The sequence below is a fragment of the Leucopleurus acutus genome, assembly GCF_964270905.1.
Source record: "Leucopleurus acutus genome assembly, chromosome: 11".
Lineage (NCBI taxonomy): Eukaryota > Metazoa > Chordata > Mammalia > Artiodactyla > Delphinidae > Leucopleurus > Leucopleurus acutus.
The window spans coordinates 83,916,894-84,035,791 of record NC_139152.1 but is presented as its reverse complement, the minus strand read 5'-3'; the positions used below and the strand labels follow the sequence as shown (position 1 = coordinate 84,035,791).

At 39.2% G+C, this 118,898-nt stretch overlaps 1 protein-coding gene and 1 long non-coding RNA gene across 5 annotated transcripts; one reads left to right on the top strand and one right to left on the bottom strand.

Moving 5' to 3' along the window:
• Positions 1-13,075: 13,075 nt before the first annotated feature.
• Positions 13,076-108,577, bottom strand: MYBPC1 (myosin binding protein C1; the record flags this gene model as incomplete). Of its 4 annotated transcripts, XM_082850050.1 has the most annotated exons (30): positions 13,076-13,328; positions 17,895-18,081; positions 19,706-19,842; positions 20,726-20,885; positions 24,582-24,721; positions 27,473-27,668; positions 30,870-30,958; positions 34,562-34,729; positions 40,036-40,170; positions 41,383-41,571; positions 42,334-42,438; positions 43,676-43,835; positions 49,769-49,902; positions 50,227-50,333; positions 51,430-51,592; positions 53,535-53,701; positions 54,927-55,032; positions 55,998-56,122; positions 57,868-58,000; positions 58,946-59,112; positions 64,352-64,408; positions 66,669-66,720; positions 68,217-68,334; positions 68,671-68,819; positions 77,938-78,048; positions 79,727-79,762; positions 80,315-80,353; positions 88,315-88,356; positions 91,207-91,248; positions 108,553-108,577. In XM_082850050.1, the coding sequence occupies 30 exons, from the start codon at positions 108,575-108,577 to the stop codon at positions 13,228-13,230; spliced, it is 3,540 nt and encodes a 1,179-aa protein (XP_082706176.1). In that variant the 3' UTR covers positions 13,076-13,227. The 4 variants fall into 4 exon arrangements, with proteins under 4 accessions (XP_082706176.1, XP_082706178.1, XP_082706177.1 ...); XM_082850052.1 differs by lacking the exons at positions 64,352-64,408; positions 79,727-79,762; positions 80,315-80,353; XM_082850051.1 differs by lacking the exons at positions 79,727-79,762; positions 88,315-88,356; positions 91,207-91,248.
• LOC309968713 lies at positions 76,125-80,901 on the top strand. The gene is made up of 3 exons (XR_014326591.1): positions 76,125-76,258; positions 78,420-78,505; positions 79,746-80,901. It is a non-coding gene; the product is annotated as an uncharacterized lncRNA (long non-coding RNA).
• Positions 108,578-118,898: the final 10,321 nt, after the last annotated feature.

The following is a 118,898-nucleotide window of genomic DNA, read 5'->3' as shown; positions in this document are numbered from 1 at the left end:
CAGGACTTAGAAACACCGTCTAACAAGGGGACTGAATGGTTGAAAGTCAAATAAATGCCTATTTCTCAGAGCATCTGATACCAATAATAATGGATATTTTTACACACACCCTTCCTCCCAAAGACAGGGATCCAGGTGGTACCTTCCACTGGCCTGGGAGCAAGTATGCTTGCCACACAATGGCAGTTCACTTACCTCACAGCTCCTTACCTCACAATGCGCCCATTTAGACAGGGGATAGCCTGTCATAAACATGTCATTTTGCACAACCTTTGCCACTTGCCTTTTTCTTCACCTCCTGGTTCTTATCATTATGCACTTCTCTAAGGCATAGAACAAGCTCAGAAACTGCTTTCGTGATAGTTCAGTAGGGCAGCGGCTATCGGCAGGTGCAGTTTGTCCCACAGATTCCACCACAACACATTGGAGACGGGCCAACAAACTACTACCCAGCCCACCACCTGCTTCCATACAGCCCATAAGCTAAGTACAGCTTTTTAGACTTTCTTTTTGGCTGCCATTGGGTCTTCTTTGCTGTGTGTGGGCTTTCCTCTAGTTGCAGCGAGCGGGGCCTACTCTTCGTTGCAGTGCGCGGGCTTCTCACTGCTGTGGCTTCTCTTGCTGCAGAGCATGGGCTCTAGGTGCATGGGCTTTGGTAGTTGTGGCACGTGGGCTCAGGAGTTGTGACACCTGTGCTCTACAGCGCAGGCTCGGTAGTTTTGGAGCCCAGGCTTAATTGCTAGCCGGTACGTAGGATCTTCCCTGACCAGGGATCAAACCTGTGTCCCCTGCATTGGCAGGCGGATTTTTAACCACTGTGCCACGAGGGAAGTCCCTAGACTTTTAAATGACTGAAAAAAAGATTTTTTTCTGTGATGCAAAATTACATGAAATTCATATTTCTGTGCCAAGAATAAAGCCATATCTATTCCTTACATATTGTTTATGACTGCTTTCGTGCTCCAAGGGCAAAGTTCAGCGGTGTGACGAGAGCATATGGCTCGCAAGTCCTACAATACTGACTGTCTGGCGTTTTACTGTAAAAAAGATTAGCAATCCCTTCCTTAGAGCAATATGAGGGTATCTGCAGACCAAACCATGCATTGAATATACATCTCCTAATCTTTAATGTGAAAAACGATGCTGACAAATGCAGGAAAGGAATCAGAACGACAGAGATCCACTTTTAACTATGTTGGTTTTTTGTACAGTAAACTTGGAAATACCTATCTTTTAACTTAGTGCCATGAGTAAGCCAAGGAAAAGTCCTTTTCCAGGTAAATAAATTTAACTATATTACAGATAATTTCTAATATACATGAAAAACATCAGAAAGAATTAAAGGGCAAAATACCTTTTTCCCATAAATGGGAAAAAGGTATTTCCCTCAAATAAAATCCATATTGAACAGTACCCAGATCATATAAAGAATTCCTAAAAATCCACAAGAAATAGAAAAACAATAAACTAGATTTATGTTCCGATATCTATAACAAAACCCCCCAAACGTGGTGACATAAGCAAATAGAAGTTTATATCTCTCACACGTAAATTTAGAATTGACAGCCCAGGACTGGGATGGTGGGTCCATGGTCATCAGGAACCCAAGCTCTTCTGTCTTTCTGCTCCAACACCCTCACTCTGACTTCCACCTACAAGGTCATCTCTTGATTCTGAACAGGCTGCTGTAGTGCCAGCCATCCTATTCGTATTACAAGCAGCAGGAAAGTGGAAGAGGGTAGGAAAAAAGCTGGATGCCACTCAACTCAGCCAGCAAAGTAGAATGCTTTTTCAGAAGTCCCAAACAACAGCTGTACATACCTCCCACTGGCCATAACTTAATCACCAGCCTACCTAAGTTCAAGTGTAATCAAGGGAGAATAGATGGGTACAATCATTTGGTCAAACAGTCTGGCATTATCTGGTAAAGTTAACGTGCACATACTCTGTAACATCACAATTCTGATCCAGGAGTGTATCCCAGAGAAATTCTTGCATGTGTCCTAGGAAACACATATAAGACCATTCATAGCATCTTTGTACAGTAACCAAAAGCTGTAAATAACCTAAATGTCTACCAATTCTGAATGGATAAAACTGTGGTATTTTCACATAATTTAATAGTATTTAGCAAGTTTAATAAGCTATGCTTATTAACATAGATAAATTGCACAAGCATAATACTGAGTGGCAAAAAAGCTTACAGAAAAAATGCACAGTATGATTTCATTCATATACAGTTCAAAGATAGGCAAGATTTTGTGTTTAGGAATACGTACATATGTGGCAAAGCTATGAAGAAAAGGAAAAAATGATGAATACAATTCCAGAGGGTCGTTACTCCTGGTAGAGAGGAAGTAAGATGGGATTGTGGAAGGGCACACAGATGGCTTCAAAAGTATTGGTAATTGTATGAGTTAGGATACAAAACTACAGAGGCTGAAACAGGATAGCTGTTAATTTTTTTCTCACCTAATTGGGTAGACAATCCAGGGCTGGTATGGCAGCTCCAAGGTGACAGGGACACAGATTTCTTCCATTTTATTAGTCTGACAACTTAGTGTGTTGCCCTTGTCCTTGTGGTCAGAAATGGCTGGCCACAACTTCTAATCAATTGGAAGGGGGAAAAGAGGGGAGACCCTGTGTTCCTTTCCTTTTAAGGGCATGGCCTAAAGATGCACACATCACCCTGCTCTCATCCCATTGGCCAGAACTTGGTCACATGGTTACATTTAGCTGCAAAAGAGGCTGGAAATGAAGTCTTTAGCAGGCCAACCGTTATTCCAGCTAAGACATTTCTATTGAAAAGTGGGGGAATGGATACTGGAGTGTCATCTAGCTGTCTCAACCAGTTTTTAAACGAGGTAATAGGAACATGGTATTCATTTTATTATTATTTATGCTATATGTATGTGCAATCCTTTTCTTTTGCAAATATGGAATAGTTAAAAAGTAGTAAAAATAATAAAAATTTAAAAAGCACATCTTCTTTAACACTCATGCTTCTAAGCTGCTTTTCACCTTTCCCATGGTTTTTGTTTTTTGGGGGGTGGGGGGAGCGGTTGGTGAATTTTTGGAAATTTCAAATTAATTCAAGGCGTATCTGTCTAATGTCAGAGAAAAGTAGATTAGAGATTTCCTATTATTTTGCCTCTTGCATCATGGCTTCCTTTGATTATCATGGTTTATTACATACTGATTGATATATATATAATTATCATGGTTTATTACATACTGATTGATATATATATAATTTTTCCTTTTCCTGAACAAACATGGCAGCTTACATTTAGGCGTTACTATCCTATGCCAGGAACTGTTCTGAGCATCAGGAGTTATTTCATTTAATCCTCACAAAAATCCTAGAAAGCTGGTACCATTATTAGTCCCCATTTTGCAGATGAGGAAATTGGAACACAGTGAGGTTCAATAACTTGCCCATGATTGCTAGAATAGAGATACAGCCAAGATTCCAGCCAATGTAGTCAGAGTCCAGAGCCTGCACTCCTACCTATGGCTAAATGTCACCTAATAAGTTACATATATTAAATAGCAGACTTAGATGAGTATTTTTGTCGATATTAAGCAGTCCTTTTTCTATATATCATCTTACTAAATTTATTAAAACTAATGATACATTCCCTTGTTCAGAGGACTTTGGTAAAGTCCAACCTCCCTAGCTTGGCATTCTAAGGTCCACTCTTCTTTTCCAGTCTTATCTCCCAAGTGTCTCTTCCCTCACTCCCCTCCCTAACTCTGATGCTCCAGCTTCATGGGTCCATTAGCTGTTCCTAAACATACCAAGTGCTTCCTCATGCCCCCCCCACCCGCAACTTTGCTCCCTGGGCTTGGGGAGTACCTTCCATCCTTCATCATCCCTAAAACACTGCTTATCAGTCAAGGCTCAGCTTAAATTCCTCCTTCTCTGAGATGGCCTCTCATATTCTTCCAGTTGACCTCTCCTGCTTCCACACAGAGTACTTTGTACCTTGTGATCCAGTCTGTCTTGGGGCACTTATTTATGTACTGATCTGCTTCTTGTCCAGCCTCAGAGTAGCAGGACCACATCCCTGCACTGAGTGTGTGTTCTTGAGTTCTTGGCACCCAGCAGACATCCCTACTTTTAAAAACTCTTTGTTTTGAAATAGTAGATTCACAGAAAGTTGCAAAAATGGTACAGAGAGATCCCGTGTACTCATCCCCCAGCCTTTCCCAATGTCTTACGTATCCACAGTACAAGAGGCATCCACAAGTTTTTAGTTGATGGCTTATCTTGGTTTTACTACTGGTTCTTTTTGTGTAACTTGCACTCACATTTCAAATCTTCTTCCTCAGCATCTTCAACATCTAGACCAACTTCCCACAAAATGTTATAGTCTCATATAGCCATATTAGTTTAGGTGTAAAATAACTGCTTCAAAAAGCCCCTGAATTTCATTGGTTTGGAAAAAGGCATGGATTGCCATCAAGAAATCACCTGGCCAGATCTGCAGTCTAGCAGAATTTTATCATTCAGGGAGTCAAGCTGTCTGTGTAAGGGTTTAGAGCTTTGGACCCACAGGCTGGAGTGTTTAGGGAGATTAGTATAGTTCTGTGGTATATACTTGCCTTTTCTCATTTACTTGCTTTGGTTTATTTTGTTTTTATAGTTTTGTACTTTGTGACTCTAAAGTCTAAATTTTATAGAACCATGGAACCTTACAAAATACACGAGCAGAATACAGTTTTCAATAACAGATTGACAAAAACCTTTGCTCTCTCCTCTAGAAATGCTTAATTTCTGGAACAAGGTCAGAAAAGCAAATTTCACAACAGAATCCCTCAGATGTTGTAACTGTGCTTTTTATCTGAAATTGCAAAAGTGATTTAGGGTTGGAAATTGATTTCCCTCAGAGACACGGTTCTTAGCATTCTGCCCTATTTATATCCTTTAACTGTCTTTTATTTATTATCCTTTTCTGAGTTCACATCCTACTGCTTTAAAATGTTTTCCATGGTATGATCTGAGGAGCACTAGAGGGAATCTCCTTCCTCAAAAATTCCTTCTTCAGCAATCTGAGGTGTGTAAAGCCCCACGATGAGTTATTCCTATTTTGGAGTTGGGGCTTTTAGGATAAGCAGAGTAGGTCAGACTTCCATGTTAGGTTAGGTCATTATCAAAAACACCTGCGCTCTACAGCCCGCGAGCCACAACTACTGAAGCCCGTGCGCCTAGAACCCGTGCTCCGCAACAAGAGACGCCACCGCAATGAGAAGCCCACGCACCACAACGAAGAGTAGCCCCGCTCACGGCAGCTAGAGAAAGCCCGCGTGCAGCAACGAAGACCCAACACAGCCAAAAATAAATAAATACATTTATATTAAAAAAAATAACACCACCTTAGGAGTGATGCTTTTATCAGAATGTCTTTCCTCTGAGACACCTGAGAGAGAATGGCTCCAAATAAATAGCCATGCAAGGAACTTGCGAGAAAGAGGGCTGAAGCTGCGCTCCCAACATGGTCGAGCACAGGAATCACCTGGAGATTCTGTGATAATTCAGGTTCTGAGTTAGCGGATCTGGAGAGAGAGCGGAGGGGAGCGTTTTCATTCCTAACAAGCTCCCAGGTGATGCTGATGCCGCTGGGAAGCGACCACCTTTTGACTGATGAGGGACTGAAGCATATTCAGTCTTAGGAGGCTTGGGTGGAGGCACAGCTCTGAGCAGGCCCCAGGCGGAAGGGGGATGGGGCAGAACGAGGAGCCACAGGGCTGAGGACAATTAAAGGATAAGAAAGACCAGGCTGGCTCACTTAATTTTGGTTCAACCTGTCCTTTCCAGGGCAAAGAAGGGATATATAGATAGATATTAAATTTTTCTATTTTATTTTCATATATTTTATATATATATATATATATATATATATATATATATATGTATATTGGAATTGAGATCTACTTGTTGGTCCTCGGTGAGGGTGTTTTTTGTTCATAGTTGATGAGTCTTTTCTAACATTCTGCTGTGCTTCCCAGACTGGGATACCTTTAGCTCCCTGACAATATGCTTGGAACAACATCCATTTGAAGATCTGGGAAGGAAAAAATTACTTTTCTATTAAATAAACTCATATGTCATGGAGAAGAAGGTAGCATGTGGATAAACTTTAATGAGTAGCATGTGAGGGGTGGTGGCAGTGACTTCACGCTGGGCTCTCACATCCTGTCCAAAGTTGTTCTTTCTTCTGCAGAGAGGAGGGCTGTCGAGGTAGACGGGGTGAAGACCTGTGACGGAGGTAATGCCCACGAAGCACAGAAGCAAGAGCTCTTTTCTTTCTAGTGTTGATTTTCTCATTGCCGTTTCCTTTCTTTAGTTCCTTGTCTGGTGAGGTTGTTTCTGGCTTCATTTCTGTCTCGCTGCTCTTGACTGCCCTTCCCTCTGTACAAATAATAAGGTGTTGGTCTGTCCTCCTTTCCTCCCTCCTACTTGATGTTGACCTTGGTCTTGGCCTTCACTGAGCCCTTTCTTGCCATGCCCTCCCTCTCTGTCCATCACTGTTGCTTAACTTCTTCAGGGAGTGGAGTTACTAAAGGCAGACTTTGGGTCAAAGTCCACGCTGGGCACTATGAAGACCTGACAGTCATGGAAAGACCCAGGAAACAACTTGTCTCACCGATGAACTCCCGCTTCTACTGCTAGATAATGTTTCTTGAGCCTTAGCTAGGAGCTATGAAGAAGCACATAAAAATAACCCCACATAGAGAGGCTCTGTCCCTTCTTGACAACCTCCACTATTACCCTACCTGCCTCTAGCTCAGTGGTACTGCCCAGGGCAGGAATGAGAACTGAGTTTACAGTGAGCCCCCTTGGACACTCAGGAATGAGGCTGGGGTGACCAGTCCAATGGCACTTTATCCCATAGCTTGCAGGGGATACATCATTTGGCTCTCTAGTGCTTGGAATCTTCCAAATGACCACATGACTTCAAATCAGCTTTGGTTTATTTTGAAACGTGGCTCCCTTCCAATTATTCCTCATCCCAATTGCCCAAGACGGATGCATTACAAAGTCTGAATAGTGGCTCCTTTCTTTGCCAGTGTTGCTGGTAACGCCTAGTTATTTTTTCTTTCTTTCTTCTTTTTTTTATTAACTTAAAAAAATTTTAAGCCAATGTTTTATTGGTTTTTTTTGTTTTTTTTTTTTTTTTTGCGGTACGCGGGGCCCTCCCGTTGCGGAGCACAGGCTCCGGACGCGCAGGCTCAGCGGCCATGGCTCACGGGCCCAGCCGCTCCGTGGCATGTGGGATCTTCCCAGACCAGGGCACGAACCCGCGTCCCCTGCATCGGCAGGAGGACTCTCAACCACTGCACCACCAGGGAAGCCCAAGCCAATGTTTTTAAATTAGTGTATAATATCTTTAATGTATTTTCTTGGTCTCCAAGACTAGGATGAAGGTGAGAGGAGAAGGCTGGAAGGATGAAATCTCTTGCCTGTGGATAGCTGTGTAAGTGCTTATCTATGAAAAAGAGAGACATTCTCTCTAAAGCTATCCCTTGGGAGAAGAAGAAGTTATGGTCAATTATGCACTCGAGTGCAAGGTTTTTGCCTTTAAAGATGTGAGTCTGCCAGTATCCCCAAGCCACACTCTGAGTGACCACCCCCCCCCCCCCCCCCCCCGCCGGGAGTGTTTAACTGCCCTGTCACCTCCCTGGTGTTTTGTCCCTAGTAATCGACTCCAGATAGAAGAAAAATATTTATCTAGGCCAGAGGCTACTCCAGCCAGTGCATCTGGGGACAGAGAGAGATCATCAGGTGAGTTTAAGAGGGTGATGACAGTCCTTAGAATCAGGAGAATTGGGCATTCCATTAGTGTGTTTGTTTCTCTCGTCCATTCTATCAAAATTTAATTACAAAGGATTACATAAATACCTACACGTAGCAATCAGCTAAATCTTTGGTACAAGGATGGTAATTAATGACCCAGCTAAAATAAGCAAATAAAGACAGAGTTCAATTTAGAATCAAGTAATATTACAGGGAGAGTTGGTGAGGAGACTGTCTGGTTTTCTTATTCCTTATGCTACTCCTACTCCTAGGAAAAGAAGGCCAAATTTGCATTTCTAGAATTCCATTCAAAGGAACTGAAATGAGGAAGGAGATGGAGGGTTAGGCCTGGAGTCAGGGGAGAAGTGGTGATAGTGGAGAGGTGAGAGAGATCTTGGTAAAGGGGAGTGAGGAGGGGACCAGGAAAGGGAACAGAGGTAGCTGGGGGCTGGCTGACCCCCTCATTTTTATAGCTCACGTACATAAATGTTTAGAAGTTATAAATCAAGCTAACCAATGGTTAATAAAATAGTTGTATCCTCCAGTTTTTTGGGGGGATACCCTCATAATGACCTGGAAGGCTAGATTTGAATGTAGAATTATCAAAGTCTTCAGAGATGCTTGCCAAAATATCGTGGCCCACCGAGGCTCAGGTCTCCCTGTGCTTTCCGCCCTGCTCCCTCCTGCACCATGAGGGGTCGCAGGTGCACACAGGCAGATGCCCGGCCTCATGCACAAGCTCAGTCACATCCTCCACACCCCAACTCCCTGACAAACAGGTGCCTCTAGGCTACCCATTGGGCCTCGGGGTATATATTCTGGCCACTTGGTTCTTCCTTGGGGGTTTGAACTCCAGGAAAAGGCCCACAAAGTCTTTACAAGTGGACTTGGGTGCAGTATGCAAGAACGGGGGGCGGTTCATAAGAGTGCTAAGTATGCACGTCCCCTTGGTTCCATGGCCTCCCTACTTTGTGGAGGGAGATATGGCTAGAGGAGGGCCAGAGTGAGGCTCTTGAAAATATAGAGGTCCCTCTTGCCCAGGTCCAAGGCTAATACTAAGTGGTAGAACCGTCCAGTCTCCCCACAAAGAACATGTTTAAATGTAGCAGATAAAGGGAATTCTCTGGTGGTCCAGTGGTTAGGACTTGGCGCTTTCACTCCATGGGGCCCAGGTTCTATCCCTGGTTGGGGAACTGAGGTCCCACAAGCTGTGTGGCGTGACCAAAAAAAAAAAAAAAAAAAAGGTAGTAGGTAAATAGCCAAGCTGTGGCCTTGGAGGTTGAAAGAGCGCAGGTCCACACTTGTCAAGGAAGTTTCAGAGTCACTTGTCTTTGGCTGGACTCTACTGGGTTGGACCATAGGCATCCTGCAGTCACCAGTATAGCCTGAAGACCAGAGGCCTTTCCTTCTCTCCATTTTCTAGGCACCAAGAAAGATTCCAGTTGGCCCAGGGCCTGAGATAGGACCCAGAAGGAGGGCGGAGAGAATTTCTCAATCTCTCTGGCTAGTGGGGAGCTCAGAGTCATAGTTAATTTGATTTAGAAAAATAAAATCATGTGGCATGTCCTGTACTCCAGCCTAGTGTGATACATGCATTGATAATAACAAATACATAAACCACATTAGCCGATTTCTGAGTCCTTACGGTGTTCTCTTACGCCTGCAGGCTGCTCTGTGTATGTGCTTCCCTGTGGGGAGTAGTGTGGTATGTTATCAATTTCTTGAAGGCAGGAAGTGGCTTATTTCTCACTGAGTTCCTAGCTGAATCCATCACAGTGCCATGCACACATCAGACATTCACGAACTCATTTGTTGAGATGAATAGAATGTTTCAGAAATCAAGTTAAAAATGAGTGGTTAAGCAGTATGGTATTGGCACAAAAACGGAAATATAGATCAATGGAACAGGATAGAAAGCCCAGAAATAAACCCATGCACCTATGGTCAACTAATCTATGACAAAGGAGGCAAGAATATACAATGGAGAAAAGACAGTCTCTTCAATAAGTGGTGCTGGGAAAACCGGACAGCTTCATGTACAAGAATGGAATTAGAACATTCTCTAACACCATACACAAAAATAAAACTCAAAATGGATCAAAGACCTAAATGTAAGGGCAGACACCATAAAATTCTTAGAGGAAAACATAGGCAGAATACTCTTTGACATACATGGCAGTAATATCATCTTTGACCCACCTCCTGGAGTAATAAAATTAAAAACAAAAATAAACAAATGGGACCTAATTAAACTTAAAAGCTTCTGCACAGTAAAGGAAACCATAAACAAAATGAAAGACAACACACAGAATGGGGGAAAATATTTGCAAATGAAGTGACAAACAAGGGATTAATCTCCAAAATATACAAACAGCTTATGCATCTCAATATCAACAAAAAAACAACCCAATAAAAAAATGGGCAGAAGATCTAAATAGACATTTCTCCAAAGAAGACAGATGTCCAAAAAGCACATGAAACGATGCTCAACATCGCTAATTATCAGAGAAATGCAAATCCAAACTACAAGGAGGTATCACCAGATACCTGAATGGCCATCATCAAAAAGTCTATAAACAATAAATGCTGGAGAAGGTGTGGAGAAAAGGGAACCCTGGGAACCCTCCTACACTGTTGGTAGGAATGTAAATTGGTCCAACCACTATGGAGAACAGTATGGAGGTTCCTTTAAAAACTAAAAATAGAACTACCGTACGATCCAGCAATCCCACTCCTGAGCGCATATCTGGAGAAAACCGTGGTTTGAAAGGATACGTGCACCCCAATGTTCATTGCAGCACTATCTGCAATAGCCAAGACATGGAAGCAACCTAAATGTCCATCAACAGAGGAATGGATACAGAAGATGTGGTACACGTATACAATGGAATATTACTCAGCCATAAAAAAGAATGAAATAATGCCATTTGCAGCAACACGGATGGACCTAGAGATGATCATACTAAGTGAAGTAAGTCAGACAGAGAAAGACAAGCAACATATGGTATCACTCACATGTGGAATCTAATTTTAAAAAAGTGATACAAATGAACTTATTTACAAAACAGAAACAGACTTAACAGATATCAAAACCAAACCTATGGTTACCAAAGGGGAAACATCAGGAGATCAGGATTAACATACACACGCTACTATATATAAGATAGATAACCAGCAAGGACCTACTGTATAGCACAGGGAATTCTATTCAATATTCTGTGATAACCTATATGAGAAAAGAATCTGAAAAAGAATGAATATATGTATATGTATAACTGAATCACTTTGCTGTACACCTGAAACTAACACAACATTGTAAATCAACTATACTCCAATAAAATTTTTAAAAAATAAAAATAAAAGTGAGTGGGTTAAGGATGTATTGCCTTATTCCAATGTTTCTTGGAACTAGTAGGGTTTTTTTCTATTTCTATATTAATCTAGATGAAAACATTCATTAAGCCTTCTTTTAAAGTGAGTAAATAGTGTAATGCTTAAAAAATTTTTAGTGTTGTATGTTTAGTTCCCCAAAAGAATTTTTGTGATATAATGTTTTTCTTTAATAGAATGAAATTTAAACAAAATTAGAACAAAATTATAGGAAAGCTAATAGCAATGACAGCTTCTGATATTTTTTGTTCTTTGCAGTTTCAAAATAGACTTTTTCTTCCTCATGGGAACTTTACAGTAAGTACCCTTAATATGAGGAGACATCATATGTAGAAAAATAACATTACCTAGCATACAATACAGTTAGAGAGGATAACTCATGACTGGGGAAACAATATTTTGTAAAAATGCTCTATAGTTGCATTTACGCAATGTTTATAAAAAGCATAACAAATTGCGCATGACTTGGCAAAACCGGTCAATGAGTATTTGAGTTAAGCAACCAGCCCACAGCTGCAATGAGGCCCTGACCCAGCAGCGAGCTGCAGAGACCACGCCGACAAGTTGGGCCACACTCTTGTTTGTTTGGTTTGCACATGGACATACGGTCTTCACGTCTTTATAGATTAGCCAGATTTCTCTTATGTAAAATATCTCAGCCAGTAATGTGTAAACAGGTTTCCTGATTAACATGGGTGTTACACAGGAATGGCACACATTATTATTTTGAAGGTAACTGAGAACATGGGGTGATAGCCAATATTCTTAACAGCCATAAGGCAAGATCACCAACCAAACAAAACAGAAAAAGAGGCAGCCACCAGAGTTTGGACGAGAACTCAAGTTTTCCCTTGCTTTTCTCCAAAGTACTGCAACTACCTGGATCATTCACTCCTTCCCTTTATGAGCCCCACAACTACTACCCAGGTTCCTGGCTATCATCACATCTTCCCAGCTCTGATCTGGAAAGAAAGCAGAGCAGAAACTTTAAGATGCTGTCCCAGGACGCTGTGGGTCTCCCTGTAGGTCAGGATGTATTTAGCTCCTAGAACAAAAGGCCAAAAGAACAAAAGGGAGGGAGGTGAGGGAGAAAACAATAATGGTACGGTACTTGACTCCCCCTTCTACTCCACTTCCCTAACGGAGACTTTCTCTGTAACATCAGGAAGAGTGAAGGATGTTGCTAAAAAGATGACAGGCTTGCACGAACGTTTCTCAGTTTCTAGATTTGGGGAAAGGTTTTCATCAGTTTGAATGGAGGCCATCAGCAAACTCTAAATCTGTAACTGCTCTGTAGTCTGCAACAGCTCTCCATCACTGTGACTAGCTGTCTTGGCAGGAACTCTGGTGGATTTGGCCAGGATGCTATGCCAGAGACGTGATTTGGGTCAGGCCTGAGTTTGGTAGCATCTTGGCTCCCAAGATCCTTTCTGGCTGATCATGCAAACCCGAAACACATAAACGAATACTGTGTCATTTCATCATAAACACTTCAGATTTATTGCACCATTTATTGAATACGTTTTCCCTTCTGTTGAGAAAACTTGTCTGAAAGGCTTTAAAAAGTCTTGTAATGACTTTAAGTGGGGAAAAGGGCACAGATCCCCTGGTGTTAAGTAGGGTTGTGTGAAATAAACAACTCTTCTTTGCTTAGAAAAATCTCTTAGATCAAAAGAAAGATGCGTTTTTAAGATTCTATTACGGTGTATTGTACCGTTTTTTTACTCTAGGGGAAAACAAAGTATTTAGAGCCTACTATTTTAAATTAAAATAAATGCTTTTGCTTATTCTATGGCTTGCTTTTTTTGGAAAGTACAGTGACCAAGCACAGACAACAATGACCAAAATGCTAACTTCAAATGAGATTTTGTCTGCAATTTTTAATTAAGCAATCTGTGCAAACATCTTTTTTCTTTTTCAACATCAGGAGGAAAGAAAACAACCACACTTGGGAGCCTGGGAGCAAAACAGAAAATGCTTTCTCATTGCAACCCGATTTCAAAGCAGTGGTGAGCAGAGCGGCAGTGCCCAGGCCCTTAGTATTCCTCAGGATTGCTTGAGTGCAATTCTCGCAAGTATGAATCAATTACGCTAGGAGGCACACCTTGCAAGAGGAGCCTGCAGAAGGAAAGACCACCTAGAAAGGACAAGAAGGAAAAGGCAAAGTCAAAACCGTCTACACGTGAAAAATCCCTGAAACAAGACTTCTTGACTAGCTGCCTGGAAACGTGACTAATTATGTTCCAGTTAGTTACAAAGATTCACTCAGTCCCTACTTGGAAAGCTTCTCCTGGGTTTGGCACCTTTAGAATCTAAAACATTCGGCATCTAGAAGGAAAAGCAAGTTCCCTGCAGACTCACAGCAGTTCTTTGTTCCCTGCTATTATTCGTTCTCAAATTCCTCACTAGTTGGAGAGTGGTTTTTGATTTGCTCTTTTCGAGGTTCCTCTATAGATGATTTAAGTGTTCTGAATGAATGGCAGAATAAATGCAAATCATGTTACAAATCAGTGGGAAGAACTGTTTCCAGTTTGTTAATGTTCCTTTCAATTAAGCACAAAGAGTTCCCATTCAAGCACATGGGAGAAGAAAAAAGGAGCTACTCCTTTAACTTTGGCTATTCATACACTGTCAAAAGTGCAAAAACTGGAAATATTTTGTTAAAAATAGTAAAACCTGTCCAATGCCTTCTGAAGGTAAGAGAAACACCTACTAATATTTCACACTTACCCTCCATGGTTCTGAATTATATTTAAAAAATAAAAGTACCCTTCACGAGAGAACCCACGAAACCATAAAAATGGTCCTTTAGAGAAGTGTTTTACTATTTGCTAATAAATTCACATCCAGACAAAAACAGCATGCCATTTGAACATTCTTAAAACTTCTTTAATGCAATTTGGGAAAGTCATTCTCCTTTTTTTTTTTTTAAAAAAGTCACATATTGGTAGAAATGATGCCACTTATGTACATGTCCATTCCTTGATGCAAAGAGCTCAGAATGCTTGGGTATCACTCATTTTCATCTACATTAAATGCTTTAATTCATGCTCTACTGCATTCAACAACTTGCTTCATGTCAACAGAAGATTGTTGTGATGAATAAGTACTAGCTGTTAATGGCAAGATACTGAAATACACATTAAAACTACAATGTTAGGGAGTTTAAATAGCCTATTTTCATTGGGTTGCATAATGAAAATCATGCCATACTCCACAGGCTTGGTATGGCTTATGACAGTCATAAGCTTCATATGCCAAAACCATATGAAAGCTTACCTTAGATGATAATATACATTCAAAAATCCTTACTGTGCTACAACTAAGGAAAAGAGAGAGAGAGAGAGAGAGAGAGAGAGAGAGAGAGAGAGAGACATGTTGTAAGCATTAATAAAATGCTAAAACCAAAGTTGAGTACTTGGATGAAATTATGGTCACGATTATGATGAGGTGATTTCATTAATCCTTAGTCAGGTGAAAAGTACAGGAAAATAGAAGCGCACGGAATGAAGGGCTGGGATCCAGTCACTTCAAAAGGATCATTAATAGGTAAAACATTTATTAATATGCACAACCACTTTGCCTGAACAGGTGGCAAAGCCAATTCGACTGTAAAGTGAATAATTATGGTAACAGTTTCCAAACCATTAGCTAAAGAAACCCCCCCTACAACATATATATATTGTGTTTTTCAACAACAGAAAAACATGGACAATCAACAAAGCATTAGTATACATATATATATGTTGAAATTCTAAAAGGCAAAATTATCAAGTGGATATAGAAATTAGACTATTCTAGAATATTGTATTCTGAACTGACTATATATGACTGATCTAACTAAATGCAAGGCTTAAAAAAACAGGCTAGAAAGTGACTATACGTGCAATCTACAAAACTTTTAAAGAAAGAGTCCTAATTCTTTCCTCTTTCGAAAGTTGATGTTATCTCTAGAAATTCAGAGAGCAAACATTGTAAACTCAGGCATGGGTCTATGTCATCAGAGTTTACATCAGGTTGTTCACCTAGCCCCAGAGAACCTCTTAATTTGCTCTTCCAAATAGGGGATCAATCATACATATACTGTAGGACTCATTTATCGCTTAATACATTTAGTAATGGAGCCTAGAATATTCTTTCCTTTTAAATTCATGAATATATGAAATAATCTTGGTCCCACGAAATTATCCAAAATGTTCAACGGATAGATGGGTTACAGACATTCTACTAGAGAATTTTTCATTGGAAAATCTTAAATATGAAAGTTTCCAGATATTGGATTCAACCAGTCCAAATAGTTTTTTATCTGTGTCCTCTCCCCATCAAAAATGCCCAGAACAATTTTTCTACAACTTAGCAATGGAAAAATGTTCAATTTTCCGAACTTCAACGTGAATCTAACGAACCCACACTGGAAGCTATCTTAAAGGAAGAACATCTCTCTCTACACTTGAAAATATTAAAGAAATGCCAAATGATTCCCAAATTTTGGTAACCTTATATCTAAAATGAGGTCATCTTCAAATGTGGCTTTCTGGCTTTATTTATGGGAACCTGTGGTATGGTCCTTAGTTTTCTGACAACACTTATTCCTATATTACCTAATATCCTTGAATAATTTTGCCTTCCTTGTTCATGGCATAACCACTGTATGCCATGAGCTGCTAAGAAATACATTTAAAAGCAAATGAGAAAGACAAGCTTTACATGCAAAGTGCGATTTCATGTAAGAGGAATGGAATGGAAAGAAGAAATATCCAGTGGGATATGAACTTATAAAACCTGTTGCTGCCCCGCCAGGAAGATTGGTTGTCCAGGGGAATTTACTCCTTGATATATCACTGCAGAATTAGAATATTTGCACCAGTATTTATTTATTCTCGGTTGACAGTCTTACTTTTTTTTTTTTTCACAGCTTAACTTGATTCAAGTCACCTATTATCAGATAACAATCTGATGATAAATAATGGTGGCTTTACTTTTTTAGGACCAAAAGCTTTTACTAATATATCACAGTTGATATCTTATTATGAATTTATATACTAGAATACATTATTTATGTTATTAAATTCAATTACTATACAATTACTAGAAAGAATATAGCATTTATATGCATAACATTATTCACTTATGGAGGACCCCAAATTTTGAACCATTTTGAAACCATCATTTTATATCATTAGCAACATTCAGGTATTTTCAAAGCATGCAGAAGTGGTATTGGGTTTTTGATTTTTGCGTTCTTGTTTTTTGGGTGTTGGAACGTAAGTACCAACAATACCGTGGAACTAATAAGGAGTTTAGAAACCAGATGTGTTTGCAACTATGACCTTAATCTGCCTTTAAAGCTAATAAATAGGACTTCCCTGGCAGTGCAATGGTTAAGCCTTGATGCTTCCAGTGCAGGGGGCCCGGGTTCGCTCCCTGGTCGGGGAACTAGGACCCCACGTGCCACGTGGCACAGCCGAAAAAAAAAAAAAAGCTAATAAATAGCTAAAAGAACAACATTTAAATTTGTATCCACTATCTCAATAGTAAAGTTTGAAATTTTCTAAGAATATTATATGCTTTACATTTAAGAGGGAAAAAACTTAAAAATTTTCTTTCTTTCAATTGTGAATCTACTATCCTGTATTATCTGAGGATGGACAAAAATCATAACAGAGAGAATACTGGTTTTTTAAAGTTACAGAAGGAAAAAATTTTTTCGAGAAGTTTCTCTACTATATTTACACTAGATTTAGGACTAAAAAACTCTTTTGTTGTTGTTGTTATTGTTTACATAAATACCCTAGGCATTTACTACGTTTTTTCTAAAATAGATATTTATAAAGTTATATCTGACTTTTAGATGATAATTTCTTCATTATAGAGAGGTAGGAAAAGTAAAGACTTTGGTTATCACAAAATGGCAAAATAATGCAATAAGAATGAGAGAAAAGACATTAGGATCATGTCACTCCTTATCTCCTAACGGTGACTCTGACAGCTGTAAGAGTTTTCATCGTATCCCAAAAGGTATTGATTGTCAAGAAAAAAACTTCAGGATACAAATTATACTCAATTAATATGAAAATTGATTAAGAGGACAATTACACTGAGACTTTTCTACCACATAAATCTTCATGTGTTTTCTTGGTTTACATTACCTGCAACACTTCTGAAAACTAGTATAAATGAAATGCATACCTACAAATGGAAATTCTCTAGTGAGATTTTTAAAGGAATGGGTTATAATATGTGTATGCTGAATTCTACATGTGTAATATTAAATACTAAATTAGTAAATTTACATATACATAGAAAGTTTCACAAAAATAGTTAAATTCCTCAACTGCAGTTTCATTAGATGCGTTTTTACATGAGGCTTCTATTTATCTAAGATGGACTACATCACCAAAGTAATACCCCTTTGACTTGATTCATTGTTACCATGCTGTGCACATACCACAATTCATTGAAATTAATAGTGCTTTAGTTAACAAGAATTGCAAGAGATGAAAGTAAGTCAACTTACAAAATCAAGTAGCCATCACAAATAAGAGTGAGTTCAGAATGTAAAAATGTCTTCTCTCCCCAAACCTTCTCCCTCCTTCCTCCCCTCCCCCAGAAAATGTTGGCAAGTAATTGGCATTTGGCAGTAAGCACAATAATTAAATGAGTTTCTTTCAGTTCAGTCTACACAAGATCTGGGATGTCATACCTTTCACCTCCAGTTTGCATTCGATCTCCATTGCCCCAAGGTCATTGACTGCTTTGCAGCTGTAGGTGCCTCCGTCATAGGGGCTGGGCTTTCGAATCTCCAGAGTACAGACCCCCTGGTTGCTGAACATCCTGTATCTTGGGTCATCCACGATAGCAACTTTGTTTTTCATCCAGGTAATTTTGGGCTGAAGATGGAAGCAAATTAGGGCAAAACATATCTGTACTTAGCCTGATAATAGACCATCAAAGCCAGTGACAGAATTTTAAAGCATGGCTTAGAAAGAAAATACTACATCTAAGAAGAATCCACGTCAACTTGAGAACCATTTCTCTCAGATTAAATTCTACTTAATGCTTGGCAAGAAAGCGAAGGGGCAGTTCTGAAGAAGCCAGCCAGATTTGTTCATAGGACAGCCCGGGGCAATCTTCCCCAAGATTCAGTTACATTTAAATTTGATCTACAGGTCCATGAGGTTAACTCATCCTGGAGAGTGTATATTGCTCAGTGTTTTTCAAAGAATCCCTGTAAGCCGTCATCGCCAGCCAGTTTTCTCTACTTCCTTTCCCTGATATGCTTTTCTAATTCTTTATGGGCTGCTTATGCCTCCTCACCATTTAATCTCTCTTCTGACATCTGTTTTCATCACCTGGTGGCAATGGATGGATCTACTCCAAACGGATAATCCCAGATCAATCGCCCAGGAAGGCTACTCCATTCTGCTTGACTTCTGAACTACACCATTTCTTTTTCATATTGTCTTCTTCTCCCTTCTGTTAATGCACACCCTCCACACTCTCCCTCTTATTGATTTTGTCTTGCTCAGACCCAAGAGACAGCACTTCTCAGTGTCCTTCACACCGTCCTCTTCCTCCTTCCGCCTTTCAAATGGGAGTACTTCCTGAGGCTCACATCTTGCTCCTTGACATTTTGCTTCACTACTCTCTTGCGTTTGATATTCCTTTCTAGAGCCTTGGCTCCAAGGGGTGGGATGCAGCGTCCCCATGCTTGGGTCACCCAAACCAAGAGTCACAGCCCTCGCCTTTCTCCCAAGCTCTGGCGATGCTCTCCTCGCCTCCTGGTCATTCCCGCTTGAATGTACCAACATCACCTCCAATTAAACATGAATTCAGCATCTTCCTCCCACCCTCAGGCTGTCTTCTCCCTTTGACTTCTCTATTTCTGCTCATGGTATATGCAGGAAAAATATCACTGTTTGCAATTTTTCCAAATTCTAGGGCACTTTCTCTCAGTGCCACCCAGGGATAGATAGCTCTATGGGCAACATTCATTCATTTGCTGTTCTTTTCAAATGCCAGCAACATGAAACCTGAAATCCTTTCTAAATCTCTTCAGTCAGATGCGATCTCTCCCTTCCTGGTACTCTGTACCCTTATCACTGTACATTCGAATTCTGCCTTGCACTAGAGTACAATTATTTGCTTTACACTATTATAGAAAGCTTGATAAATCAATATCACCATCTAATTTTTCAGGTGACACAATATTACTACCATCTCTTTATCTCTCCGTTCTTTTAAAAATAAGTGGTTTGGTTTTTCCTTAGAAAGTATCCCTTAGTTAGTAAAGAAATATAAATATTTTTTCTATATTTAAATAGTGTCCTTTATTATCCACCAATACCACCACCCTGTACCCCCCTCCGTATCCCAGAAAAAGACACAAATAGCAGTTGGAAGCTCAGTTTATATTACTACTTATAATTATGACATAGTGAATATAAAAGAGGGGGTTTGGGATTAATTTTTAAATTTAATTAATGTGATTAAAAAAACCCCAAAACATGGTACCTTAGGATTTCCTCTCACACTGCAGTTCAGGGTGGCATTGTAACCAGCTATGGCGTAGGTGTTGACCAATGGCTGAGTAAACATGGGTGCCTCTGTGAAATTGAAGTCTTCATACACTGGATTTTTGTAGATTTTACCTTAAAAACAAGCATTAGAGATATACAAATTGGCCTGAGAATATATTATTCTTAGCATACTTGAAAACTTCCCTGAGCTTAGAAAAACATGTGGGAAGGCCACAGGGCATTCATTCAGAAGGATACCAATGTACAGCCCATCACACACAGGAAAGAAACCCAGAGGGGTCATCTGGAACTGAAGTAAGTATTGGGAAGAATTCAGTGTCTGGGTGTTTTGGTCAACAATGTGCTTTAACGTGAAAGTAACGAGGAAGGGCAGGAAGGACACGGTTTATGAGGAAATGAAATGACAGGGGTGGAATCCAACTTCTCCTTTCATTGAAAAGTGGCTCTCATGTGTAGCATCCTTGAAGGTGTCCAAGAATAAAAGTAACCCAGGCTCTAAAAGTAGATGGTGACTTTTTCCTACCCGTGATCTTAGCCATTGAGAGACCCACTACCCAGATGTTGCCATGAATGAAAGCTTGTATGTTAAAAGATGCAATCATAATATAATTTTCCTTAAAATATTTTACTTGTAAGATTAACATTTTGGTTGGACGTTCTTACCATAATTTCATTTATTTATTTATTATTTTTTATTTCTTACGACAACAGAAATTTATTCTTTCACAGTTCTTGAGGCCAGAGATACAAAATCAAGGTGTTGGCAGGGCCACGCTGACCCTGGAGATTGGAGCAGGGAATCTGTTCCTTGCCTCTTCCAGCTTCTGGTGGCTGCCAGCATTCCCTGGCCTGTGGCTGCATCTCCTTACCATAATTTTAAATGTGTGTTTATGATATTCTTATCCCCTTTCACCACATCTCTCTTTCTTTCTGTCTTCTCTGTCTCATCACTGAAAATCAAGGTTCCCACATGTCCAGCCCGCTTCCAACTCACCATCCTTGGCAATCAGGGCGCTCTCTTTTGTCATTGTTGCATCCTCACTGAGGCCGCACATGTTTTCAGCAAACACCCGGAAGTAATACTCATTTCCGATAACCAGTTCAGTAATGGTGGCACTGGTTCGGTGATAATGCTCAATGACAGTGAACCACTCCTGAAAACAAAAGTAAGAATTTGAGGAAAATCACTTCAAAATGCACAGCTATTTCACCTGTTGATTCAAATAAATAACAGGGATGTTGCATTAACTAAGAGGAAAAAAGAGCACTAATTTTTTATACTGAGGGTAACAGAAATGTATATTTAATTTGTTTAACGCTTTACAATTGATTTACACTTGACTACGTCATTTAATCTTCATTTACACATTAGATTCATTTGCCCTAGATGTGGATGGAAGAAATTTTCATATATTGAGGTATGAAGAAGTCATTCTGGCTTCTATGTGGTTTAACTTAAACTTTATGCTAACTAGAACAGCCCGCTTTGGGGCCTAATAAATACACATTGTACATCTGCTTTAACCATTTAAAGAAAAGCATGCACTGTCCAGAAGTGAAGAAGGTCTCTTTTGAAGATCCAGATAAATGCCTCCTTTCCTGGGACATCAATGCTTGTACGCCTTCCGTGATAAAGCTCCCTTCCTCGGGCACCAAAGTCATAATGACTTGCTGTGTATGTGCTGAACTGTCTCTTTTGGAAATCTTGAAGGAATGTATCTCTGTCATATCTTAGGTTCTTTGTTCAAACAAGGTTAAAAACTGTGTTGAAAGCTATGCTTCTGTGGAGCAGTTCCTCAGAGCTGTCTGAGAGGCTGTCTGCCAGGCTATAGTCCTCTCCTCTATTCTTTTGTTTTTTTTTTTTTTTTGGTACGCGGGCCTCTAACTGTTGTGGCCTCTCCCGTTGCGGAGCACAGGCTCCGGACGCACAGGCTCAGCGGCCATGGCTCACGGGCCCAGCCGCTCCGCGGCATGTGGGATCTTCCCGGACCGGGGCACGAACCCGCGTCCCCTGCATCGGCAGGCGGACTCTCAACCACTGCGCCACCAGGGAAGCCCTCCTCTATTCTTATAGTAAATTGGTTATTGATTATTTCCATGGACAATGTCAACTACTATCTTTATATTTTCTACGTTACTGTGCAGTGTCTGTCATCTCTCTGTCTACCTACCTACCTGCCTGTTTATCTTTTGTATAACAAAGTATAATTATAGAATTTTCATGCCAACTTATCTATTCTGAGGGAGAGATGATGCTAAATCACAAAAATTAATATCACCTAATCAACTTGCCTAACATTATTACCATAGGTTCTTTCAATTCTTTGCTCAGATATTACTTCCTCTACTGTTTACCCTCTCACCACTCTACTTTGGTCATACTTTTTCACCTTAACCTGGCTACGTTTTCTTCACAGTACTTGTTACCTTAAATATATGACATACTTACTATTTTACTTATCTGCTACCTCCCCCACTGGAATGGATACACAGTGATGGTAAAAATGGACTTTTCTTCTCACCCCTGTATTTCCAGTGCCTTCTCACAGCACCTGGTATACAGTAGGTAGCATGCACAAAATAAATGTTCATTGAATACAGGAATGAATGGATGAGCTAAAGCTATATTATTCTTTTTTTTTTTTTGACTTTTTCCTCACCATGTCAAGAAATATAGTGGTTTCAAAGTTTATCTTGCCACCAGTAGAAAACCACATTGTACTACATATGTTTAGTACCACTAATTGAGAAAATACATTTGCTGACAAAAAATTTCAGAAAGGAAAACGATTTTCCTTGCAACTTTTAGGGGCCGTGATCATCTCTATATTTGGGATATTTTAAAGACACCAGACAACTGTAGTTATGCCCTCCTTTATTTCCAAAGTACTTTATGCAAACCTTTATTATACTGTTTTATCATTTGGTTTTATGTCTTTCTGCTTGCTTAAACTATGAGTGGTCCAAGAGCAGGAGCTGTCTTTTTTTTTTTTTTTTTTGCGGTACGCGGGCCTCTCACTGTTGTGGCCTCTCCCGTTGCGTAGCACAGGCTCCGGACGTGCAGGCTCAGCGGCCATGGCTCACGGGCCCAGCCGCTCCACAGCATGTGGGATCTTCCCGGACTGGGGCACGAACCCGTGTCCCCTGCATCGGCAGGCGGACTCTCAACCACTGCGCCACCAGGGAAGCCCGAGGAGCTGTCTTTTTGTTTTTGATCCACCAGCTAGAACACTGCTCAACAAATAGTTAATGAATGAATAAATGAATGTGTTGGCATACATCGTGAGAACAATGTTTATGGAAGGTATAAAGGACTATAGGAATTTAAGTGAAAAACAGCATCTGTAGCCACAGTGAGATAGTGGTGTGGTGACCTCCGGGGAAGTGCACTGGGCAGAGTGAGCATCTTCTGGTCCGTAGGCCTGCCCTTGCTGAAATGCACCAGAAACACAAGGGGATGGGATTGGGGTTCCTCTCCTGTCAGCAGGCAGACCTCAGACACACGAAGCAGCAGCAAAGTCCTGGCTCAGCTGGACTTGACTAGATATCTGAGAAGACAGCTGTTGGCAATGTGGTGGGGGTGGAAGAATGGGGGGCACCTGGAGGCAGTGTGGTACCCCTGGATTCACTGCCAGTATCTGGACCAAGGTCCAAAGAAGAGCCCTCATTGCTAAGGAAATCCAAGGTGGTCAATACTTCCCCTGCAAAGTCATCCATTGATCTAGCTCTCAAGCTGTCCAGGTTTGGCTGAAACATGTTTCTGTAAATACCAAGTCTTATTTTGTCATGTAACACCCACCCAGGGGTGGGGGGAAAGACATGCTAGAAATAGTTTATGGAAAGGCAAGGCTTGAAATCCATTCCAGTTACTTAGACCGCTCTTTCCAACCCTCTCCCCTTCTATTAACCCAATGTAGCTTTATACCCTAAGTTCTTACTGACATCTAGTAGTGTAAATGCCTGCAGACTTCCTATCAATATCATTTGGTACGATGTTTTACTCTTCCTATGAGAATGAATGGTGGCTCCAAGCCATCCTGTGTCCAAACATTCATTTATTCATTCATTGACTTACAGGTAGAGCAATGGTAGTTGTAGTGGATGGATTCTGATTCAGAAAGACCTAGACTTTAACATTTAAAATCTGGTGATCTAACATAGGTAATAATAATTCATACTCCAACTGAGTTGCTTCTTGAATACTCTAAATGCTTCTCCTCCTCAGGACCTTTGCATATGCTGTTACCTTTAGAATCTTTCTTTTCTAACTGGAATTTTTTTTTTTTTAAAGACATCAGTCCATGCTACCAACATTCATTTTACAAGGAGGAAGAAGTTGCATGGGTGCAGATCTGAGTCAGAATCCACAGTGAGTAAATATCTGTTGAACGAATAACTTTATTGAATTCTACTGAGCATTCTGCCAGTTGCTTTATATTGTTTCGGCCTCACTGCGCGACATGCAGGATCTTAGTTCCCTGCCCAGGGATCGAACCCACACCCCCCCCCCCCCCCCCCGGCAGTGGAAGCATGGAGTCTTAGCCAGTGGACCTCCAGGGCAGCCCCTGTTTTAGCCTCTTGATAAACAAGCGAGGTAAACATCAGTGTCCTTATTTTACAGATGAGGGAAATGGAGATCAAAGAGGTTAAGTGACCACATGTGTATGTGGTTTTAAGTGGAAATGCAAGTCCAACTCTTCGTGGCTCCCAAGGCTTTGCCCTTTCCACTGTGCCACATCACTTCTCCATGTCCCTCATGAGTTCCTCACCAGAGAGGACCCATGCTTCCCCCTTTACTTCTGATGAAATGTTATTTTGCTGCTGCGGAACCAGAGAAAGCCAGACCTTACCATGCTCTTCTTGTCGGCCTTCTGGATCGTGTACCCTGTAATGGCAGTATTCCCATCATCCTTTGGTGGTGTCCATGATAGAGCAACATTCTCTCCCCAGACATCGTCGATCTTCACAACTTGGGGTGGACCCGGACGGTCTGTAGGATGAATTCATGGCATCACTGTGAGGTCACTTTCCCCCCAACCTAGACCTCGTTACAGGAGGATATTTTAAAATGTCCTTTCCTTCCTGTATTTCTACCCACGTTTCTTTTGCATTCTTCTTCTCTGGAGAAGTACAACGCACTCCTACTAATCTTATCTGGAAACCCTTGACTTTCATCTTCTTGGAAAGAAAAGGATTTTGAAAGGAAAATGTAAATGAAACTTCAAACATCATTAACCATCCCTCCAGGGGCCGACTACTGGCAGTGAGTCACAGGCTACCCTGCCTAATGGGAAAGGTAAGCTGATGCTAGACTTGAAATCGTAGAGCCTACCTGGGCTGTGTAGCTCCAGCTTTCGGTGAGAGGCCCGAAGCCCACAGTCTGTGAGAGAGGTCCTCTGCTGCACTCAAAAGGCACCTTTAATGGGAGTGAGGAAAACTTATTTCCTCTGCCATGGCTCCCTCCAAGATTCATTTGTATTTATCAGTGTTTCCATGTTATGGAAGTAGAATGCATTCATGAAGAAATAAAGTCTTTCTTCACTTTATTTTCTGCACTATGGATTTCTGTGACCTCTGACCTTCCAGTAAATTGCAGTAACATTCAGAAAGGCCCAAAGTCAAGTAAACGAAAACTTGAGGGGAGGGATAAATTGGAAGGTTGGGACTGAAATATAACACTAGTATATATAAAATAGATAACTAGTAAGAACCTACTGGGTAGCACAGGGAACTCTACCCAATACTCTGTAATGACCTATATGGGAATAGAATCTAAACAGGAGTGGATATATGTATATGTATTCACTCTGCTGTACAGCAGAAACTAACACAACATTGTAAATCAACTATACTTCAAGAAAAATTAATTACTAAAAAAGAAAACTAAATCTTCATTGGGAGGCCCCCTCAAAAAAAAATCACGCATAGAGGTTCAAGGAAGGACAATAATATTACGTATCTACATAGTACTTGTTAATTTTTTCAGAGAAATTTCACATCTGTTATCCTTTGCAGTGCAAGCAGTACCCTTTCTGTCCTGAAATATTTTTCAGGTATTAAAATGCAACAATAATTATTTCTATTTGAAATGTCAGATTGAAAAGAATAAATATCAGAGCGCTTTCTCATGTTTTTCTCTCTTTTAAGCAACATTTAACATGCAGTCTTCATGGGCTCCGGGGGTGGAGGGAAACCACGTGATAACCCTCACTTCCTTTCTACAATTACCAACAATGAGTCTCTACAACCACAGTTTTCTATCTCCTGTTTTCACCAACTTGTCCTACAGACAGATGTCTTCTCCCAGTTCAACTTCCCGCCTGCACCCCAGGCAGGTCTGCTTGGCCTTCAAAGTCCACGTTGGCTTTTCAAACACTTGCTCCCCAACAGGAAACGGCTAGACTTTTACAGCCATGGCAGCAACATGAACTTGGGACTCATAACATAAGTAGGATACTAATTGTTACTATTTATTGAACACTTGGAGCGTGTGAGTGACGTGCCAGGCGCTCGTAACTACCTGGTAAAGTAACTACATGGCAAAGTAGGAAAAAGAAAAAAGTCCTTTGTCGTGTTTCAGAGGGCAAGGCTCTTCCAGACCCAACCACAAGGGCTTCCATTAAAATAGAGCCAGCGCATAGCGCAGGGAGATCAGCTCTGTGCTTTGTGTCCACCTAGAGGGGTGGGATAGGGAGGGTGGGAGGGAGACGCAAGACGGAGGGGATATGGGGACATATGTATATGTATAGCTGATTCACTTTGTTATACAGCAGAAACTAATACAGCGTTGTAAAGCAATTATACTCCAATAAAGATGTTTAAAATAAATTAATTAATTAAATAAAATAAAATGGAGCCAGGCCAGACCCAAGGGCACACAGAACACCCTCAACACTCCTTTCAACTTAACAAAAATCAAGACAGTTTAGTCAGCACGAAAAGATTGCTTAGTTTAAAGGACATGAACTTTCACCTAAGGGAAGGCTTGCCACAGGAAGCTGCTCCTTTGGTTAGAGAGCCTCTAGTTCTAGCACATGTGATAAACTGTAATCATAAAATTGACTGGAGACAAGGCTTCTCCTAACGCTGCTCTTAAATTTATTTCTTGACATTGCAAAAATTATAGAACAGTTCAAGCGAGAAGGGTCTACTGTAAGAGATCCTCCCTTTATTGCCCTAACTGTGCAAACAAGTAAGAACTAACCTTGTTTGGAGAGGTAAGTATCTAAGCCCTGCGCGACCAACCACAACTCAGTCTTTAACTGTTTAACTCTGTTTAGGTGTACCTTTCTTACATTTAATAAAAATTCGTCATTCTCCATTAACGTTACTATTAGCAAATTTTAAATGTAGTAAGAAACATGTTAAACTATATCTAGAATCTATAATGTTTTCTTAATGCAAGAATTCAACATGGGAAATAGTTTTATCATTGAAGAGTTGAGAAACAGAGTAAGAGAGAACTGGATTGTAAAACAGTACTGATAGTTTTCACTAGAAAGTAATATACATTAATTTTCCTTACTATATATGCCCGAAGTCTCCCATGGTGAGTCCTTTTAGTCAGTGAAAAATTATTCTTAAATGCTAACCAATCTTCCTAATTTATCTATGTTTTTAAATTCTAAAAAGAGGAATTTTCTGTAGAGCCAGCCTAACAGAAGAAATTCTGACTCTTGCCTTATTGACAAGGACAATCTGTCTCCATATAGAATGTTCTAGTTCCCTCCTCCAAACCTACCAACAACCTGGATATCAATGGATGCAGTTTCCACGTATTTTTCCACTTTGACCTGCAGATCATATTTCCCAGAATGGCTCCTCTCCGCTTTTCTGATAAATATGATTGTATCGGTCTCAGAGTTGCGAATGTTGATCTGATTCTTATCAATAGGTGCCCCATCTTTCTTCCAAGTTACTTCTGGTCTTGGTTTTCCCTTAAAAGAAAAAAAAAAAAGACAGAAAAAGTAGAGGCGGGAGGGGATCAGATTGTCTCATTCCTTTTCAGCATTAAATAAATGGGCAGTGGCTTACCCCATCCTAGGCAAGTTTGGAAAATGGCCTGGTGGTGGGCAGTTATAGCAGTAATGTAATATTCACTACTGCCCATTGACTGCATTCTGCATGCAAGGTACTATGTTATGTACGTGATATTTATAACTTCCCTTACTCTTCACATCAGGATAAGTATCATTATCCTCATTTTTTTTTTTTTTTTTTTTTTTTACTGGTACGCGGGCCTCTCACTGCTGTGGCCTCTCCCGCCGTGAAGCACAGCCTCCGGACGCACAGGCTCAGCAGCCATGGCTCACGGGCCCAGCCGCTCCGCGGCATGTGGGATCCTCCCAGACCGGGGCACGAACCCGTGTCCCCTGCATCGGCAGGCGGACTCTCAACCACTGTGCCACCAGGGAAGCCCCCCCCCCCCTTTTTTTGATAAAGGTGTTAAATGACTTGCACAAGGCCTTGCAGCTAAGTGCTGGAAGCTGGTCTTCTAGCCTGGTCTCTTCAGCTCCAAAGCCTGCACATCACAGCCTAATGGTTCAGAACATGGGCCCTGGGACCCTGGAATCTGTATTTGGATCCTGACTCCACTACTTAATAGCTGTGTGACTTCGGGCAAGTTACTTAAACTCTCTGCCTCAGTTTCCCAATCTGTAAAGTGGAATGAGAGTACCTTTCTTCAGGGTGGTTATCACAACTGAAGTTCTTAGAAAGCTTCTGTGCACTGCAGAGGTGTTTCATTAATATCATCTACATGCTAATGATTATTATTGTTCCACTGTACTGTGTCGCTCATTTCAGACTTGTCTGTAATTCTCTCTCTGTTCTCTCTAGCAGCTGAAACTATTCTTTAAGAGCAGACTTTGAGTAATTATAATCTCATTCAAGGACATGAGTTTTTTTTTGCGTTACGCGGGCCTCTCACTGTTGCGGCCCCTCCCGTTGCGGAGCACAGGCTCTGGACGCGCAGGCTCAGCGGCCATGGCTCACGGGCCCAGCCGCTCCGCGGCATGTGGGATCTTCCCGGACCGGGGCACGAACCCGTGTCCCCTGCATCGGCAGGCGGATTCTCAACCACTGCGCCACCAGGGAAGCCCAAGGACATGAGTTTTAGTTTACGTTACAAAGAAACTTCCTAGGATTCCTGAGCACCCAGGCTCACCTCACAGACAGGAACCAAGCATTAATTCCGTTGGGAAACGCACAGCCTTCCCATGGGTTCCTAATGTGACTTGTTGATAGGTTCTGCTAAGGAATGTGAGAGACACACATCAAACCCCTCCCCACAGGGCTTGAAGAATGGTTGCAGGTGCTCAGATGTGCATATGGGAAGTAGAGAACAATACTGTTAAAGGTGGGAAAAATAGTTCCAGGTCTCATTTCCTTAAGTGTACAATTTACTATTAACTGCTGGGGGAAAAAATTGAGTTCTCTGATAACGTTTGGAGTGAAAAAAGCACTGGATTCAGTGTCTGGAGATATAGACTCTGTTCACGGCACTACCATTTATTTGCTGTGTGACTTTGGGCAAGTCACTTAGCTTCTCTGAATGTCAGTTTCTTCCCTTCTCAAGGGGGGTAAGGAAATCTGCCATTCCTGCCTCACAAGGTGTATCTGGGGCTCAAATGAGAAAAGGTTCGAGAACTTTAGAGGTTACATAAATATACAAACATGACATGCTAGTCTCATCATCCCCTTCCTAGTAGCTGACCAGCCCCTGGGATGCCATACCTATGAGGTCCCTGTTCTCATGCTCTCTCCTCTCCCAGACCCAGGGACAGAGCTGAATACACTCTCCCATTCCCAACAAGATCTGGGAACTGGGATTAGCCCTAGCTGTTGCCATGATGTGGAAACTAGAGGGCTGATTCAGCCCCAATCCAGGGCTGGAGCTGGGTCCTGGGTGCCCGCCTTGTGCCAACTCCTGGTTTTTTTTAGGCTGTGGGAGGACAGAAGTGGGAGGAACCTTGCCAAGCCATCGTCTTCCTCCTCAGCTGTGTTCACACTCACGTCCTCCTTGACTTCCGTTCTGATTTCAGGTGCTGTGTATGTAGAAGCTAACTGCCTCTTCTAAGGCTGGGCCCCAGGTGCAATGAGAATGGCCTGAACTGGCTGTCCCTTTAGGTTAGTTTTCATGGGAGCCTGTGTTTGAACCAGCTCTACGTGTGTGTGTGTGTATCCAAATGTTTGCAGAGACCTAAATTCTAGTTCTAAGGCCATGCTGTCTGACGTAACAGCCGCAAGCTCAATGTGGCCATTTAAACTAAAACTAATTAAAATTAAGGAAAATTAAAAATTCATTTCCCCAGTTGCCCTAGTTCCTAGCTGCACCTTTCAAGTCCTCAATAGACACATTTGGCTGCTGGCTACCATACTGGACATTGCATACACAGAACATTCCTATCATCACAGAAAGTTCTACTGAACAGCACTGTTTAGAGGCATAAAAGGAATCAAATGAGTAAGGAGGGAATGATGCAGTGGGTGTTGTGTGTGTGTGTGTGTGTGTGTGGGAGAGAGAGAGAGAGAGAGAGAGAGAGAGAGAGAGAGAGAGACCAAAAGTGATTATCATATGCAAAGCCTGGTTAATCTTATAAACAACAGATTCTGTTGAAGGAGCGAAGATTTAACAATGCTCATTTATTTCAGTTAGGGGCATCAAAATTTCAAATTTCAGTTATCCCTCATTGGAATTTGGGTGATTTGAGTGTGGTTTGGGGAAATCATGGGAAGTAAGGACATGTTGTTTTCCTGAATGTTACACCAAGAACTTCACTTAAAAGGAAGATCAGTTTTACAGATGGATAGAACCAGAAAGATCTTTACGCATTTCTTGTTTCGGTGTCTCTTTGGTGTTTCCTCTCTGGCCCCCTATGGTCCCTGAGCCTCAGACAAGACTAGGCCTCATTTATCTCACGCAGAAGGAAAATCCAGGACACTTTTATAGATTTCCGTACTTGTAAAGCAGGAGGTTGTTTAATCACTCTCCAAATCTCCTCCATCCTTTCCCGCCTTTCCTCTGAGGTAATTCTGAATCACGAATAACTTAAATGCTGAAGTCCCTCCCTCTACTCCTTCAACCCCCCCCCCCCCCCCGCATGGGAAGGAGAAAATGAGCAACCCTGAATTATTACCTGGAAAGGTATAACCAGATTGATGGCTTCTCCAACTCTGCGGATATAGGTTTGCTTTAGGTGCCTTGGGATGCGAATCTTTGGAGCCTCTGAACGAGAGTAGAAGAGCATAATTTTGCAGTCAGTATCACACACAGGAAGCAGCATTACATAAGCATACTTGTCATGATACTCACCAGGACTTCCCTACGCTCATGTCTCTGAAGTGAAATCTTAGTTGGGCTACTAATAGGTTATATGTGGTAACTTTGGTTCCAAATGTTTCCTTCAGGGAGAGATGTTTTAACAGTTTGACTCAACAGAGATTACTCCCTGACCTCCTTAATTTTACTACAACTTCCTATTTTTATTATAAGCCTAAAGCAACTTTATAGAAAAGCACTAAATTTTCTCTTAGGACCTTATATATTGTTTTCTTAGTTTTCTAACAGTGAGTATATTCTCCAATGAACATTCCATAAAAGATCTACAGTCAACACATTAGCTGGTAGGGCTGCCTATTTTTTCTCACCAGAAAATAATAATAAAAAATGCTTTAGCACCTAGCACTTATTATTTATGTAATTATGTTAGAATTTGATGGTACCTTTCTCCCTTTATGACTAAGGTGAAGTATATAATAGGCAGCCCTAGCCCGCTGTATATTAATGTTCATTAACTAAACACCATGAAGATACTAGAACATGTGGTTGTAAACCCATCAGAAGCAGAGAATCAAGGCTCATGGCTCACAGGGATGAGGTGGGTCCTATCACTTGAGGGCTCTGTATGGAACAGATACTGGGATAAATGCTTTTCACGAAGCGACCAATTTAAACCTCACAGCCACCTTATGACACAGGTACTGTTTTTACTTTATGATAAAGAAGCTAAAGCGACAGGGGTTTAAGTCACTTGCCCCAAGGTGACATAGCCAGGATTAGACCTGGAATCAGCTTCCACGGCCTATGTTCTGCTTAGACACATGGACTGCGGGGTCAAGAGAGATCTGGTAAGCTGTGACAAAGCGAGAGAGTGGCATGGACATATATACACTACCAAACGTAAAATAGATAGCTAGTGGGAAGCAGCCGCATAGCACAGGGAGATCAGCTCGGTGCTTTGTGACCACCTAGGGGGGTGGGATAGGGAGGGCGGGAGGGAGGGAGACGCAAGAGGGAAGAGATATGGGAACATATGTATATGTATAACTGATTCACTTTGTTATAAAGCAGAAACTAACACACCATTGTAAAGCAATTATACTCCAATAAAGAGAGATCTGGGTTTGAGTTCCAGATCAGACAGTAGATCTGGTCTCAGCCTATTCCGTAAAACTGGGATGATAACAGCATCTAATTCACAGCATTGTAGTGAGGATTAAATAAGGTCATCCATATAAAGTGTTTAGCATAATGGCTGAGAATAGTAAATGCTCAATAAACTTTAGGGGAAGAAGATGAAGATGATGGTAGTGGTGGTGGTGGTGATTACTGAATGCTGGAGCTGGAAGAGAACTTGAGAGATCCTCTAACTCCCTAACTTTACATAGGAGGAAAAGGAGACTCAGCGAGGTTCTGTAGCACATTACACCATCATCAGAATAAAAGCTAACATATACCAAGGGCTTATTATGTGGCCAGCATTCTGTTAAGCAAATAACATGGATTAATTTATTCAACTCTCACAACCTCTTGATGTAAGTACTATTATTGTATACGTTTTGCAGATAAAGAAACTAAGGCTCAGGAATATCAAGTCCCTTGCCTGGGACCACATGGTTAATAAATGAAGGAAACAGGACTCAGCTTTCATAGTCTGTCTCTAGAATCTAATAAGAAAATGTGCATGCTTCATACTTTCTACCATCCACCCATCCATCCATCCATCCACCCATCATCCATCCATCCATCCATCCATCCCCTAACTTACTCCCAAAAGGTTTCAGGCAGTCACACCGTACGTAAGTCTGTGGCTCAACGCGGTCCAGACCCAGATGTTCAGACCCCTTCCCGGTATTCTTTGCCCTGGAGCACCGATTCTCAAATTGTTTGGTCTCAGAATCCCATTACACTCTTAAAAATCATCAAAGGCCCCGCAAAGCTTTTGTTTATGTGGACTGTATCTATCATATTTACCATATTAGAAGTTAAAACCAATAAATTTTGAAATACTTATATATTTATTGCTTGAAAAATAATAACATAAATATCATTTAAATGAAAACAACCATATTTACATTAACAAAAATTTGTGAGATGAGTGGCGTTATTTTATACTTTGGCAAATCTCTTTAATGTCTGACTTAAGAGAGGTTAGCTGGACTTTATTTGTTTCTGCCTCTAATCTGTTGCAATACGCTGTTTCGGTTGAAGTACATGAAGAAAATTTGTCTTCACACAGACAGGAAGAATACTTTAATAAACTTTTCAGACAATTGTGGGTATTCCTCTTTGATTCTACGCTAAAACACGAGCTGTAATTTCTTAAGGGTTAACTGCAGTATGGAATCTGGAAAATTCTATGAACTTTTCATTTCTGTTACATTAAACCCCATTGGTCTGCCTTCCATTTTGAATGTATCTTAGCCATGCATGATTTTTTTAACTTGCATTGGTCATTTGGAAAATATTGCTTTGATGAATCATGCAGACTGTTCAAAGGTTGAAATACTGCATTATTCAATGTCAAAAAATGACATTTGCTACTATCACCACCTACTTCATCAGAAAAGATTTTAAGTATTGGAGAGCTGCCAAGTCCATGATGGTGGACACCCGTTTTCCATAATTTTAATTTTTGCTTCAAAGATTAAAGCTTTTCATTGACAAGTTGACAATAAATACTATAAGTTGTTTTCCTTCAAGTAACAGGCTCACTCCATCCATTTTTCTAGAAAATGTGTGCCAAATACCCAAGTCTGACTAGCCAGAGTTTGTCACTCTGTCATTCTTTCGAGGAAGAATGGAGTTTCATGGAAAAGGTCGCGAGTTTAGGCTCTAATTCAGTTGCACAAATGCTTTACAAATGCTTTTCCTAGAGACAACTATCGTACTACCGTATTTAGCATAAGAGTTTCACATATACTTTGCATTTCATGGTCATACAGAGTATAGAAAAAAAGTGCACTCAAGAACCAAGGTTTAAGAACATTAATGATTCCTGTGTATCATCAAGAACACTCCAAGGCAAAGCTGGCCCTTTAATTTGAACTGCGAGTGCATGGTGGTGAGGAAGAAGAGACCAGCCAGGCAATCTGGTGGCGCAGATCGGATCTGTGCTAAGGCACCAGCAGTTTTACACACCATCACTTTTGTACCATCAGTGCAGAGGCCAAGCACTGAAAAGGGAAAACAATGTGTTCATATTATTATGAAGATGGTTTTGACCTCGCAGACTCCCTTGAGCCATTTTGCTGCTCTATGGTTTGTTTGAAATGCTTCCCCCACCCGCCGCTGACCCCCACCCCTTGTGACTAGGCAGCCCAGCTGCCTATTGGCTCATGGAACCTGGTGTAGTTATCTGGTCCTCATGCCAAGTTATAAACCGGGAGCTGACCTCCCATGCTGCCTATAAAGGGCAGTTTTGTTCATTTCTAACTCCCAGGAGATATTAATATCAAAGGAGTGACAACAAAATAGGAGGGTTTGAGAAAGAAAAAGGTTAAAAACAATGTGAAATGGAGACAAAATTTTGAAAGCCTTGCCACCTACCTACGATTTCTTTCACAAGGATGGGCTGAGAGTAGTACTTGGGCTCGCTAGCACCAGCGGCGTTCACGGCTTTCACGCGCACAAAGATCCTTGCACCCGTTGGCAGACCTGTGATGGTGAACTTGGTCTTCTCGATCAGCTCTGTGTTTGCAACTATCCAGTTGTCAGCTAAAATCCATTAAGAAAAAAAAAAGAAAGAAAGAAAAGACAAGAAGGAAGAATGGTGGTCAGTGAAAGAAATCATCCTGTTAAAACAGTCAACTCCAAATTAGTATTTTACTCAAAATTAAATCATTTGGAGAGAATGTGACTTTGGTCTGGACTCAGACCCTATGGCTGGGTGTTTTTCATATTTAAATGAAAAGTGGCCTAGAATGGCTAATGTAAATAGCAGAAGAATGATAATCAGATTCTGCCATCTTTGAAAAACCTCTTATTCGGGATACTAGGGTACCCTGAACAATGGTAACTGTCCCAGGAATTCTGTAGTAGTTTATCCCAATTTGGTTTTACAAGGTACATTTTTACAATTGATGTAACCATGATGTTTAATCATCTATATATATTAAAGTTCAGAAAAAGGGGAAAATGCTATTCTTATGAATGAGAGACACCAACCTTTACAGTCATATGATCTCTCCGTTTTATCCTGGCTGGTTTATTATTATAAGACATTAATATGGGCATGGGAAATCTGAACACACTCCCAGTGATGAAGAAAAGAAGCTTATATCCACGGCCAAAGGAACCACAACTCAGGAGCCAAGACCTCGTAAGGAATTGGCACGATCTTTCACCACAATCAGAAGTTCTGATTTTTTAAATGCTTTTGGTGGCTTTGTCTACAACAGCAAGAACATTTAAACCCAGAATCCAGGTTTTACAAATATTGCAGGTTCTAAAAGTTTGTATGCATTATTATGCCCACGGGGGGATAAAAAGAAGCTTGGATCCCACATTGTAAACTCACCGCCCGCCCTCCCCGCTCCATCTCTAAGGGCTTTTTTGTGTGTGGGTGTACTTCAGGCTGGGGCATGGAACATTCCCAGAAACTTTATCATACAGTAAGAAAGTTTGAGAGCTCTCAGAGAATACTTTACCTGGTAGATCAAATGCAGCCTCCCCATTTTCACCAGACTGTTTTGCTGATGTACCTTTGAGAATCCATCATTAAAGTTAATTAAAGACACCCACTTTCACAACAGAAGAATATTATATCAGTAGTCAGCATTCTCTGTTAGTAAAGTGTGAAAAGTATGCAAAGATATTTGTCTTCAGAACAGTGACGGAAGAGACCAAACACATTAGAGGAGGGGGTAATTCCTCAGGAGGGGCACAGCCTGCTCTATTCAGACTGTGGGGTTTTTTTTGTCCTGACGCACTTGCCACAGAGCAGAGGAGGAGAAAGGATGCTGGGGCACCTCCAACTGTGGGAGCAAGAGGTAGAGAACAACAAAGCAAGACCCTGGAGACAAAGGCGGAGCAGGTTCTGGACTCTACAGGGGAGCAGTGCACAGTGGAACAGTCTACCCTTGCTCCTGTCCCTGCTACTTCAGCCTGGGAGGGTCCTGTGGGGCCCCAGGGAACGCAGTTCTCCCACTATGGGGCTCACACATCAGAGTCTGGGAGTGAGGGCACTTGAGATACGGCCAGCCCCGTCTTACCAGGAAATGAAAAGGCCCTCCATGGAAGTGGAAACTGCCCCAGCAGCCCAGGAGGCAGCACCTGGTTGCCATGACAACAAGCTCTTCGTCTGGCAAACTGAGCTGTCCTGGTTCCCGCATTCCACACGGGTGGAGGGAATGCTTCTGACTCACAGAGTGCCTGTAGGTGCACCCCACTAGCTTGGGATGATGACCATCTAGGTTATCAGGAACAGAGCAGGGGGGTGGGGACTAGACTGGCCCCTCTTGGAACCTTCTCCTCTCTTATTTCAAGCCTTCTAAGAGCATCAGGGAGAAGGGGCAGCAAGCGAGAAGCATGTGGATGATACAGATTACTTAGGACTTTGAAAAAGAGATACATCTTGAAGCCAATGGTCTGTTTGGGAGCTACTGTGTTGATATTTTCACAATCAAGAGACGATGGATGAGAACGTGAAATAGGAGACTGAGAAAACATGCATGAAAGAGAGAAAAACTAGGGAAGAAGAAAATTTCAAGAGAAAACAGGACGAAACAAGATCAGAGGGATATGGTGTATCACGTTGGTTGATTTGCGTATATTGAAGAATCCTTGCATTCCTGGAATAAACCCCACTTGATCATGGTGTATGGTCCTTTTAATGTGCTGTTGGGACCTTATGAAACTTAAAAGCTTTTGCACAGCAAAGGAAACCATAAACAAGACCAAAAGACAACACTCAGAATGGGAGAAAATATTTGCAAACGAAGCAACTGACAAAAGATTAATCTCCAAAATTTACAAGCAGCTCCTGCAGCTCAATAACAAAAAAACAAACAACCCAATCCAAAAATGGGCAGAAGACCTAAATAGACATTTCTCCAAGGAAGATATACAGACTGTCAACAAATACATGAAAGGATGCTCAACATCACTAATCATTAGAGAAATGCAAATCAAAACTACAATGAGGTATCATCTCACACCAGTCAGAATGGCCATCATCAAAAAATCTAGAAACAATAAATGCTGGAGAGGGTGTGGAGAAAAGGGAACCCTCTTGCACTGTTGGTGGGGATGTAAATTGATACAGCTGCTATGGAGAACAGTATGGAGGTTCCTTAAAAAAGTAAAGATAGAGCTACCATATGACCCAGCAATCCCACTACTGGGCATATACCCTGAGAAAACCATAATTCAAAAAGAGTCATGTACCAAAATGTTCATTGCAGCTCTATTTACAATAGCCAGGAGATGGAAGCAACCTAAGTGTCCATCATCCGATGAATGGATAAAGAAGATGTGGCACATATATACAATGGAATATTACTCAGCCATAAAAAGAAATGAAATTGAGTTATTTGTAGTGAGGTGGATGGACGTAGAGTCTGTCATGCAGGGTGAAGTAAGTCAGAAAGAGAAAAACAAATACCGTATGCTAACACATATATATGGAATCTAAGGAAAAAAAAAAAAGGTCATGAAGAACCTAGGGGTAAGATGGGAATAAAGACACAGACCTACTAGAGAATGGACTTGAGGATATGGAGAGGGGGAAGGGTAAGCTGTGACAAAGTGAGAGAGTGGCATGGACATATATACACTACCAAATGTAAAATAGCTAGCTAGTGGGAAGCAGCCGCATAGCACAGGGAGATCAGCTCGGTGCTTTGTGACCACCTAGAGGGGTAGGGTAGGGAGGGTGGGAGGGAGGGAGACACAGAGGGAAGAGATATGGGAACATATGTATATGTATAACTGATTCACTTTGTTATAAAGCAGAAACTAACACACCATTGTAAAGCAATTATACTCCAATAAAGGTGTTAAAAAAAAAAAGATCAGAGGGAAACGAAAACATCTCTTCATATTTGAACTACTTGAGGGAAAGAGAAAGAAAACGGGAAGGGAATGTGAAAGTTATTTAATACATGAGGAGAATTTTTAAGGAAGAAGAGTAAAATGGTGCAGGCATTAAACAATAAAATAAACACCAAGAGAAAGACAGAGTCCAAACCAACACACGATCTTATGAAAGAAAGAATTATCTCACAGAGTAAAACCTGCCATATCTAAAAGCATTAAACACTTCAGAAAATTAGTCTGGAGGACAACAGCCATTAAAAGAGAATGAAGAATAGGGCAGCCACATAAAGGAAGTAAGAAAAGACTGCAAGAAGAAAGATATACACGTTATAAAAAAACTTCCATAGAAAGCTGATTCCAAAACGTTACGTGGCAAAATATATACATAATAATGACTGTGTACATATATATATGTATATGCGGGTATACATATATATCTACACAGACAACACACAGAATTATGTAAAATACACTTCATTGCATTTTATCTAAGGTGGGTAACATCAAAATGACAGCCATCTATCATTTTGCTGTATCTTCTTACTTTTTAAACCTATCAGAAAGAAAAGAGTAAACAATTTGCTCTGTTTCATACATACACAAAAGCTTTGTATTCATCACACAGAAGATTGGAAAGTTCTGTTAGCTGGGCGGTATAAATAACAGAGAGGAGGGCTTGGGAGTTTTTCAAATTGGGGGAGGGGAATGGAATGGGAATAAACCATACTCCAAAGCACTCAAGATTATAATGTCTCCACTGGTTTTGGTTAGTGGCTGTCTAAGCCCTGGAAAAATCAACAATAATGTTCTGTGAGTGAGTGCATGTGAACGGAACTGAGTGTTACCAAGATGCTTTATTCTCCCTTTCTCTCTCCTCTCCCGACCAACACTGGTTATTTCCACGTGTGCCCCCGTCCAGAAGCCTGGGGCTTCTCCTTCAGCAGTTTTCTCTTCAAAGTTAGAAATTTCTTCTCCATAGAGGTTTTCCTTCTGGGGAAGTGTTCACACTCCTGGTTTCCCAAATGCGCTCTGGAGTCTCTCTTTCCTTCACGTAAGATCCACGTTAAAGTTTGGGGTCCAAAGAGTTTTCTTAGAGTTAGAGACCAAGTCTGGGCCTCTCATTTGTGGAGAAGGAACAAACTTCCCTGGTGGATTGTTTCCCTACCATGACCTAGAATGCAGCCCGAGTCCAGAGCTGGGGCAATTTTATTCACCCATCTCCAAATCATGACAAGTATGAAATCAAAAACACAAGAAGCTTTTAGTGAATTTCACATCTTTTTTTGGTTTTAGGTACACTCTGGCCTATATTTTCTTGTGTCATTTTCTCTTTTTCTATTATTTCTATCAACAAGGGTTTTTTGCCTATTTCTCTTCCCCTCCTAAATTTAAGCCATTAAATTTTTATGCACCCGTATCCTGAGACAAGTTACTGCCATAATGTTGAATCTATTTCTTACACCCTCTGGGATTTAATGCTGATTCTTTTAAACACTGAAAGTTGTCCTTAATTATTCTTTTTTTTCCCTTTAAGTAGGCAGAATTGATCACCAGATGGTCAAGTATATAATCTCTCTTTATTACCCAGAAATAGGCAGCTCTGTTGATAGCTGACCTCTGCTCAGTATAGAGTTTAGAATTTCCAACTTGCTTTATCCTACCTAGAACTTTATTTTGCTTTGGTACATTTTAATTCCACCAATTCAAGAAGTGGGAATCCCTGACGTTTGATCAGAATCTCTCCTCCTATGTCCTAGATCACTCGTGTTGTCGGATCTGGGAGCCTACCTGGGATATTTTTGAGAGCTCAATTTGTTAGTCAAGTAACAAAGAAGGGCTAAATTCTCATCCATCATAGAAGGATGACCTTTGACTTGTTGTCATTTTCAGTAGGAAGGAGATGAGTTCCCAAGAAAGAGCAACAAAAGGGGGGCATATCTCACCTATTGATGACGGTATTCGTTTGAACTACTAGTTGTACTTACTTCCTTCAAAGCAATACTCTAGCACATAGCCATCTAAACCTGCTGCACCAATCTGGTCGGGGGGCCGCCACTTCATTGTGACAGTGGTGTCAGTTACAGAGTCAACAGTCAGAAGAGTAGGTGGGCTGGTTACAGCTTCAGAGATAAAAGAGACAGAAAAAGAAGAAATTATTAAGTACAGAATTATGGCACAGGAACTGTGATAAAATGAACTAGGATACAAATAAAAATATACACAGGGACTTCCCTGGTGGCACAGTGATTAAGAATACGCCTGCCAATGCAGGGGACATGGGTTCGAGCCCTGGTCCGGGAAGATCCCACATGCCGCTGAGCAACTAAGCCCGTGAGCCACAACTACTGAGCCTGCGCTCTAGAGCCCGCGAGCCACAACTACTGAAGCCCACATGCCTAGAGCCCGTGCTCTGCAACAAGAGAAGCCACCACAATGAGAAGCCCATGCACTGCAATGAAGAGTAGCCCCTGCTCGCCACAACTAGAGAAAGCCCACGCGTAGCGACGAAGACCCAACACAGCTAAAAATAAGTAAGTAAATAAATAAATAATAAAAAATATACACAGAAGCCCCCACGTGTTAATAAAATTCAACGAGACTCCTCGAGCATATGCTGTGTTTACGGCAAAGATCTGCCAGATGTGAAAATTTTTTTATCAACGCTGTCACACTTTCCCTCCATTTGGGAGGTTGACATGGGAGTCTGGGAGGCCCAGGAAGTTGAAATAGTCAAAGATTGAGATCTAATGATCTAGAGTAAATTTTCCATAACTTTCTAATTTTAAAGTGCAAACTCTTGTACTAAATATTTCTATTGAAAAATCTACTCACTACCAGAAAATAGTGGAGACGTCTTGTCTTCTCTTTCTTTGCCTTTACTGAACTGACGTTTTTGGTTCAATAGATAACATTTAAAGTGTGACTATAAAGCAAAGAGACTAGCTTTCAAGTGTGCTTGGTTGAATTGATGTCAATTTGTTTTAGTTATAGTGTTTACACCAGGGTGCTGGGTTATACTTTCAGAAGGACAAATGGGGGTAGTCTTGTGTCAATGGGCCCAGCTACATGTTTCCAGTGGGAAGGGGCAAACAGAGCCACCCACAGCTGTCCTTGGGATTCTGGTAATAAATTCCAGGGCCTACATTATGAAAGCATTCAACTCTATTGTGTTGCTTGTAATTTCTTAGAAAATTGCCCCTAACCACCTCTAGTCTCCTACTCCTGTATCACTCTAAGAAGCTTCCAGGTCTGCTCCAGTTAGAGGTCAGAAGGAAGCAGTCACAATCTGGGGCAACGATTTTCATGACAAAGACACACCTCTCTTGACTCACCCAATGGAACAAAAGGTTTGGAGGGCATACTGGGCTTGGAGAGGCCAACGGCATTGACGGCAAAGATGCGGACCTCGTAGGCCACACCTTCAATCATATTCTTGGGCTCAAAGGTTGTTTCTTTGCAGAGATCAAAATTCAGCCTCATCCACCTGGAGCTTTGCTTCTTTTTCCTCTCAATGAAGTAACCTGAAGGGGACGCAAAATGGAAACTGAAGTTTTTCCTTGGTCTCCAAGATTAAACTTTGTCAGATATTAGAATGTTCAAAAATTTCCCATATTCTCAGCACTCTAAGTGAAATAGTCATATATGTATTTTTAACCCATCTTATTCCATTGGTTTTTTTTGAGAGAGATTATAAATAATACAAATATTAACATCATGGGATATAGATAAAAATAAGAAGACTAGAAAAAATTAAAATTGTACTAGGAAGAGAAGAGAAAAAATAAACCACAGATATGTAGGCCATAGAAACTTACATAGTCACTCTATTTGAGCAACAGATGTGGCTTTGAGTCCCAGCAATGTAAGAAGGGGGAAATAACCAGTTTTGTGAGTTTCATTATTAGCAAGTAGAAGAAAGTTCCTGTTCCACAGGGGAAGCAAATTCTTCTAAGTATTTAACTCTAGAAGAAATTGCCTCATAGACATAATTCTATGGATCTAGGCATTTACTGACCAGAATAAAGTTAGACTTATAGTTGTTTCAAAATTATATATTGAACAGAAATGTCAAACAAAAAAAGAGGACAGGCAATCAGATGATATTCATCAGAGCTATTTAAATCTCAAGTACTTATAAAGCATCCCCCAATATATTTCAATGTGAATGGATACTTAAAAGTTTTCTTCTAAATGCAGTATTTTAAAATGTGCTTTGTACTAATGTGCATAAAGAGGACACCGACTCCACTGGCAGGTCCACAGATGGACCAACACGCAGTTACCTAAGATTGGGGACCCTCCATCATAGAGAGGAGGGTCCCAGTTCATGATGCACCACTCATCTCCCACGTGTGTCACATTCGGCGCCACTGGAGGATCAGGGACATCTGTAGCAAACAAAAAATGGAATAGAATAAAATAAACTAAAATTGAGGGAGTGAGAGCACAAAGAAGAATGTTCATTGGAAAATATGTTTTTGGATGATAATCATAGAAGCAAGGTTATTTCTTATTATTTTTCCATGTTTACTGAAGTGCACTGGGTAACTAATTTGGGTGCAACGTCACGCTCCATATGGAATCAGGGAAGGTGAGCCCGATACAAATAAAATAATGATGTCTCCAAATCCTTTAAACTAGTGTCACATTACAGAACCATATGAAACCCAAGACTTTTGTTATTTACCTTGAAAATGGCGACTAAGAAATTATTGCCTAAATGTTGGACGTGATTTTGTTTTTTTGGTTTTTAACCACAGAAGTGACCTTGCAGCAGAACCGAATCAAGGACTAATTACTGCACATTTTACATCAGTTGTTGTATAAGATGTTGACTGGTAGAAATCCAAGTCAAAAATGGCAAGTTACCATGTCTTATAAATATAGTTCAGTACATAACAAAGTGACCTTAGTTTTGGATCAATTTGAAATATGTTTCTTGGGAATTCCCTGGTGGTCCAGTGGTTAGGATGTTGCACTTCTGCTGCAGGTACGGGTTCGATCCCTGGTAGGGGAACTAAGATCCCGCATGCCCCATGGCATGGCCAAAAAAAAAGAGAGAGAGAAAAGAAAAAAAAGTAATATGTTTCTTAAGGGAAAGCTAAAGTGGGATGAAGAGATCATGAGACCTTGGACCACCAGTAATCTGCCATACTCATTCCACTTGATTTCAGGATCAGGAAAAATGGACTTAAATGGTCATCTAAGAACCAAGGCAGATCTTACTCCTCTACAGTGAGTGTGATGTTGCAAATTATTTAGCAATTGTGTGTCAGTGACTGTAGAGGGCACTGAAAGGGAGTGTGACTGTGGAGAGCTAATGACAGCAACCCCAAAAGGCTAACCTTAGCTACTCCTCACCGCAACTAGTCCTCTAGGCAAGTAAAGAGACAAGAGAGGAAAGGAAAGGAAAAGGAAGAAAAAGGAAAGAAAAGAGAAAGAAAGACATATAAAGAAGTGGCAAAGATAAAAAAAAGAAAGGCAATGATTTATAAAATACAGCTATACCGTGTACTTCTTTGTTGGCTACCCAGAAAAGCTGAGAGAACCAAGAACTTGCAAAGTCTACTTTGGATCTAGACATGTCAGCCTGATTCTAGAAGCCTGTTGACTCAGAGGCCTTACCCACAACTTTAATCGTGATGGCTGCATGGGCTTCCCCAGCTTCATTTTTCAGATTTATGTGGTAAAGACCAGAATCATCTTTTTCTGCTACATCAATAACCAGAGTGGTGCTGTCAGGGTAATTTTCAGTTCTTATTCGGCTACCGCCCTCCATAATAGCCTACAGAGGAAAGAAATACAATGTGGCATGACCTATGCAAACAACAAGGACACCTCCAGAGTGCCTGGGCACTTAAGCTGGACATGGTGCTAATGCCTGAAATATGTGTTCTGAGTTTAATCCTCCACCAGCTCTAAGGACAAAAGTATTGTCGTCCCATTTTACACATGGGAAGAACTGTGGCCCGAGGTTACACGGCTAAGAAGTGGTAGAACAGGGATTTGACTCCAAAGTTCACTACCCATTAACTCCTTAAAGAGAAAGTTGGAGGACCAAAAATACAAGCGCAGAAGTGTCATTCTAGGAGAAGAGTTTCTTTGTACGTGAAATTAGAAATACTTAAACTCATATCAGAAACTAAATAATGATTTGTTCATTTCTTTAGATGTCTCGGAAATTTAAAAATACTGAAAAGGGTTGAAGAAGGCCACAGTGCCAATTTCCCATACAAGTTGAGTACTGAGTTTTCCCTTCCAGTAGGACATGAAAGAATGAACATCTAATTCCCGAAGTAAAGACAGAGTGAGGTTGAGACTTCTATTATATTTTCTTTCTTTTCTCCTTCTTCTCCTTCTCCTTTTCCCCTTCTTATTTTCCTTCATTTCTCGCCTTCCTTCTTCCTTACACCAGAAGTTTAAAGCAGCATTATATTTTTCTGATTCCCAGGTCATATCTTCCATGCAATAATAGACAGCCAATATACAAAGAGGAAAAACAGAGAAAGGTCAAAGCAATTTAGAAAGAGGGTAATTTGCCACTATTGTCAACTCTACTCTTTTGTGTCTGGATTAGGATTTGTAAGTCTTCAATAACATAAGATTGTGGCAACGGTAAGAATACTTGAAATGGCTTTCATAATTCTCATTTTATAATAGAAAAAAATTTCCTCAGTTTAGCCAAATTCTAATCTTAAGATTGTAAAAGATGTTCTGCTTGAAAAGAAAAATAACTTACTTAGGGTGGTGTTATATTATCCTCTTCATATTTCTATGTTTTATTTTGTTTCTTATGCTATAATTTACATCAAGTAAAATTCATAGTTTTAGATATATAATCTATGAATTTTGACAAATTTATGTGAGTGTGTAACCACCCCCATAATCAAGCTACAGACTGTTTCCATCACATCTCACAGTGTCTCCATGCTCCTTGGCATGCAACCCACTAACCCCACATCCTGGTCCCTGGCACCCACTGGTCTGTTATTTGCCCCTTTGGTTTCCCCTTTTCCAGAATGCCATATAAATGGAATCAAACAGGATGTAGTCTTCCAAGTGCATATTTTTAGACTGATCCATGTTGCTGCTTGTATTACTAGTACGTTCCTTTTAATTGTTGAGTAGTTTTCCATTGCATATTCCACGTGCAGTTGGAATATGTTTGTACAATTGGACTTTTGAGTCATTTCCAGGTTTTGACAATTATAAATAAGTCTGCCATAAACATTCCTATACGAGTTTTTGTGTGGGCATGTGTTTCATTTCTTTTGGGTAAATACCTAGGAATAGCCTTGGGGAGTTTTATGGTAAGCTCATGCTTAGCTTTATAAAAAACTACCAAACTGTTTTCCAAAGTGGATGTACCATTTTGCATTCCCACCAGCAATGTATGAGAGTTTAATTGTTCCATATCCTTGCCAGCATTTGGTACTGTCAGGTTTTTTTTTAATGGCTTTTAAAAAATACTCTTTGTTTTTTGTCCCAGCTTCTTTCACACAGCATAATTATTTTGAGAGTCATCCAAATTATTGCAGTACTCCCTTGTATGAATTTCTTACAATTTGTTTATCCATTCACCCACTGATGGAATTTGCATTGTTTTCAGCTTTTGAATATTACAAATAAGGCTACTATGACCATTTGTTCTAGTAGATTTTTTTGCAGATTACATTGGATTTTCTACATCGATGATTATGTCATCTGCAAATAAAGACAGTTCTACTTCTTCCTTTCCAAAATGGATGTCTTTTACTTCTCTTTCTTGCTTGATCACCCTGGCTAGAACCTCCAGTACAATGTTGAACAGAAGTGGTGAGAGTGAACATCTTTTCTCTCTTCTTTCTGATCTTAAAGGGAAAGAATTCAACCTTTCACTATTAAGTAGGATTATAGTTGTAGCATTTTTATGGATGTCTTTTATTATGCTGAGGAAGTTCCATTCACTTCCAAGTTTGCTGAGAGATTTTTACTAGGAATGGATGTTGGATTCTGTCAAATGCTTTTCTGTGTCTATCGAGATGACCACATTTTTTCTCTGGTTTGTTAATATGGTGAATTATATTAACTTATTTGAAAATGTTAAACCTACCTTTGCATTCCTGGGATAAGTCCCACCTGGATATAATGTACTGTTCCTTTTATGTATTTTTAGATTTGATTTGCTAAATTCTGTTTAGAATTTTTTCATCTCTGTTCAGGAGTGATATTGATTTGTAGTTTTCTCTTCTTGTAATGTCTTTTTCTGGTTTTGCTATAAGGGTAATACTGGCCTTCAAGAATGTGTTGGGGGGGGCTTCCCTGGTGGCGCAGTGGAACATGCAGGGGACGTGGGTTCGTGCCCCGGTCCAGGAAGATCCCACATGCCGCAGAGCAGCTAGGCCTGTGAGCCATGGTCGCTGAGCCTGCGCGTCCGGAGCTTGTGCTCCGCAATGGGAGAGGCCACAGCAGTGAGAGGCCCACGTACCGCAAAAAAAAAAAAAAAAAAAAAAAAAAAAGAATGTGTTGGGAAGTATTCCTATCTTCTCTTCTTCAATTTTCTGGATGAGTTTGCATTGAATTTGTATTATTTCTTTCTTAAATGTTTGGTGGAACTAACCAATAAAGCCATCTAGATGTGGAATTTGTTTTGTGAAAAGATTTTAAACTACAAATTTCATTTCTTTCATAGGTATAGGGCTATTCAGTACTGATTTAGTGGTATTTTGCAAATTCTGATATGTGTTGTGTTCATAAATATTTTCTAATTTCCCTTGTAATTTCTTCTTTGATCCATGAGTTACTTTTTAAAAAAGCTACTTAGTTTCTAAATATTTGGAAATTTTCCAAATCTTTCTGTTATTGTTTTCTAATTAATTCCACTGTGGTCAGAGAATATATCTTGCATGACCTGAATCCTTTCACATTTACTGAGACTTATTTATGGTCTATTTTGGTAAATCTTCCATGTGCATCTTAAAATAATGCCCAGTCTACTTTGTTCAATGGAGTGTTCTATAAATGTCAACTACATCAAGATGGTTGATAGTATTTCTCAAAACTTGTACATTTTGTTCTATCAGCTATTGAGAAAAGTAGTAAAATCTCTAACTTACCTATTTTTCTTTGTAATTCTATCATCTTGCTGATTGTTTTCTATTTGTCCCATCTGTCCTTTGTGTCTCTTTCGCTGCCTCCTTTTGGATTCATTAGATATGTTTTTGTGGCTCCATTTTACATCCTTTGTTGGCCTATTAGCTATAACTCTTTGTTTTATTATTTTAGTGGTTCCTTTAGGGTTTATAGTATAGTCTACCTTCATGTGGTATTATGATACTTTACATTCAGCAAAAGAAACTTACAATAGCATACATCCATTTCACTCCTTTCAATCCTTACTTCCTTTCTCCCTTCTTGGCCTTATGTTTTCATTGTTACAAATTTTACTTACACTTATGTTTGAAGGCCATGGTGCATTGTTATTATTTTTGTTTAAACAACCAAGTATCTTTTGAAGGAGATTTAAATAATAAGAAAAAAATATTTTATACATTTATCCATGTAGTTATTATTTCTGACCCACTTATTGATAGCTCCTTTGTGAAAATGTTTTCATCTTAGTATCATTTCCTTTTGACTTTAGGACTTCTTTTAACATTTCTTGTAGTGCAAGTCTGCTGGAGATGACTTCTTTCAGCTTTTGTATATAAAAAATTTTATTTTGCCTTCATTTCTGATAATTATTTCTACTGAGTATAGAATTCTAGGTTGACAGTTTTTCCCCCTTTAAACGTTGCTCCACTGTCTTCTCACTTGCTTTGTTTCCAGAGAGATCAGCTGTCATCTTTGTCTTTGTTCCCACGGGTTTAATGTGACTTTTTCTCTGACTACTTTTTTTTTTTTTTTTTTTGCGGTACGCGGGCCTCGCACTGTTGTGGCCTCTCCCGTTGCAGAGCACAGGCTCCGGACGCACAGGCTCAGCGGCCATGGCTCACGGGCCCAGCCGCTCCGCGGCATGTGGGATCTTCCCGGACCGGGGCACGAACCGGCATCCTCTGCACCAGCAGGTGGACTCTCAACCACTGCACCACCAGGGAAGCCCTCTGACTACTTTTAAGATTTTTTCTTAACCACAGGTTTTGAGCAATTTGATTATGATGGGTCTTGGTGTAGATGTCTTTTTTTTTTGGTGTAGATGTCTTAATGCTCCTTGTGCTTGGATTTTATTGAGCTTCTTGTATCTGAGATTTTCTAGTTTTTATCAAATTTGGAAAATTTGGGGCCATTTTTTCTCTATATATTTTTATGTCCCCCTCTTTGGGGACTCCAATTACACATAGATTTGACTGCTTGAAGTTGTCCCATAGCTCAATAAAGCTTTTTTTTTCCTCCAGAAAATGGAAAAGGAGGAAACACTCTCCAACATTTAAAAAAAAAAACACAAATTATTTTTTAGAGCAGCTTTGAGTTCCCTGCAAAATTGAATGGAAAAAATACAAAGAGTTCTCATATAACCCCTGTCTCCACACACACATAACTTTCCCCACTACTGACATCCCCCACTAGAGTGGGTACACTTGTTATAATTAATGAACCTACATTGACACATTATCTTTGAAAGTCTATAGTTTACATCAGGGTTCACTCTTGGTGTTGTACATTTTATGGGTTTTGACAAACCTATGACACGTATCCATAATTTTAGTATCATATGGAACAGTTTTACTGCGCCTAAAACATTTTATATAGGAAGTTGCAGAGTCACACTTGAGCCGGCTCTACTCTACCACTCCAATCTTATTTATTATTCTCCTCCTCACTCACGCTGCCTTGGCCACACTGGCCTTCTTTGTATTCCTCCAACACATTAAGTGCATTCTCTCCTCTTGTTCTTTGCACTTGCATTGACATCAGCTGGAAATCTCTTTGCTTTGATCTTCTCAAAATGGTTTCTTGTTGTCATTCATAGAGGCTGTTCTCATGCCCCATGCAGTCACTTACTAATCATATTACCCTGTTTTGTTGTTGTTAAATAATTATTTTAATTATTTTATTTTTGGCTGCATTGGGTTTTCGTTGCTGTGCGCAGGCTTTCTCTAGTTGTGACGAGAGGGGGTTACTCTTCCTTGCGGTGCACGGGCTTCTCATTGTGGTGGCTTCTCTTGTTGAGCACAGGCTCTAGGCGCACAGGCTTCAGCAGCTGTGGCACGCAGGCTCAGTAGTTGTGGCACATGGGCTTAGTTGCTTTGTGGCATGTGGGATCTTCCTGGACCAGGGATCGAACCCATGTCCCCTGCATTGGTAGGCGGATTTTAAACCACTGCAGCACCAGAGAAGTCCCACCCTGTTTTGTTTTGTTTTTTTAAATTTTCGTAGCACTCATTACTATCCAAAGTGACTTTGTTTATTTAATAATTCATTGTCTATTTCTCTTCCACCCCATTCCCTGACACCCATTAGAAGGGAAGGTAGAACCTCATTCACTGCACATAATAACATTCATATGCACATGCACAGGGTCACATAGTAGGTAGTCAGAAATATGAAAAGCAAATGAATAGTTATTATATTTGCCTGAAAATCAGTAATCTTTCTTTATTAAAGGAGTTACATCTTTACTGTACATTTACTTGCTGCCTTCTTTCATGTGACTCACGGGAGACAGGGAGTAGGGTAGGCTGTGTGTGTGTTTGTGTGTATGTGTGTGTGTGTGTGTGTGTGTGTGTGTATAGAACAAACCTTATCTGCTCGGCTCCAAATGGCTTTAGGAGGTGGTTCTCCACTGATGGGAATCTCTAGACGAAGCTTGTTTCCTGCAATTACTGTCACTGTATTGTCAGCATCAAGACCATCCAGTATGATCTTCGGAGGATCTGGAATATTAACCGTGGCCTTTGTTATCAGATGGTTATTTCCATGTGATTATCTGGGTTAGTACTTGGCTAGTGTTAAACATTGGTAGTAACCAATATTTTATCCAGTCAAAAAGGATATAAGCGGAGTCAAAGTAGTTGGTGCCTGGTACCTTGCAAAACTACTTCATTGTTAAGACCTCTTAAGAATCAACTATTAAGATTAGTGATTACTACCAATTCATGTATTTTTCTTTAAATATCACATTTTGAATATAATTCCAAGGTAAGCAAAACCAGAAAAACAAGAACACAACTCTGCAATGATCTCTTTTATCTACTCACCAATTACATGAACTTTGGCAGGCAAAGTAACAGAGTAGGCATCTGGTGCAAATACATAATCACCTTCGTCCTCAACGAGAGCATTGGCTATCACTAATTTGTGGATTCTAAGGAAATGAAAAAACATATTTCTAAGACTTTGCAAAGATTTAGACTGTGTAGGACCCAAACTGAGGAGACACCTGGTTTTATCTTAACTTGTTTAGTGCAGCCTGGAGAGAGACTGAGAATAATGTGATACCTTAATTATCCTATTTATTGATCCACATTCAGTATTTATTTTGGGCTATATGAAACTATCTCTACAAATACAGCCTGCTTACTATGCAAGAATCTCTTGTTCCTTTTTAAAATCTCATAGCTTAAAAAAGGATAGACGATAACACCTCACTGATGCCATATTTTAAGATTCAAGAAATTACCAAGAATAACCTGACTTTGGCTTTTTACGCAAACCTAAGAGCAACAGTTGTTTTTTTAAAAAAAGTTGAGGTCTAGTTGACATACATTATTATATATTTCATGTATACAACATAGTGATTCACAATTTTTAAAGGTTATGCTCCATTTATAGTTATTATAAAGTATTGGCATAAGAGCAATAGTTCTTAACTTTATTGGCAGCATGAGCCAGTGAATATCTGATGGACACTACGGCTCCTCAATCTGGAGAAAAACAAGTATTTTTGTACACACAGAATTTGCTTACAATTTCAAAGGATTTATGGGGGCCACTGAAGTTCATTCACAGTCTCCTAAAAATCCATGGATCCTAGTTTAAGAACTCTTCTCCTACATCTTTGCTAGATTCTAGGATATTATGCAAACCGTCCCCCCGCCTCAGCAAAAAAAATTGTGGAAAGGTCATATGACACTTATTGGTTAGGGACAGTGAATCCAATTCAACCAGTTCCTGAACTAGAATTCAGTATCCTCTAAGCTCATGTTTATATGGAAAGACTCAGTCAATGGGTTTTGAAGTAACACAGCACCTCACTGTAAGGTACAGGTACAGGATCACAGGTAGGACATGATGTACAACAGAGGAATTACATGTTCTTGCTATTTGAAAGCAAAGAACCGGAAATAGAGCCTCTCCCTATGAGTACTCCTCAAACATCCTTACCAATCATGTAATTTAGGAAGCAGAAGAAGTGAAGATGGGGACCAGCCCTCACTTGGGGACCACCCTAGCTTACTTACCTTCCCCTGTGAACAATCTTTAGACGGTCAGTCTCCTGAATGGGGAGGCCATTTTTAGTCCATTTTCCTGATAAGTTTTCAGATATCTCACACTTCAAGCAGATTTCTTTTCCAAGATTTACAGTCTGATCAGTCAGAGGCGTCAATATCTTCAGAGGTTTTACTGCAGAAATAATAGATGGTTATTAAGTGCCAAATCTAAATTCCAGACAGGCCAAGATGGTGTCATTTCACAATGGTACAGTTTCACTATAATGCTTGTTTTGAAAATGAGAATTTGTTCAATGCAGTTGAAATATTCGGGGACAATTAGAGCATAACACACATTTCACATTCGATTAAGCATGATTTTATTCATGAGAAAGACTAGGTGGATCCAGAAAACGGCACCCAGCTGAACTGAGTCAGGTAGGACCACACAGAGCACACACGTACGCCTCAAACATCTACCAGCTGCTTTAGTTCACCCATGTTAAATGAGCCACATCCGTGCACATCTGAGATGACAGCTCTCCATCCAATTTCAAATAACCTCCTTCCACTACTTCACAATAGCTCACAAACTGCAACACTTCTGACACCACTTCCACAAGCAAATTTCAGGTCTTTTTCAAGGTAAAGTGCCGTATTTATTGTAGTATTTATTAACCATTTAACATCTGTAAAACTGTACTACTGTTTTTTTCTTATAACTTCTTATCATTTTATTTTTTAAAAAATGTGTCCCTGACAAAATTGTTGAGTGTTGTGTTCTTAACCCCACTTTCCCCATTAGCCCTATGATTTTTATTGCATGACTTTGTACAGCACAGTAATTTTTAGAAATGCATATGTTACATTACAGCAGGACTGACTGTAATTGCTTTAAACAGATAAGGATCTGCCTATGGTTGAAAAAACTTTTTGATATTACACTACAATGGCCATCACTCCACAAAACATAAGCAGTGTATTGCGATTACTTCCAAATAATTCAATAATCATATGAATTACACCTGGACTTAGAAAGAAATAAGGAAGCAGAGTTTCTGCTCTGCGTGTATTACCGATCTTCTTGTGAAGTTCGCTATTCTAATTTTCATGGCTAACTGGAAGGGACAGACTCTGCCATTAAGAGCTAACTACCATTAGGGGGCATTTGGAAAAGGACATGTATTCTTTCACGCCTCTAAAGCATATTGGGGGACTTCCCTGGTGGTCCAGTGGTTAAGACTTTGCCTTCCAATGCAAGGGGTGCAGGTTCGATCCCTGGTTGGGGAGCTAAGATCCTACATGTCTCACAGCCAAAAAACCAAAACATAAAAAACAGAAGCAATATTGTAACAAATTCAATAATGACTTAAAAAAAATGGTCCGCATCAAAAAAAATCTTTTAAAAAATTGTTTAAAAAAAATAAAGTGGGCTTCCCTGGTGGCGCAGTGGTTGGGAGTCCGCCTGCCGATGCACGGGACATGGGTTCGTGCCCCGGTCCGGGAAGATCCCACATGCCGTGGAGTGGCTGGGCCCATGAGCCATGGCCGCTGAGCCTGCGTGTCCGGAGCCTGTGCTCCGCAACGGGAGAGACCACAACAGTGAAAGGCCCGCGTACCCGCAAAAAAAAAAAAAAAAAAAAAAAAAAAAAGCATATCGGCAAATTAGCTTAGTCTTCTCAATTGAGACCCATTAGTTTGAGCAACTTCTCAGCCCAAATGTAATTGAAGACATGTTCAAATGTTTATTGAAGAGATAGCAAGTTCACCAAACCAAAGGTCACCAAAGGATTAAGCAAACAGGATATCAGGATTTGATATCATATCTAAGTATTTATCATGTATTTATATGGTTTGGGGACTGAAATATTTCTTAACCATTTGGGTAACTTCTCTGGCAGGTGATTTTTATACTTCCTTCCCAATATTGCTATTCTACTATTAAACTGAGTAGTAAGTTCTTAGAGTCCCTGACTGATATGACATAGACACTCAGCTGGAATGGAATCTAATTTTACATGTTTAAAATTGCCACAAGTACAAGCCAAATAGATTGAAACTCTCCTAAAACTGAATTAACAAACACAAGACACTAGTAAAACAGCTTGGAAGACATCCAAGGAAGTCTTACTTACAGTCAACGGTAAGTTTAGCGGATGACTGTCCTCCTGTTGTCATTACAGAATATTCTGCAGTATCAGCCTTTGTTGCTTCTTCTATGACCAAAATGTGTTTTTTGCCTTCAACTTTAATGTAGTGTCTTGATCTTGGACCAGGGATGATTTCCTCACCATTCTTAAACCTGAGTTAAAATAGATTATAAAAAAAAGTTTTATAAAAGACCCTTCAGGAGACAGATACCAGACACTCAAGAACTTTTTGTTGAATTAAAGAATGTATGGATCAATGTATCAATAGATTAATATTGTAACAAGTACTGTCTGAAAAATGACATTAAAAACATAAGCCCACTCTTTCCATTTAAGATCAATCAGATAAAGATGCTAACAATGGATATTACCTACGTTGGGCTCTTGACACACACTAGTAAGAATATCATTTTAATACACTTTAAAGACAGTTGTGATTCTAGATTAGAATGAACAATCTATCCTGTATCAATTACTAGAGATTCCTGCTGCATAATTTACTCTGTTTCTCAATTAACATTTTAAGACTCCGAATCGTCTAGTCTTTAATTTTGAGGTTACTCACAGAGAACTTGAGAAAACACTTCTCATCTGGCCCCAAAACTATGCTTTTTATTTTTAAGAACTGTTAAAGTAATTGGTAATTCTCAGTCTAAAGTATTTTTCTGAGATACTTAACAATAAAGTTACTAGGAATAACATGAAAAAAGTATTTTTTCTTTTTTTTTTTTGAAAAAAAGTATATTTTCCATGTAACTTGCCAGTATGGCATAGTGAGAGTAAGCATGGTATAGAGCACCCATGGGCTTTGGAGTCAAACAGACCTGGAGAACCTTGAGCCATCCATTTATTAGTAAGTGCCTATTTCCCTATATCCTTACCAATATAGATTTCTGGATCTTTTTTCAGTCTTCTGTTTCACAGGTGAAAAAAACGCCCAGTATCTTAGTATAGTTTTAGTTAAAACTTCTAACACGAATGAGGTTGAGATCCTTTTCATATCTGTAAATGCAATTTCCTGTTCTCCAAACTATGAAGGTACTTTTTTTGTCTATTAAAAATGGACAGGGACTTCCCTGGTGGCACAGTGGTTAAGAATCCGCCTGCCAGTGCGGGGGACATGGGTCCGAGCCCTGGTCCAGGAAGATCCCACATGCCGTGGAGCAACCAAGCCCGTGAGCCACAACTACTGAAGCCCGCGTGCCTAGAGCCCATGCTCCTCAGCAAGAGAAGCCACCACCATGAGAAGCCCGTGCACCGCAATGAAGAGTAGCCCCCGCTCGCCGCAACTAGAGAAAGACTATGTGCAGCAACGAAGACCCAACACAGCCAAAAAAAAAAAAAAAAAAAAGGATAGACCTCAGGAAAGCTATTTACCATTTTACATGGGCATCATCTTCAGACACCTCACATTCTAATTCCACTCTGTCCCCACAGTACGCTTTTGTATCTTCCAGCTGTTTGGTCACTATAACTGGAGGCTCTAGTGTGAAAAAAACGAAAATCAGAATCATTAAATGTCCAAAAACCTGCCTTGTGACCCTGGGTTTGTTCACAGATGAAAAACCAACAATAAGAAAGTATCATCCATCATAGAGCCATGGTTAGATGGTGGTAGGTAGTAGGTAGGTTTTTTATGATTTTTTCATGGCAAAATAAATAGCTGGCAACCCTGGGTAAGTTTTTCCAATTTTCTAAGAACTCTTCAAATCAAATAAATTATTGTTTTAGAGAGCAGACACATTGTATCAGATATCCTTCTTTTGGCAAATAAGATACCAGATGGTAGGCATTTCTGGGGAAGGAGAACCTATAACACTAAAATTCTCTACTTCTGGTTCTAGACGGATGATAGAGATTGCAGAATTGTCTTTTTAAAAAAATTTTTAACTGAAGTATAGTTGATGTTCAAGATTACAGAGCTGCCTTAATCATAGGTCCTCATAAAGAAAATAAGTGATTCATGGCTTCATCGACACCCTCCAGCTCTTTCACAATGTCTTAGTAAATGATGGTCTTCAGCGATCTCAGTGCCAACGAGCTTACTAATGAAGCTGTTTCAAGAGAAATCTATTTGTGAGCAGCTGAGTGTGTGAAATGGTTATCCAGTAGACTTTATTGGGTTTCAGAAGTTATCACGAGAACAATTATATGGCAAAGTACTGCTTGCTTGAGCCAAAACTACAAGGCATTTTTACTCAGTTTTTTTCTCCCTTTGGCTTTTCTAGTCTTCAACGAACCTGAAGATTAATTAGGATACACAATAACTGGCAGTACAGAGAGGCTTTAATCCAGAGCCAATCTAACACCCAAGATAAATCATCTCTAGAGGTACTGCCGTCTCTGCTCTGGAGCTCAAAAGCTCACTTCATCATTTCCATTTTGATTATCCCTGAGAGAAGGAGAGCTGTTGGCTCTTAATGGCTACAGTAAGAAATTTCACTTTACCTCTCACAAAGAGCTCAGTGGAGCATTTCTCATCACCAGCTGTCACATAATACTCTGAATCATCTGTTAGCACACAGTTATTGATAAACATGATTCTTTCACATCCTTTATGTTCAAAGATGTATCTGTTTTAAACAGAAGGAAGATAAACAGAGTCCGTGAACTTGATTTTACTCTTTTCTTTATTGCCAGCAAATTTGGCTTATAATTCAGTAATATTTGGAAGTCAGAAATAGTAATTTTGATCTGCAATTTATGTAGCCATGTCTTACATAGTTTAATAAACATCAAACATGAAACCAATGTCTATCTTTATAACATGTAATGTAACACATATGCATATTTACACATAATATTTAATTTGTCATTTTCTTTTATGTATGTTTTTCATTTCAAATATAAATCAGTACTCACATATTTGCCAATGAACCAATTGTTGGAAAATAGGGTTGGCTAAGATTTTTAACTCTGTACATTTTAAAAAATGAGCAATTCATCTACTTTATTGAGGGACAGAGACGATCTTTTTCATTGATTCATTGATTTCACTCCTTGCTAGCCCAGTGAGACAGATTTTATTGGGTGAATAAATGATTATACAATTTAAGCAATAATATGAACTTAATCATTAACATAGATGGTAAATTCTATAGAATGTGATTCTCTTAAATGAGCTTAAGAACTAGTGTTATCATATCATAGATATCATCTACTAAGAAAGAAGTTGAGTGTTTGGAAACAAAAACCTGAAATCTAAGGAGATTGCAAAATTTGATTATCTGTGACCTAGATTATGGATGGATATATCAGGGCATCATAACAGAACTAAAGAAAAGTTCTCATTTGGGAAATTCTCAACTTGAAGATTTCAAGAACAAAACACTAAGCAACATTTTTCTAGATAAAGATAACCAAGTAAAATTATGTTTTTGGGGTTTTCCTGGTGGCGCAGTGGTTGAGAGTCTGCCTGCCGATGCAGGGGACACAGGTTCGTGCCCTGGTCCGGGAAGATCCCACATGCCACGGAGCGGCTAGGCCCGTGAGCCATGGCCGCTGAGCCTGCGCGTCCGGAGCCTGTGCTCCGCAATGGGAGAGGCCATAGCGGGGAGAGGCCCGCGTACCACAAAAAAATAAAATTATGTTTTTGGTAAATTCAGGCTGCCTTCAAGAGATTTTTACCAGATTTAAACATTATTATCACAAAGTCACTCTGAGAGCATGACCACATTAAGAAATTGGAATCCACCTAATTGTACCACAGAAGCGACAGATATTTAGGATTAAAGTCTTTTATAAATATGCACGTGGCTCCTGTTAAGTGAAAAAATATATCTTGGAGTTGAAAATCTCTCAGACTGAGAAGGATCTCTGTAAAGTAGCTTCATAATAGTCTAGCGATACCATCAGGTATCAGGGATTAGTCTGTTTCCTTCATTTGGGAAAGGGCCATAAACCAATAAAACACAGGCTTTAGATGCTACTCTGGAAAAACAAGTTATCTAATTATAAGGTGTGATTCCCAGCTGGTATATCAAATATAGATTTCAATTTTTTTCAAAATTTGATTATAAAAAAACTGGGAGAGGTTTGGCAATGCTCTGAAGTAATCACATATAACCTACAGTGACACAAATCCATAGTTAGGAATCACTTGAAATAGTTTGTATAGAATTAAAACATAAAACAGGGTTTAATTTATATAGTACTATAATTTAGATGGTTCCAAAATACATGAAAAGTTTTTGCTGTCCCTCTATATGATTTTGTATCATACAGGTATAACTAAAAAGTGATTTTAGGCATAGAAAATTAAGTCAAATTACTCGTTGATTTGTATAGTTATCACTGATTATTCGCAAATTCCACTTACTTTGTACTGGGTCGAATTTCTTGACCATTTTTATACCATTTCACCTCCAACTTTGGATCTGCCAGTTCCACAGCAAATCTTACCCTGCCTCCTTTATCAACCTGATATGCAGGATCGAGAATTTTTGCAAAAGCTGTAAGAGAGAAGAAGCAAAACTATGTTCACATGCATATGCTATGAATTTGAATAGTCAATATATGTATGAGAACTAAAGCTAAATAAAAAATTGAGACTGAAGAAGAAAGAATTAGGAACCTTCCAAATTATCCCTTATATTTTAGGAGTCTGAATCAATTTATAAACCATAAGATGGTTTAAAAATGTAAAGAGAATCCACATGCTTTTGAAAGAAACATAAGAATTATTGGAGAGGCTTCAAAAATGATTATCTTCATTCTTCAGGGAATGTATGATACAAAGTATCCAAATGAATTTGGACTTGAAGAACAAGCTCATTCTCCTAATATGATTATTATCAGGATCATTGGCATTATCTGTGTACATCTATGTCACAGTTTTTTATCATATAATTTATGAGATACTTTCGATGACTCGTGAGCTTAAATGGAATGCCTTTGACTGACTGAAATAGTAGGCTTATCAAAGTTTTTGTACTGTGGAAACTTGCCCAAATATTGGCATGTTTAAACACTTGGGTAACCATATCGGGTGTGAGAAGTGAATTCCCCATGCCTCATCAAATGGGTGGAATAATGTAACAGTAAAACAAAGAAACATAGAATCTACTCTGCCTAAATAAGAATCAGGAATTTGAGAGTGAGGGAGAGATGCAGAGGCTGGAGAAAGGGGCCGCTGAGAAATTGCCAGTAACAGCGGGAATGTTTAATATTCCATTATATAATACATTGTATGTGTCACTGTAATGCACCTTCTGTTACCTTAAACCTTCAGCAGCTGTCTGCTACCCGCTTAGCCTATGATGTGCGGGGCAGTAAACTACTTCACCTGAAGTCAAGTTAACCAAGAGAAGAGTAACCCCTGCAAATTCCACCCCAACTAGTCCGTCCCCAAACCCAGCAGGAAATAGGAAGGATTAATCTCCCCCAGGGGTGCTCACCTGCGCTCTTCTTCTCCACTCTGCGCATGCGCTTGAGCCGCTTGAGCATCCCGCGCAGGTCAGTGATGCCGTACTGGAAGGCGATCTTCTCGTACTCGCTAGGTTTCGCATTCTTCAGCAGCTCCCACACGTCTATCTCAGGTTCTTCCTCCTGCTGTTTCACCTCCCTAACCGGGGAGAACCATTGCCTAGTTTAATAGCTGCCCACTGGCCCTTAAAGACAAGGAAGGTCGGAGTATGGTACCGATTTTTCGGGTCAGTGCTACAAGCTCTGTTTAAACCCTGAGTCCTTAAAGCCGAGGGGAAAGTGTACTTTGCCTGAAGTCTCAGGGAAACTTCCAGATAGTCAAATATCAGATACGTGCACTTATATTAACGCTCTCGTTTTCCTAGTTAAAAACACAATATTAGGGGGAGAGGAGGATACCAGGAAATATCCTTAAGATATTTTTACTTATTTTCAACTTGCAAGTCTAACTAGGAGGTGAGATTTTAAGGAACTTAAAAGAAATGTTTTCATCTAGGATATCGATATTGAAATAAGGATTAAGAACTAGAAGATTTTAGGTGTTGGTCTGTGAAAGAACAATGCTCTCTTTCTACCTTCATTGGCGTGCATACCCTAGCTCTATGTGGAGATGGTACAAACCCAGCATTTCAAATCTTCGGATTTTGCAAATAGCATTTTCCCTACCATGTTAGTAAATGTGTACATTAACCATTTTTGCTGTTTTTTAATACAAAAACCATTTGAAACTGTGACTAAGCGTTTGTTTTTTGTTTTGGTTTGGTTGTTTTTCATATGATTTTTGTGTATACATATTCTTTTTAAGAGAAAACTATTTTTTTCTAAATTGTCAGAGTAGAAAAAGAGAATGAGATCCAGAAATCTCTCGTATTTCATCTTAAAGTATTGTCTTGAACTTTTTTGGAAGCAGGTTGGGTATGAATCATGAAAATATAAATGTGAAACTGTAAAGCAAGTCATTAAGCGTTCCACGAACAAGGCGAAAGTACTTTCTTAGTGTAATTATCAAAATTATGACTCTAAATTTTGATCACTGTCAAAAGAACATATAAAGAACATATATAACTAATATATATACACACATGTATATGATTTAAAGTACATACACTTGTCTGTATTTTAAAACCAAAAAATGAAACAAAACTCAGGAATAAACACTTTTAGGGAAAGAGACTTAGTATAAATGCAAAATATAATTCAAATTGATTTCCTTCACTAGCAAAGTAGTCCTAATTTTGTTTAAGCTTAGTTGACTCTTTTTATCAACTAAGGTTAATTTGGAAATGTTATAGTGACTGCTTACTGTGAATAATGCTGGTTTGGATATGATTTTTCCAGGAAAACCGGTCAACACATCTTAAACATCAGTGTGAAAACAGATTCATGCTATCATGTTAGCAAATAATGAGTTGCATATGTTTGCATTGTCCAATTAATTACAACCTGCTTCAGAATTTCTTGAGGAAAGACTGGGTTGTAATCACAGGGAAGAGGAGGAGAATATAAATATGAACATAGAGTTTCGGGTGGCATTAGGCAAGGATGACTTCTGCATATCTAATTTCCATTGTTGTGTAAGTCTTTTGCCCAGTAGAGGATGCTGAGGCAAATCTGGGAAATGGAAGGAAGTGAGAGGTCATTGGTCCATCAGTAACCTTTGTGGGAAGGACTAGTAAGACCATTAGGAAAATGTGCTTCTTAAAGACTCAAGACACAACTATTATCTTCATTTCACTGAAATGGTAATTACACCCTCTATTAACATGGGGAAATTGAAAAGCTTAAGAAAATTGTCCTGAAGTTGAAATATTGGTAATAATTTGCCTGATCTACTATAACCACTGCCTGAAAGCAGTCTAAATTTCAAATATAACATTTAAATATTTTGTAGGAAGTCTTGGAGAATTGCAATTTAAATGTGTATGTGTGTACATATGTATATATTCTCTGTGGGTCTTTCCTTAATCCAGTTTATTATTGCTCTATTTTTGTCACACTAGCCTGAGTCCCCACATTGTTAAACTATGCCATACTACCTTGTGTTCAATTTGTATCTCAACCAAGAAGAATTACATACACATTTGAAGGGTCCTCCTGACATTGATGAAAAGATTTAAAGATATCAAACTAGATTAAAATAGATAACAAGAGGCACAAATAAAACACTGAGATGTACCTAGATGAATGAGGTGAATGTTTATATGAGGAAGCCAGTAATAAAGATCATCATTTTCAGTGTGTTTCTTGAGTCAGTTTTGTTGGTAGATTCATAAAACCAATCATCCTCATCATTTTTTTCTCATTAAAACACCAAAATACACCCCACTCTACTACGACCTTAATCCTAATACAAACACCAATGACCTCTTGCCTCTTCCTTCTTCCTTTCCTCTCCATCACTTCACTGAATCCCAAATTGCAAGGAGATGGATTCATTATTTTGTACTGGAACGTGAGGTCAAGGCTGCCATCTGTAGCGTCTCCTTTACTCATTCAGAACATATCTATACTTACTGTGGTGGCTGCACATGACCCTATCTGCATGGCTACATTAAGTTTCAGTAGGAAGAAAAAGCCAAATTTCTATAGGCACAACTGATTCCTTTCCAAGCATGGGGATAGACCTATATAACATTTACAGTACTTCCATCTACATCGAAATTTCTATAACTTGACACTCCTAGTGAAATATAGAGCAGTTATAGAAATTTTATGTAGAATAAACTTTTAAGTATTTATATAGGCCAAGTCCCATAACAAGATACTGCCCAAAAGACTGACTGTGATTTATCTAACGTCTATTTGAAATAGGCTGACTTTGTTCAGGGCAGGGAGATCTTTTGTTGTATGAAGATGTTGGTTGTAATGATATTTATACTCATAGGGATTTTGCCACAGACTCTCGGAGGAGTAGAAATGGTAACCACATGTCATTACCACAATGAAAACACATGCAATTCACAAATTAGTAGGAAAACACAATGATTTCTGAAGTTATACCAGTGGACTAGTATATAGTATATTAAATGAATATAGTCTTATGATAACAACACTCTAATTATGAGTCAAGATAATAATTAGGGGATGTAAAGAAAATGAGAACTGGAGACATGTTGACTGTCCATTTTTTCCTAGTAATTTTTTTTTCTTTAGTCATTTTGATCATTAATGAGATTTCTTTTACTCTGCAAACTACTGGTAGAACGAGCCTGTTCTTTTTTCTTTCTTTTTCCTTTTAATCAGACTTGGCACCTAATAATCTACTGTATTACATTTTTAATGATTGATTGTGTGTGTGTGTGTATGTGTATTTTGTCACTTTACGAATATAAATTCTTCAAGGGAAAATGTCACATTTTGGGGGGAAGTGGATATTTATTTGACACCTGTACGAGCCAGGCCTTTTACATTTGACTTAATTCTCACAATAATTCTCTTAAGTAGTTTTATTCTCCACATTTACAGATGTGGAAAACAAGTCTCAGGGAGGACATATAATTTGACCAAAGTCATGCACAGTAATTAGTAAATGGGAGAGTTGAGACTCAAATCCATGTTTTACCTTTTCCTTTCCACAAATATGTATCTATCTCTTTCTACGTGCCAAATGCTGGAAGGCACTGGATTTCTTTTCCACACATCACCTAGTATTATATTCTACACAAAGAGAGCATTTAGTATTTTCCTGGTTGAGTAAATGCAGGAAAAAAAACACCAAAAAACAAAAAACCTCTCTTGTCTTCCTAAAGTTTCAATTTGTGCTATAAATGTCCGAGGCGCCAACTTCTGAGGCAGATTCAGAGTGGCGTTTCTTATGTGGAGTCACAGGAAATGTGCTGACTCAGAAAAGGGAAACTTGGATTTAGGTCCCTGCCCTTCCTCTAACTAGCTGTGTGACTTGGGGTAAGTCACTCAACATCTCTGGTCTTTGGTTTCTCACCTGTAGAACAGGAAAAGTGAGGCTCACTTAAGGTCACTTCATATACTATTGCTTTAAATACATCTGGGGAATTAATAAATATTATTGAGACTAATGATTATTTGAAGTATCCAGAGAAGGAAAAATGTTTTTGATACTGCCAAAGTCTACTGATTGGCTAATATCCATTTGGTTATTAATAAATGACACCTGTTAATATTTCTGTTCTCAACCTAAATGTTTAGAGCTGGGGGTGAATTTTTCATTCACAGGGACTTGAATAAAGTCATCCAACTAAACTGAGAATGAACACAAGCCCATTTATTACTATTTGTAATTTGTTTTGAAGCATTTCTATCTATACTTACGATTTTTTAGTAACCATAGAAAGCAGTAAAAATAATAAAAAGTGAATCTAAAATGCTAAATGAAAACTGTTATCAATATTATATATCATTAATTTAGAATTATAGTTTTACTGTTTATTCACAAGTTTGGTAGATAAACACAATCCCAGCAAAACTCATTTTCTTTTTGTTGCTTCTGTGCTATAGTAAATATCTAGATATGTATATCTTTATATATAACACATATATAATATAGTATATTTATGATTATGTATATGCATATTTATGGGCAGAAATTCTATAAAATGGTTGTATACTAAATATCCATAATGAAAATCTATAAATTTTATTGCCAGAGAGTACAAAGTTAAGGGAGTGTGAGTGATAATACTAAACACATCTCCATTTTACTACTGTATTTTATCTCGTCTAGAAGTGCACATTTTTGGACATTTTAAACATCTCTGAAATAAGGATGTACCTTACAGTCAATAGTATGTCATAATAAACAATTTGGAGCAATTTTTTTCATTGCTTAGTGATTTATAAAATACAGGTATATATTAACATGAATGGTGTCTTAGATTTGATGAAATCTAGTAAATCACCAATACTATGTTAAAGTATATATACATATATATATATATATATATATACTTGCTGAGACTTCCACCAAAAGACTTCTACCAAAATTTTGAAATTGATTTTTCAGTCAAATATCAAAAGCAGAAGGATGGAGGCTTTATTTATTCAATCGTGACAAGGAATCATGATTGAAATAATAGAAATCATGAGAGAAATAAAAAGTATTCAGGTATTTAAGTCTCTGTCTCAGTTTTCAGATTTCCTCATCCCCTTCTTAGAAAGTATGTGAAGACTCATGAAACATTTAAAAAGAAAGTAAAAGCATCAGCTAAGATCTTTAACAGATTAGTATGCAGTTGTTTCTCTGTCTCTTTCTTAGTCAACGCTGTTATAGTATTCCATAAACAAAACACATTTTAAGAAATGAGAAATTCTTTGAAAAACATCTACTTTAAACTTGACTCCTCTGAGTGGGTATCTAAAAGATTTCCAGGCCAAAGCGCCTCACTCCATCACTGGATTCTCACCTACGTTTCAGGAGACCACTAAAGTCAAGTTCCCCTGCATCCTCTTGACCTTCTCCACTGTCATTAACAAAAGAAAAGCAAATCCGGGTTTAATGCTGAGACACATACACAAGTTTCCCCCAAACACTCTACATATAACGTATATGCAATTTTGTACTAGCACACAAGTCATAGGACTAAACCAACACAAACACTTTCTTTTCACACAAGTGACATTTTAAGTTTTGGAGAATGTACTTGTGGAAAAGTAATCATGAGGAGCTTGTGTTACTCTACGATTTCGGAAGGCACATTTTTGTAGATTGCATATATAAAAGTGCTTGGATTTGTGTTAAAATAGAGTAACACAAATGCACTTAAGCCAAGCAACACAAAGTGCTTTGTTTTTGCAAGTTGGGGGTGCTGGAAACATACCTGTGTAAAAAGCAAAGGACTTTTGCTGATCTCTGTTATTCATGTCAGACAGAGATTGGCTTGGAGGACGAAGTGTACCAATGTCAAACATATAAGTACAAAACTTATATTCAAAGGTAACCTCTTTGTGTCCATCAATAGATTAATCAGATAATGTGATACCAAAATAACAAAAATGGAGATAGTGCAGAGCTTTTTAAAAGATGCATTCCTTTCTCTTTTAAAGAGAAAGGATTATAAGCTTTTTATTTTCTTATTAATATTTATACCTTTTAAAACGTATTTTCCAAAAATTTGTCTTGGAATTGTTGAGCCCTTTACTAGGAGTTTTGAAAAGTGCTTTCCTATAGAGAAATGCATCTTAATTTAGGCATGCACCCACCTTCATGATTTCATATAAACTCTAAATATAATAGAAGCTACGGCGCTGACATTTAAACGGCACTACATATTTACTTACGTGTTTCATTTTTTAATGAAGATTTTGTTTCCTGCTCTTTACATATGTTAGTTATGGTTTCTAAGAAAAGAGTCTGTGGGTTTAAAAACAGTGTGTATAACATGTAAGTTATAAGAATTGAGCTCAAATAGTGTGTTTTCAAAATTTCTCTAATAGCACGTATTTGGAGAAGACCTTTTGACATAAACACAGTTCTATTCTCTCAAAGCCCCAAACTTAGTAGATTACGTCTTCCTCTCTTAAAATAGACTTATACATAGGATGAATGTAGTTTTAGATCTATGCATTTGCTGAACGTGGGGTGAAGGGAAGGTAAGAGATTTTGAAAGTTATGGCATAAAAAAATACAATTGGGGATTCCCTGGTGGAGCAGTGGTTGAGAGTCCACCTGCCGATGCAGGGGACACGGGTTCATGACCCGGTCGGGGAAGATCCCACATGCCGCGGAGCGGCTGGGCCCGTGAGCCATGGCCGCTGAGCCTGCGCGTCCGGAGCCTGTGCTCCGCAACAGGAGAGGCCACAACAGTGAGAGGCCCGCGTACCGCAAAAAAAAAAAAAAAAAAAAAAATACAATTGACTGATCAGGAAGTATTAAATATCTTTTAAAAGTAATTACAATTTTCATTTGTTCATAATTTAGGAGGGAACTATGACTTTTATTAACAAACTAGATCATTGTTTTATGCTAGTTTCAGATGACTTTCCTTATTCAACAACACTGTTACGTGGATTCAGTCTTAAGAACAAAACATTTGCTCTCGTGAATGAATTTGTATTTTGGAAGAATTAAGTACAGAGTGTAAAATAATGGCAGGAAAAGGCTAGTCACATTTCTCATAGGCTAGAAAATTCTTTTCATTTTTCTTCTTTGACCCCCTGATGTTTCAGCCTTGGCAGCTGCAAAATAAATCAAGTAAGTATCTGTATTTTGCCTTTCTACAATGTTCTTTATTCCAGCAGACTCAGTGGTCTTTCATTTAGGATAATTCCACATTTAAATAGTGCTAACTTCAGTAAGTAGCTACTTAATTGCAGTTTTCTGGGCACATGGTTTAACTGCTCCATACGTGATTTCTAGATAAAAGGCAATGTAAGTTTTCTGATATCACTTAACTGATGCTATATGAGATGTGTATTGTTATATATTTTTGTGGGCCATTTGGTAGAAAATAATGCAATTAAGGAAGAAGCCTTGTAGACCCGTAAAATGGGAGCTTCCTATAACAAGAATATTCTAAAAAATGATCAGCATATACACGAGTTGGCACATTAAACCCACAGCTTCTCTTGAACACTAACTTTTGAATATTTAGCATGTTTGACTTCAGTGAAAAGAGTTGATCTCACTTGGAATATTGAGTGTGGAGGAAGGGAAAGTGTGTTTTGAAAGTCTTCCACTTTCATGTTATACAAAAGCTACCTAGATTACCCTTTTGAAGTTACCTTCTCTTGAAAGCAGATCTGATGTCAATGTTTGGAGTAGTCCCAGTAGATTCTTTGAAAGGAAAGAAAACAATAAAATAAATACCCATTAAGAAGGCAGTTTTGTGTTCAGTTCCTTTCCAGGCTGTGGGGATTCTTCAGATGGAAGGAATGCCAGATGAAGGGGGGATGGTTCTCCTCCCAATGGCTGAGCTGCGGAGGCATCACACCTCATCCCCCCTCACACAGAATCAATGAAAGGACTTTAGGAGTTACCGTATCCAGTTGTCATTCCACCTGTATGCCCATTAGAGTCACCTAAGGAGCTTAAAAAATGTCAGCTTCTTGATCTCCCTGCTGGAGATCTTGATTCACCAGATCAGGGATGGGCTCCCAGAAATCAATATTCTGAAAACGCCCCTCAGGTGATTCTCAGAGATGCCTGGCCAGGTTGAAGAAGCAGTGGTCAGGACCAAATTCCCACTTACAGAAATCTCGACAGCACCACCACCCATGGTCACCCAGCCTCTGCTTGACAACTCTCAGACTGGGACCCTCACAACCTTCTGTTGTGCCTCTCTATAGCTTTAAGGAAAGAGCTTGTGCTAATGTGAAGACAAAATTCACCTTCTCTTAATTTCCACCTTTTGATTCTAATCTGCCTAAACACTTCTCAAGGACATGGATAATGGCCTTTTCCTTCTGTGTGACAGCCCTTCCCCTATTTACAATGGGTCATAAATGCCTGGCCTCCTTCATCTACACATTCAAGCTGAATGGGGGCATAGTTCCTGGATTCTTCAATCTCCCAGTTACCCTACTCCAGGAGGGATCCCAGTGGAGGTATGGTACCCATGGCCAGAGGCATTACTTCAAATGTGGAACAAGTAGCGTGTTACAGAGAGTGGTATCGCTTCCTAAACCTAGATCCTATAACACTTGTAACGCTCCGGTTTTAAATTACCTCAGCTTTGTCTTTTGTAGCTACATCACACTTTGGATTCATTTTAAGTTTATGATGTTTGCTGCCAAGTCAACTTTCCCTGTGTATACTTATCGAAGTATTGTCTTTTCCCCTATGTACATATATACCTTTAATTATTCCTATTAAATTCACTCTTGGCAGTACACAGAACATATAGATGAAGAACTTCCATATCTGACATCAGTCCTTATGAGAGGAATCCTCCCTTCTACCTGGGTACCCTGGCATCTTCATCCCATATTAACTTATCCCAAACCTGAGTGGGAATAAGAGGACCAAACGAAACAGGTACATTCAGTAGCAGCAAAAAAAGTCATTGGCCCTTATCTGAGAGATTAAATAGCATGGATAGCATGGATAAGGGACATTTACAATACATTCCTCCAAATTCTGTTTGTAAATTGTCTCATAACAATTTAATTCAGCAGGCTTGCTGAGACTACCACAATCAGAAACACACACAGTTTTAAAGGAAATTTTATTTCCAAAATCTCATACTAATAAATGGCCTTATTCTCCTCTATCCTCTCATACCTCATAAACATAAAAAAATTAAACTTATCCAGACTAGAAGTCTGTCTTACCATGTACTTCAAGATCGAAGGAACAGCTGTCAAACTTATCCTTATAGGTGACCTCGCATCTGTAGTTTCCGGCATAGTTCTCTTTAGCCTGGATGATCTGCATCTCAAATGTGTACACCTGCAATGAAATGTATCCGGACATATTTCAGCCCTACCTTGCCGACAGAAAGAGGCCATCACATTGCAGTGATTTTCCCAGTTCCTCAGCATTGGCTTAAAGACGTGTCTGTATCTGGGGATTCCGGTACAATGTTCTCAGTATGGGAGGGGTCAAGGCAATGCTCTGAAGCCCCTGGGGACAGCAGGGCAACGCATTAGAGTGTAAACACTAGGAATGGGAACTCCAGCAGACGTTCTGGGACTGAAGTCTCTCAAAGATGAACCGAAAATGACCTTTTACGCACACAGAGGAATAAGCTGGCTGAGCCCCTGCGGCAGGAGGTCAGGGTCATACCCGACTGTGCCTTTCGAAGGTTTCCTTCAGCTGGAGGTGCTTCCCAGCTTTGCTGGCCAGGTCCATCCATTTCCCTTTGAACCATTTGATAGTGGGCTTTCTAAGAAGATCTTCAGCCTTGACTTTGGCTATAAAGGTGATACTTCCACCTAAGAAAAAAGCACAAGTAATTCAGACTGTGGTTTTAAAATTGTCATTTGTTTTGCTCTTGGATGGAAGGAGTTAGACAGGAATACACTGCATAACCTATGATGTTAATGGCACTGCTGGAATTGAACAATTAAAGGGCCCTGATTTTTTTTTTTGAGTACCCTAGTTATTAGGATACTCTAACTGCTTCTGCTTTTGAGGTTTATGGAGCAGAAAAAGAGCAATGGGGAAATCAGTGGAAATAATTTTTGTTTGGAATTCAAGCAAAAGTAATATGTATAAAATAACATATACAGGCATACCTCATTGTATTGCACTTTGCTTTATTGTACTTCAAAGATAGTTTTTCTTTTTTATTTAATTTCTGAATTTTATTTTATTTTTTATACAGCAGATTCTTATTAGTTATCTATTTTATACATATTAGTGTATATATGTCAATCCCCATCTCCCAATTCATCTCACCACCACTCCTCCACTTTCCCTCCTTGGTGTCCATACGTTTGCTCTCTACATCTGTGTCTCTATTTCTGCCTTTCAAACCAGTTCTTCTGTACCATTTTTCTAGATTCCACATATATGCATTAATATACGATATTTGTTTTTCTCTTTCTGATTTACTTCACTCTGTATGAGTCTCTATGCCCATCCACGTCTCTAAAAATGACCCAATTTCATTCCTTTTTATGGCTGAGTAATATTCCATTGTATACATGTACCACATCTTCTTTATCCATTCGTCTCTCGATGGGCATTTAGGTTGCTTCCATGACCTGGCTATTGTAAATAGTGCTACAATGAACATTGGGGTGCAGGTGTCTTTTTGAATTATGGTTTTCTCTGGGTATATGCCCAGGAGTGGGATTGCTGGGTCATATGCTAATTCTATTTTTAGTTTTCTAAGGAACCTCCATACTGTTCTCCATAGTGGCTGTATCAATTTACATTCCCACCAACAGTGCAAGAGGGTTCCCTTTTCTCCACACCCTCTCCAGCATTTGTTGTTTGTAGGTTTTCTGATGATGCCCATTCTAACTGGTGTGAGGTGATACCTCATTGTAGTTTTGATTTGCATTTCTCTAATAATTAGTGATGTTGAGCAGCTTCTCATGTGCTTCTTGGCCATCTGTATGTCTTCTTTGGAGAAATGTCTATTTAGGTCTTCTGCCCATTTTTTTGATTGGGTTGTTTGTTTTTTAAATATTGAGCTGCATGAGCTCTTTATATATTTTGGAGATTAATCCCTTGTCGATCACTTCATTTGTCTACAAATTGAAGGTCTGTGGCAACCCTGCATCAGGCAAGTCTATTGGTGTCATTTTATCCAACAGTATTTGTTCACTTCAGGTTTCTGTGTCACATTCTGGTGATTATTGCAATATTTCAAACTTTATCATTATTATTGTATTTGTTATGGTGATCTGTGATCAGTGATCTTTGATGTTACTATTACAAAAAGATTACAACTCACTGAAGGTCTCAGATAACAGAATTTCTTACCAAGAAAGTATCTTTAATTAAGGTACGTACATTATTTTTTAGACACAACACTATTGCATACTTAATAGACTATAGTATAGTGTAAGCATAACTTTTGTATGCACTAGGAGACCAAAAAATTCTTGGGACTTGTTTTAGTATGATATTTGCTTTACTGTGGTAGTCTGGAACCAAATCCACAGTATGTTCAAGGTATGCATAAATATGAAAAATATGAAATAAAAAAATTGGAAAACACACATACAATACACATATATATGTATACATATATGTATATAATATATATATATACACACATAGATTTTTTCCATCCTTCTTATTAGGCAAGATAATGACAAGTCTGGAATCATAAGAATATGACTAAATGAAACTGATCTTTTTGATGTAAACACTCCTGTCTTTTTTTTTTTTTTTGGTTATTTCTCAGATATATATTTAAAAAAAATAACTATAATTATGACTTACAACATTATACCAGAACATATAAGATTTATAGAAATTTCATGTAATGTCTGAAACATTTATATTAACATATTTCAATACAAATAACCCAATGAGAGTTCAGTATTAGTTGTTTTTTGTTTGTTTGTTTATACTGCAGGTTCTAATTAGTCATCAGTTTTACACACATCAGTGTACACATGTCAATCCCAATCGCCTAATTCAGTACACCACCATCCCCACCCCACCACAGTTTTCCCCACTTGGTGTCCATACGTTTTTTCTCTACATTTGTGTCTCAAATTCTGCCCTGCAAACTGGTTCATCTGTACCATTTTTCTAGGTTCCACATACATGCGTTAATATATGATATTTGTTTTTCTCCTTCTGACTTATTTCACTCTGTATGACAGTCTCTAGATCCATCCATGTCTCAACAAATGACTCAATTTCGTTCCTTTTTATGGCTGAGTAATACTCCATTGTATATACGTACCATATCTTCTTCATCCATTCGTCCCTCGATGGACATTTAGGTTGTTTCCATGTCCTGGCTATTATAAATAGTTCTGCAATGAACACTGGGGTGCATGTGTCTTTTTGAATTATGATTTTCTCTGGGTATATGCCCAGGAGTGGGATTGCTGAGTCATATGGTAATTCTATTTTTAGGTTTTTAAGGAACCTCCATACTGTTCTCCATAGTGGCTGTATCAATTTACATTCCCACCAACAGTGCAAGAGGGTTCCCTTTTCTCCACACCCTCTCCAGCATTTGTTGTTTGTAGATTTTCTGATGATGCCCATTCTAACTGGTGTGAGGTGATACCTCATTGTAGTTTTGATTTGCATTTCTCTAATAATTAGTGATGTTGAGCAGCTTTTCATGTGCTTCTTTGCCATCTGTATGTCTTCTTTGGAGAAATATCTATTTAGGTCTTCTGCCCATTTTTGGATTGGGTTGTTTGCTTCTTTAATATTGAGCTGCATGAGCTGTTTATATATTTTGGAGATTAATCCTTTGTCTGTTGATTCATTTGCAAATATTTTCTCCCATTCTGAGGGTTGTATATTCGTCTTGTCTATGGTTTCCTTTGCTGTGCAAAAGCTTTGAAGGTTCATTAGGTCCCATTTGTTTATTTTTGCTTTTATTTCCATTACTCTAGGAGGTGGATCAAAAAAGATCTTGCTGTGATTTATGTCAAAGAGTGTTCTTCCTATGTTTTCCTCTAAGAGTTTTATAGTGTCCAGTCTTACATTTAGGTCATGAATCCATTTTGAATTTATTTTTGTGTATGGTGTTAGGGAGTGTTCTAATTTCATTCTTTTACATGTAGCTGTCCAGTTTTCCCAGCACCACTTACTGAAGAGACTCTCTTTTCTCCATTGTATATCTTTGCCTCCTTTGTCATAGATTAGTTGACCATAGGTGCGTGGGTTTATCTCTGGGCTTTCTATCTTGTTCCATTGATCTATGTTTCTGTTTCTGTGCCAGTACCATATTGTCTAGATTACTGTAGCTTTGTAGTATAGTCTGAAGTCAGGGAGTCTGATTTCTCCAGCTCTGTTTTTTTCCCTCAGACTGCTTTGGCTATTCGGGGTCTTTTGTGTCTCCATACAAATTTTCAGATGATTTGCTCTAGTTCCGTAAAAAATGTCATTGGTAATTGGATAGGGATTGCATTGAATCTGTAAATTGCTTTGGGTAGTATATTCATTTTCACAATATTGAATCTTCCAATACAAGAACATGGTATATCTCTCCATCTGTTGGTGTCATCTTTAATTTCTTTCAGCAGTGTCTTATAGTTTTCTGCATACAGATCTTTTGTTTCCCTAGGTAGGTTTATACCTAGGTATTTTATTATTTTTGTTGCAATGGTAAATGGGAGTGTTTCCATAATTTCTCTTTCAGATTTTTCATCATTAGTGTATAGGAATGCAAGAGATTTCTGTGCATTGATTTCGTATCCTGCAAATATACCAAATTCATTCTTTAGCTCTATTACTTTTCTGGTGGCATTTTTAGGATTCTCTATGTATAGTATCATGTCATCTGCAAGCAGTGACAGTTTTACTTCTTCTTATCCAATTTGTATTCCTTTTATTTGTTTTTCTTCTCTGATTGCCGTGGCTAGGACTTCCAAAACTATGTTGAATAATAGTGGTGACAGTGGACATCCTTGTTTCGTTCCTGCTCTTAGAGGAAATGCTTTCAGGTTTTCACCATTGAGAATGATGTTTGCTGTGGGTTTGTCGTATATGGCCTTTATTATGTTGAGGTAGGTTCCCTTTATGCCCACTTTCTGGAGAGTTTTTATCATAAATTGGTGTTGATTTCTGCATCTATTGAGATGATCATATAGTTTTTATTCTTCAATTTGTCAATATGGTTTATCACATTGATTGATTTGTATATATTGAAGAATCCTTGCATCCCTGGGATAAATCCCACTTGATTATGGTGTATGATCCTTTTAATGTGTTGTTGGATTCTGTTTGCTAGTATTTGTTGAGGAGTTTTGCATCTATATTCATCAGTGATATTGGTCTGTAATTTTCTTTTTTTGTAGTATCTTTGTCTGGTTTTGGTATCAGAGTGATGGTGGCCTCATAGAATGAGTTTGGGAGTGTTCCTTCCTCTCCAGTTTTTTGGAAGAGTTTGAGAAGGATGGGTGTTAGCTCTTCTCTAAATGTTTGATAGAATTCACCTGTGAAGCCATCTGATCCTGGACTTTTGTTTGTTGGAAGATTTTTAATCACAGTCTCAACTTCACTACTTGTGATTCGTCTGTTCATATTTTCTTTTTCTTCCAGGTTCAGTCTTGGAAGGTTATACCTTTCTCAGAATTTCTTCCAGGCTGTCCATTTATTGGCATACAGTTGCTTGTAAGTAGTCTCTTAGGATGCTTTGTATTTCTGGGGTGTCTGTTGTAACTTCTCCTTTTTCATTTCTAATTTTATTCATTTGAGTCCTCTCCCTCTTTTTCTTGATGAGTCTGGATAATGGTTTATCAATTTTGTGTATCTTCTCAAAGAACTAGCTTTTAGTTTTATTGATCTTTGCTATTGTTTTCTTTGTTTCTACTTCATTTATTTCTGCTCTGATCTTTATGATTTATTTCCTTCTGCTAACTTTGAGTTTTGTTTGTTCTTCTTTCTCTAGTTCCTGTAGGTGTAAGGTTAGATTGTTTACTTGAGATTTTTCTTGTTTCTTGATGTAGGCTTGTATAGCTATAAACTTCTCTCTTAGAACTGCTTTTGCTGCATCCCATAGGTTTTGGATTGCTGCGTTTTCATTGACATTTCTCTCTAGGTATTTTTTGATTTCGTCTTTGATTTCTTCAGTGATCTCTTGGTTATTTAGTAACGTATTGTTTAGCCTCCATGTATTTGTTTTTTTTACGTTTTTTTCCCTGTAATTCATTTCTAATCTCACAGCGTGTGGTCAGAAAAGATACTTGATATGATTTCAATTTTCTTAAATTTACTGAGGCTTGATGTGTGACACAAGATGTGATCTATCCTGGAGAATGTTCCGTGTGCAGTTGAGAAGAAAGTGTAATCTGCTGTTTTTGGATGGAACGTACAATAAATATCAATTAAATCTATCTGGTCTGTTGTGTCATTTAAAGCTTCTGTTTCCTTATTTATTTTCATTTGGATGATCTCTTCATTGGTGTAAGTGAGGTGTTAAAGTCCCCCACTATTATTGTGTTACTGTCGATTTCCTCTTTTATAGCTGTTAGCAGTTGCCTTATGTATTGAGGCTCTCCTATGTTGTGTGCATACATATTTATACTTGTTATATCTTCTTCTTGGATTGATCCCTTGATCATTATGTAGTGTCATTCCTTGTCTCTTGTAACGTTCTATATTTTAAAGTCTATTTTATCTGTTATGAGAATTGCTACTCGAGCTTTCTTTTGATTTCCATTTGCATGGAATATCTTTTTCTATCCCCTCACTTTCAGTCTGTATGTGTCCCTAGGTCTGAAGTGGGTCTCTTGTAGACAGCATATATATGGGTCTTCTTTTTGTATCCATTCAGCAAGCATGTGTCTTTTGGTTGGAGCATTTAATCCATTCATGTTTAAGGTAATTATTGATATGTATGTTCCTATGACCGTTTTCTTAATTGTTTTGGGTTGTTCTTATAGATCTTTTTCATCTCTTGTGTTTCCCACTTAGAGAAGTTCCTTTAGCATTTATTGTAGAGCTGGTTTGGTGGTGCTGAATTCTCTTAGCCTTTGCTTTTCTGTAAAGCTTTTGACTTCTCCATCAAATCTGAATGAGATCCTTGCTGGGTAGAGTAATCTTGGTTATAGATTCTTCCCTTTCATCACTTTAAGTATGTCATTCCACTCCCTTTTGGCTTGTAGAGTTTCTCCTGAGAAATCAGCTGTTAACCTTACGGGAGTTCCCTTGTATGTTATTTGTCATTTTTCCCTTGCTGCTTTCAATAATTTTTCTTTGTCTTCAATTATTGTCAATTTGATTACTATGTGTCTTGGCGTATTTCTCCTTGGGTTTATCCTGTATGGGACTCGCTGTGCTTCCTGGACTTGGGTGGCTATTTCCTTTCCCATGTTAGGGAAGTTTTCAACTATAATCTCTTCAAATATTTTCTCTGGTCCTTTCTCTCTCTCTTCTCCTTCTGGGACTCCTATAATGTGAATGTTGTTGCATTTAATGTTGTTCCAGAGGTCTCTTAGGCTGTCTTCATTCCTTTTCATTCTTTTTTCTTTATTCTGTTCCGCAGCAGTGAATTCCACCTTTCTGTCTTCCAGGTCACTTCTCCGTTCTTCTGCCCCAGTTATTCTGCTATTGATTCCTTCTAGGGTAGTTTTCATTTCAGTTATTGTATTGTTCATCTCTGTTTGTTTGTTCTTTAATTCTTCTAGGTCTTTGTTAAACATTTCTTGCATCTTCTCGATCTTTGCCTCCATTGTTTTTCCAAGGTCCTGGATCATCTTCACTATCATTATTCTGAATTCTCTTTCTGGAAGGTTGCCTATCTCCACTTCATTTAGTTGTTTTTCTGGGGTTGTCTCTTGTTCCTTCATCTGGTACATAGCCCTCTGCCTTTTCATTTTGTCTATCTTACTGTGAATGTGGGTTTTGTTCCTCAGGCTGCAGGATTATAGTTCTTCTTGCTTCTTCAGTCTGCCCTCTGGTGGATGAGGCTATCTAACAGGCTTGATGGGAGGGACTGGTGGTGGGTGGAGCTGACTGTTGCTCTGGTGGGCAGAGCTCAGTAAAACTTTAATCCACTTGACTGTTGATGGGTGGGGCTTGGTTCCCTCCCTGTTGGTTGCTTGGCCTGAGGCAACCCAACACTGGAGTCTACTGGGGCTCTTTGATGGGGCTAATGACAGATTCCGGGAGGGCACATGCCAGGTAGTACTTCCGAGAACTTCTGCTGTCAGTGTCCTTGTCCCCATGGTGAGCCACAGCCACCTCCCCGCCTCTGCAGGAGACCCTCCAACACTAGCTGGTAGGTCTGGTTCTGTCTCCCCTGGGGTCACTGCTCTTTGCCCTGGGTCCCGATGCGCACACTACTTTGTGTGTGCCCTCCAAGATCGGAGTCTGTGTTTCCCCCAGTCCTGTCAAAGTCCTGCAATCAATTCCCACTAGGCTTCAAAGTCTGATTCTCTAGGAATTCTTCCTCCTGTTGCCGGACCCCCAGGTTGGGAAGCCTGACGTGGGGCTCAGAACCTTCACTCCATTGGGTGGATTTCTGTGGTATACGTGTTCTCCAGTCTGTGAGTCACCCACGCAGCAGTTATGGGATTTGATTTTACTGTGATTGTGCCCCTTCCACCATCTCATTGTGGCTTCTCCTTTGTCTTTGGATGTGGGGTATCTTTTCTGGTGAGTTCCAGTGTCTTCCTTTCAATGATTGTCCAGTAGCTAGTTGTGATTCTGGTGTTCTTGCAAGAGGGAGTGAGAGCACGTCCTTCTACTCCGGCATCTTTTTGAGTTTATTTTTTCAACACTCCTGTTTGTATTGACTCATTAGACTCAAAGGACACCAAAATTCTAGCCCAGTGGCCCTCCTAGCATTTTGGTGTTTTGCAGAAACACGAGGGGAGCAAAAAGTTTCATTCACATGCAGTGTGCTTCTACATTCTAGACCTGAAAGACGTAATTTTCAGACTGTAGTCAGCTGTGTGTTCATTTGCATATTTGGTGTCAAAGACTAGTTCTGATTACAATATGTTCCTTACAAAAATTCATTTAGTTAAAATTCCTGGACCCCCTGGTCATTCTCTGGCTTACCACCTTGTTTATTTCCTTCATGGCACTTGTGATGGCTTTTGTGATGTTCTGTTTTTTTAAATTTCTTCTTGTTTGCTCCTCCCATTAATACTGTAAATTCTGAGTGATCACATATTTTACTCAGTGTTCAGCACAGTGTCTAAAACAGGAGGTGTGTAATCGATATGTTTCGAATGAATATCCAAAGTTGAGCCATCTGTCTGACCAGCTTTCTCTGAGATACTAAATGTAATGATCCAGCATGTCTGCAGATTTATAATCATCTTATGGAACGAGGTGTGTTGAAATGGCAGCAAACACTGGTTCTGAGCTTTAAGATATACCAGGTACTGTTCAAAGTACTTCACAAGTAGTATTATTCCCATTTTACAGATGAGAAAACTGATTTGAACCTACCCTGTCTCCAGGGTCCCGTCACTCAACTACTACGTGTACAGGTTACTGAAATGAAAGCTGTCACTCACTTTTTCAGGTTATAAAAAGCAGGGTTTAGTACATAATACAATAGAATATTTTTCAGCCATGAAAAGGAATGAAGTACTGATTCATGCCACAACTTGGATAGACCGTGAAAACATTATGCTAAGTGAAAGAAGCCAGACATAAAAGGTCATATATTATTGTGTGATTCCATTTATATTAAATATCCAGAATAGGGAAATTCTTAGAGACAGAGCAGATTAGTGGTTGCCAGGGGTTAGAGGGAGAATGAGGGATAACTCTCAATGGGATACAAGGTTTCTTTTTGGGGTGATGAACATATTTGGGAACTTGGTTGCACAACATTGAGTGTACTAATAGCTACTGATTATTCACTTTGAAACGGTTAATTTTATGTTATGTGAATTTCATGTTTATTTAAAAAAAAAACAGGATTTAATGCTTGGCACTCACCAACTTTCACTGTTCCACCTTGAGGCTTTTCCACGAACAGGGTGGACAGCTGATTGTTGGCATTCTGCTTATCCTGGTCCTCCCCTGACGGTGATTCGCCAACAGACCATTCTAATGAGCAGAAAGGAGGAAAAGGATCATTCCAGGGCCAGGTTCTTCTTGGGCAGACTTACCTGGGTTTGTTGTTCCTGTCGATGCTGAAGCTTCTCTTTGTCTAATTAACCTGGATAAATATAACATCTTTCTTTCTATCCACCTCCCCGACAGCCATCAGTAGAGAGTGACAGATTCCCATTCTTACAGGGATATCTCTTCCACGATGGGATCAAGGAACATTTTCTAATTCCTAGAAATAGCAAAACTTTTCAGGAAGGTTGTTACTCTTTCCTAGCAGACAAGTTTCCTTTGTTTCCCAATCCTGCCTGTCCCCTGATAAATAATGGTGGGCAGCTATGAAAGCAGTATTCTCATTGTTTTTCCAGGTGACTGGCTATAACGTCATGTCTATACAACATCTGAGTTGGAAAAGACTAAAGGGATGGATCAGTTTGCAGCTCAAGTGGGAAAGGTCAGACAAACAAGCCTGGCCTTGAATTTCTAGATGTCTCACTGTTGTATGACTAGATAATTCTATTTGGGTTGTATAGATGTGGCCATAGTTTGACAAGTAACAGATCATGACCTGCAGGCACAGATTTCAAGAATTCTAGGAGCGTCTTGAAAGGGAAGAAAAAAGCTAGAAAAACAGAAAGAAAAATAAACTCTTTGAGGCTTTCCCATGAAGACAGACAAGCTGGAAATGAAGTTTATTTTGCATTTTCTAGTTTTCACTCCAGGTGCTTAGAAGGTATTAATCAGCAGTCAACTCCAATGAAGAGGGTAGGAGAGAGAACGGTAGAAAGTTCCCCTGTCTCTGAGAACTGAATGAAGAGAAGTTCCGTTTTAGCCACTTAATAACTGGAAGAAAAATGCGTGGGTTGCCAACTCTCAACCTGTTAATGTTCCTTGAAAAGGAGGAAATGTAGATTTAGTTATTCTAGTTCCCATGTATCAATCATGCTTAGTATTCCTATTCATAGGCCATCATTTTCACAATGAAGTTAGGCAACATAGTCACATGATCACACAATCTAAAAAATTACCCAAATTGATGTGAAAATTTTATGTTGTGTGTAATTGTAATATTCATAGTAATAGCAAATAGTGGCCATTAATGTTTGGAACAAGAGGACAAGGATTTTTTTTGTTTTGTTCATTTCTATATCTGCGTCTGCAAAAATGCCTGGCCCATAAGACTCCCATAGCAGGATAATAGTAGGCCCTCAAACAAATTTGTTGAATGAATAAATGAAAGAAATAAATAACCATCCAGAATTGTGGCTCCATGCAGAATTTGGAGGTGTTCTTTCAACTGTGTGTAAATTTCCACAAAAATATGAATTATTATCTAATGTTGATACATCCCAGGAATGGTGATTTTAAAAGTCTCTTCATCTCTGTGTATTTGCCAAATGTTAAAAATGATAGTGATAATGAAACAAATGAACCTGTGGTATACGTGACTAGATTCCTGAATTTGTGTGTGTGTGTGTGTGTGTGTGTCATGCAAAACTAATTGTTTCTCAATGCATTAGTTTTCTAGTCAGAGGAATGTAATAAAAGATTGCTATAAACGCTACAAACTGAATAAAACCAAGATTAGAATCAAATACAGCTTCAAGAAATGAGGTCATTAGTGATTACTATATTAGGATGGGGTCGGGATGCCTTGCTTCTGGCGTGTGCTCACCTGAATCTTTTCTTTCCAGGGCCCGACTACCCGAACCTGAAAGGAAAGCGTGATTTGGATGATACAAGGGGTAGGGGGAGAAAATGGAGTGCTGACTTCAACCTTCTCGGATCCCCCAAATCCTGTCTCTTTTCATGATGGGGAGAAAAAAAGCTAGAAGTTGGCTTGGATGGAAAATCAGTAGGGCTTTAATTTTGAAAACGTCTATAAAAAGTATGTGTTTTATTTAAAAAATAATAAAAAAATTTTAAAAAATCCAAATATCTAAAGAACAGGGGAAAAGAGTATATAGCCGGAAATGAAAGAGACTTTTGCCCCTAAAATTTATACCCAAGAGTTACTACTTTTATTTATTTCACAAAGAACCTAGGGGCAGGACAGGAATAAAGACACAAAGAAAGCCTCTTTTTAAAGTTTCTCACGTTAAAAACAAGAAATTGCCATTAAAGCCAACATTTTCCCGCTTTGGCAAGACCTGAGTCCCCTGCTCTGAGCGTTGTCTCATCGAGGTGCCCTGTCGGTTCATTATCTTTACTGTCACTTAGTAATAAATTACAAAGTGGGGAAAGGGGTTGGAATCATCCTAACCTGGAGGCAGGGCACCAGGCGGGGAGGCTTCCTCTTCATCTGAAATAAGAAAGAGGAATAAAAAGTTAAGGAGAAAAGACCTTCATCCCGAGTATCCTGAGAAAAGAGAAATCTGCAAAAGAAGAAGAGAAACTACACAAAACACTTAACTGATGACTAAGCCTTAGAAGACTTTCCACCTGAAAGACTAGACTTCAGGATTTAAGGCAAAAGAGAAAAATAAACAAATAAAAGGGTGAGAGAGTTGGGTAATCCCAATGAAAGTAGCTTTAAAAATGGTACTCTATGCAAACGTTTTATATAATTGTAAGCTAGGAAAAAAATTAATGCTAAAAATCTAACCCTGATGACATCAGCAGTGGAGGTGGTTTTCGAGTTCTTATTTTGTAGCCAAAGTCACTGACAGCATAATTCATATACCGCATTCATTTGGACACAGACATGAAAGCATATGTTTTTATATAATTTGAAAACTCAATACCCCCAGAAAACCTTATAATTAATTCCCCTTCTATATTTAGGTAACAAAAGTCAACATTAACTAGTGTAAATCAATTTGTCATACTTACTAAGTTCACCAATAATTATTATAGGGACTTTATCTGTTTTTTTCCCAAGATTATATTGGTGTTAGCCAATATAATTTGAAAAACATTTACCAATTTGTAAAATATTTACAAATATTTTATATATGTGTAAAATATTTACCCATTTGTAAAATTCAAAAGATGCCTTGTAGTGTTTGTGCAAAGACACTGAATATTCCCTTTTCTAAAATGTCTAAATTTCAAAGTGTCTTACATTTTAGATGCTTAAATAGGTATTTGGTGTTATCTGAACCTCTGCCTCTTCCCTCTCAAAGCATGAAGACTAGTGTTAGTGTAAATAATAATAATCTTTGTATTTAAAATATTAGAATAATTACGGGTTTCAAAATGTGAACTTAAATGACTATATAAAATAGGATACAGAAAACAAATGCACATGACTGCTAATTAAAAAGTGCTTTAAAAATTTCTGACAAGAGGTAAAAGGGCACAGGCATAACCTATTAGTATATTTACAACATATGTTATTTACTAGTCTGAAATTTCTTAAACTGTCAACCAGAGATATGTTTTGTTACTTTTTAACAAAATAACTAATGTAATATATATAGAACCTTAATGTCATATCTTCAGAACCCAAGAGGCGATTCACTGGATACTGTGGGATTCGGGATTCTTCAGAGGAAGCTTTCTGTGGTCAAAGAAGCTTGCAAAACGCTAGGCTAAATAAAGTTAAATGCTTGTGTTTTATTGTATTGTTTGTGTGCTTTTACCGAAGGATATCTCAAAGCCATCAGTGTGCTCATGTGTGTTGGCACTGGGGATGGAGATAAGAAATGATACACTATTAACATTTCGCAAACTTAGTTCACATTTGAATCCTTTTCTCCTGGAATGTCCATTAACTTTCCACAAAATCTTGCATTTGGGGAAGTATAGGTATTTCTGAGCTCTTAGAGGAATTCTGTATTTCAGAAGACTGCTAAACAATTAAAATTTTACATAACCAAAAATAAAATACCTTGCAATTTTTCTATTTTATTTGCCGTACATTTAACTCAGTATGTAGTATTTTATTCTTGACACCTATTTGAAGGCCTTTATTTACTAAACTATGTAAAGAATCTTGATCTAAAGTCCTGTAAAAATTCTTGAAAATGAAGTTTTAAAACTAACCACATTCTAGAAAGGAGCTTCCTTTGTTATATATAAACTAGAAACTAGAATCATTTTTAGTCAGATGAACACTTCATTTTATACAGGTTTTGTGGTTGTTTGCTTTGTGCACAGTGCCTAATAAACCCTTGAGTTAATTGTTTAGAATGCAAAATGATTGGGAAAAGAGTGTTCACACACGTTCATAAAACTAAAGTGAAAAGAGAAGCCATTTTTTCAAGCAAACATTTGATGGGTGAGTAGTTTCAAAGTCCACTAAATGTTAAGACTATGTGGGGGACATACACAACTATTTTAGACTATTAAGACAACACATATGAAAGCAGTGCTTCAAAGTATCATAAAAGATACTCTAGATGATCCAACATTATTTCCAAACAGTAATTACTTCTCAGTGGGCAATATTTGAGTCATTGTACATGCATTTTCAAATTTACTGAAGTGCTAGAAAAATACAGTTGACGAGGGGCAACATTTATTGTTTCCCTTCTTTTAAATGTAGTTTTGGGAAGTTTCCTGGTGGCCTAGTGGTTAGGATTCTGGGCTTTCACTGCAGTGGCCTGGGTTCAATCCCTGGTCCGGGAACTGAGATCCTGCAAGCCGCATAGTACGTCCAAAATAAATACAAATTTTAAAAATAAATAGAAAAAAACCAAAATGTTGATATTTAAATAAATACATAAATAAAAGTAGTTTTGGTCCTGGCATCCCCTTAGATTGGGAAATATAGCTAAGGTGTTGGGATTCTGACCCCAAATACCTGAAAAGTTGCCTGGTTGAATTTGGTTGAGTTGGTTAAGAATGAGAGGTTTAATTGTTCTTATTTACCATAGAAAGGTTCTACTGCTATGAGGGAAACTGAATATCCAAACCTTCTGGGTTACGCGTGATCCAACATCACATATATGAAAGGCATGGCATCATACAAAGAACATTTTCAAACAAAAAATAAAATATATGTCATATTTTCTTGTTTTCGATTTAAAAGTGACTACAGTGATGATGAAAACTTAAACATCTATTTTTGGCTCTTTAGAATACGGCCTACATGACACCACGGACCGAAAGCGACAGACTTATCTTCCCTAGCTATGTAGAAGGGAAATTTACCAAAATATGTCTTTAAGTCATGGGAAAATAGCATTTATAAAACCATAAAAATGATTCTTTCAACACAGAAGTTCCCAATGAAGAACACCTGGAAAGTAGGGAAAGAACTTGGTCTCATATTACAAGCCTGGAATTTTTGGGGGGTCCACAGAAGGAAATCTGGAATGTGAGGGAGAGAACGCCAGAGACAGTGGAACGTATACATTCCTATAAATCTCCAAGCTCTCTTGGGCATAAAATAACTTCTACCTATGGCTGACTTAAATCGCCTTTTTAAATCAATTTTTAAAGTATATGTACTTGGGACAATTGTTGAGATTTTAGAATAAAAGCATATAAAATTAAAATGTACTATAAACAAACCTCAGTTAAATACTGATACAATACCTTGTTTGATGTAGACAAATTTATGAATTCCTCAAGCAGAGTAATCAGTTGTAGTAAATATTGGCATATGTTACCAAAATAATAACAGCAACAAAAACAACCACATATAGAAGGCAATAACAAAAACAACTAACGTTAATTCAACATGTTGTGAGACATTTGATTAATTTATCATATTTTCTGAATGAGAAGACACATGTCTCCATGCTTTGGTGCTTCTGAAATCAGGATTCATCTTACCATAAATACGTTTATTTAATGAGTTTTTTTCTCCCCCAAATCTATTAAATCAATGTTGTATTTTATAATCGTTGTGTTTTAAAATCGTGAAGTACAGTGATATTAATTTTAAACAAAGTGCATTACAAAGAAATCATGTAGTTGGAATACACAGGTAAAGCAGAGACATTTTAGTAGATGGTTGATTGTCTGATACCTAAAGGTAAAATGGCACAAAAATATTTTAGCATGCTAGTAAGGAGTACCAAGATAAAGATACTGCAGATGTAAAGGGACCTAAATGAAGAAAAACCTTAATCATTCTTTTAATTAAAAAAAATCATAGCATGTAGGAGAAGTTCGCTGGAACTTCTGCTGATTCACTTCCTCATCTGACAACCACATTCATGCCAAAAGAATCTTCATCTCAAATTATGAGATCATTAATACACACAGGGTTCATTCATGATAGTTTGTGGCAATGTTAGTGATGATGCCTGGGAAAAGAAAGTAAGTTTTTACTTCCATTGCAACAATTACCAAGGGCAGTAATTTTTCTGGAAGGAAAATAAAAAGAGGCAGTAACTATCCCAATTGGGCTTACCCAAAAATATACCGACTATAAACTGATAAATTACAAAATTAAAAATAAAAAATTGGGACTTCCCTGGTGGCACAGTGGTGAAGAATCCGCCTGCCAGTGCAGGGGACACGGGTTCGAGCCCTGGTCCCGGAAGATCCACATGCCATGGAGCAACTAAGCCCACGCACCACAACTACAGAGCCTGCGCTCTAGAGCCCGCCAAGCCACAACTACTGAGCCTGCGCGCCTAGAGCCGGTGCTCCCCAACAAAAGAAGCCCCCGCTTGCCGCAACTAGAGAAAGCCCACACGCAGCAACAAAGACACAACGCGACCAAAAATAAAAAAATTAATTAATTAAAAAAAGTCATCTTTAAAAATAAGTAAAAAATAAAATAAAAATCGAAATTTATGTATTAGAATTTAGGCATTAAAATGAGCATGATCTTCAAAGTATTCTCTGATTCTAATGCCGCTAGTTCACATGGAACCACTAGTAGGACCAGTTTTGAAACATCCCACAGGGCTAATTGTTAAGGCATAGAAGAGACTCAGTCTCATTATCCTGTGTTCACACATATGGTGTTTGTTGATCAAGAAAAAAGGTATGATCCCACTTGAGCACCCACATTATTCTCCACCCATGGCCCTCCATGACAATTGTCTGCTTCCAAAGCTGAAATGCACTGTCCTCTGCTGATAGTTGTTCTCCACTCTAAAGTCCCCTAAAGTTGGCTCTAGGAGGGCAGGACCCAGCACCCAGACCTGCCCCTGGCATTTAGCCAACACTCAGTGAATACTTGAGATGAATAAATGAACATTAGAATAGAAGGCAGATCTTTGGCTCCATTGAAGGTATAGAAAATTCTCTATACTTAGCTTTCTATTGAATTGCTACCTGTGATTATTCTGGAAGAATTCTAAGCCACAGCAGCATTATTTTTTCAAGGACATTATCTCTCAGTATGATCACTCTGAAAGGGATCTGCATATCTAAATTCTCATGTTGCTGTTTGGTTAAACCCATTTCTTTATTGTCATCTCTGTCATTTCAACTCCAAGACAAAGTGGGCAGTATTAGAGAACAGGATACCTGGATGGACAAGTCCAGAGGCAAACAAGCAAATAATAAACCCCTTCCTGAGAAATCAGCTGTTTACCAGAAACTCTCAGTAAATGTGAAAAGTTGGCAAATCTAACCACGAACACTACGTGTAAGATTGATATCAGAACCAAACAACATTCTGCGGCTACAAAAAAATTTTCAGAACATTTCCAGCCTGTCACAGAATGATTCAGTCAATCTGGGAAAGATACTGAGGCTGCATGGCTATGAATGATGTTCTTAAAAGTGAGAGTCTTGGAGCTATTAATTGAATATATGTCAACTAATTCGATAGGGCACTAACTAAAGTGCTGAAAATGTTCTATCCAGCCGTGACCATTTTCAATAGCATTAAGTGAGCTGATCTTACAATATACAGCACTGGCATCCCATTCCAAATCTTATTGACTAAGAGTATGCATGGGATGTTCACCCTCCTGCCCAGCAAATGGAAATGAAAATCCATCTAGATTACCATTGTCTGTATGATGAGCCGCTAAGCCAGCATGGAAATTCAACTGATCATTCATTCTACAGGTATTTATTAGGAGATCACCATATGCAGCTCTCTGCCAGCTGCTGGAAGAAATGAGATAAGGAGCCCAAAGAGTGTTAAGACACAGTGCCTGACCCTCACAAAGCTTACAACATGTTAGGAAAAGGAGTGAAACATTAATATGGGATTAAGTGAAGGAAAGGGTGATTTCATGACAGAAGCAATCAGTCCAAGGAAAAGCAGGAGGAAGAAAGGGAAGTGAAGGTGCGTTAGGATGCTCAGGGGAAAGATGCACAAAGGAGTGACACTTGACTTGAACGGTTCTGTAAATTTCATTTTTCTTTCTTCTTCTTCTTTTTTTTTTTAATACATTAATTTTCTTTCAAAAAAACACACAATTAGATAGACTGAGGGTTGGGGGAGGGTGGAGGACAGGGATTCTAGTGTAAGCTGGAGGGCAGCTCTGTTGCACCTGTCAATCTTGTTTATGCTGATGCAAGAATTCTTTCTCAACCAGGGCTATTCATAATAGCAATGACTAGTGTGTCTACTTTTCACTTGGGTATTTTCTTTGAAACTTCCCTGTCCTTGATAAAAGTAAGTAATGGTTGAAGGGGTTTGTATATTTAGAAATAACTTCCATCACCTACCTTCTTTATTTAGGGATGTCACTTTCTATCCTAAATTGATTTGCTTTCTAGGCATGTAGAGCAAATACATACGTGGCAGTTTATGTACCTGGGCACATGACTGCATGTGGCCATGACCTTGTTTCACTTCTGCAAATGTCAGGAAAAAAATGCTACTAATTTCAGGATGACTTTCTTGGTCATCTGACCTTGCTCTTTCATCATATCGTGTTCTGGTGAGGAAAAGGGTTTTTGTTGATTGGTAGACTGGTTGGTTGGTTGATTTTAACTTACAGAGAGCCATTTTCGCATTTAAGCATACAAATATAATATGATTTTCAGATTAAGGGTCAGGCGCAGGCTTTGTTTAAACTTTTGACAGTTTGCCTTCTGGGATTACATCATCTGCTCTGTTGGTTGAGCCTTACAGCCTGGTCCAAGCACCTTTCCACATTTGGAAACAGAGGTGTATGCCATCAGCCTTGTAAAGGAGAATGTTGTAATAACTTCAGCCAGGATGTCCAAACCTCCTTGAACCCATCTCATGGAAGGAGTTCTAGGAGTTTGCACTGTTTGCATTCCATAGGCAAATAACCTTCAGACTGTGGCCCATGTGGCCAGGATTAGCATTCATGTTACTATTCACGGAGCCACTGAAGGTCAAGGACAAAGTAAGTATACTAACACTATGTGTTCATTTATGAGAGTTGTAAATTCAAGTTAGCTGAGGAAAAGTGGTCCAACGTACTGAAAAAAAAATATTTTACTAATATATAGAAGACAAAGATATCATAGGAATTAGTTAATGAAATATGACATAGTAAGAACAAAGAGATGCTTAACATGCTTTTGAGTGGTGTCCAGAAAAAAAGAGAAAGGTCTTATTGTAGTCAAGAAATAATGGGTTATTCCAGAATCTAAACTATGTTACTCAGTGCACAAATAAAAAATAAATTTTTTAAATGATGATACAAACATACAAAGCAAAATTGTCAGGTCTACCTCTGTGAAAACTTTCTTCTATAGAAGACTAATGCTCCTTTACTTAAGACAAATGGTCAGTAGTGACAATGACTTCCTCCATGGGGAGACAAAGGAATTAGTAGTTCATGGATCCATGAAAAAGTATATGATAAAGGTTATTCATTTTCTAAAACTGGACTACCTCCATATAAAGTGAAAATAGAATAATAGGACAGAAACAAATGTTTCCAATTCAATAAGGAATAACGTGACGTTTGCTTAAGATTATATTGTCCCTCTATATAAATCATTATATAAATCTCCATGAACACAAATGTTACAAAATGAGATGCTAGTTTTCAAAATTACTAGTGAAACCTGGAACCGTTTACACAGTAACATGAAAACATTAAATTAAAAAAAATCTGGGTAATTAAGATAATTTTCCAAATTGGTGTAATCCCAAGAAGACCAGACACCTCTTTTCCTTCACATGCACATGGGAACTTGGAAACTACAAATAAATTTGCTGGCATCTCAACAACTGCTTGTGATATTTTTATCATTGTTGTTTTTCTTTTAAAAATGTAATGAAAACTGATCAAAGCACCATCCGTCATTATGCTGATTGGGTTATGCAGATAAGATGCAAAGGAAGAACCCTAATACACACTGATGAAAGATAATGCAGAGGAATTCTATGGGGCCTCCATGGCAATCATTACTGAGCTCTTTCTGCTTCTAACTTTGGTGAATTCAGCCTCACTTTCCCTCCCTCCAACTCACCTTTTGCTGGTGAAGTTCCGGCCTGCTTCTCTTTATTTGGTTCTGTGTGGAAAGTACAAACACATTTTTAAAAGTATCTTAAAGAAAGCATTTTATTGTGTGATGAGCAACAGGGTGGAGGTGGGGAGAGAGGAAATTAATAACAGAACAGAGCACAAATGATGCTATATCCTCCTTTATTATGCTACACGTGAATTACAAATTGGGGAATTATAACGTAGAGTCACGTTAAACTTAATAAAAGTAGTTAACAAATCTGATCATTTTGGGGAAAAGTATACATGGAAACACGTAACAGATTTTGTTAAAATAGCTTAGCTATGCTGGGAACATATTATAACATGCTGGTATGGAAAGAGTATAAAATATAGATCACTTCATTTTAGATCCCAACAAGGGACAACTTCTTTTTTTTTTTAACTCATTCTTTTTTTTTCCATGTATTTATTTTTTTATTTTTGGCTGCGTTGGGTCTTCATTGCTGCACATGGGCTTTTCTCTAGTTGCGGTGAGCGGGGGCTACTTTTCTTTGGGTGCGCAGGCTTCTCATTGCGGTGGCTTCTCTTGTTGCGGTGCGTGGGCTCTAGGTGCACGGGCTTCAGTAGTTGTGGCTCACTAGCTCTAGAGTGCAGGCTTAGTAGTTGTGGCACACGGGCTTAGTTGCTCCGCGGCATGCGGGATCTTCCCGGACCGGGACTCGAACCCGTGTGCCCTGCATTGGCAGGCAGATTCTTAACCACTGCGCCACCAGGGAAACCCTGACATCTGAATCTTAATGAATGAATATGGATAATTTTAGCAGACTTTGGAAGAAGACTTGTTTTAGGAACAGGAGGTCAGTATTGTATAATGAATAGGAAACGTGGCGTAACAAGGGAAACTTTATAGTGGCCCAATGACAGCCGCTGATCTGAAGAGCAGAAGGGAAAGGTTATGTCAGTAATGGCCTGCAGGGTCTCAGTGACCTCAGTGCTGGCAAAAAATAAATCTGTATGTGCAAGGAGAAAACACACCAAAGAAGTTCCTAAGAAGAATGTCACACATCTTACATGGGTTTGAAAGAAAACTAAACTGGAACTTGTCCCTGTTTGAACGAACATGGCACTGAGCCTGTTTCATTTATTTTAACACACAGCAGTACTCTTCTTTACTATGGAAGGATTTTGAGTGTGTGAATCTAGTATTCTTAGCTGGACGGAGGGGATTCCTCTGAGCAGTTAGATTTCTCAAACTGCCCTCCCGAAAATAATCTCTAAAGCAGAAGAGCGTCATATCCTCTTATAAATTTCCATGCAAAAATACCAGCAACTGAAGCCTTACTCAATTCCTGTTTTCACCCAGGCTGGACGGGTCTATGGTGACCTCCTAGCCCTTGGCTTCACACCACATTGTCAATTCAACTAACCTGCATTAAGTCACATACCGCCTTGTGAGGTTCTTACGGTGGTGTCTGATGTTTCAATATGGTGTTTGTATCTTACTTAATTGTTCTCTGTGCTGTATTTCATTTCCTACTTGGCTGTAAGCAAACTGAATACAGGGAAATATTTCCTACTTAGAATTCCTCGACTACATCTGGTAGAGTACGTTTGCATCTAGCTAGCAATAAGTATTTGATAGGTAGCTCTGTATCCTTCTGAAGGGTTAGAGTAGAGGTGTACACATGGTAAATATCCTGTGAATAACACTTGAATGGATGCCAGTTTCTCATCTTGTTTAGGAGGAAGAGTGACGAGAGAGGGCACTTTGGTGTCTTCGTGGAAAATGCATGTAATTTTGGTTGCCCCCACCCGGGGGGCTGAGCAGACAAATGGTTCTGGAGATTCCACTTGGGCTTGCCATTCTTTTTTTAAATTTCTGGCTGCATTGGGTCTTCATTGCTGCATGCAGGCTTTCTCTAGTTGCGGCGAGCAGGGGCTGCTCTTCGTTGCGTGGGCTTCTCATTGCGGTGGCTTCTCTTGTTGTGGAGCACAGGCTCTAGGCATGCAGGCTTCAGTAGGTGCATCACACGGGCTCAGTAGTTGCGGCACATGGACCCTAGAGCACGTGGGCTTCAGTATTTGTGGCACGCGGGCTCAGTAGTTGTGGCATGCGGGCTCAGTAGTTGTGGCGCACGGGCTTAGTTGCTCCGCGGCATGTGGGATCTTCCTGGACCAGGGCTCAAACCCGTGTCCCCTGCATTGGCAGGCAGATTCTTAACTACTGCACCACCAGGGAAGTCCTGGGCTTGCCATTCTTCTAATCCTGTTCTCCTCCTTAGGTGTTGGTGGATATAAAAGCAGGCTTTACCTGTCGTGTTGCTGGGCACTACCTCTACCTGCCAAGGAGTTCACTGGAACTCTTTATTGCTTGCTTTTCTGTTGCCCCCTGCTGGACAACAGGGTACAAGGACTGGAGAAGTTGTCACTGATGTTCAGCCTTGGAGGCCACCAAACCTTCCTGGAAACTCCCCTAGGAGTTTCTGGAGGTGCTTGATGGTGACATAGTTCAAGTAAGGAAAGGGCCGCTCATCTTCCAGGACTGAGGTAGGATCACCCCACTCTCACAAGAAAGATGTGGGCTTTGTTTGCCTTTAGTTATGTGTGAAAAATCACCGTGAATCCTTCAGCCCCTTGGACACTCAGCCTCCACAATGCTAAAGCATGGGCGTAACAACTTTGGCATAACTTCAAAGGTCTTATAAGTATATGACGTGCCATCCAAGTCAGATTAATGTAAGAAAGTTATATAAACACAAGGTATGGTTATTATTACAAACCTATAAGAACTGTGGTCATCCAACTTCTCCATGGGAGTTGGGTTAAAGTTCACAGCCTCAATGGAGGCCAACTCATGCTGGGATGGATGTTCCGTATTTGCGGCCCAAACATATAAGGCCATGTTTTTACTCACCTTCCCGGGGTGGAGCTGGTGCTGGGGCCAGCACTTCATTTTCTGGAAATGTAAAGAGTAATGGAAGTGTTAGTCTCATTTATCCTGAGAAAAGATATTTTCCACAGCCCCAGGCTCTGTTCATCTCCAGGCAGCCATCTTCTCTGGACTGACGAGAAGAAAAGCATCAACTCAAGACACACTGCCTTTTGGTGTATGGTGTGAGGTGAGGATCTAAATGTGGTTTGAAGATGTGTGGACTTCCAGGAGGGGCAGAGTTTAGTGACGGATAGAGCGCAGGTAAAATGGGCGTGCAGACGTTCTTCCACTTAGTTATCCCCTCCGGCAGCAGGTGGGGCATTTAATGCATTGAGCCTGTTTCCCTTCTCTGGAAAAATGGACACAACACCTATCTCATATGCATAGGGTTGCTGTGAGGACGAAATGAGACACAGCGAGTACCAAGCACGTCCCTTAGAGCCTAAGGTGCTCTGTAAATGAGACCCTACTTTCCCCAGAGTGCAAGGACAGTGCAGCATCTCTGACACCATCCTGCCCTCATGAGACATACTTTCTGAATGACGATGAGACCAAAGTCCTCTGGCTTTGCAGCGTTTCCTTTTATTACAAAGCAAATCACTGTTCAGAACCACTATGCTGTTCTGTGAAACAGAATCAACCCCCTTCACAGTCACAGTCATTTCTGGAAGTTTGTATGCCTGGAGCAGATTTTCGCCTACACTTATGCAAAGGTTTCATAGCTCTGGTTTTGAGGTTTTTATCCTAGGCTTTGGATATCCAGGATTATAGAGCAGTCTGGTGGTAAAGTCTGTTAAAGAAACTTTTTTTAAAGAATATACTATGTCCAAGTAGCTAAAGGCATATCCTATGACCAACGGGCATAGAATTTCCCCTGCTGAATCCCCATGGATGCCCAGAACAGGGACTTAGTGATGGGTATGTGAGCCAGCTGCTACTACTCCAGGGCAGGAAGAGGTAGGTGATCTTTTTTTTTTTTTTTTTTTTGTGGTATGCAGGCCTCTCACTGTTGTGGCCTCTCCCGCCGCGGAGCACAGGCTCCGGACGCGCAGGCTCAGCGGCCATGGCTCACGGGCCCAGCCGCTCTGCGGCATGTGGGATCCTCCCGGACCGGGGCACGAACCCGTGTCCCCTGTATCGGCAGGCGGACTCTCAACCACTGCGCCACCAGGGAAGCCCTGAAGGTGATCTTTTTAAAAATACTTTCTGTTTGATAAGTAAATACCAAAGAAAAGTTTTTGTAGTATAGACACACTGCGGGATCCCAGGAGTTTTATCTTTGTCCAGATCTAGGATTTTCCACATTTTTTCCACAAGTGGCTCTTTCCAAGCAAAGAGGACAATACCTCACAACAAGTAGTTTGGCCTGAGAGTGATCACTGCGCAGGCCAAGTGCCCCGCTTTAGTCTAGGCAGGCTGCGAGGAGACAGAAGCAGGAGTAGCCTGCACTGCAGCAGCAATCAGGGGAGGAGTGATGCAGGGCTGCCAGGAAACGGCAATGTCATCTTTCATCACTAATTTTTTGTGCTGGGTACAAATTCCAATTTATTGTTTAAAAATACATGATTACCGTATTTTCACTCAGATGATCATAAACAAGTATTTACGATTTACTAATGGGGGGGGGGGGGATCTAACCAAAGGAGGAAAGACATATCACCTAACAGACAGGCAGAAGATAATGTGGTCAACGTGATGTGGTTTGAAGATACGGTGATAGCACAAGTGTCCCGGACATGGCACACCAGAAACACTTTCGTTTCTTTGCCACGTCATGAAAGGATCTTTCCTGCCAGTGTCAACCGGGAGACGAAACCCTCTGTCAAAGCATTTTATTTTCAGAGATTTGAGTGCAGCAATGGAAATCTCACATTGAGCTCTTGGCTTTGGGTGAGCTGGGGCTACACACAGGTATCAGAATACCGAGAGCAAGGAGGCTATTTCTTTGACACTCTATCTCTTGGACTTGGCCATTGTCATCCAATGTCCATGGACATCTTCCTGGTTCCCTTTAAGACAAGTTTCTCTGCCTTCCAGTCTCTTTTCCCACAGCTGCAGGTTTACTTATGCCACCACTGTGTTTCATCCTGTTATTCTACCCAAGAGGGTCCCTGTTACCTACTAGGTTAGGTCCACACTCTCCAGGTTAAGGGTCAAAGCCATTGTTGACAGGCACCTCCTGCCTCTCCCTCTTCTTAGTGACCCCAGTGGCTCCTGTTCTAGCGTTGGTTTCTCTGTTCACCTTCTGACCTTCCTGCCACTGAGAAGAGTGGTGATCTTCTCCCCAACAGACCTTCTGTTTTTCCTCTACATGTGATTGTGTCAGACAGATCTAGGTTCAAATCCTGACACTACGCCTTACGAGTTGTGTAATTGGGAACAACTCCTTAATCTCTGTCAATTTTGGTGTCCTCATCTGTGAAATAAGGATAACAAGATAAATGACCTCTTAGGGTGCTAATCCTATGTAAAATGCATAGCACAGTTCCTGGCGTGTAGGATAGAGCTCTATAATTTACAGCAATAACTATTACCATTATGAGTCTTTGGCAATCTTGGTCTGTCTTTTTGACATTTCTCTTAAGACTCTCAGAGCTGATTATTCCATTCTGTTCTCGTCCTTTATCCTGGAGGCATTCTGGGTCACCTCATGATACACTATTTATTTCCTAATTATTTTAAAAGTATTTTCCAGTTGTCTCCATATATTTGTGTTTCTCGTCCCTCCCAACTAAACAAAAACACAGATCTTTCATTCCTTTCCTGTCTCCCTGGTACTTCCTCTAACTGCTGAAACCATATTAAATGCAAAATGAATTGATAGAAAAGAATTACGAAGGGTTTCTTTGGTGTCTGTGTGTGAGCTATCAAATTGGCTATTCTTCCCCAGCATCTTTGGAAACAAAGGCTCATTTTGTAAGGGAAGCTGAGGTTGCTTAAAATCCTGTTTGGGGAAAAAAAGGCCAAGGGTGAATTCTAATCAAATGAAGAAAAGAGAACCTTGCTGGACACGGAAACTGTGAAAGTGCCCTGAATGTGAATTCTTCATTTCCATGGTGTCTATAGCCCTAGTGTTCTATGTAACAAATCAGACCAAAATGAGAAGTTAAAGGGCTTAGTTCCACTTCCAGCAAATCCGCAGAACATCCATCGTTAACAGCCAACTGTATCAGACAGTCAGAACTACAGAAACATGAGAGGGTATTAATGCTGCTACATTTTCAGGAGAGCTGCGACAAATACAAGTAGGCAAATGCCTGCCTGCCTGGTGAAGAGGCAGAGCCACAACTTCTCCTGCTTAAAATCATAGAATCCCCATTATTTGACAGCCAGTGAAGGAATAAATAAATAACAACCGTGTATGGGCACCCACTGCATGCACGACCTAGTGTATATTAGCTCTTACAATCCTTACGACGCTATGCAGTCAGTACTATCACTATCCCCACTTTGCGGATGGGAACTGAGGCCCTGTGGGGTCCCACTGCCCATGAAGGGTGGAACCAGGTCGGTGAGAGTCAGCACCTGGCCTCTGCAGGTGGGGGCTGCATTTCCCTTCTCAGCTGCTCACGCTTGTGGAGGCAGAAGTGGCTTGATGGGCTTTTCAGAGATTTTCCTGCATTTTTCCCTGCTGAATCGATCGGTCTGATTGTCATGGCCACAGAGTCTCATTTGGATGTTGCCCTATGGAATGGTGAGTGGAATATGCCTCAATTTCCTCATCTATGTAATAGAAATAATAGCAAAGCCTATCTCAAGGTTTGTTGGCAGGAATGAAGGAGTTCCTGCGGGGCAGGGAATGTGGTAAACATCATATGTGCTTTCTCTCTCTTTTCATGGTTCTCATCATTATGATCATGATTTTACTGTGACATAACCTGGGAGAACGACACTCAAGTCTTTCCTCACATGCTACCTGCTGGGATTTGCCTTATTTCTAGGTCTGTGGGCTGCATCATGTTAGAACATGTTTGGAATTGGGGTCGGGGCTGAGGAAGCATCTGGGAAATGAACAGAGGAGGGAGGTCCCTCACTCTCCTACTGTAAAATGGTAATAATTATTATTTTGATGAGTTCTACATGCATTATAGAGTTTGTGCAATATAAATACATTGATCAATCAATCAGTCCTGGTGGGACAGAAAGGATAAGAAGATGAACTCTCAACAGACTTCAAGGCAGTTGAGCCAAAGAATTCCAGCTGTTCTAAATCTGGAGAGATGCGGGACCAGGTGTGGTGAAGGCCAAGCAGCACATGACTTAGACTGAAAATGAACCACTGTGGGTAAGTCTCAGGGCCTTGAGCTATTCCCCATTTTTGCCTTAAAATAACTGTTTATGCATCCTCTCACTCATGTTTGTCTCTGACAGGCTCTGTCATGCCCAGCTTTGCCCACGCCTCTAAGAATCATCTGCATGTTCCCCAAATCCATGAGCTGCCTCTATAACAATAATTCATTCACAACAATTTCCAGTGTACCCCACTGAATAGGGACCAGAATTCATCGAGCCTCATTATGAATTTAACAAGGGTGGGGTTTATAAAGTTGGCTAAGATGAGATGCTTGTGTTTAAGAATCTCACAGGTAGGGACTTCCCTGGTGGTCCAGTGGCTAAGGTTCTGGGCTCCCAAGGAAGAGGGCTGGGCTTCCATCCCTGGTCAGGGAGCTGGATCTCACATGCCGCAACTAAGAGTCCACACGCGACACCAAAGATCCTGCATGCCACAACTAAGACCCGGTGCGGCCAAATAAATAAATATTAAAAATAAAAATAAAAAAGACTCTCAGGTAAATTAACTGCCTTTTTCTATCAGTTTAGTTACCAAGCCTGGTGGTTTTCTCTCTCAAAACATTCGAGACTCAGCACCTCCACAGCCCCTCTTGTGCTTCTGAAACTGCTATGGGGAGACGAATCATCTAGGGATTTGGTCCAGTGCAGGTTCCGACTCTGGGGGTCTGCGGCGGGCTTCCAGATTCTGCATTTTTAACAGGCTCCCTGGTGATGCTGATGCTGCGGGTCCACGACCCACACTTTGAATAAGAATGCTCAGACTGAGCCTTCCATGTCATCAAATCCTCTCCCATTCCAAATCTGACACCGTTCACAGTACTTGGGAACTTCTCTTCTCTCTTTGATCACAAGCTTCTTGAGGACAAGGCCTGTCTCCTCCTCCTTTTCAAATTCTGCACAGCAGGTGCTCTGTAAATATAGTTGACTGGCAGGCCGTTCCTACCCGCACGAAAGCCCCTTCTGCTCACTGCCAAGAAATCAAGAACCGTCCCCTGGCACTCCGAGGGCAGCTTTTTTCGTCTGCCTTCCCCACAGGGAATACTATGTCTCCCATTCGTGACCCTCCTGCTGGCTGACCGCTCCCAGGCACTCACCCAACCCCGTCATTTAAATTTCTTCTTATTGTCAGCACGCCTTCCATTTGGGGAGAGCAATTAGGACTAGAGTTTTTGGCCCTCAAAACACCACTTGCCTTTCTAAGCATTCTCCTTTTTCAAAATCTGGGCTTCATGTCTTAGCAAAATCCCTCAGCCAACCATGCCAACTCCACTGTTACCTAGTTTCGCCATGTTGTAAGTGTCAAAAAGCACAAGGCCTTGGGAAGCTCTCTAAAGCTTGAGATTCCGAGCTAACAGGTATCTCTTGAGGTGCGGTCCTGCTATACTCCTGCCTATTCAAAAACCAAAGGGCTGGGCTTCCCTGGTGGCGCAGTGGTTGAGAGTCCGCCTGCCGATGCAGGGGACACGGGTTCGTGCCCCGGTCCGGGAAGATCCCACATGCCGCGGAGCAGCTAGGTCCGTGATCCATGGCCGCTGAGCCTGTGCGTCCAGAGCCTGTGCTCCGCAACGGGAAAGGCCACAGCAGTGAGAGGCCCGTGTACCGCAAAAAAAAAACCCAAAAAACAAAGGGCAAATTCCATGGGACTTTTCTGCCAGGTGAATAAAGTTAGCTTCTTGTACCCCTCATCCGTCCTCACCCATTGTCACTGTTGGAAAACAAACAGGATGGACTCAAGAAGCAGGGTTATATAAGCTGTTGTTTTTAAACTTTTTATGGATGATAATAATAAAAAAAAGAAACCAGGATACTTTGAAAAATTAAGCCCAAGGAAATATTTTCATGGACAACATAAAAATTACCAGATTCTTAATCAGCAACTAAAGCTAACTCCTTCCTACTTCAGCAAGGGCGGCTGTGCTTTGATCCTTTCTAATTCGCAGATATAGACTTTCTTTCCCTCTGCAATGCTGACATGCTTTCAAAGGGCTTGATCTATTTATGGTGGATTTTTCCTATGACCACCTACTGTAAAAAGCACAGGTATGCCACCAATGGCAGGCCTGCACAGTGAGTGCCAGGGCATTCTAACTGACGGGCACTGGTGGCCGCTATTAAATAGACAGCCCATAAGTGGACTTCGTGCTTTGCTGAAAGACCAGGAACCCGGTCACTCCATAAATGGTTGGCTCCCTCCAATGCAGTCCACTTCTATTTTCCATAATCAAGTGTTCCATGATCAGTAAATTAAAGGGGAAAATTTTAATTTTTTTATTTTATTGTTTTTTATAATTAACAATTTTTTAAATTAATTAATTAATTTTTGGCTGCATTGGGTCTTCGTTGCTGCATGCGGGCTTTCTCTAGTTGCAGCGAGTGGGAGCTACTCTTCCTTGCAGTGTGCGGGCTTCTCATTGCGGTGGCTTCTCTTGTTGTGGAGCACGGGCTCTAGGTGCGCGGGCTTCAATAGTTGTGGCACGTGGGCTCAGTAGTTGTGGCTCACGGGCTCTAGAGCACAGGCTCAGTAGTTGTGGCGCACGGGCTTAGATGCTCCGCGGCATGTGGGATCTTCCTGGACCAGGGCTGGAAGCTGTGTTTCCTGCATTGGCAGGTGGATTCTTAACCACTGCACCACCAGGGAAGTCCCAAAGGGAAAAAAATTTTTAATTTTAGGAGGCATTAACCTGCCTCTCCCTCTGTGTCTGTACACTGAAATGATATGATTAACCCAGTTCTCTCCTTCCCATGGGCTCACTTGCTCAAATAATACGTTGTTTGACTTAAAATTATTTTATGGGCCCTCATGTGCAATTCAGTTTAGCCATTAAATAGCATGGAGAGCATAATTACATCATATGAATATGTTATATAGGCATAGAAAAGATAAGAACATAATATCAGTTGTTATTATTGAGTGGTAGGATTATACGTCTTTGTGTATATGTGTGTCTGTGGTTTTCTTTTTGTCACTTTTTTTGGGATAAAACAAATACTATAACTATCCTTTGGTAATCTGGGGTGCAGGAGAAAATTATATGTTATTACTAATTATTATTTCTTATTCTCAAGTTCTTGGTTTGAAATAAAACATGTGAATGCTTTATGTATTGTGAAATCATGGTGAATAAGGTTTTATCTGGCCAACGCTTGTTTTGTTACTTTTGGTAATATAGCAAGTTATCTTCCCTTTTAGATTAAATATGCCATAAACACTGTCAGGTGTATCCCCTGTTGATAGTGAGGTCTGGCACTGTGTACATGTCACAGCCTATCTCTCATATGCCTAGATAACAGCACAATGGAAACTGCTTTAATGTAAAATATTGTCTGCATGGGGGCATTCATAACATTTACAGAAGTTTTGATTATATGAATCATAAGTTTCACCAAAAAAATTAGCAAACACAAATGGCAGCGCATTTATACTGGCCATATTGTTTATGCATCAGAGGTAAAGATTTTTGGACATAAATTAATGTGTAATTTAATGTTTTCACAGTTATATACTTATTTTGTTCTATTCATTATAGCCTACAGGTCTGGAGGACAGTTTACACCTTGGGATTTAAGGGGGAATTATACACAGAGATTCTCAAAGTATGGTCTGGGATCCCCAAGAACCCCTGAGGCCCTTTTGAGGAGTCCATGAGGTCAAAACTACTTTCATAATAATGCTAAGACATTATATGCCTTTTTCACTCACATTCTCTCACAAAGAGGCCATGGAGTTTTCCAGAGGATACATAATGTGTGATGACACCAACACTCTGACAGCGAATAGAACATGTGTTTTGTACTCTTAAGTTTTAAAAGTTTAACAATTTTAATTTCAAATGCAGTAAATATTGAAGGATAGAATGCACAGAAACAAATGCTTTTTAGTTTCCTCAGTAATTACTGAATGCCAATGGATCTGAGACCAAAAATTTGAGAATCATTGAGAATTTATGGTACATCTTCTTAAAAAACTATTTTGTGTGTGCACACTTAAAAAAGAAAACAACTCATGTCATATGCATCATTTAGGAAAAATCTGTAGCCTTGCTTAATAAAACGAACGAAGCAATCAAAATAAAAGCCATAAACTGATTTGGAGGGCAGTAACTTATTTTCCGATGTGCATAATAATAGGAACAAAAGGGTAATATTGTCTAGTACCACGTCCCCTATTTAGAATTCAGCTATCTAGCAACCTCATTTATCCACATAACAGCTGCTGACCAGCAAATTACAAGGGCTTCTGAAGAGCAAAAAGTTGTCTCAAGCTCCTCCTACTTGGTACACTAAGAGCTCAAACGCTTTACTCCCAAGAGAAGACCCTCCCCCCCAACCCCAGGTCCCCAGCCCCGGAACTGGAACTAGAGTGAGGTGAGCCAGGTGCCCAGGGAGCAACACTTAAGGAGGCACTGACACTCAGGTGCGGACTTTGCATTTGCCCGACGCTGAGAATTAGTGCCTCCTTAAATACAGTACTCTGTAGGGCAGCCCTACTCAGCCAGATTATTGACCTGGCTGGGGTCCAAAGCAAACAACAGAGGGAAGAGAAGGGGGAAGCTTCACATATGACTGGTAAGAGTAATTAAAGAAGACAGCAGCCTCCTGGCAAGGGATGAAACAGGAAAGCTGTCAAAAGTTGGACACAAATTCAAAATACAAATCAATGTGGGCCCATTAACAAAAAGACAGATAATCTGAGCCCTCAGGATATCATGTGGTAAGATAACAGATATCTATAATTGATGACAAAGTTAAATTATATCCACTGTACTTTGTTTTTCAAAATAAGAAGTAATATATTACATTTTAGGCATGTTGATAACCAAATTGGTTGAAATAATAAGGTTCAAGAACAAAATGAACTATTAGCTATCCATCGAATCCAGCTATTCAGAATTTGATTCAATCAATTTAATCCATATTTATTTACCGTTGCCCAAATATCACCAAAGACTATATTCTAAGGTTCTGAATAAGTGGAGTCTGATTGTGCATCAAGTATGTAAATTTTCAGTGACTCATTATTTAGCTTGATGGAAATTCCCTGAATCCACAGGGTTTTGTCCCTTCCCTAGTCAATTTGTTCTTCCATCGTTCTTTTTTTTTTTTCTTTTTTTTTTGTGGTACGCGGGCCTCTCACTGTTGTGGCCTCTCCCGTTGCGGAGCACAGGCTCCGGACGCGCAGGCTCAGCGGCCATGGCTCACGGGCCCAGCTGCTCCGCGGCATGTGGGATCTTCCCGGACCGGGGCACGAACCCGTGTCCCCTGCATCGGCAGGCGGACTCTCAACCACCGCGCCACCAGGGAAGCCCCATCGTTCTAATTATACATGTTTTTAACTTAAGATGTCATTCCACACAGGAGGATTAAAATCTGGTTATTATTACACAGCAACGAATAGCTTCTCACTCTTAAATGGAGCTGGATGAAAATGAGATCTTTTGCTAAGGTCTGATGACTAGTCTGTTTATCATTATTCTTGCCATGTTTTAAAGTAAGAATCAAATGAGGGTTGCGAGTGACACAGATGTGAACAATAGTGTAGAAGACGCTTTACTCAAATTGAAGCTTAAAAATTTAGCACAGGTCAAAAGGAAATTATTGCCAAGTGGTTTGTATTGTTAACGATTTCTCCCTTTAGTCCCTTTGTATGCCTTTCCTGGGGGTCTGCTCCTGAGTGGGCCATTCCTACAATCATACCACTCTTCTGTGGTTATAGGCTTATCAGAATAAATCCCTTACGAGCCTTGCCCCAAGCCATTGCTAGGCCTCACACTGGGTGACTTTTTAAAAATAGAGGAAGGACAGGCCTGATGCCAGGTGGGGTCATAAAAATAAAATTCCACAGCAGTAAATACAGCCACTCAATCAATCACCCACCCTATCCATATGTGGTCATGCAGAGTTCTTTATGTGGTTATCTCAGAAATGTTCAGGCCAGAGGAAGACCCCCACCTGCCAACAGCACCCCGGGTGGGAAGAAAAATCTGAATGTCCCCAACACCCAAGCCTTATAACCTTTGGTGGAGGATACAGTTACATGTTCAACTGTGCTGGGTGACTCCTTCATCTAAGTGGGAAAGGCCATGCTCCCACAATGGTTACCACCATCTGGCTAACAACTGGGGACCCCCAGCTGGACATAACACATTTCAGTGGGAACACAACAGAGGCTCTGAAGTGTAGGCCTCTAATTTGATCTGAGCCTCCATGGGTGAAAGCGAAGATATTTCACCACAAGTTTAAAAAAAAGGAAATACTCGTCATGGTGGCAATGATGGTTATGAGAATAACCACAGCTGTCTGGGACTGTATGATAAATATTAATAGCAGGTAAGGAGGTGAACAGTGGTTGCTACATACCTTACAGTGACTGATAAGAGGGTGGAAATGCCCTCAAATTTTATATTAAATGGGAGACATTTAACGCCTTATGCCCGACAAGATTTCTGAGTTTGCTGCATTAAAAGGAAAAGACTTGAGTTCTAATTACATGCTAGGATTTATTCTGAGCTTTTTACCAGATTTATCTCATTTAATTCTTATTAAAAAAAGAGTTAGGTACTATTACTATTCACATCTAACAGCTGAAGCATCTGAGGCATATGAAGTATAACTAACTCAATACATGTGCAGCTGGAATTTGAACAGTCTAGAACGTTCTGTGAATGGTATACTTTGTTTATGTCACTATGTTTAATGATGACTATTACTCAATATACGTGAGGAAACCCCCAAAATACATACTCTATGCAGAACAAGTCTAAAGACATGTAACTAAAAAAAATGAGAAATTAAATTGTAGAATGGTGTAATTAGGTGATTCTCAGTTATAAGCAGAACACTCTGCTCCAAAACATAAAATTCTATAGAAGGAAGAAGGTATTACCTGCTACAAGCAAAGAATTCCTGAAGAACTTAGAAAGAGATTTGATGTAATTTAGAGGAAGAACTGGATGATTTTGGAGAAAAAGAAAAATTTGAGCCCTAAGTTCTTGTAAATATCTAAAGTACAATTCAAAAAATGAAAACAAAATTATAAAATCTAACATCTGACATATTAATAAACATAATTTTAGGTATTGTACTGATGTGCCAAACTGGCCCATAAAAAGATTCCTAGGGAGCATAAAAAGGCAACAGTCTTATCAAAGCGGATTTCAGACTTGAAAGTCATAATGAAAGTCAGATTATGGTTAACTTCTTGGGAACTCATTTTAGAGAGAAAAATAGGCATGGGATTAAACGATCCTTGTCTTTTTCTTTGCCAGATCAAGCACTTCATGACCCGATCTGATGGAATCTAAAACTTTACTCCGGAAATGCATGTAAAAGTGTATAAATAATCTGCCCCTTGCATGGGAACATCCTGAAATTTGGCTTGCTGTCTATCTGTGTGGCTGTCCAAAACAAATATACTCTTTGTGAATTATAACTGGGCCTATCCATGAAGAAGAGATCTGGGTGCAACAGTATCATCACTTTGATGTTTTGGGGCTGTTTTTGTAAAAAGCTGTGGGGACAGATGCCCTGTTCTCTCCAGTTACAAGACAATTTGCGTGCATGTAGGAAATTAAGTGATAAAGCCTTTTCTTCTTTTTCACGGTTTCATTTTCCTTAATCACTAGGCTTTCAAATTTTAGAAAACTGCTCTTGAATAAGCAATAGCTACTTCATGATTAACCTAACTCAAAACACTGTATTTCAGTAACTACCTTTCTGTGTATTTATTGGGCTTCCCCAGGGTGCAATATTCCGAACAAACTAAGGACTCCAGAAAAGACATCTGTTCCCATCAAGAACTGAAATGGGAAAAAAAAAAAGAAAAAGGAAAGGAAAAGACATGGCCATATCTATGCAGGTACACACATGAAATTAATAGTTTTCTGCTTATTTTTGATTGCTAGAGCTTTCATCCTGTTCTTTATTATCTAACACACACAAGTATGTCTAGAGATGAGGTCTAGAATTACCACAGTCATGGACTGCCAAGAGTATTTTGTGTCTCTTAATATAGGTTCATAAACTAATTAAGGAGGAGTGCAGATAAAAATAGTAATTATTAACAACAATAAAAATTCTTCTGTTTGACCATAAAGAGTTGAAAAATAAATTTTAAATCAAACAATCATAAGAAATGTAAGCAAAAACAACAAAACTGCTTTCTAGGGCTGTAAAAACAACAGCACTATTTCCTTTTGTGACAGCCTCTTCTCACAACTCTCTCTAAAAAAAGAAAAGCATATATGGGTTTACAAAAAAGATTCAAAAACATTGTTTCGTATTCGCTCAAGCTTTTTAAAAGATGGTTTATTTATTTATCTTTGTGTCCAAGCACTTCTTCAAAGCAACTTCGGCTTGGGCAGTTTACTCTAACATTCATGTCAAATTAAGGGTTACTTTGAAATTGCTATAAATAAGGAAACTGAATTGTGTGTCCAGGAGGAACCTAAAATGAAATGTTTCAAGGCCATATCTTGGGCCAAAATAATGTGAGGCATTGAGAGAACAAAGGATTATACGTTTTTCTCTTTTTCCTTTCTCTTGGGTCTCTCAGACCAGCCAGAGAGCCTAACCTTGACCTTTGTTCATTTCAGGAACTCCCTTACCCCTGCTCTTTGCAAGGCCTGGGGGAGACTGCTTCAGACTTACTGGATGAGAAGCAAGGATTCGACCTGTCTTTTCAAAGTTTTTTTTTAAGCGATATATTTAGGGCGCTTGAGAGGAAAGAATTGGCCAGTCCTTTATTTATCTTCCTAACAGGTGCAGCCGGACGGTCAGAAAAGCAGGCTACTGAAAAAGAAGGATTTTGCCAAGTATTTAGCCCCTCTAGTGTGTTCCTCCTTACAGCAGATAGCTCAAACCTACACTGTGCCTTTCCAGTACAGCCTGGCAAAGATTTTTCAGGGGGAAAAACGTTGGCATTCATTCGTGCAACTTCTTTATTCTTCATCCAAATCTTCAACGTGGCCTAAATGAACCATTTGAAGTTTGGAGGAAAATAGCTGCCCTCGATCAAATACCTCCTCCCTCTTCTCCCTTTCTTTTGCTTACTTCCAACAAATGTACTTTTCCCCAATTTGAGGGAAAGGTAATAGCCTATATGTGAGATGACTTCTCCAAAGACACATTTATTTTGGTGTTTGAAATAGATGCAGGTGGAAACTAAAGGTCAAGGAGTAAATATGAGAGGAAGGTTTCCCATCATCAGGCCTCCTTTTCTGATGATGACTAAGCCTTGAGTGATGCTGGGAAATAGGTAAGAGGTGATGAACGCTGCTCTGCATTCAGATAGGTCTGGGGCTTAGCAGGACATTAAAATGTAATGAAATCTCTAGGGACCAAGAGAAAGACATAGCAAAGGAAAAACTCCTGTGGACTGAAAACATTATCCTCCATGCCCATGTTCCCACCTAATCCTACCGAAATAGGCCAAGGTAGAATAGATAGATAGATATTTCATGCTGATATAGCAAAAGAATCTGTAACAACAATGCCATACTTTGATTCCTGGAGTTATCAGAATGACCCTTTAAAATGACGTTCATCAATGGAGCTATGTTTTGCCATATGACTGAGTTTTCAAGAAGAAACCTTACATGGAAGATAGGAAAGTTACAGTGACTCTCCCAAGGTGTTTTGAATGACACACAAGCACCAAGGAGGAACTCTTGCCTTTTTCCTACAAGTTAAGTACATAAAATATAATAGGCCTGATATATCACATAACAAAAAGTAAAATTCATGTTAACGCCCGAACTTGGTGTTTTAGAAAAGAATTTTTCTAGGTTCTATAGAATCTGATAGTTAACAATTGTCTAAGTAGATTAAAGAACCAGGCTTTATGGTTTTAATCATCACATACTACAGAGATAAAATTCTGAAGAAATGATTTATAGGCAAAAATAACATTAATAGTATTTTTAAACTATTAGAGATTCAAACAAAGAAGGAAGGCTATTGCAAATTGCTAATTTCATAAAATTACTCATCTAATTTCTAGTTTGATAAAATAACTCTTTGACAGGAAAAGAGGACATTCTAGTGAAAGTTGATTCGTTTACTCAGTAGGACCGAGGGGCAATTAACTGTAAGGGTTTTTAGAACATAGACCATGTTGTATACATCTCTGAAATCCCAGCGACTAGTTCATAGTAAATGCTCAATTAATAGATGTTATGTAAATGAGACATCCTGGGAGATTCCCACAAATCTGAAACTTCCTACCACATCTTCTCTTGCTATTTGATTAGAACAATTTAATTTTACTGGGTCTCAGGTTCTGCATCAATCTAAAGTGTAAGACAGACCTTAACTTTGGAACTGACAGTACCAAGAGTATAGTTCTCCAGTGAACAGATGTACAAATGATAAAGGTGCAGAGGAGGACAATGGGAAGTGGTTACTCCTTAAAAATAGTGCTTTCTTTCTCAGAAAGGGCTTACAGAGCCATCCAGAATATTTTGAAGGGTCTAAGTAAGGACCGTTGACCAATTACTTCCATTAGAGTTCCTCCTTGAGGTCTAAAGGTACACCTGTCCTTCCCTCTTCTTCTTAGAAGGACCAGCTCTCCCAGGACCCAACATGAATCTCCTAGAATTAGACCCCTGCAGGTTGGGAGGCAGTTGAGAGAGACATCTTTTGCACCTTCAGATGCTGAAAACTCAATCTCTTTTTAAGAGTTGTCAGGTGCTGCTGGATCCTAGGAGGGCCAAACCAGCTCATGTGTCTTATCAAGATTTATAGCAAGTGCTCAATCCCTTCCTGAGCATGGTTCTCCCAGCTAAGGAAGAGATGTAAGAAGACCCGTAGGGGCTGGAGAAACCTGGTTGGGAGAATTTCTGCAGATAGTTTGAAATGACTCTGAAGAATTGGTTTGGTGGCATGTTTTATTCTTGAGGCTGTCTTTCAGAGGGATGCTCATATGTAACAAAACCAACTCCAGTAAAAGTGAAATCAGTTAGGAGGAGGTACAAGGACCAGAATAGTTCCTGAACTGCCATACTCCTTACTCTTCCGATGTAAACAATAAAAATGCAATGATTTCACTAAGAAAACTCTTCAAGGTGTAGATCTTTTAAAAATCAGTTCTGCCGGTAAGGAAACAAAAAAAATCCCTGTACTTCCTCCAAGGATTTCAAATTAAAAAAAAAAAACCTCTTTTTGTCCCCACTCCCCACCATCCAAATTTAAACTAACCAAAGAATCAGTATAAAATTACTGTGCTGGGTGAGGGGAACTCCTACACAGAATATCAACAGTGCTTTTATAGCAAAAGATTATGGGCACTTTGGTATGTACGTTGATCTATAACCAAAATATATACGTGGTTTTTCGGGGGGAGCTGAAGTTGAAGATATATTTTCCTCTTTGTCACTCGAAAATTTCATTGTCTTTAATAGTAGAATGGATCAGATTTTGTCAGACAAAAAGTAAAACTTTATCATATCTGCAATCCAAATAATTTAATTAGCTTTATAGGCTCTACAGCTTATCATCTTATTTATTAGTTTCTCAGCTTTTTTGATCACTTTCCAATGGGCTTTAAAATAACACATGCAAATTGATTTACTAAAAGCAGGATAATTAAAACAATATTCTGTCCTCAGTCAGGAAACATAGAATGCATTTCACCCAAATAAGCCTTGAAGAGGCTAGTCAAGTGACAGATCAAATGAAAAGGACATTTAATACACATGTAAATCATTTACATGACAAATAAGACACTTTAGCAGGAGTTGGACTCACTGCCTGAGAGTCAGGATTAAGTTCCCATATTAATGCATGCATTTGGTGTGGTTATTTCGGGTGGAAGACTTCATCCATCAATGCCCTCCGCCACAAAGTAAAGCCAACCTGTAAACTGATCACCACAGCCTGTCAACACTGGTTACTTAATTACATAAAGAAATATATTTCAAAGACTTTTGATAATTTGGTTAGTATTTCAACTTTGGATTCAAGTCTAGCATCCTTTTCAGGATTCTTTGAAATAATGGTTAAAAGGAGTTTTTAGAATTAAAAAATGAAAAAAACTAAATACCATTTTTATGCTCCCTGGCTCCCTGCTAACGTTTGTTTGTTTGTTGCTTTTATTTACAGACGTGAAAAATAAAGATTTACTAAGCACTAGTGAAGACTAATATGAATGAGAAAATATTTTTAAAAGATGTCTCCATTTAAAATTAAACTCAATATACTTGTGCTGTTAATTTGTGCTTTTCATTAGTTATTTTAGTAATTTCTAATTCCAGCTTATTTATGTAATTAATTAGTAGTTTTTAGATATTGATTTTTTATGTATAGGAGAAACTGTTTATTGGAGGAAACATTTCTTCTAACGAAGACTATTTTCAGCTTAATTATTTTTAAAAGTCTACATATTGTGAAATTATCTTCAATAAAGGTCATAAAGAACACAATCTATCAGTGATATTCAAAGATATCACTGGTGTTAGATTTTCTTTCCAGGCAAGAACGTAAGAATGTCATAACTAATAAAGCTCCAAAATGATAAAAGCAAAAAATACATGCATCTGCATATTTTTAATGTCTTTCCAGGAGAAAAATACAGCAAATCTGGAAATATTGTTACAAATTCTTTTTTGAAACCTTGATCAAATTTATTAACTATTTAAGAAAGCATTCCAAGCCCCTCCCGCCCCCCACAAACTGCAAATACATGGTGAAAAATTTGTGATTGAACCTAAGAAAATACACTTGAAAATGAAATCTGCTCATCATGACCAATTAACACCCTTACATTAAACTTTAAAGATTCTTTGAAAAATATGATAGAATTATAATTTGTCATTTTAGTTAATATTCTTCATAAACAAGAATTATCAGATACTTTTCAATTGGTTATACTCTCCCTTTATTTTCCCTCTGGTCTGTTTACTCTAAAGGATCTTTTCCTTAAATCATAGTGATTCTATTATTTTACAGTCTATTTAAGAAATTGGATATTTGTTTGAAAATACCAAAAAGAAACATGCTTTCTTAAAAAGTACAAGAAAAAGATCTATGGTTGAATCTTACCCTCTTTCTTAGTGGGTTCTGGCATGGCCACAATAAAATGTTATTCTCCAATGAGTTTGCTCCCTTCCAGTACTAGTTGACAGAAACCCCACGAGCAGTAGAGAGATGGTACAGGTCAGTGTGACAAGCAGCTGGGTAGAAGTCTGGCCCTTTTATATTCCCTGTGAATATCAATCATGTTGGCACCGCCCCTTCTTCAGCACAAGGATGCTGGAACTTGACAGCTATGAGGACCTTTCTCACATCTGTTGTCTGTATTCTGCTCTCTCGCCTACTGGAAGGAATCTTCTGTCCATCTCATGTGGCTATGAGAACACCTCTAACTTTCTAAATTCAGCTGCAGCCTTGTGCTCCTTCTTGCTTTTCACTTTCTGTCTGACAGAGACATGTGTCAACTCAGAAATGCAAAAAGTTTGCCTGATAGTAAAAAATTAAATCAAATTAAAAATCATAACATGCTAATTCAATATATACTTTAATTTTCACTAACATTATAAAGAAGAATCTCTGTATTGATGATAATGTTATGCTCCCATTAGCTTTTTGTCTTTGTCTATTCTTAATTATTGGGTTTAAATTTTTTCTTCTTTTTATCAACATATTAACATTAATTTGTCATGCCAAATTTCTATGTTTAATATCTTGTCTCATTTTCTCCTCCAAGAATAGCAAGGTTTTCTATTAAGGAATGCTTAGCATTTACCTTTTTTTTGGTGGGGGGGCGGTACGCAGGCCTCTCCCTGCTGTGGCCTCTCCCGTTGCGGAGCACAGGCTCTGGACGCTCAGGCTCAGCGGCCATGGCTCACGGGCCCAGCCGCTCCACGGCATGTGGGATCTTCCCGGACCGGGGCACGAACCCGTGTCCCCTGCATCGGCAGGCGGACTCTCAACCACTGCGCCACCAGGGAAGCCCGCATTTACCTTTTTTTCAAAAAACATCCTTTAAAAAAATTACAGTGTATATAAAAGAATGAAGTAATGATACATGCTACAACATGCATGAAGCTTGAGAACATTATAAGTGAAAGATGCCAGACACAAAAGACCATATATTGTATGATTCCATTTATATGAAATATCCAGGATAGGCAAATCCATTGTATCAGAAACTCAATTAGTGGTTGCCAGGGGTTGAGGGGAGGTGGGACTGGGAGTGACTGCTAGTGGACATGAAGTTCCTTTAGGGAATGATGCAAATGCTCTGGAATTAGGTAGTGATGATGGATGGACAACTTTGTGAATATATTTTTAAAAACCCACTGAATTATACATTTAAAAATATACGGGGCATGGGCAAAGAAATTCAGATAGACCAGTAGCTACCGTTTTGCTTCAAGATGGCAAATATACACACAAATCTAACTTAAGGTATTGGTAGACTATCAGATTTGGCCACTTTCTCCCCAAACTCTCATGGAACTGATGGAGAAATTTGAGCTACCAAGTGGTCAACCTAAAAAAGACATTTTCCTTTCTTTGTCCACATGCATGGCACCTTAGAGACCAGGACTAAAATTAGTTTATATGAAAAGACAACTACTTGTGTGCTTTTATTGCTATGTGTTTTCAAGACCATTTTCAAGAGACTTTGATTGATCTGTGCTGAACCAGCCACACTGTCTCATTTAATTTCCCTTGTGGCTGAGAGCACAGCTGGTCAGACTTAGCTCTACCAAACTCTTAACTTTTCATATAAGGATGGAAACTCAACTTAGAACTCAAAAGCATCATTCTTTAGCTACTTGTGGGGGCGACAGGGGCGGGGGGAGGAAAGCCAGTCAAGAAGCTCGATGAACATCTTCTACAAAGAAAAGCCTTTTCTCAACCACATAGTGCTACGGAACACATTGCTTTGCTTTTTAAAATTTTCCTTTATCTTAGATGCCAAACAGCTAAATGTCAGCCAGAATACAGCATATTCTGTAATACAAAGTCAGATATATTGAAAGAAAAAAACAGTAACTTTTTTTTACCGAGTCTATCATAAGAGTATCAATTAATAGATGAAACAAATTAAAGACCTAGAATTTGAAGTCAGACTCTTGGTTTCTATTTCTGGACCTGCCATTAACCAGCAGAGTTTAAGAAAGTCAAGTGGCCTTTCTGGGCCTCAGTTTCCTTTTGTGTAAGATGAGGGGTTTGAAAAAATGACCTCTGAAGCCTCTTCTAGGTTTAACATTGTGATTCTATATCCTAAAAAAAAAAAAAAAAAATCATTTTTTTCAGCATTCCCAGCACACTGAATACCACATACGAAATGGACACAAGGGCAAAGTGTCATGTTGCAAAGAATGTTTATAGTGATAGGCAGATTTCACACATGCCACAAAAGAGGTGCCCTGCCATCTTTGGCTTCTGCAGACACTGCATTGGGTTTTTAACACACTGATCATTTTACTGAAGTGAACATGTGCCAGGAAATATTGCAACCCATGGAGAAGATATTTTATGACCCAGGGAACTTTTTGGTAATTAAGGACTTGATTATAAAAAAGATAAAACATTATTGGAGGAATTGGAAGTATGGACAAATTTCAAGATAAATACTTGTAGAGTGTATTAGATGGTTAAAGTAAGATTTCAAGTTAGAATGGTAAGTAGACATGTGTAATTTTCCTAGGACTGTATCGTTTTAAGAACACATGGCCTCTATTTCAGATGTCATACGTTCATCTAGAAGGTTGCAGACTCCTTATCTTCAACCTCACTCTCAGGAAGGGGGAAAATGGTCAATAGGGCTCTTTTTTTTTTTTTTTCTTTTACTAAATCCTTTACTGGGGTTTTCCTTTTGTGTTATTTAGGATGAGATTAGGCTAAATATAACACAGAATCACAAAATAATGACAGTTAAACCAAGATAGTAGTATTTCTCGTTCACATAAAGCAAGTTCAAAAATAATTAGTTTAGAGTCATTGTAGTGACTCCACACTGCCATCAGGAATCTAGACTCCTTTGTCCTGCTCTATCATCCAAGGTAACTTTATGGTCTAAAATGGCTGCTAGGGCTCTAGCCATTACATCCACATTCCAGGCAGCAGAAAAAAGGACTCACATTCTTAACATCTTTGGGACTTCTTTGAAGTCTCACATAAAACATCTGATACCTCCCATGGGCCATACCCTGATTACATGGTCATATCTGGCTACAAAAGAAGCTGGGAAATATAGTCTTTCATTGTCAGTGGCAATGGGCTTCTTTTACTAAAGAGAATGAGAATGAATGTTAAATAGGTAAATATCAATCTCTGCCACATCTTTCAAAATAAAAGCAGTAATGTTCCGTGCAACAACCAAAGAGGGCAGAGAAGTATAAACAAGTTACAAGGGTATACTGTACAGCAGAGGAAATATAGCCAATATTTTATAACAGCTATCAATGGAGTATAACCTTTAAAAATTGTGAATCACTCTTTTTTCTTTTTTACACCTGGAACTTATATCATATTGTATATCAACTATACCTTAATTAAAAAATAATTGTTTTTAATCCTATACCATTCATGTTAAATTTGTGCCTAGACATTTCATAGTTTTGTTACTATTTCAAATGGAATCTCGGTTTTCCATTTCCATTTGTAACTGGTTACTGAGAGTATAAAGAAAAGCTATGAAGTTATTTGTATAATTATTTTGTATCCAGACAACTAATCAAATAATTTTTTAGTTCAAATAGGATTTTTAGGAAAGTCACTTGGATTTACTTACTATAATTTATGATAGTAATATAATATGCACAAATAATAATTTTGGTTTTTTAATTTTCAATTTTATTTATTTTATTTTCTTATTACATTAGTTAGAAGCCCAAATATGTTATAATAGTGCAGAGGGTGGGTCTTCCTCTCTTGTTCTTGATTTTAATAGAAATGGATCTAGTATTTAAACTTTAATATATTTGCTATTTGTAGTAAACAGTCTATCATTTTTAGGTAGTTTCCTTTTTTTCCTACTTAACTATTAGTAACAACTACTGAATTTTATCAAATGTATTTTTGTATACATCATTGTAATCACGTTTTTCTTCTTTAATTTGTTTACATAATGAGTTACATATTTTGAAAACTTGACAAATGTTGGACAATCCTTGCCTTCCTGGTAAAAATCCTATTTCATTACGGTATATTATTCTATTAATACAATTCTGCATTCCTTTGCTAAACAGAATCAGCAAAAAGGAGGTCATGAGCTGGTTCCAGCAGAAGTATGATGGGATCATCCTTCCTGGAAAATATAATCCCCTTTCTATCCAAAAGGCCAACAAGAGGTTTTCCGTGAAATGTAAAAAAAAAAGAAAGAAAGAAGGAACCAGTTTATGATTTTATTATCTTTTCTTCTCCTAACTTCTTTTGGTCAAGTTTGTTGTTGTTGTTTTCTATGTTGAGAATTTAATTTAGACTTTATTTACAGCCTAAGTCTTTAGTTGTATCACATACATTTTGATTTAGAGTTCTTACTTTTTCATTAATTTATGAATAATCTTAGATTTAGGTTTTTATTTTCTCATTGATCCAGGAGTTATTTAAAAGGGCATTTCTTTCTTTTTTAAATTTATTTATTTTATTTTTGGCTGCGTTGGGTCTTCGTTGCTGCATGCGGCCTTTCTCTAGTTGCAATGAATGGGGGCTATTCTTCATTGCAGTGTGCAGGCTTCTCATTGCAATGGCTTCTCTTGTTGTGGAGCACGGGCTCTAGGCACGCAGGCTTCAGTAGTTGTGGCACTCGGGCTCAGTAGTTGTGGCTCGCGGGCTCTAGAGCACAGGCTCAGTAGTTGTGGTGCACAGGCTTAGTTGCTCCGTGGCATGTGGGATCTTCCCAGATCAGGGCTCAAACCCGTGTCCCCTGCACTGGCAGGCAGATTTTTTTTTTTTTTTTTTTTTTGCGGTAGGCGGCCCTCTCACTGTTGTGGCCTCTCCCGTTGCGGAGCACAGGCTCAGCGGCCATAGCTCACGGGCCCAGCCGCTCCGCGGCATGTGGGATCTTCCCGGACCAGGGCACGAACCTGTGTCCCCTGCATCGGCAGGCAGACTCTCAACCACTGCGCCACCAGGTAAGTCCTGGCAGGCAGATTCTTAACCACTGTGCCACCAGGGAAGCCCCTAAAAGGGCTTAATTTCTAAGGAATTAAGTTTTTTTGGTTTTTTTTAAACTAATTGTTTTAGTGAGGTGAAATTCACATCACATAAATTAACCATTTACTGTAAAGTGAACAATTCAGTTGCATTTAGTACATTCAGAATGTTGTGTAACCACCACCTCTATCTAGTTCCAAAACATATTCGCCATCCTAAAAGGAAACCTGTTACCCATTAAGCAGTTACTTCCCATCTACCTCTTTGCTTATTCTCTGGCAACCAATGATATGTTTTCTGTCTCTATGGATTTATTTATTCTAGGTATTTTATATAAATAGAATCATACAATATATGACCTTTCGGGTCTGGCTTTTTTCACATAACATAATGTTTTTAAGGTTCATTCACACTGTAGTATGTAAAAAGGAGTATTTCACTCCTTTTATGGCTGAATAATATACTATCATATAGATACACCACAATTTACTTATCCATTCTTCTTTAATGGATATTTAGGTTATTTCTACCTTTTGTGAATAATGCTGCTATGAACATGTGTGTACATGTACTTCTTTGAATACTTGATTTCAATTCTTCTGGATATATACTTAGGATTAATTGTTGGATCATGTGGTGATTCCGTATTTAACTTTTTGAGGAACCACCAAACTGTCTTCCTTAGTAGCTGCACTACATACATTCCCACTGGCAATGTATGAAGGTCACAATTTCTCCATATCCTTGTTAACGCTTATTATTTTCCTTTTTAAAAATTATAGCTGTCCTGGAAGGTGTGGAGTTATATCTCACTGTTGTTTTGATTTGCATTTCTCTGATGACCAATGGTGTCCAGCATTTTTTTACGTGCTTGTTGGCTATTTGTATATTTTCTCTGGAGGAATGTCTATTCAAGTCCTTTGCCCGTTTTTTCATTGGGCTTTTTGTTGTTGAGTAATAAGAGTCCTATGCATTTTGAATACTGAACAATAATCAAATAGTTGATTTGCAAATATTTTCTCCTATTCTGTAGGATGTGCTTTCACTTTCTTTATTATGTCCTTTCCTTTGATGCACAGAAGTTTTTAATTTTGATGAAGTCTGATTTTTCTTTTGATGCTTATGCTGTTGGTGTCATATCTTAGAATCTATTGCTGACTCCAAGGTCATGAAGATTTCACGCTATTTTCTTCTAAAAATTTTATGGCTTTAACTCTATATTTAGGTTGTTAATGCTTTTCTCCCTCCCTCCCTCCCTCCCTCCCTCCTTCCTTTCCTGCCTTTTTTTTTAATGTGTTTTGAGTTAACTTTTTATAGGTGTGAGGTAGGGGTCTAAATTCATTCTTTTGCATGGGGATATCCTATTGTCCCAGCACCGTTTGTTGAACAGACTATTCTTTTCTCATTGAATGGAGGCACTCTAGTTGAAAATCATTCAGCCATAGATGTGAGGGTTTATTTCTAGGCTCTCAATTCTATTCTGTTGGTCTATATGTCTATCCTTATGCTAGTACCACCCTATTTTTATTACTATAGCTTTATAGTAAGTTTTGGAATTGGAAAGTGTTGGGTCCTCCAACTTTGTTCTTATCTTGCAGTATTGTTTTGGCTATTCAGCGTCCCTTGAAATTTCATTTAAGAATCAGCTTTTCAGGACCTAATCAAGCTTACAAGCTTTTGCACAGCAAAGGAAACTACAGCAAAGACAACCTATGGACTGGGAGAAAATATTTGCAAACGATGCGACTGACAAGTACTTAATTTCCAAAATATACAAACAGCTTATACAACTCAGCAACAAAAAACCAAACAACCCAATCGAAAAATGGGCAGAAGACCTAAATAGACATTTCTCCAAAGAAGACATACAGATGGCCAAGAGGTGCATGAAAAGAAAACATCGCTAATTATTAGAGAAATGCAAATCAAAATTACAATAAGGTACTACCTTATACCAGTCATAATGGCCATCATTTAAAAGTCTACAAATAACAAATGCTGGAGAGGGCACGGAGAAAAGGGAATCCTCTTACACTGTTGGTGGGAATGTAAGTTGGTGCAGCCACTATGGAAAACGGTATGGAGTTTCCTCAAAAAATTAAAAATAGAATTACCATATGACCCAGCAATCCCACTCCTGGGCATATATCCAGACAAAACTGTAATTAGAAAAGATACCTGCACCCCTATGTTCATAGCAGCACTATTCACAATAGCCAAGACATGGAAACAACTTAAATGTCCATCAACAGATAAATGGATAAAGAAGATGTGGTACATATATGCAATGGAATACTACTCAGCCATAAAAAAAGAATGAAATAATGCCATTTTCAGCAACATGGATAGAGCTAGAGATTATCATACTAAGTGAAGTAAGTCATACAAAGACAAATACCATATGATATCACTTATATGTGGAATCTAAAATATGACACAAATGAACCTATCTTTGAAACAGAAACAGACTCACAGACATAGAGAACAGATTTGTGGTTGCCAAGGTGGAGGGGGTTGGGGGATGGATGGAGTGGGAGTTTGGGTTTAGCAGATGCAAACTATTATATATAGAATGGATAAACAACAAGGTCCTGCTGTATAGCACAAGGAACTATATTCAATATTCTGTGATAAACCATAATGGAAAAGAATATAAAAGGGAATTCCTCAGCAGTCCAGTGGTTAGGACTCAGCGCTTTCACTGCTGAGGGCCAGGGTTCAATCCCTGGTCAGGGAACTAAGATCCCACAAGCTGCACAGCACAGGCAACAAAAAAAAAAATTAGAGATTTAAAAAAAATAATAATAAATATATATATATATAGAAAAGAATGTATAAAAAGAAGAATGTAAAAAATTAGAGGTTTAAAAAATATAGAAAAGAGTGTGTATATATATATATGTATAACTGAGTCACTTTGCTGTACAGCAGAAATTAACACAATGTTGTAAATCAACTATACTTCAATTAAAAAATAAATAATTTTTAAAAAGAATCAGCTTTTCCATTTCTTCAGAAGGGTCATTGGAATTTTGATAAGGATTGCATTGAAATAATAGAAGGCTTTGGGTAATATTGCCATCTTAACAATATTAAGTCTTACAATTCATGAACATGAGATGTCTTTCCATTTATCTAGGTCTTCATTAATTTCTTTCAACAATGTTTTATAGTGTCAGTGTCCAAGTCTTTCATCTCCTTGGTTAAATACATTCCTAGGTATTTTATTTTTTTGGATGCTACTGTAAGTAGAATTGTTTTCTTAATTTCCTTTTTGATTTGCTCCTTGCTAGTATATAGAATTGCAACTGATTTTTGTGTGTTAATCTTGTACCCCCACTACTTGTCTGGATTCATTTATTAGCTATAGTGTGTGTGTGTGTGTGTGTGTGTGTGTGTGTGTGTGTTTTCTTTGGAATTTTCTATATACATGATTATGTCATCTGCAAAGAGAGATGGATTTTTGTTTTTAAATTAATTAATTTATTGATTGATTTTTTGCTGTGTTGGGTCTTCGTTGCTGCATGTGGGCTTTCTCTAGTTGCAGTGAGCAGGGGTTACTCTTCGTTGCGGTGCATGGGCTTCCCATTGCGGTGGCTTCTCTTGCTGTGGAGCACAGGCTCTAGGCCCACGGGCTTCAGTAAATATGGCTTGCGGGCTCTAGAGAGCAGGCTCAGTAGTTGTGGCACACGGGCTTATGTGCTCTGCGGCAGGTGGGATCTTCCCGGACCAGGGCTTGAACCCATGTCCCCTGTGTTGGCAGGCGGACTCCCAACCACTGCGCCACAAGGAAAGCCTCATTTTGGGGGTTTCTTTTGTTTTGTTTTGCCACACTGCTTGTGGGATCTTAGTTCCCTGACCAGGGGTCGAATCCAGGCCCTCAGCAGTGAAAGCACAGAGTCTTAACCACTGGACTGCCAGGGAATTCCCAAGAGATGTTTTTACTTCCTACTTTCCAACTTGGATGCCTTTTATTAGCTTTTCTTGCCCAATTGCTCTGGCTAGAACTCACAGTATAATGTTGAATAGCAGTACTGAGTGGGTATTCTTGTCTTATTCCTGATTTTAAGGGAAAAGCTTTTCCATTGAGTATGATGTAGCTGTGGGTTTTTCATGAATGCCCTTTATCATGCTGAGGAAGTTCCCTTCTATTCTTAGTTTTCTGAGAGTTTTTATCATGAAAGGGTGTTGGATTTTTCCAAATGCATTATCTACATCAATTAAGATGATCCTGTGAATTTTTTCCCTTCACTCTATTAATGTGGTATAACATTGATTAATTTTCTTATGTTGAGCCACCCTTGCATTGCTGGGACAAATCCCACTTGGTCATGGTGTACAGTCCTTTTAATATGCTGTTGGATTCAGTTTGCAACTATTCCGTGGGGATTTTGCACCTATATTCATGAGGGATATTGTTATGTCGTTTTCTTGTGGTATCTTTGGCTTTGGTTTCAGGATAATACTGGCCTCAAAAAACTAGTTAAGAAGTGTTTCCTCTTCTATTTTTTGGAAGAGTTTGAGAAGGATTAGTGTTCATTTTTCATTGGATGTTTTGTAGAATTTACCAGAGAAGCCATCAGGTTCTGGTTCTAGGCTTTTCTTTGTTGAGAAGTTTTTATTATTTGTTTGTTTGTTTGTTTTTGCGGTATGTGGGCCTCTCACTGTTGTGGCCTCTCCCGTTGCGGAGCACAGGCTCCGGACGCGCAGGCTCAGCGGCCATGGCTCACGGGCCCAGCTGCTCCGCGGCATGTGGGATCCTCCCGGACCGGGGTACGAACCCGTGTCCCCTGCATCGGCAGGCAGACTCTCAACCACTGCACCACCAGGGAAGCCCCTATGATCTAAATTTTAAAAAAATTATTGAGACTTATTTTCTGACCTAACGTTTGGTATACCCTGGAGAGTGCTCCATGTATACTTAAAAAGAACGTGGGGCTTCCCTGGTGGCGCAGTGGTTGAGAGTCCGCCTGCCGATGCAGGGGACACGGGTTCGTGCCCCGGTCCGGGAGGATCCCACGTGCCGCGGAGCAGCTTGGGCCCGTGAGCCATGGCCGCTGAGCCTGCGCGTCCGGAGCCTGTGCTCCGCAACGAAAAAAAAAAAGAACGTGCATTCTGCTATTGTTTAGTGGAGTGTTCTATAGATGTTTATTAGGTCTCGTTGGTTTATAGTGTTGTTAAAGTCCTCTATTGCTTTACTGATCATCTGTCCAGATGTTCTATCCATTATTAAAAATGAGATATTGAAGTCCCCAACTATTGTTGTAGAACTGTCT